At 40.6% G+C, this 128960-nt stretch overlaps 14 protein-coding genes and 2 long non-coding RNA genes across 25 annotated transcripts; 8 read left to right on the forward strand and 8 right to left on the reverse strand.

Moving 5' to 3' along the window:
• The first annotated feature begins 6770 nt into the window (after nt 1–6770).
• Nucleotides 6771–16086, forward strand: LOC145450092 (spindle and centriole-associated protein 1-like). The gene is made up of 16 exons (XM_080328575.1): nt 6771–6970; nt 8655–8702; nt 8759–8902; nt 9507–9609; nt 9671–9804; nt 10013–10136; nt 10480–10627; nt 10834–10979; nt 11043–11206; nt 11840–12092; nt 12330–12385; nt 12446–12529; nt 13245–13464; nt 13961–14472; nt 15291–15414; nt 15855–16086. Exons 1-16 carry the CDS (start codon nt 6881–6883, stop codon nt 15962–15964), a joined length of 2460 nt encoding a protein of 819 aa, XP_080184701.1. The 5' UTR covers nt 6771–6880; the 3' UTR covers nt 15965–16086.
• Nucleotides 16087–20114: 4028 nt separating this feature from the next.
• Nucleotides 20115–21817, reverse strand: LOC145450093 (caspase-3-like). The gene has a single exon (XM_080328576.1). It carries the CDS (start codon nt 21575–21577, stop codon nt 20318–20320), a length of 1260 nt encoding a protein of 419 aa, XP_080184702.1. The 5' UTR covers nt 21578–21817; the 3' UTR covers nt 20115–20317.
• A 136-nt stretch (nt 21818–21953) lies between these two features.
• LOC145450094 (uncharacterized) lies at nt 21954–23728 on the reverse strand. The gene is made up of 2 exons (XM_080328577.1): nt 22986–23728; nt 21954–22400 (listed from the first exon to the last, which is right to left on the reverse strand). The coding sequence occupies exons 1-2, from the start codon at nt 23474–23476 to the stop codon at nt 22223–22225; spliced, it is 669 nt and encodes a 222-aa protein (XP_080184703.1). The 5' UTR covers nt 23477–23728; the 3' UTR covers nt 21954–22222.
• A 43-nt stretch (nt 23729–23771) lies between these two features.
• On the reverse strand, nt 23772–25237 carry LOC145450587 (palmitoyltransferase ZDHHC17-like). Its single transcript, XM_080329103.1, has one exon. The coding sequence runs from the start codon at nt 24681–24683 to the stop codon at nt 24063–24065; it is 621 nt and encodes a 206-aa protein (XP_080185229.1). The 5' UTR covers nt 24684–25237; the 3' UTR covers nt 23772–24062.
• Nucleotides 25238–25288: 51 nt separating this feature from the next.
• Nucleotides 25289–27396, reverse strand: LOC145450586 (caspase-3-like). The gene has a single exon (XM_080329102.1). It carries the CDS (start codon nt 27323–27325, stop codon nt 26147–26149), a length of 1179 nt encoding a protein of 392 aa, XP_080185228.1. The 5' UTR covers nt 27326–27396; the 3' UTR covers nt 25289–26146.
• Nucleotides 27397–32954: 5558 nt separating this feature from the next.
• On the reverse strand, nt 32955–34994 carry LOC145450780 (uncharacterized). Of its 2 annotated transcripts, XR_013918586.1 has the most exons (4): nt 34140–34994; nt 34004–34069; nt 33856–33945; nt 32955–33617 (listed from the first exon to the last, which is right to left on the reverse strand). It is a non-coding gene; the product is annotated as an uncharacterized LOC145450780 (long non-coding RNA). The 2 variants fall into 2 exon arrangements; XR_013918585.1 differs by having other exon boundaries at nt 34004–34994.
• A 4220-nt stretch (nt 34995–39214) lies between these two features.
• LOC145449651 (mevalonate kinase-like) lies at nt 39215–41256 on the forward strand. The gene has a single exon (XM_080328048.1). The coding sequence runs from the start codon at nt 39630–39632 to the stop codon at nt 40785–40787; it is 1158 nt and encodes a 385-aa protein (XP_080184174.1). The 5' UTR covers nt 39215–39629; the 3' UTR covers nt 40788–41256.
• LOC145449650 (calpain-9-like) lies at nt 41204–58256 on the forward strand. 3 transcript variants are annotated; one of them, XM_080328045.1, is made up of 23 exons: nt 41204–41346; nt 41517–41694; nt 41773–41842; nt 41904–42034; nt 42835–42959; nt 43164–43332; nt 44964–45047; nt 45153–45229; nt 47929–48006; nt 48786–48949; nt 50438–50607; nt 51262–51276; nt 52424–52635; nt 54106–54163; nt 54733–54756; nt 55512–55571; nt 55962–56019; nt 56076–56149; nt 56257–56325; nt 56391–56469; nt 56906–57022; nt 57091–57149; nt 57483–58256. In XM_080328045.1, exons 1-23 carry the CDS (start codon nt 41282–41284, stop codon nt 57507–57509), a joined length of 2163 nt encoding a protein of 720 aa, XP_080184171.1. In that variant the 5' UTR covers nt 41204–41281; the 3' UTR covers nt 57510–58256. The 3 variants fall into 3 exon arrangements, with proteins under 3 accessions (XP_080184171.1, XP_080184173.1, XP_080184172.1); XM_080328047.1 differs by lacking the exon at nt 54733–54756; XM_080328046.1 differs by lacking the exon at nt 51262–51276.
• Nucleotides 58257–66732: 8476 nt separating this feature from the next.
• On the forward strand, nt 66733–83101 carry LOC145450078 (uncharacterized). 4 transcript variants are annotated; one of them, XM_080328559.1, is made up of 6 exons: nt 66733–67056; nt 73503–74276; nt 74650–75564; nt 77905–78237; nt 80231–80386; nt 80903–83101. In XM_080328559.1, the coding sequence occupies exons 1-6, from the start codon at nt 66959–66961 to the stop codon at nt 81249–81251; spliced, it is 2625 nt and encodes an 874-aa protein (XP_080184685.1). In that variant the 5' UTR covers nt 66733–66958; the 3' UTR covers nt 81252–83101. The 4 variants fall into 4 exon arrangements, 3 of the variants coding, with proteins under 3 accessions (XP_080184685.1, XP_080184686.1, XP_080184683.1); XM_080328560.1 differs by lacking the exon at nt 66733–67056 and adding an exon at nt 67150–67580 and having other exon boundaries at nt 80933–83101; XM_080328557.1 differs by lacking the exon at nt 66733–67056 and adding an exon at nt 67156–67580.
• LOC145450079 (uncharacterized) lies at nt 75571–77589 on the forward strand. 2 transcript variants are annotated; one of them, XM_080328562.1, is made up of 3 exons: nt 75571–76572; nt 76637–76980; nt 77046–77589. In XM_080328562.1, exons 1-3 carry the CDS (start codon nt 76239–76241, stop codon nt 77148–77150), a joined length of 783 nt encoding a protein of 260 aa, XP_080184688.1. In that variant the 5' UTR covers nt 75571–76238; the 3' UTR covers nt 77151–77589. The 2 variants fall into 2 exon arrangements, with proteins under 2 accessions (XP_080184688.1, XP_080184687.1); XM_080328561.1 differs by having other exon boundaries at nt 76637–77589.
• Nucleotides 83102–90728: 7627 nt separating the features above from the next.
• LOC145450719 (uncharacterized) lies at nt 90729–91739 on the forward strand. Its single transcript, XM_080329223.1, has 4 exons — nt 90729–90884; nt 90964–91122; nt 91307–91370; nt 91429–91739. The coding sequence occupies exons 1-4, from the start codon at nt 90857–90859 to the stop codon at nt 91547–91549; spliced, it is 372 nt and encodes a 123-aa protein (XP_080185349.1). The 5' UTR covers nt 90729–90856; the 3' UTR covers nt 91550–91739.
• On the reverse strand, nt 90989–95083 carry LOC145450718 (G patch domain-containing protein 11-like). Of its 3 annotated transcripts, XM_080329222.1 has the most exons (6): nt 94860–94988; nt 93802–93946; nt 93313–93688; nt 91841–92038; nt 91692–91773; nt 90989–91628 (listed from the first exon to the last, which is right to left on the reverse strand). In XM_080329222.1, the coding sequence occupies exons 2-6, from the start codon at nt 93855–93857 to the stop codon at nt 91570–91572; spliced, it is 771 nt and encodes a 256-aa protein (XP_080185348.1). In that variant the 5' UTR covers nt 93858–93946; nt 94860–94988; the 3' UTR covers nt 90989–91569. The 3 variants fall into 3 exon arrangements, with proteins under 3 accessions (XP_080185348.1, XP_080185347.1, XP_080185346.1); XM_080329221.1 differs by having other exon boundaries at nt 90989–91773; nt 94955–95083; XM_080329220.1 differs by having other exon boundaries at nt 90989–91773.
• A 4107-nt stretch (nt 95084–99190) lies between these two features.
• On the forward strand, nt 99191–110501 carry LOC145450150 (protein phosphatase 1 regulatory subunit 21-like). Its single transcript, XM_080328645.1, has 20 exons — nt 99191–99373; nt 99465–99533; nt 100233–100379; nt 100663–100758; nt 101447–101572; nt 102366–102463; nt 102660–102807; nt 103431–103580; nt 103689–103885; nt 104282–104418; nt 104481–104573; nt 104996–105151; nt 105272–105519; nt 106583–106684; nt 106774–106905; nt 106967–107008; nt 108090–108203; nt 108263–108361; nt 108534–108656; nt 109528–110501. Exons 1-20 carry the CDS (start codon nt 99323–99325, stop codon nt 109567–109569), a joined length of 2370 nt encoding a protein of 789 aa, XP_080184771.1. The 5' UTR covers nt 99191–99322; the 3' UTR covers nt 109570–110501.
• Nucleotides 110446–111914, reverse strand: LOC145450151 (mannose-6-phosphate isomerase-like). The gene has a single exon (XM_080328646.1). It carries the CDS (start codon nt 111839–111841, stop codon nt 110594–110596), a length of 1248 nt encoding a protein of 415 aa, XP_080184772.1. The 5' UTR covers nt 111842–111914; the 3' UTR covers nt 110446–110593.
• A 1714-nt stretch (nt 111915–113628) lies between these two features.
• On the reverse strand, nt 113629–118589 carry LOC145450664 (uncharacterized). Its single transcript, XR_013918560.1, has 3 exons — nt 116381–118589; nt 114895–115080; nt 113629–114001 (listed from the first exon to the last, which is right to left on the reverse strand). It is a non-coding gene; the product is annotated as an uncharacterized LOC145450664 (long non-coding RNA).
• A 4452-nt stretch (nt 118590–123041) lies between these two features.
• Nucleotides 123042–128571, forward strand: LOC145449483 (cln5-like protein 1). Its single transcript, XM_080327847.1, has 7 exons — nt 123042–123086; nt 124735–124831; nt 125019–125134; nt 125200–125283; nt 125349–125437; nt 128197–128323; nt 128404–128571. Exons 4-7 carry the CDS (start codon nt 125257–125259, stop codon nt 128467–128469), a joined length of 309 nt encoding a protein of 102 aa, XP_080183973.1. The 5' UTR covers nt 123042–123086; nt 124735–124831; nt 125019–125134; nt 125200–125256; the 3' UTR covers nt 128470–128571.
• Nucleotides 128572–128960: the final 389 nt, after the last annotated feature.

A 128960-nucleotide genomic window follows, 5' to 3' on the forward strand; every position in this document is an offset into this window, starting at 1 on the left:
GAAGTATTCAAAATATACTTATCAGAAAAACACAATGTGATAGAAAAATAACGCCAGATTCGTATTTGGCTCCCTCAAATTAGGTAAGAATGACCCGCAAAAAATTGTGCTGACCCATAATATTTTCCCAAGAGGCCAAATGCAAAGTAGAAAATGTAGTATTCCACGACATATTAAACTATTTCGAAATTGAAAGCTGTGGAAGCAGAACTCAAGTAGAAGTAGAAGAAGCAATTCCCCAAGCAGGGTTGCAACCAAGTCACAAGTCAATCTCACCTTTATAGTTTTGACTTGAGTCAAGTCGAGACATTTTCAATTCACCACCGAGTCAAGTCCTAGTCCAAGTCAGCGTGCAGAGGATCGAGTCCGAGTCATGGTATTATGACTCGAGTCCGAGTCCAAGTTATTGTGTTGACTGTTCAGTTTCCAGTTAAAGTCTTGTTATACACACTTTTTATAACTCTGTTTGGTGATATCGAATATAATATATAATATTATAATTCTTCCCTCTTTTAGCAGTTTCTTATCGCATTTTCAAGTACCAGTACCAATAGACAAAATCCCAATAGTCTGGTTACTTTACTATTCTTTGAAATTACAATGAAATGTCGGTCTTGGCCGTCTGAGTCTCGAGTCGTATGACTTGGTTTGAGTCATGCGCAATGACTTGAGTCCAAGTCGAGTCGGGTATTTTGAGAAAATGACTCGAGTCAAGTCAAGTCATCAGAAATTTCGAAGACTACTTCAAGTCGTTTTTACACTTGCTATCTTTCATGGTATCGCAGTATTGTGGTGCATTGAAATGATAAATTGTTAGCAATAATTGGATTGAATTGAAATAAAACATTTTTAAGTCTTTCAATCACATATGAACCTCAAACTCATTTTCCATACACCCATGTGTCTTTTGTTTGTGAAATATCATGAGCAAAATATGTCACATATGATTTTCGAACCACAGGAATTTACAGCTGTGAAAACTGCAAAGTGCAGACCGGATATGGCGTCTGATAACCTGCTAGAGTTGCAACCTGAGTCCCACGTAATGGGTGGCTGGGTAGATATACTTAGCTCAGGGTAGTAGGCGCACGTTCCTGCGTTAGTCCTGGATCTGACAACTTCAACGTGAATGCAACGACAGTATTGCCTCAGATAGATATATTGGTCGAATAGGTATGGAATATACAGTAGGATATCGCGTATGAGTCTAGTTTGTAATTGAATGCACGAGCTAATAAATGGTAAGTCGCGTGGTAGCGAGAAGAAAGATATAAGTCACGTGATATACAGATATGAGAGAGAAGGGGACAAATCCCCACATCACCCCTTCCAAGGAGGCGTGATTAGCGACAATACAAAATGACATTTACTACATGAAGTGAATAGCAGTACGATTACGAAACATAGTCATTGGAACATAAACAAATAGCGTGTGGTTGAAGGTGGTAAGGCCTAAGTATGCAGGGAATAAAGTATTGGTGGAAAGGCGATAACGTTAATTTAAAATGCGATATTGTAGCCTGATGTTGCAATATTTATACAACATGATAGGAATGAAACCATATATGAGATAGTGTATCGAAAACACGTTAAGGGTTAGATTAAATATAGTCAAAATGGCGAATTGGTCATCTGAGGCAATTTTTGTGTTTTATTAAAAGAACGAAAGAAGAAAATAAAATATGTACACAAAGGAATTGACATTAGGTCTCGCGAATGCGTCATACGCTAGAACGAGTTGGTGGTAGCTCGAAAATGAGTGTATGTTATTTGTAAAGGCAAAATCCTAGAAGCGGAATCCAGTGTATGGTTGGGAGCATATTAAAGTCAAAACTACTTTTCAAATTAATTGAAACACGTGGTATTAGAAGATAGGAAGTAACGGGAGTAGGAAACTGATGTCTGGGTTTTCTAGCGACCAGAGACTGCTTTTATGAGTCAATGGAGGTGAAAGGAGAAAATTATTGAAAAGGTGGTCTGGTAGTCGAACCGCTTAAAATGGCGAGATTTGTGGGAAATTTCCCAAACCATTAAGATTAACGACCATTGAAATAGTCACAAAGGCCGGGGCCCGAAATTATGCGAGCCGTATATATTTTCGGCAAGAACAGTCGTATTGACGCATTCGCTAATGGGTAGCCTATACGAATGAATTTTTAAATGCTAATAAGTCCGCATGGGAGAGATAGATAAAAGAACATGAATCATAGCCGCGTCTATAGGGATTACGAAATTCGCCGCGTTTGAAAAGTGAACAGTCCATCAGTCTTTCGGAAGACCGAATAATTATTTATATACAGTTAAGCCATGCACCGTGGGCCGCGAACCTGCCTGGAAGAATTAACAGTCAATGCTCATTGCTCAATAATGATTGTATTTAGATCCAGTTAGTTTGCTCCGCCAAGGTTAAAACGCGTATATCGCCTGTTCTGCGAATATTCTTCACGACTATCGAAGTCGACTTACAAATGCGTATAAATACGTGGTGTTACCAAAGTAATGTTGAACTGGTATGTCCCGAAATATTGACATATGTGGCGGAATCGGAGAGCGGAGGAATGTCGTATAGTAGAGAGCATTTCGGCAGTTCACGAGTCCCGTTGGCAGACGACAACGAATTCTAGAATGCAATGCAATATCGGCAGCAAAAAGGCTATTTAACAAAGTAGGAAAATAATAATAGCAAATAAAAGTAGCCTAATGACAAATTGAAAAAGAAGGTAAATACAATAAACACATTGTAGGTCAGCGAACCGGATATGAAGTGGTGAAAATCTGCACCGATAGGGATGAAATGAGCCGAGTAGGACTACGCTATAATGTAAGCGTAAGTGCTAAGTATTGAATCGATTCCATATGTGACGGAGTGACGCAAGGCGTTTATATAAGCCTTGTGGTGAGTAATTTGAGCTTTCAAGTAGAAATTAATAAAAAATTACGTAATCTCGAAGTGAATGGAAATTATGCCGGGTTAGCCTGGTGTATTAATTGGCTCAAAAGTATATAGAAATGGAATATTCGCATCAAAGCATGTCAAGATGAATGTAATCGTAGCGTAACGCGGGGAATTCGTCATTTAATTATATGACAAAGTAAGTCGTGAAAGTATAGTGTAAAAATTATAAAGAGAATGTAATTACAATAGCCGAAGTCATGACAAATGTGTGTATTGTTAGGTATAGCCTAATGGCATGTACGAATTTAGTGCTGCGAAAACGCAGTCATGTCAAGAAAAGTCCCTAGCGATATGTACGCCGAACGGTATACCACAAATCCAGACATATCGCTGGATCTGCGCGCCATATGCTATCCAGATATAAAAAGGTTTCCGGAAATAAATTGACGTGTGCCGTTAAAACACGTCGCGACAGTTAATGCACAATTGCGTAAGTAAGAATCGTGCCTCACATTAAAAGTATATATATAATATACAGTGACTGTAACGCTTTTGTAAGTACGGACTTCCTAGGTAGATCGAAGAAATGACTCAGATTGCGGTGCGAACGTCAGCATCAGATTTCGTAATATCGCGAGACTGAGCGCTGTAGACACACGAGTTTAATTACAACACTGACCCCGTCCAACCGCTTGATCAGGGCGGAAGTTCCGGGCCAGGGTATGCAATCCCGTGGCCGACGCTTTGAGAAGACTCGGATACTCCCGGGTCGAAATCGTGCCTTGGATCGCAACACCACCGAAACCACTCTTGATTTCCTAGGTCGGAGTAGCATATATGAATGGGAAATGTCCGTGGCCAAAATATATCACGGGATGTTTAGATAATATTGCGTCCAAATGGCATTGCGGGTAAAATAAATGTATCGTTAATCGCATGTAACTAGGTTGTAAAATCTGAGTATGTTCAGATGACATTATCGCGGGTAAGTATGTAAAGACGCAATTTACGAAGAAAAATGACAATTTGTCACCGTGTTAAAGAGGCCTTATTTAAGTATGGGTAATTAGAAGTAAGTGATTATGTAAAAGGCCTAGTATAAAGAAAGTAAATAAGTCAATGTTTTTAAAAAAAATGGGAAATTTATTCCGTATCCACAAATTCCAGCGTAAGGCTGAGTTTTAAGTAATGCAAATATGTGATTAAAATGAAATAACCATTATGAGAAATTGTAGCAAAGCGAGGCTATGCGAAGACGCGTAATTAGATAAGATGAATTGAAGTTAGAAAAATAAAGTTAATTATAAAATCCCAATTCCCAGTGCTACTGGTATATCTTAATAGTTCATAGCCGAGATCGAAATTGCCGGTTAAAAAGAGCTGATATTGCCGCAGAATTATCATATTAAATACGGTGGGATGTTATGTTAAAGTCGGCTGAAAAGCCGCGTCAATATTGTTATCGAATTCACATTGACGGTATGTAATTACGGTAGTTAAAAAAAGGGTAGCGCTTAAATACGCGCGGAACTCAATGTCGCATGAATGACAGATGAAATCACAAAAAGTAATGTATGAATTAGGTTTAAAGAAATATTATAAAATTACAATAATGGGATTGGTAGTTATGTTCCAAGGAAATGCCGTGAATTTAATGAAACGAACAAAAAAACAGATTGGTAAATAACGACGGTGGTGGGTAGTGACGTACGCGGTAATATGAATGTAGGAAAACCGCAAAATTTGTAATAAAATCGAAATGGAGTTGCAATTAAACAATTGTAAGCAAATGGTATGTTAAACGAGTTACACGGTAGGCTAGTCGTGACAAAGTGAAGTTAACGCGAAACAATAAATTCATATTGTTAATTTATTCGCTAAAACCTTTTCGACTAACTCTCATCAGTAGCGAACGTTAGTGATGATGGGGTGAATCAAATTTGAAATGTAAGAAATAGTTTGTCTGTATGACGTAATGATAACAAAAACAAACAACTGGTAGACGGGCTAGATACGGTAGTAATGGTACAAAATGAACGTTAACGAGTAATTAGTAGTTAGTGAGTAATGGATCGGTAGTAATTATTCGATTTCACGGGAGAGAGAAGCAATTATATCGGGCGGTCGAGAGTGTAATTCCCGACGAGGAATGGATGTGATAATTTCGTTAGAAAGCAAAACGCTAAGATTCAAATAATAGTTTTTAAGGCCGTAATATAAAAACGAAACCAATGAACAATGTTCTGTCAGTGTCAGAGTATCACTCAAATCTGGTTCTCTGAATGTCATGGCGACGAATATTGGAACACAAACCACGAAAATAATTATATAGAAAGCACGAATCGAGCAATAACGAGGAAATTTGCTGCTAGCCGATAAAGCCAAGTGAGATAAATCATTCTCACTGCAAAATGCATTCCCGAAATTCGAAGTCAAGTAAACGGGTTTACCGTGTAAGTCTGGAAAAGTCCTGGATGGCTCCATAGCAGTTGTAAGTCCAATTTTGTAGGAGGCGATTCGTCCTTCGTTGAAGCTGAAATCATCTCACGAGTTGGCACCATGCAGACCGGATATGGCGTCTGATAACCTGCTAGAGTTGCAACCTGAGTCCCACGTAATGGGTGGCTGGGTAGATATACTTAGCTCAGGGTAGTAGGCGCACGTTCCTGCGTTAGTCCTGGATCTGACAACTTCAACGTGAATGCAACGACAGTATTGCCTCAGATAGATATATTGGTCGAATAGGTATGGAATATACAGTAGGATATCGCGTATGAGTCTAGTTTGTAATTGAATGCACGAGCTAATAAATGGTAAGTCGCGTGGTAGCGAGAAGAAAGATATAAGTCACGTGATATACAGATATGAGAGAGAAGGGGACAAATCCCCACAAAAGGTACAACTGCCACACTTTGCATTCAAAATACAAGAGTGAACATATTTTTTGAATTATTTTGACTTGTTTGCAAAGTGAAATCCAAAGGTGATGCTATAAAGTAATCAGCGTTAGGCTTACTACTCAAGTAGAAGCACAAGCTGTACATTTCTACTCAAGTAAAAGTACCGTAGTGACTTCTAAAGCACGTCAAAACTAGATCAAGTGGATTAAAAAAATGAAAGATGTCAAAAGTATTCAAGAAGCAAGATTTGGTCGATGGTTTGCAAACTTTTGGCAGTTAATCATTGACTTCTTTCACAATTGCAAGATGCCACTGACGCAAAATGACTAATAACCCTATAGGTTCAAACTATGACTGCTATTTTATGCATTTCTTACAATTTCACTCATAAAGTGATCCAAACTTGGTGCATAACTACTTTCAACTTTTAAAAATAAGAAGTGTATCATATATCAGCATATCATGAAGGACAAAAATTTAGATTATAAACAAATCTTAGTTTTACAGGACATCGTTCTTCAAGGACAAATCTTAGAAATACGGACGGTATGGTAACCCAGCCTATAGGTCAAGCTCTGCCAAAACGCTCATGTTGGTGCTGAGGTGTGATAATTAATTAGTTTCATTGTGATTAGTTACAATTGTCCAATGTAGACGGTTAATGAGCGAATCACAATATTAGCAATTAGCACATAAAGAGGACCTATATCCAATGCAAAGTTGCAAAGGCCGTTTTGGTTTTAGCCAATCTATGTAAATATAAGCCGCTGTTTCGTTAGATTAAAAACGCAAGAAAGGATACATACCTGCGATTGCCGAATAAATATAATAGAATTTTTCAAGTACATGTACAAAGAACCAATTTAGCTGAGAATTTGCGTTAACTCCAGGGGGGATGAATGTCACGCGTCTGTTTATCATGAAAAGTTGGCCTCCATAACAGCTTGATTTATGTGTGATGTGAGCGATAAGTCAAAGGTCATATGTCGCAGCGGTTGTTTTGATTCCATCCTAAATGATTCCATTCTGTACTTCGCATTTGTTCTGGTGGCGTATTGTAAGCCTTGTATAACCCCTTTAGGACATGTTTCGCAGAAACCGTGGAAAGAGGGCAGTAGTTAACATTCCGAAACGGAAATGGAAGACCGGAAATCCGCATCAAAAGGATTGGGACGTATGATCGATGCTTATTGTTGATTTAATTTAATTTCTTAATGCCTATATGAGATGACCACCGTCAAAAGTCTTAAAGTCGGAATGCCGATATAAGCGATTTCTAATGGATGAATACTACCGTGCTTATTTGAATGCTGCCACCGTTAGCCAACATAATATAGCTGAAATTCGTGGCCTATACATGATAGCCTACATTTGATTTTTGAAAATATTTCACCGGATCAAATCAACTTATTATTCTTTAAATTAGAAAAAATAGGAGATCTGTGTTTAAGGTAACAGCTTGTTCGGTAATACAATTCACTTGAAGCCAGAATTGAATAATGTTCCACATAACCAATATTCATAAAATATCATATTTGACACCAACTTGAAACTTTTACATTGTGACTGCTTACAGTTACAAACATTGTTGTCCGTCGTCCGGTAATATCAGCTTGTACAAGAGATCTTCACTTTTCCCTTTGGCATATACACAGCTGATTTTAAAACAACTATGCCTGAATCCTCTATTCAATTGCTGTTACAGTGGGGGATTTTTGGCACTTCTTCGGTATTCTCCACTCAGCGACCAGTGTTCCCCCATGACACCAACAAATGTTTCCCATGAACACGAACAAAAATTTATAAACGTCAAAATAAATTGTTGTTTTTTGTGTCTTTGTAGAGACGGATATTTGGGTGGGGGTTGGGAAAGGGGGATTGGATGTGGGTTAGGGCCAAGGTTGGGGGATATTAGGGTTAGGGGGGATATTAGGGTTGGGGGAGGTGGGATATTAGGGTTAGGGGAGGTGGGATATTAGGGTTAGGGTTATGATTAGGGTTAGGTTAGGGGAGGTGGGATATTAGGGTTAGGGGTTAGGGCTTAGGGTTATGATTAGGGTTAGGTTAGGGGAGGTGGGATATTAGGGTTAGGTTAGGATTAGGGGAGGTGGGATATTAGGGTTATGATTAGGGTTAGGTTAGGATTAGGGGAGGTGGGATATTGGGGTTGAGGGTGATGTTAGGGGAGGCGGGATATAGGGTTGGAGAGAGGGGTGATATTAGGGTTGGAGAAGAGGGTTAGGGACATGATATTCAACCCTAACATCCCCCTTTTCCCCAACCCTAATATCACCCCCTCTCCCTAATATTACGCCTCCCCTAACATCTCCCTCAACCCTAATATCCCACCTCCCCTAACCCTAATCATAACCTAACCCTAACATCCCCCTCTCCCCCCAACCCTAATATCTCCCCTCTCCTCAACCCTAACCCTAATATCCCACCTCCCCTAACACCCCCCTCTCCCTCAACCCTAATATCTCCCCTCCCACAACCCTAATATCCCCGTTCCCCTAACCCCAACTTTGACCCTAACCCACCTCCAATCCCCCCTTCCCCAACCCTAATATACCCTCATTACACCCCTAATCTTGGGATACCCTAACCCACCTCCAATCTCCCTTTCCCGCAACCCAGTAGTACAAAGACACAAAACAACAATTTATTTTGACGTTTATAAATTTTTGTTCGTGTTCATGGGAAACATTTGTTGGTGTCATTGGGGAACACTGGTCGCTGAGTGGAGAATACCGAAGAAGTACCGGATTTTTGACTACTGTGACCTTAAAATTATCCTCTGAATTACCATATGAATAATCAAATTCGTCCATTTATAACAACAAATTCATTTCCCACAGAGCACCGTCAATGATCTGTCTGTTCATAGAGCCTCAGAAGAAGAAGTGGTAAGGAATTAAATTGTAGTGCGTCGCTGTTTCCATCAACAGTATATGTATTGCAGCAACGTCGTAGGCTCATTCACAAATCAAAAAATGCCAGTGCAGCCAGAAGAGCACTTGGTGAACGGGCGAGAAGAGTTTTCATGGACCCAGCCAGCCCTGCTCAGGTTGAAATGGAAATGAAAAAATTAGCAATTTTAAAAGAGGTGGGGTCTCATGCAATGAATTTATCTGAATTCGGACTCATGCAGAAGAGGGTTGTTCAAAGAGAACTTTTTCCCCCAAATTTACCTGCAATTCAATGAAATATTAGGTTTGGGTTGACTAAACGACGGCTCAATTCCTGCGTGTAGAAGCAAATTCATTAGAGAAATTAGAAAAAAAATTAATTTACTTAGAAGCGTAAGTTATTTGAATACAATATCTTGGATTTGAAGCTATAGTAGCCAATATATTGTGGGGAAGTCATTAATTATTAATTATAGATTCACCCACTGTCAATACTATTATTTCCAATCCAACATTTTGAACGTCGCAAACTTTGCTTCTATCCCAATTTTGCTATGCATTGTTTTTGTAGACAACAACAATTTCACAAGAATTTTTTTTTCATTTCAAATTTTCGAACTCCAATAGCTTTTCTTCTACAGGTTGGAATTGAACCAAATTTGGTATGCAGCGTTTTGATAGCCAACCTAACAATTTTATTGAATAGGCTGTCAAATTTAGAAGAGAGACATTATTTTTCAACAATCATAATGTAGAACCTGGTGTGATGACGGACCCTGTGATTTTTGATGCATTATCCAGGTTTTGTATGATCACGACGATTTGAACGAAGTGCTAAAACGAGTGGACAACACCATGTATTCCGTTAAGACAATGTTTCACGGTGCGCCGTATCGCACTGCAGGTGACTTAGCCAGCTATGCTCCTGGATATGGGATTGGCACTAATAATTACTTGCCTTGAAGGAAACGTCAATGTGACATCTGCGCCTGGTTCAAAGTGTTCAATCAAAGGACCGGTGCCTGTGCGGGATGAGCCCACGACTCAGATGAGTTTATTATCAGATTCCATTATGGACAAGCATGCTTTGAATGAAGAGGTAATAATAAATTTAAATTTTTTTCATATTTATATTTTGCGGGGCAAAATATTCGAATATTCTGTCTTTCATTTAGTTTGGTGTCAAAGTTACATCTGGATGCAATTATGATAAATTATTTTACTGTGCAGTTACACTGTTTCAGGGCTTAATTTATCATATCTATTCCCATACCTCATGATGATATTCAGTGGCTATTTTTCTTCAGTCATCCAGCTCAGAGGCTGAAGAAGGGGATGAGAAATTTGAATCCAAAATCGATTATGAAAGATTTTTGGATATTTTGAAAGAATCTCTGAAAGCAACGCCTGCTCCCCCTGCAGCAACTTCAGGTAAAATGCCAACTGCATTTGTAATTCATACTGCTGTTAGAAGCATTATTTCATCTTTTTTCACAATTGAATAACATAGAATTCTATATTTCAGGGTAAATAATTAACTTGAGTTGTATGCGATGCCAATGGCCTACATCATTTCTATCAATCTGTGGTGTTGCAAGTTTGAGTAGAATATTTATATAATTTTGTTTGTGATGTCATTATGTGGCTTCCTAAACTTGATTAACGAGATTTAAGAAGCAGTTAATCCTCCTCCACAGTAGCCGAGGGAGGATTAGCCTGTGTTGAGGGCACTGTTCACAACTGTTTCGAATAACTTCTTCTGATCTTTTATCAGGTGGAACCTGTGTAGCGCCATGTAGTAATGAGGATAAATCGGCAGCAGACCGTAACCAAGCCTTGAACAGAACAGAAGAAGTTAAAAGGACAATGTCTCGGATTGAATCGCAGAGTCAGGATACCGTGGAGGATTCCAAGAATATACAGTGAGTTGTGTTAGAAAATTTGCTATTGTTTTTTTTTCAAAATTTGGGATTCTTTGAATTAAAAGCGTTAGTTTGAGAAATCAATTTTAGATGCGAACAACTATCACATAAATTTTCCTGTAGCGACAAAGTGCCAATAATTTCATCAATTCAAAATAGATAACATTATATTGGCTCAAACGAGCAAACGTCTTTCCCTTCAACAGTAGGAAAATCGATGGTACGATCAGTGATCTTGTTTCGGGAAACATGAAAAAGAAGTCACATTCCACTGAGCCTGAAAATCAGTCAGCCGCACCGCCTCCTCGCGCCAATATATCTGCTGCAAATTTAACTTACGAAAACCTCCAGTGTAAGTACCGACGTTGACACCGTGCCATTGAGAATCAACAGTTTGAGATACGCTCAATCGCAGGTGCGATGGAGTCTGTGGCGAATAACTTGTCGGAATTAGAGAACAGACGCGGCAACGAAGGCATATCTCAATCGCTCAGTACCTCCGTAAAAGCGGACGGCCTCGCTGGATTCACAGCGACGCTGATTGACGCCGTGACGAGGCTTACGCTCTACGTCAATGAGGTACCGCAAATATAGCTTTGATTCAAAAGTTTGAGTACTTCGTGTTTCTGCAAATATGCGAAATATGCTAGAAATAGTGATTTACGGTAATTGGTAATGCTATTGGTCCGATGATCTAATATAATTTCGTGACGGTTCTGTATGCTTGCTGCGTTGGTTCGTTTGTTTTTAAATTCGTCAAGCCTTCCAAAACTTCACTTTCTAATCCTTCTCGTTGTAATTCACAGCTAATTTTTGTATTTCCATGAAGACTAAAAAGTTATTATTTGAACATTTTGTGATGTAACACGAATATTAGGTACTGTAACTGTATCGGGAGGAAAAATTACGTTATGCCATGTTACGCATGGTTTTCTGGAGTGTTCAAGGTGTACTCTAGTTAATATAGCGCTGCAACTTTCTCTGGATTGTCTTCCGTCATATTAGGTGCTGATGCAATACTTCATGATTATAATCAATGCTGATGCAATCTTTTTGTTCTTGGACTAATACCATTTTGACCTGCATTCTCATACATTACAATGATTGAAATAGAAGCTCAACTATATCCCGCATGGTACTTGCCATGTTGGATCAGCGATGTGCGTCACAGTATGGCCAAAGCGGTGCCCCTACCCGTGTATCTATATTCAGGCCGAAGGCAAAATGCTGGTTATGGAATCGAAGATGTCCGAACTAAAAGACCAGAGCGACCACCAGAGGGCTCTGCTGGACGCGCTCACCGCCGAATTGATGCGCACTCAGGAGCAGTTGGCGTCCGCCAAGGAAGCGCGAGACGAAATGCGAAAGAATCATGATGAGCTCAAAGAATCTGTTACGGCGGAACTTGGTGATTTGAAAAGACTGGTGCACCGGTTACAGGACAATAAAAATGACGAAGCCAAAGGTACTTTGTATTTTTTGGCATCACATAGTGGTACCACACAGAGGTAGTCAGTAACAAAGTGCTTGATTTTAGACTACTTCTCAGATTTCAGTTTTTTAGCAAAAGCTAAACCTAGAATACATACGTATATTTACTTGGTTGGAAATTGCTACTTGTATTTGAGTGGAAAATTGCGTCATGATTTCTACCTCTACTCGATTACCGGCGGTGCAGCGCCTAACTTCGATTGGTGTTTAGGCTCGGTGAATTCGGCGCCTGTTCTGGACATTGCTGATGCCGCGGTTACTGGGGATGTAAGTGGGCACAATCTAACTACAGTGTCTGTAGCTTTGTTATTTCTCTGTCTCTTTCAGCAGGGATCCTGCGAGAAAGAGGAAGAAGCTTTGAAATTTGATATGCTATCACTGCTCGGAGCTTTGAAGTCGCAAAAGCCTAAGGTATAGTGAATTGATACGGTTTCCGTGGGTGTATGTGATCTTAGTTGCAGATAATTTGATTGACACATTAGAAAGTGCTGTTTCAATCATTTATGTGACAGAACATTGTTTTTTTCAAGTGACATACATAAAAAAGTGCCATTCTAATTGTGAAAGTGTGAGAACAGTGTGTTTTGGGTGAATATATGAAAAAAATTGTTGTTTTAATCATTCGAGTGACAGGGTAGTGTGTGCGAAGTGACGCGCGTAAATTGTTGTTTTAGTGATTTGAGTGACAGAAACAAAACTGTTTCGTGTTACACATTGACATGTTCCATTTGAACTACCATGTCTAAACCCTAACCAACATGGATTATTTGTCAAATGGCTATTATCGACATTGTCACTCGAATAAAATTGACTAAATCTGAAGTTGAATCATGTGTCACTGAAATGAATGCATTTGTCATTTAGCTCACCATCTACCGGTTTCTGTTCATTTCTGTAGGTATACGGTTTGTTTATCATGTTTTGGGAGTGACGTTGTGATGACCAATTGCCGTTTCAAGACTCCTACGATGGGAGGAAACTATTAAAGCTTTATTTCTCATTTCTAAAACAACTCTTAGTGCAAAGGGCATTCGAATTGATCCACTTTACTATTCGAGTTACTGAATCGTTGTGACGAGCCCCCATCACTGTTAAAAAGATTGAATCGAATTATATTTCTTTTCAGAACGAAGACAACGAAAAGCCTTCCTCGTCAGGAGTCGTTGTTTCCTTGAACAACGATACCACCAGGAACGCAGCGCAAACCGTCGCCTCGGTGGAAAGCCAGTTGCGGCATTTGAAACTGCAGCACGTAGAAGCTCAAAACCGCTTGCAAGAGTTTACTGTTGTTGCCGGGGAACTGGCTGGGAACGCACGACCGGCCCAGTTTCAACAGGATGTGCCAGGTACTCGTTGTGCGGACTTTGTGTGAATCAAACAATTTTAAGGGTTTGTAAAATTTCTGACCATGCTTTTTTGGCAATGTGAGTTATGCGTTCGATATGATAATGGAATACTTTCTGTTCTAATCTTTTTTAACACGATTGGTCACCAGGATTGTAATGACTTGAGTCATGATTCTTCGTTGACTCGACTCGACTTGAGTCAATTTGTGTATTAACTCGACTTGTTTTTGAGTCATTGTTCATGACTCGACCAAGTCATATGACTCGAAACATTCTACATTACTCAATTCAAGTCCCATGTATGAGAACGAACACTCGAAAAATAGGCGCAGAAACCCTATTTTATCTGTTTGAATAAACATGTTAAGAGTACATTATGAATGCAAGACATTCGATGTCACAGAAATGAGTTGAAGTTACAGAAGTCGTTATATCATATCGTGGTTCGGTAATCTCCAGCGCTGATTAGTATACACCTATTTTCGCACATCCCCAGGAGCATCGGCATCGCCAAATGCAAGCTCGGCCACGCCTTCCATCGTCAGCGGTACTCTCACGCCTCGACCAGGTGAAGAGTTTTTCGAAATGATCCCGTCCAATCACAACGTCTCCGAGTCGGTTTCGTCCATTACAATCACCAGCTCGCTGTTGCCAAACGTCGACACGTCGCGACCCAGCCTACAAAGCGACAAACCCCCCAAACAGGACCCGCGGTCACCGTCGAGCGACAGAAGACTACTGCAAGACGCGTACAGTGTGAAATCTTCGGACCGCGTCTGCTTGTCGGATGATTCCTTCCACGAGCTTCGACCGAGCAGTATCCCACTGCTGTTGCAACAGTCGAACACCGATTGGGCTTCTTCGCAATCCGAAGATGGGTTGAAGCTGCTGGAGAAAAGTCTACATCAGGCGTTCTCGGCGCTGCCTCCTTTCAAGCCGATCAGTGTAAGCCAGCCCGAAGCAGCTACTAGGCCAGATCCTCTCACTGCTTCGATAAAAGAGACTCAGGTAAGCGAAGTTAGTCTTCAAAGTGATCTTAGATCATAGGTGGTCAGTATTGAATTGCTTAACGTTTCCGAATATTCGAGTAGGTTTTGCCTACTTGCACTATTTACTCAAGTCATTATGTTTTTAGACTAATTGACAGTTATTTAAGCAAGGATACTATCTTCTTACTTTCAATAAAGTAGATGTTCTTCATTACTGACCGGCAGGGACATAGACAGGTGGGTGGAATCGCAGACAACTGTACCCCCTTTACAAGTTCGACTCTACCCCTTTTAAAATGCCTATTGTACCCTCGGAGAAAGTAATCTGCTTATTCTGAATGCATTTTCATATTGTACATATTGTTTCTTAAAGCCATTGGTGATGGTGCTCTAAGTCTGAACGCAGACAGAGCTAGACCTATATATATTGTTATATACTGTCTGACCGATCTAAATCTTTTTAATTAACCATTATTCATACTAAATTATGCTCTCACATTCAGTCGTCATGCGCACCTATATTTGTACGTGATTCTCTTCCCCTGATTTGTAAGTACGTCATTATTGGCATATTGGTACTATTTAAATGTATATTTTAGTATACTGTAACTGGCATGTTTATGCGTATAGAAATGTTAACACGAACAAGATTATCTGATCCTTGTTGCATTGGCATTTGTAGATAGATTTAACCTGACTAATCGATTCGAATTTAGAATATTATATGTTTTTAAAATATCCCTCCTCTCCCCCCTTTTGTTTCACCTCTCTCCTTTTCTCTCGACTGGCTACGCTCCTGCTGACCGGTGACCAGTTCCAGTTAATTTCCCTTTCTAGTTCAATCTCGAGGATCGTATCGCAGACCTTAATCGCCAGCACGCAGAAGCTCAAGCAAGACTACAAGGTCTTTTGAAAAGGAAGACTGGAGGGACAAGCCCGACCACCACATCATCGTCTTCAGGTAGAGTAATCACGCCGGCAATTGTGTTATATAGTGAGCTACACAAAACCGAGAAGCAGAATGATTCAATGAATGAGATTACACACTGCAAAGATTTGTGTCCCTATTGTAGGAATTGCAAAGCTGTGGACCAGTCGTTAGCATGTAGGCCTAATGATGAAGTATGTTTTGATACCTCAGAATTTAGCGTGCTCAAGCACTGTTAGCCTCACGAAATTCCTGTTTAGAATCGTGACATCCCTAATACGCAGTTAGTGGAGTTATATTTAGAAAATCAATAAGCCTGATAGCTATATAAATAACTTGGCAATATCCCAGCTGTTTACTGGTGAACATTACTCACTTTTGCATTTTGCTAGTTCTCTTGTTTCAATTGTCATCCGTAGAGACGTATTGGATCTTTGTCGTTCGATGGTAGTTTTATGTGCTTCTCATAACAGGTAGCTCCAAAGTAATCCAAGTTACCCTACCTACTGAGGACATGTTGAAAACTCCGCAAGTACACAAACCACCTCAGCCTTTCCAGCCAACACAGTTCGAAGGATTTTAATGTGTGGGAAGAGGTGGTAGTGGTTCTCGTGGATTATCATGGAATTACGGAACAAAAGAAAGATTTTATTTGTTAAATTGTCTTTCTGAGCTCAATAAATACATATTAGAGAATATTATAACCACTTTGATACTGCATTTTCTTCATCTTCTGCTGTAGTGATCTTGAACGAAGTGAAAACATCCTTGGTTAGTTTAGGTACAGCCTTGTCAGGAAAGGATAATTAGTGGTTAGTTAGTAACAAATAGCTTGTTGATAGCTGACAACACTAGGACTCATCACACAGATCAAGAAAGTCGGCTATCCATACTCACATTTTATGGTTAATGTGTATCAATTTCAAGACCCCATCACCAGAGTCAACATTGATCATCTGTGTGAGATGCACAATACACAATGCAGTGTATTGAATAAATAGTATGTCCAAACAATCAAGTACGGCATATCAATCCAACAACTTTGACCTACTGGAATTAATAGTATGAAGGTTTGATGAAATATATAATACTGTGTTATCATGATCTTCCTGCCGCCGTTCTATCGACACTATCATAGCCCGCTTTCCTTGTATTCGTCCTTCATCGGGTCTTTCCCTGGGCATATTAGTAATGACGCCACAAGAACAGCAACATGCTATCCACCAATTCCGCGCCAGAGGTTATCCAACAAAAAAGAGCACACTCACAAAGAATGAAAAGAGCCGCGGAATACAGACTAAGATCGAAAAAGTAACTGTGACATCGGGCACTAGGCCAAGGTGGATGCCAGTTTAAGAGACCGCAACTGGTAGTTCGGCATCCTCCAATCTGTACATTACATCGCATTGTACATTGTCTGTGTTTTGTTCAGATAGAAATATAATCTGACGATAATTAATTATTAATATCATATATTTATTCAAATACAATTACTAATGTGATAAGTTGACATTGAACTAACATGTGAAAAGGCTACCAACGTCTTTATATCATTTTTGAAAAGGCTACTCAAGTCTTCATATTATTATTATCTATCGTCTGCTAAGATCTACAAAAAGTAACATTTCTTCATATAAAACAGTGGTTCTCAAACTTTTTTAGACATTCCCCCTTCATGATAGTTAAAAATTTCACTCCCCCCTTATCGCTATATCACAAAATATCAAAGTGAGCTATCAGAATGCTAGCAATCTCAACGGATAGTTGATGGCATTGAAGGTTATGGCTGTTAATAAGAGAATTCTCAACATAAAATTCGGACAATAACCATGAGGCGGAGGTAATTCGGGCGGAGCGCCAATAAGATATTCATTTAACTGCAGCTTCGCGACCCCCTCAGATGCTTCCACGGCCCCAAGGGAGAGCTTGCCCCCAGTTTGAGAACCACTGATACAAAACATCAAGATACTATTCAATATGATGCGGCAAATCTTCACAGCAAATATTGATATGCATCAGATTAATAAAATATTGTTTATAAAATTCTAGTTATTATTTTCCCCGTTTGTACACTAACCAACTAAAAACATTTTTCAGTGGCATTAACATGAATTCATGAAGGCACAGGCATTTTTCTAAGTTAAAGAGGCGAGTTGTTGCTACAATGCATAAACCTAATAACTGTAGCTATGTGATTTTAGAATATCACCAAAGGAGCCATCCCAAACCTGGGCAACCGAAGTTTCAAATCTGACATTTTGTACAGGCGTAGATGAGCTAATTTCGAACACAATAAACTTCATTCGAGTAAAATTGAACTATGGGGTAAAAATTTACGTCATTTTGAGTATTGACAATTTCCTATTCATTTCGGGTCTTATCATTCAGGTTTTATCAATGTAATATTCAAAAAGGTGTAAACATATGTTGGATTACAGTTCAGATTTACACTTGGTTTTCAGAGTAGCTAGGTAGATGGACTATATTCCCAATTAGTATTGAATGACATGCCGTGTGGGGTTCAAGGTTATATTGAGGCGAAATTTGACGAAAGTTCTGAAATCAGTCGAGTGTTATACAATTTAGACTGCGGATTGTTCAAAGCCCTATAATAATATTCAGGCAAGTACGGTATCATATGAAAGCTGGCTTCAAGGAGAATTTGTTTATAGCATTTTCATTTTGGATTTGAGACTTTACAGTGGTGCAATTGCAGTCTTAAGAGTACACTGCATCCGTATGTGGAAATGGCATATTCTGGACCGATGGTTGCCATACTTTCTTGACTCCTCACCCCCTTATCAAGCTCAACATCTTTATCACCTCCGCTGAAGACTATAGGCCAGGGTCATTCAACCTTTTTGAAACCAAGAGCTACTTCTAGGGTGATGATTGATGCGAAGGTCTACCAGTTACTCCCAACGTTTACCCGTGTGTGGTTAAAATTCTCCACTTAGACATTCAGAGTTATCTTGGTAAGGAGCGAAAGCCCATTGTCAAACTAAAGGAACTTCAATTTATGCATATAAGCAGGTAGTTGAGTGATAAAATCTCAATTAAGATGAAGCAAAAAAAGCACAGTGCAATAATTATAGGTAGGCCTATTTTATAACTACGATTATGAAATCAGGTAGTACGGAAAAACAAGTATCAATGACGAAACGAGACAGCAATGGCTGAGTGCCTGTGTTAACATGCTGTGACACAAGTATTGGTACAAATCACAGTTGATTACGGACACTTCATTCCACCCAAGATAGCTAAAATCTTGAATTAATGAAAAATGCAGTCACATTACATTACACTCCATTGATGTAGAGCAGAGGTCTCAAACTCAAATGTGCTCGCGGGCCAATTTCCTACTTTTTGATGGCGCCGCGGGCCGCAGCACCAATGATAGAGGAATTCAATCTATTTCAAAGTATAGTCCTTATTTCCGGGTTTCGAGCATAGGCCTACTACTGATAACTTGGGTATATTGACCATGTCATTACCGAAGTCAAGAAGAATCAGAATCAGAAGAATGTTGGAACAGATCAATAAGAACTTGAACATAATGGATCTGGGCAATAACAATAGAAATGTGCAATCGCCGAAGAATCCGTTGGTGTTACAGCTGTGAAGCGTAGGCTACGACTAGTTAATACTCGCCACATTAAATTGGCGAGAATAACATATAGAAAGATACCCAAGATGACACAGGATGTAACCAACTATATACATCAAAGGGGCAACATAATGCCAATGTCGTTTGCCATACCTACATGCTTGGATATCTAAATAAGCTACGCAACGCAAGCTACGACCTTTTGATATTTTACTATTTCTCCTACCAGTTTAATAGTTTATTCATAGTGTGCTATATGGTGTGGACACAAGCAAATCTCACAGTTCAGTGAAATTGGTTTTTGTCACACTTTCCATTTGGTCAAAGGCAATTTGACGGTAATTTTTGACCGGCTTGTCCTGCATTAGCCTAAGTTTGATAAAACGGGTATCAATGGAAAGCTACCACGGTACTGATTGCGAAAATATAAATTTTATTCTGTTCGTGGCCCTGGAACTCGCCAAAATAAGCCTCAAATGTTGCATTGTAAGTGAGTTTGGTATTGTGACGCAACGATGCCGTCTGAGCAGCTCAGGAGCAAATGCGCACGAGAGTGAGAGGGCTCAATCGCTTGCGTGACAATGGCCAATACGCTTGCAGCTTGTGGTGCTCCTCGCCTGCTCCCAGACGTCATTGCTGCATCACAATACCAAACTCACATACAATGCAACGGGGCTTATTTTGGGGAGATACAGGACCACGAACAGAATAAATTTATATTCTCGCAATCAGTACCGCGGTAGCTTTCGATTGAGACCCGTTTTATCAAATTTAGGCTAATGCAGGACAAGCCGGTCAAAAATTACCGTCAAATTGCCTTTGACCAAATGGAAAGTGTGACGTACACCAATTTCACTGAGCCGTGAGATTGTTTTGTGTCCACACCATATAGGGCACCATGGTTTGTTGCGTGCGTGGTTCTACCAAGTCACGGCATTCCGAGTCACAGAATTCCTTCTCTGATTGTAACGTTTTAAGTGACGAGTAGGCTACGAGAAGTTCTTCAGACGGTCGCGCCCAAGTCCAAATCACAATTTCCAGTCACGAATCGCAGGTCATGTTTTACCATATTAAACAAGTAATGTCACGTATTATAGTTGATCTTCCACTGAGTGGTAGATATTAGTGAAGTTTGATGAGTAGTTCCAGGCTTCTGGAGTAGTTTTAGAGCGAATTTTAAGTTCTCAAAAATTCGTAGTAAAATATTGTCGAATACTTTGAAATCCAAAATGCCGTCGCGGGCCGCACAAAATGGTCTAGCGGGCCGCATGCGGCCCGCGGGCCGCGTGTTTGAGACCTCTGATGTAGAGCATACCGGTATGAATTATTTTACAATGCGGTCTCCCTTAGTTTGCTCACAGGAAAAAGTGACTCCCTGTTTTCTGGGGGAAGACATGCTTTCAATCCAAGACTTTTTTGTGATTGAACTTGAATAGGGGAAGTTTTCTTCCTAAAATACACTTCGCTCGTTAAGCTTGTAACGATGGACGGAATTTGCTTCTTCTTATCATACTTCTTCGCGTCACTGGAAGACTCATAGTCGTACGCCACCATTCGGTTGACCCGAGTCATGATATGCATGAGTTCGAGCTTGTCACCAAATTCATTGAGGCATTTGCATAACGCTTGTATAAACCATGATCCTTTGACTGTGTTTCTCCATGCGAAATAGCCCGGCGCCGTGCAGAATGCGATAAGAAAGTCCGAGCCATTCCGAATTAGTATTGTATCCTTCTTGCTTTTCATAGCAATCTGCTGGACTTTTACTTTGGCATCAATATCAAATTCCTCACCATGGCATGCTTGTATTGTATCTTTCTTGCTTTCCACGGCAATCTGCTCAATTTTTACTTCGGCACCAGCGTCTAATTCCTTACCCCGACAGGCTTGTACAAAAAACAACTTTGGTTTCCCAGCAAGAGATGGACAGTTTTGTGTCGTAAATGACTTCATCAAATCATCCACATGATAGCTAGCATCATGAGCGTATAGTAAATCATCCTTATCGCCGTGAGTTAATATTGCCATTACAAAGCAATCGCATCTCGTGTGATCAGCCATGACTATTTTACTGACAGCCTTTTGTATTTGAGCATAATTCAAATCATCGTAGTCAACGATATACTTAAATCCAAGATTACATGCTGTTTGTTTTAGGTTCTCCTTATCTTTGTGTGTTCCTGCCCTGCAAGGCAAGTTCAAATGATCCTCAAACTTCATATGATTGAATATTAGGAAAAATCCCCGACTCTCGTGCTCCATATTGTACGAAAAAGTTGGTGGCACTATGCTGCTGGAGTCTACGAGATCGTCAAAGAATGCCTTCACACTTGCAGAGTGTGATGACTCGAATTCCTGCATATCCAGCTGCGATATTCCTTGACCACTGCGGCCATAGTTCAAATTCATCAAGACAGAGCCGGCAGGCTGACCAGTATTTTTATTTCCAGCACCACGCTTTGCAGGTAAAGGAGGCTTCTCCAATTTAGCATCGACAGTGTCCGGATCTACAGCTGGGTAAGACTCCAGTACTTCTGACAAGCCGATCTCTTCATCGATCCTTTCTTCATAGCATATGTCATCGTACATTGTCAGTGGCAAATATCCTATATTGTTACACAACAGTTAGATCACATAATTTGCTTACAACATCTGTTGATATTCAAACACGTTATTAGTTAGGCGGTAGCGAGTTATATCAAAGACATTAACGGTGGCATCATCACCGAAAAGCTGTCTAATTACAGGTATAAGAAGCATTGTAATCGGTCTACGATTGAACGCTTAGATTTTACATCAGCACCTCCCTCTTCTGTAACTCAAGTCAATTACGAAAGCAGAAACAGTAGATTCATCGCAAGCAAATACAGCGTCTTTGATGTATTTTGAATACGCATCCCTACCAAATTACTAAGACGTCCACACGACATACTAAATGAACAAGTTTTGTTAAAGCAACACAAAATTCAACCAACTTTTTATTCGGCACCAGCTCCCATTTCTCAGTTATTTGAAATCAGAAAAACATACCGCTCGTAAAAACGCAAGTGAGTTCACAAGTCCAAATCTTCTCCAAATATTGTTCGTTTCAAGAACCACAGTTTCACGAAATCGGAGGGTCATCCAGCCATCAGGCTTCGACTTCGATACGACCGAATATTCACCCAATTGAGATTGCTAGCGGTGTATCCGGTGTTCAAAATAGTCGGAAAAATAACCTCCAGCTCCACCACATCATGTGTCGCCGTTCATATTCGCCTTCGCCTTTATCTGTTTCCTGCTCCTTCGCTTTTTCATGAACTTTTTCTGAGCCTTTGAAATTTTGCCGGGAGCTTTCTGACTCGGACGTCGCCTGTTTGACTTCAAGCTTTGCGCTCTTCTGGCCAAATCGGCCGCTTTAATCTTCGATTTCCTACATATGAACAACGGTCATTACTCAAACGGGGGAACAGCAAAAGAACAGGGATTTAATGCACTCCAAGGCCCCTTACAAAATATCTCCCACGACACCACAAGTGGCCAAAGTTGTCTGTTTCTGAGTAAGTAAAAAAAACGTATTCTAGGTAAGTGTAAGCAGAAGTGGTCTAAAATCATGACTCCATGAGGAACTATTGAAAGCAGGCAAACCCTACTACTAGGGAGGGTACTTCGAAAACGTAGAGTACTTCATTCCTGATCACCTTCGCGTATCATGTACTGGGTATCTTGTTTGTGGCACTCGTGGCGTTTTACAACTATAATGATCACTTACACGAGGTCGATTCTTTAATTTGAAACCATATCTGCCGACTTGTAGCACGGCCCGCTTTTAGGCAATTTTAAGACACCGCTTACGCGGATCAAATAGCGAGGAGCCTAGATAAACCTCCAATACTTCGGATATGATTCTGGAGTTGACCTCGGTCGGACTAGAACCCGCAAAATATTGGTGTTGCAGCTGTGGATGTCACCACTACGCTATCTCGCTACCAGGTATCTAAAAACAAAAACCACTCACTTGATTAACCGAGCAGCTTTTTTGTCAGATGGTTTTTTGACTGCTTTATCGTTTTCTTCTGTTTCCTCATCTTCATCGTCTTCATTATCGTCATCCGCTGCATCGATAACTTCCACAGGCCCGGTATTGTTGCTCCCGAGGAAAGAATTCGGTTTGTTATCGGTTAGATCTATTTCTTCCGTCGAAGTGATAGTGATGACATGCTGGGGTAGATCGAGGACTTTCTCTTTATCTAATTCGTTCTTCGCCAACTCGGCCAGGTCGACGGTTCGGTTCACGGACGCGACTTCTTCGAGTCTGTGTTTTATTCTATCCCGCTTCTCCTTCTTGATTCTCGTCAGCTCTTCTCGGTATCTCTGCTCGATCTGGTCGCGGGCGGCCTTCTTTCTAGCTTGTTTTCGTTTGCTGAACCCGGTGAGGAATTCTTGTCTCTCCCCGGAATCGAATACCAGTTCCAATTTCGTACGCGCGTTTTTACCCTTTCTAGTCATGACAGTTTAACATATACTCAACTCCTGCAAACACTCGATAGGTTTAAAATATATATAAATATTTGACATAAATAAGTCAGCAGTTTGAACATGTTGAATTAAGAACTGGTTAAGACAATATACTTTTACCTTGCTTCAGGGTTGCAACTAAGTCACAAGTCAATCTTACTTTTTTAGTTTTGACTCGAGTCATATTCAATTCGTCACCGAGCCAACTCCAAGTCGCGGCGAATAGGGTCGAGTCCGAGTCGATGTGTTCACTGTTCGGTTTCAAGTCGTGTTCTGCCGCTCTTTTACAACCCTGCTTGGGTGATATCGAATAAGTCACATCTACAGTGTACTAATTTTCCTCACTCTTAACAGTTTCTGGCCCTACCAGTAATGGCAGACGAAATGCCAATAATGTGGTAACTTTAAAACTTTCCAAATCACAATGAAATGGCCGTCCTAGTCTCGAGTCATATGTGTGCAAGTTGAGTCAATGCACAAGCTGACCCAAGTAGAGTCACCAAAAAATCGCGACTCCTTTCATTACAAGACAACCCTGCCTTGTCTTTCATGGTCTCAAAATTTGTCTCAACACAAATCAGGACCACCACAAAATTTTATATGTCTCCTTTTGCTCCTCAGTACATGTGACATAGTCTTTCGGGTACTTGACTCTCTTGTCAATAACTTTTCTCATTTCAGGGGCTTTGTCCACAAGCATACGACATATTTCCGGATGATTGCCCGAGGCGGCTTTGTGCAAAGCAGTCTTGCCGTCATCGTCCAGTAAACATGGATCAGCGTTGTGATCTAACAGAAGTTTTACGATGCGAACGTGTCCTTGACCTGCAGCTCTATGCAGAGCGGTTGCTTTTCCGGACTTCGTCGGTTGATTTACAATTGCACCTTTGTCGATAAGCTCTTTACAGATTAGGTAATTCCCAGCTCTCGCGGCGTAATGTAAAGGTGAATAACCGGATTGGTCTCTCACGTTTGGCTCGCCGCCTTTGGACAAATACTTTTGAATACCGGGATAATCACCGTATATCGCTAGGTTCCACGGTCCTCTCGCAAAGTCAATCTCGTCTAGTGTTTGAAACACACCACCAACACCAGAACAGTGATGATGGTCATCACACATGGTAAATTTAAATTCCTGTTCTTGATATAACAAGGATACATGAATGAAATGGCTAGAATGGCTGAAGTAACTACACATTTATGATTTACAATTCATCGTGATTTTGCTATACTGGTATAACGAGGAATAATAACAGTACACTTTGGGCCGTAACAGACAAATGAGCCACAATGTCATGAAGTATGAAAGGGACCTACCACTAGTGACCAAGCAAAGTTTCAGGCCAATATTTCCTGTACAAGATTCGGAGAGGAATAAGTGAGCTAAATCAGTGGTTCTCAACCGACAGTCTGCGGAAGGTTGCCAGTCTATAACTCTGTATCAAGTGATTTAGAACATAATACCTAACATAGTGGCGTAATGGAGAAGACTTCACACACTGTAAACGACTTATTGCGTGTCACAATGCTTCCTGTGTTGTACCAAACTAATTACAGATGGGCTAAAATTTGTTAAGAGCAGTAACATATAATGAAGCTCACAGCAGAGCCACTTTTTTATCAAAAGACACAAAACAAGACAGAAGATACTTAGTAAGTCAAAATAAATTTAGCGGTTTTAACGTGACTTCTTGCAATAACTTCAATAAAACTTCTTATAACATGAAAAGACAGTTTGTCAAGTTTTCATTTTTGCCTTCGACTACTTAAGTAGCATATTAGTCGCAGTTACCATCTGGTCTTACTGGTCTGCAAATTTGGTTTTGAAATTGAAACCGCTCCACAAGCTAAAAAGGTCGAGAAATACTGACCTAAATAACATGGGTTAGAAGATATATACGATTCCGACATAAACAGAATTCGCTCATAATCAATTTTGTTCCAAGATTTTGTCTCACTGCAATACAAACTCGTTTTGTATTACCAGCTGTTAGTTATCAAGCACCAACATTACTAATTTCTCAATAATTTATGGACATGAATGGATATAGGTTGATCAATGCTCACAAACACTGTTCCTGTCCACTTCGATATTCAAAAATCTTTTGCAATATAATGAGCACAAAAAATGAAGTGTAAACGACAATCTCTGCTGTGTGAAATCAACAAATTCGAGTTGGCACCATGATGCAATTGAGTTAAAAAGTCCAATAACAAAGTGGTGAACAAAGCATTGTAAGATCATGTTTATGCGCTTCAACATATCCACTGTTTCGAACTCATAAAGGTCAAATAATATTTAACAAGACCGTCCCAAGGGATTTGTACAAATCGAACTCTTCAAATAATAACAAGACAAATCAACACACCCAATCACCGGACAAGCATACCAGAACAACAGTCGGCAGTTGATGAAAAATTAAATATGCTCAGTCGAGAAAAACAGAAAGCAATAATTCAAAACACAATGCTGATTAGATATAGGAAATTACATAATAGGTACGCTATGTAGCCAATAGATGTGCTAGACTGAGCAATGAGCAAATACTTTGAGAATGTACATAATATGTTTGCGTGTTTTGTGTCACTTTTTCTACAAAACGCCATCACATGATAGGATACAATCATTACAGTGGTGCAAAATCACTTGGGTGCACAATTTTACAAGTTTGTCTCCTTCAAATCGTCAGCCAGATGGCCGTCGAGATCAGACGTCTTCCCTTTACCAGACCCAGAATCAACACTGGACTGGAGTCTTCTGCCGGAAGGCGAGGTGGGAGCTTTTCCTTGGAAATACACTTCACTTGTCAACCTCGTCACTATGGACGGGATTTGTTTTTTTCCGTCGAAATACAAATTTTGTTTGGAGTACGACATAAAATCGTACGCCACCATCCTGTTTACTCTTGTCATAATCTGCATGAGTTCGAGCTTGTCACCGAATTCATTCAGGCATTTGCATAATGCCTGAACGAACCACGACCCTTCGCTTTGATTTCTCCATGCATAATATCCTGGAACAGTTGAAAATGCAAGCAGAAAATCTGCCGCATTTGGGATTATCACCGTATCTGGCTTAATTTTGTAAGCAGCTTTCGTAATTTTAACTTTAGTACCTTCGTCCAACTTGGTGCCACGGCAAGCTTGTATAAAGAATAGCTTGGGCTTTCCTGCAAGAGTCGGGCAGTGATCCGCCATGAATGGTTTCGTTAAGTCGTCAATATGATACGTTTGATCATGAGCATACAGCATATCACCCTCTTCGCCGTGAGATAACACAGCCATTGCGAAACAATCATATTTGGAATGATCGGATTTGGCTACCTCGCGAACGACACTTTTGATTTCGGAATATTTCAAATCATCAAAGCTACGAACAAACTCAAATCCGAGATTACGTGCCGTCACTTCCAAGTTTCTCTTGTCTCTGTGTGTCCCGTTTCGCCGATTCATTTGCAAATGCTTTTTGAACTGCATGTGATTGAATATGAGGAAGCAACCACGGAATTTGTGCGTCATATTGTAAGAAAAGCTCGGCACTTCCTCCTTAGCGTCAACTGTGTCTTCAAAGAACGCTTTGACACTCGCAGAAATCAGCGAAGATTCGTTTTCTTGCGGGTCAGTTGAGGACGTTTCTTGATCGCCCGCACCGCGTCGAATGTTTTCCAACACACTGCCACCAGATTGAGCACAAGCCGGCGACTCCCTGCCGGCATCAACATTGTCGGAATCTTCGCCGTTGGCAGATTGCGTCAATGCGTCGTCTTTCAAAACATCCTCCAAAGTAACCTCCTCATCGCGTACGTCCCCGCTAATGTCTTTATATGGATCATTACTCATCACAAGAATAGTATATTTCAAGATCGCTTAAACTTATAGTGTAACTCTGTAAATGATGGACGACAATTCAATTTAATGAAGGATTGCAGATGAAGATAATCAAATTAATCAGGTTAAAATACAAAATTTCATAAGGGACTTTTGGAGGTACAAAACTTCATAATCGGGCTCGGCTACATTTTAATAATCTAATGACACACATCAGCGTTATCATCATTAACCACAAAGTAGAGAATTTTTCAATTTATGTACCGTATCTCTGAGTAGACGTTATCAAAATCGGCCAACTTTGTTTGCGTCAACAAAATGACTTCGTGTGTAAAAATAGTCAAAATATTCTCAAAATTGTACATTGAGCTTAAGCTATCTGCTCGTCTCAAATTTTCATGCCGGTGACATATTTGTTGATACGATTTTGACACGACTATGCTTGGACATCGGACTGACCTTTTATATTCATCTTCATCACTCGCACATTTTGTGAAATATTTCTGTGTATTTCTCAATCAGTGTGTTGAATTCTTTTGAACATCTTCTTCCCTTTTTAATACTTGTTCACCGGCATCGCTCTAGCTAGGCTGTGACGGCTCGTCGGCTATCAGTCTCAGAGTGAGGGGGATAAAAAAAATTTATCTCTTTTCCTCTATTTCATAAATACCACCAAATTCTTTCAACAGATACGTTATTTTTCAATTTATCGCGATATTGGTGGTGGTATTCGAAATCGGACATTCCTGATAAAAAGGATCCTGATTACGGTATGATTCTGCCTGATTGGAATCGCTGGCCTTTTTGCCTGATATATCAGGTGAGCAGCGATGATTTTCGAAGTTCAAGTAATTTAATAAAAATAATTAAAAAATGAAACATAGTGTGAGCACAGGACACCGATTCCATTTGTGTGATTCTGAACTGAAATACTGTCTGTGTAGGTAAAGACTGAAGAAGTGCCGAGTATCGCACCCTTATATATAACTATTCCACGTTCCAAACAACACAAGCAGTAACAAGTCAACAAGTTATGAGTCACTGGCAATAACAACTGTAGTCGAAGATTACAAGTTACAGCTTGCCGGCCTTGCCTTGCGCTGTCACACGGAAATTTTTTCCATCACAAAGTTTCGAGGGCGACGACTAAAGGTCACAACCAGGTCGGAGGTATCACGATATTGCAAAAACTATTCTTTGTCGTACTTCAGGCACACACGCGCGATTAAACTATAAATTTCTAACCTCCTTATGTTACAATCTATAATGCAACTCAACTACTCAAACTAAATTCCTACCACATTTCTTCGAAATATTGTGACGTAATGCTTCGAAACTCGAAACCCACACTTACGAACAACATGCACTCATGTGGTGGTAACTTCTCTCAAAGATGGGGTCCCGCATTCGCTTCTCGTTGGCTGCCTCCTGCCTCACATGGACCTAGTGGCGTGTGCGCCAAACCGGCACTGGTCATAAAGCTGGTTGATATGTCACGATGGTGGCAAGATGGGCATCCGGCGTCTAACTTCATTCAAAGTCATTGTGCGTACCGGACTTATGAAGTTAAAGCTATATAAATAAAAGGGGCATTACGATATATTGCTATGCGTTCAGAAAAATAACTGGGTTGTAGACTCGAATCAGACCAATGCTCCCTCTAAGCTGCTTATCGCACAGAAAATGTGTAACGCGTACAAAAAAATCCACCTGTGGTTCGAAAAAATGGTATCACTATATCTTTCGCAGAAGGCACTGCTGATGATCATCAGACCAAATTGACGACATTGCAGATGATGTACAAATGTACATCACTACTTTGTAATCCGTAATTCGCAATCAGGCGAAGTGACACACCATCTCTTTTTGTGGAAAATGTATTAAAATGCGATAAAAAAAAACTCTAGCTAGTCCGTCGCAGCTAACGTCAGAGTTTCGCTAAATTTGGGGAATTCGGGAGTCGAGTCAAAGTGCGATGACTAGGGTTGCATTTAAAACAAACGGTTGTTTAAAACACTTAGTTTAAAACATGTTTTAAACATTGTTTTAAACAAATGCCATTTAGAAAAAAACAAAATTGTGTTTTTTTTCCAAAAGTTTTATAATTATATCGTAACCTGTCTTGATCTTTTCGAAAATCATATAGCATGAACCCTCGGACGATTTGCACACGAAATCGTCGACGCATACAATATATGGTAGGAATGGAACCCTCGACATCGTCACCGCGTCAGCAGTTAGGCCTATAACATACAGGCTATGTATCACTTGAACCGATTGGATCTTTTGATGATGATGGCTCTAGTCCAAAAAAATTCTGCATGATGAGGTAGACCGATAGATAGGCCGAATAAATACTTCGGTCGGTGTAAACATGATCGTCGCCGACTTCCATTGTTTCATAATAGTAAAATTAAAAGCGATATTGTCACGCTCTTGAGTCTTGACAATGGTCCGACGGCCAACATTTAACGAACACAAATGAACAGGTCTGGCTGTGTTTCTCTGTTGTGTGAATATACTGGATATTGTTTCGCTGCAACCAGTACATGTTATGCGGACCGGACGGAGAAAGCATGCTCTCTGGAGTTTATATCAAGAAGTTTGTACAAGCTCTTCGAGTGTACAGGTACGAAAGAAGGCTAAGTGCAATTATTGTACCAAGGAAGTTGAAGGACAAATATCGCGGATGTTGAAGCATACTCAGGAGTGTAACAGGACCCCTGTTAGCAGCAAGTGCAAATTCGCTCGTCCAGTGCAATTGGAAAAGGACGCTGAAAGTGAACGCAGCTCGAGTGTCGGGAGCAGCAGCAGTAGTCAAACAGTATTGCATCAGTTTTACAGGGGTGCTTTTAATCAGGCAGCTTCTAATTCTGCTTACGAGCACTTAGTTCTTGCAGTGATAAGCGGTAATGTTCCGTGGAATTTTTTGGAAAATGAACATTTCCAAAAATTCCGTCTCTCGATACAGCCAGAATTTAAAATACTCAGAAGAAGAGAAACCATCCCGATGTGGCTGCCTACCGAGTCAAGGTGGTACTCCTTTGCGACCTCGCTGGAACATGTTCTCAACATACAAACCGCAATTCAAGTTTTGTTTGTTGAGGACCGAGGAAAGCCGTACTTACAAAGTAAAAGCGCCACCTGTGTGAAATCAATAATTAATGATGTATCGTTCTGGCGAAACACACAAGAAATATACAAACTGCTCAAACCATACTGCGTAATCACGGGCCTGTCGGAAATGGATTATGCATCCGCACTTCGCAGGGCTCATTTTGACAAGTTGGACTTGGTTGAAGAGTTGTATATCATCCAGTGCGTTTTTACAGTCCAATGAGAAGGATTCATTGCTTGACAAAATGAAACGAAGGACAGCCAATTACATTGAGCCGCACCAATTCGTGTCGTGGATTTTGGATCCAAGAGCGCGGGGATGCGGCTTAAATCAGTCAGTGAGGCGAAAGATAAGAGACCTTGCGCTTCAGCTATTCAAGGATTTGTATCCTTTGCGATCGACTTCTCACGAATTTGCCAAGCAATGGATGGCCTATGATATGAAAACAGGTGTCTTTCATGGAGACAGCTCAGTTTGGGCACCCTGCATTATAGCAAATCCCATGATATTTTGGAGTGACGTACATGAGGATGCACCGGACATTTCTATGTTAGCCAAGACCTTACTATCATGCTCACCTCATGTGGCCTCGTGTGAACGACTATGGTCAGCAGCAGCTGCCACCGTTACCAAGTCAAGAAATAGGCTAAGTTGCGGAAGTCTAGAAATGATTCTGAAGATTAAAAGTCACCATTCGCTTGGAAAGTCTGACTGTCAGAAATCGAAAGACTTATTAAGGAAGTTTAATAGAAAACTTGCGGAGGAAGAAGAATCTGAGAAGGTTATCGATGAAATCAGCGAAGCCGAGGAAGTACCCAGCGAAACTGACGATGATGATACATACCCTACGGCTCTTTTGAGTCGTGTAAATGGTATATTCAGTCGACTTGAAGGGCGGGACGATTTTATAACTCCGTCTATGATGCAGGATGACTTATTTATGGACAATATTGACGATGATGTCGTAAAAGTAAAGCAGTTGTTGCTCTATGCTGCTCAGTGTGCCGTGGAAGCCACTCAGTGATTTTTTTCAATAAAATATTCGTTGAATACAAGAATTTTCTTCGAGCATTCCATGCTGTGCACTTGTGCAGTCGCAGTAATCACTGTATCGTCATTTTAGAAGGTATTCGTCATCATTAGGATATCATGGGTAAAAAAAAACAATAAAAAACATGTTTTAAACAAGGGCCATGTTTTAAACATGTGTGTTTTAAATTGATTTTTGTTTTAAACACAACCCTAGCGATGACCTTTTTTTAGTCAACACCAGCATACCCATCACCGGGAAAATGCGGGTAAACCGGGAGTCCAGTCGTGGCAACCCTTTGTTACGCACTCTCGTCCAAGGGACCGCTGTAGCAGACCGCTGGTCCTCAACGTAATGTCCCTAGGTAACGCCAGGTATCTGTTACGAGGGAACTATACTGTGTTTGTAGTACTGGTATTACCACGTGACCCACATACAATTGCACAATATCATGGCTTCGTAATCTATTGTCGCGTATTGCTTAATTACCATTTATAATCCTTTTGCGTATTACGCAATATTAATTACCCCTTGCACATTGCGAAAGCTTCGCTATCCTGTCGCGCATTGCGCAAGTCTACCCTTTTTCACGCAAACCACAACACCCTTTTTTCGTATCGATCGGGTATAAACACCCGAATCTCTTTCGAATATCTTTAGACTCATTTTACTACGCTACGTGACGTACCTATCTCTGCTGCAATACATCCGTACCGAGTGAAACTGTGGGTTAAGAAATCGCCAACCTAAAGACAGCCAGTCGCCAGTTCAGCTATACCTATATTGCTCCAGGCACGACACAGCCGTCAGTTACACCGCGGAGTGAGTTGTTGAGTTTGCGCAAAACATTGGTCTTGACTCAAATCGAGACGCGATTTTTTGATGACACAACGTCAGAGCTTCCCAACCGGTGCGTCGCGATGCTATTTCCGGTGGGTCCCGAGGCATTTCTAAATGTTACAGTTTTTTATTTAATTTGCCACAAATGCCAAACTCTTAGGGTGGGTTTCAAAAAGTTGTCTTAATTTAGACCTGGCTTAAGGCCAGTGATTGACTTGCTCAAGACGCCAGACGTCGGCGGTCTTAATTCGGTTTCAAATGTCAATTTGACGCCGCGCTCGGCCAAGTCCGTTAGTTGCGAGTAATTACTGTCTACTTCGTCGCTGTAGCGAGTTCAACACGGAACCGAGGCCAGTTGTTATTGTTTTGAGTTGCTTGCTGATGTCGTATAGTATGGTAGCGATGCAGTGAAGGAATACGGAATTGCTTGAGTTGTTGAAATTTACGGATGGATGATCAGAACGGAACCCGAGGAAGTATCTGGCAAATGATCAGCACGTTATCGCAAAGTATTCGAAGAAATAGTGCGGCTGTGATACCGATTTTTGAAGACACAACTGCCCAGCATTTTGGCATATTAATTGATGAGGATTATGCTCTTGGAGATGCTGAATATCCACTGAGGACTTATTACTCACGCCACTATTATGCCCAAGAACTTTGACCGAAAAAAGTCACTATTGTTTTCATGCATATTGTTACCCTCTGGCAGAGCGCAGTGCTTTGTGTTGAAGAAAATATCTCGCGCATTGGCTATATTCATGGAAGAACCTCAGAATATCGATATGACAATAGCCTGCTTCTGCCTTTACAATCATAGCAATGCTGACAAGGCAGACGGAGCTGAATTTGATGACATACTGCAACTGGAAGCGTTGACCGCACTCCCACAGTATCGACTCCTACAGAGAAATCTGCACGACAACGCATGATCTAGAGATTTTTACAATACATTTGATTACATTCCAAAACATACTCGTGCTTTATTTCTTGTGACACGTTAAAATGAGGTAAAATGTGCATTATGGCTTTAAGTAAGTTAAAGTTCATAAATTTGGACACAAGATAGCGAAGTTATTGCAAGGGGCTTGGAAAACTGGAGCAGGCGAACATGAACGGCTGAACAAAATTGAATCAAATGTACAAAAGACATGTTTTGACTTTAGATTCGACTAGCGTCAAATTAATGTTGTTCAGCATCTTCTAAATTATTAACGTTGAGACCATGCTCAACTTGTTTCATTCTCTTCTGCTTTATCACTGATTTTCAAATCTTCGCTGCTTCATAGTTGACTTCGGGCCTGGACTTCGGTGAGCTGTTGGTAGAGATATAACTAATAAATTTCGAACGAATTTTTCAAATTTTATACTGTTGCTATCCATACAAAACTCAATAGTCTATTGTAATACATAGCATCAGCAAACTATACGAATGTTAATAGCAATAATAATGAGATAATAATTAATAGCAATAATAATGAGATAATAATTAATAGCAATAATAATGAGATAACAAACAGACAATTGATGGCCTAGTAATGAATGCAAACTTACCTTGATCTGGTTGGAAATGTTGCCCAAACAACTAGCAGATGCAGCTCCCAACTGCTACTCCATAAGTTGGCACATCAGATGGGTCAGCATCTATCACAAAACAACTTATCAAGCATGGAATAAATATGAATGGAAATGACATACTTACAGCCCAGTGTTGGTATCATGGTGCGAGGAACTGGATAAAGCTCGAGCAAAGTGCTTTCAGAAAAACCTTAATATAAAAGGAACTGGATATTGGTATGCGCATTCACACTCACATATACGGATAGATAGATAAATACCTATTTGATGGCTTGGCACATCACTGCTCGTTTGATTTTCTCTGTGTTCCAAAAGAATGGTGCTATCATTTGTTTCACAGCCTGCAGCTCACTCTGGTGGCACATTGCACAGCTATATAATAATTTTTACATGGACTGATCATGCTGCTATGTCGATACTATGACTGGGTAGCAAATCTGTGAAAATCAATGTTGAATTGACATATATCTCAAAACATTTGGATTACTGAAGCGTTAGCATTTACTGCACTTTGAATATTATTGGCATATATCACTTCACATCAATGGCCCCTTTAAGCTGCATACATGCGCAAATGCGCAGTGCTGACACGGTTTATGCACACAGAAAATCTGAAGTCATGACCCTTTTTTAGTCGTTACGCACTGTTTTCCGAGGGTCTGCGTAGTGAGTTCTTGAGTGTACGCACAGACTTGTCAAAAATTAGAGGGAACATTGCTTCACATCTATAGCAATTCACTAACAACTTCATGCAAAGTCATGTCATTTTTCTTTCCGAAACTTCTGGATCTTTATCCAGTATGCTGAAATTCGGTGCGCGTGCAGTGAACGGAATATCAATACAATGCTGGTTGAATAGACACATATTGATCAAAGTTCCAGGTAGTCGGCACTATTTCTAGAAAGTAGCAGTTAAACATATTTATGACAATGCTCATAGGGGTGGAGCGAAAATGGATATTGAGGGGAACCCTGCAATCAATCACAGTTGCGTGCAAGTGGTGCAACATTGATTAGGCTCAACAAAATGAGCATGATACATATTTTCCATTTTCTGGTGATGCGTCATGTGTTCACTTTTTGGCTATAACCACAGCAAAGCCAAACTGTCAAAACGTCAACGATACTATATGGTGCGGTTATGGAAGAAGTGCTGATGTGTCCTGTGTGCCTCAGGGCTCTGGCTATCCATTTGAATTGAAATCCGTTCAGTATACGAAGACCCCTGCAGCATTCCACTGTAAATCCCACTATAACGGTATATGATACCAACTTGTCACGTTTGTGATATAAACATTGTTCCAAACTGCCTGACATCAATATAAAATGATCTAATCTGATTTGCCAAGCTATACATCAGAAGAACGGCCAGTATCCTTCAACAAACAGCACAGCAGTTATCAGCACTGTTGACTTCAGCCTACCCCCTAGCTGGCTTGGATATCTGTCTTAACAAAGCGCACGCTGGAGGGGAAATCCCCTCAAGTCACAGTTTTGAAACCGACTTCAGCCTAAGGGGTATAGCTTAAGCCCGACGACGGGCCTAAGTCGACTATTTGAAACCCACCCTTAATCGTCTTACGATTAGGCGGGCTCATTTAAGTCAATCGTATTCTTGCAGTCAGCACCCCAGCAAAAATTCCGTATTGTAACTTTGATAGGAATAGAGTGTTTAAGAGTATCAACAGAACCCTAACCGCCAGAGAGTAACTATAAGGCGGTGGAACATGAAGAGACCATGTACCTTCGATAGTTCTGGTTTGAGTGATTGTGTGACTCTTTTTCATCATCATCATTGCTTTATTACCAATTTTATCAGTTCAATACACCACAAAAAAGACATATGTCCGAATCCAGTAAAACACCAACGTGTTTGGCATTTTTAGCGCTGGAAATTGGCGGCCAACGATGATATCAACGGTTAGGCCCATAGATATCTAGTTTTAGATATCCCTGTGTTAGGCCGAGGTGGGTGCCAGTCCCGAGACCGCAAATGGTCGTTCTGCATCCACCTATCTGTTCATTACATCGCATTGTGTGTCTTGTATATCGCATTGTTCACACTTTCATTTGTGTGCCGTGAAGTCAACTTTTATCAAAATACACCAGCCAAGTCTGTGTCAACAGAAAGAGTTCGTGTACCATCTGAAAATAGAGTAGGCTACATAGAACGCTCTCGTATTCGACATTCCATGCTGGCGACCAGTGGTGGCTTTTGGGGTGGGCGAGGTAGGTGGTCGTCCGGGGCCCCCCTGGTCGAAGCCCCCCCCCCCCTATTTTTTATGCGCATTTATCAAGGATAATAGCGAATAAACATGGAAATCCGTGTACCAAGCAAGAATATGCTTCCGTACAGATCATCATCAAATCTCTGCATTGTTAGAAAAATCCCGTATCCCGATAATCATCACGTCTCTGCATGGGGTAGAATTACTTAGTTTTGATGTAGTCTATCCTTGCACACATGCAATAACAGATATGGCCGAATCCAGCACCCGACCAAACCATGACGCGGTGAACCAGATGCGAAAGGGGGTCTGGGGGGCTTGGCCCCCCAGAAGTTACGGTTAGATACTTATAGGGGGACCGGTAAGTCTCGCCCAGCCCCCCCCCCCCCGTTCGTAGGGCCACCACTGCTGGCGACGTCATATTTTTGATACGATCGTTGAATGTTGAGTCGATAGGCCACACACCAGGGGCGGGCAACATCTCCAGTCGGCGGGCTGGATATGGGGAAATGAAGTAGGCCTACTTGGCGGGCCGGATTCCAGAATCGATACATTAAACGCGTGTTTATCCACCTATACAAGGAATAATCGTTCGAAGCGTACACAAAACCAAAACAGTATTCAATGTATTTCAAAGGCGGTTGAAGTCAGTGACACATATGTGGTCTATCAAGTTGTGATCATGCAGGTTCTTTGAACTCTGGCTGCATGTCGCACACAAAGAAAACAAAAAACTAAAGAATAATTCAAAATCACTAATATTTGTGTCTGAAAAAAGAATGAACAACCTACAGTCACTACAATTTGGCGTAGTGAGCAAGTATAGTGGAGAATTGCGGCTAGAGTTTCATTTAAAACAAACATCAATCTAAAACAGACATGTTTAAAACAAGTCCATAATTAAAAACATGTTTTTTATTGTTGTTTTTTCCAAGTCATGACGTCACGAATATTCAATTATGACGTCATAGTTGATTGACATTTGAAAATATAAGGTAAATATACCTCCCCTTTGACGAAATATCTTTACTATTAATGTTCAACAGACTATTTTGAGGGTTGCAACCTTCCCATATCGATATAAGCTACGTCGGCTTTATCTGGTGGTTGTCCGTGGGCTGATACAACATGTTTTTTGGAAAGTATTTATACAATTATAGCATAAATTTACAAGGCCTTTTTTTGAAACACTGTTTAAAACATGTTTTAAACAAATCAGTGTTTTAAAGCACCGTTTGTTTTAAATGCAAACCTAATTGCGGCAGGCTGTAACGGTGATGCGAACCGTATTTATGCGCCCCTGGTATAATGTATTGTATACCAGTATCAATTCGTTATGGTTGAGTACAATGTGCATTAGGGCTCTTCAAAAATGACTTTTTTCTCAAATCGTACTGGCTACTTGATAAAATTTTTAGGTTACCTAACTTAAGCCTACACACAAAATTTGGTTCAATTCCGGCCAGTAACCGCTTTTGCTACAGGAGAAGAAAGTTTATATTTATTATATAAAAATAAACAATAAAAAATTTGAAAATTTTCTGTTCACCCCATGAAACTGTTAGGCTGTCTATAGAAACGATCCTCACCAAATTTGGTTCAATTCCAACCAGTGAAAGCGAAGTTATTGCCGTCGAAAAATTTTGATTTGAATAAAATAGTATTTACGGTGAGCACAACTATAATAAATAAACAAAGAATCGGTACACTTGACTCTGAACAGTCTGGCTGTGAAAAATGTTACGGTAGTTGAAAAAATAAAATAGAAAAAAATTAAACGATGGTAGCAAATGATCAATGAAGCAATGTTCGAGCGAGGTAGGGCAACAGTGTTAGTGTAACGACAAGAGGTGATCAAGTAGGGCTTTTTTGAATCTATTATAAAGCAATTCACGGATATGTGGTGGTAATGCATTCCAGATGATAGGTCCCGAGTAGTCGATAGATCTCTTAGTTAGGTTGCTATTGGGTGGGGGTAAGTAGATATTTCCTTTAGACGAGGATCTCGTGTAGTGGGAGTGGACATTTTTAGCAGGCATGAAAAAGTCATCAAACAGGAGACAACCGCGTGCAACGATACATCGCAGACAGAATGCTATAGATTCAGATCAATAATCAATAACCTCGAAATTTATAATAACTAATTTTGGGACCAACCACCGTTATGTGATTTTTTTATGTGTGGTGTCATGGATAAACCGCTTTGTTGATACAGGATATTATTGTTATTACTGCTGCGGTCGATGAATAAATCTGGTTTGGGGCAACAACAAATGCCGTTAGATGACGCATTTGCACCAAAGTCGAGCAGTCGCTATTTTGTAAACATATTACGTCCGCTACAGCAGACCTAGCGTTAGCGTAATCGGAACAGAAGATAATGGTACGCTACTCTTCTATGAATTCAGGTTCAGGGCACGACTTGCTGATTTAGGATCCGCAGGGTTATGTAGGTCTGCGCAGCGGCCATTGGCATCGCTTATTTTGTGTGGTATTTTGCATTGATATGAAATTCACGTACGATACGACAATAGTCCACGCTGTAGTTTTAGTTTACTATGCCGGATAATACGGCTACTACGACTTGGACTATGACTCCTATGAGCAGGACATTGTGGGATGGGAAGCTTTGACTTCCATAAATTCATTGACTATTCCTGATATAGTTAAAGTTCGACAATAGCTACATTATCAAACTGTTGATTTAATACATTTTGGATATGACGTCAAATTTTAAATGAGTTGCCCGTGTTTCCATTTGAAATATATTCATTTCTTCATTTTTAACAGTGTCCCAATCCAATTTTTGTACTTGTCCTTATCCCAAGCAGAAATACTAGAACAGGCAACCACATTGTATATACGGTAATAGAAATTGGTATATGTATGAAAGCCTGAAAGGTACCTGATTCTAGGGATTCACAATAAACTGAATAAAGTTATTCATTCTACTGTTCTACTTGGGTCCAAATTAAGGAACGAAAGCAATTTCCTGGCCATTTTAAACGTCTTTGAAAATGTCCATCATCGAGACAAGAGTCGCAGGCTCTAGCCTATATGGAATCTCGGTTCATTTTTTGAAATAAATCCTGCGTAATGATAGCTTTTCTATAAAGAATAATTAAGCAAATAAACAGAAAATCCTGCGTGACGTTGCCACCAATTCCATTCCGGGGCTCTAGTAAACAGATAATGGGCTGACTATAGCATTTCGGGTCTAATTGAGTTTTGTCATATCAATTTGACTTATGCCTTCTACGAACACATGCCACTTCCTTTTGATTGACTATTCAATCCTTATGCATGCGTCATTTTGATGTTTTTCTTACTATGTTTAATCCAAAAATTTTATTTACTTTGAACCAAGTTGTTTTGACTACTCCATATATATATATATATATCTTTTTATTCTGAACTGATTATAATATTGATTAAAACGAACTTAACTTAACCTATTACATCCAACTTCTATGTTAGTAACTTTTTGTCATTAGTACCCTTGGGAATAATCATATTCATCAGATGGCTGCAAAGTTTAGTGTTTCCGCTCCTGGTAAGATCATACTACATGGGGAACACTCAGTTGTTTATGGAAAAAAGGCAATTGCGTGTGCTATCGGATCAAGAGTTGTTGTGGATGCGGCCGTATCTCCCCAACTACAATCATCGTTGGTAATATCAATGCCATCTGTTCATCTGAATGAAGTTGAAATAATAGCGAATTTGACGGACTTGGAAGAAAAGCAAGATGTAATGGAAATTGTTAAAGTGAAATGCAATGAGACACTACAAGAATTAGAGCACACAGATTTTGCGCGAATTGCATTATCATGCATTCTGTATGCATATTATCATACACACCGCCAACGACAGAATTGTGGAGATAAAGGATCGACTGTCACAATAAAAATATCTTCTGAGATTCCAATTGGTGCTGGGCTTGGCTCGTCTGCCGCATTCAATACAAGCATTGCATGTCTGTTTTTAATCATATCGGGCAGCGTAACGAAACCTGGTGTGTCTGAGAAATTTTCAAAAATCACTAATGAAAATGATTTGAATGCTATCAATTCATTGGCTTTTGAATTGGAAAAAATAGTCCATAAGACCCCGTCTGGAATCGACAACTCAATTGCAACATTCGGAGGGGCCGTGTCTTTCCAAAATGGTGATATCATCCCCTTATCTAAGATGCCAACTCTGCAATTACTAATAGTAGACACTAAGATTACTCGAAGTACGAAGACGCTGGTATCTAAGGTGAAGGAGTATGCTGACAGTCACCCTGATGTTGTGTTACCCATTATGGAGTCACTAAATGGTATCGCTACGTCTGCCGAGTCCTTACTGGGAAAGTTATCTGATGATAGCAATAACGCACAATTGCTTTCGGAATGGTGCAGACTGATCACAACTAATCAGAGTCTTTTGAAGGCAATCGGGGTCAGTCATTGTGCGTTAGATAAAATATGTTTTATCGCTAATAAGTATGGATGTCCCGCAAAGTTAACTGGCGCTGGCGGAGGGGGTTGTGCAATTGTAGTTTTGGATTATTTGCAAAATAACTCTGACAGTATTTCACAACTTAGAAATGAGCTGGAAATGGAAGGCTTTGGGTGCATAAGAGCTTCTCTTGGCGGTGATGGGGTATTGGTTAAATCTACACAAATAACATCGTAGTTAGAGCCAAAGGTTTTATCACATTGCAAACATATGCACAATTGCACCTAATCACATGCAAATAGTAAATGGTCTATCAAGCTTACTGCATTAATATTGTTCATTCTAAGCATGGCAATTACAACCTTCAATTGCCAGCTACTCCTTAGCCTACGTGCTACCTTGTCAAAAATACCTGTCAGAAGCTCTGCAGTCTGCATTATGTGTAATTTAACATATCCTCTCCAGTCAATCACCTGGTCTATGTCGTTGTGAAGTGAATTTCCATAAATATTTGCCTACTGTTCCAATAAGGTTACACTCTCCGATTGATTCTCAGTCAAGTTGAATTACACAACAAGGCAGAATTTCCTCATTCGTATATTGTGGATGCTCCAGTTAGTATCACCGCAGTATAATTGTGTTATTTCGTCAATTGTTTTTTTTCTAATGAACGATTTATAAAGGCCAAACTTTGATGTTTTTGCAGTTTTGTAGGATATTTATAACCAAAGATGCCATATTATAGAAAGCAATATCGAACTACGGTTCCTGTGGACAGTGGATCTAGTATCAGAAGGTAAATTCAATAGCCTATACAATAATTTAGTCAATTCAACATATTTTCTTCCCTACATACTATTTCACTTGTTATTTTATGATTATATTTTAATTCTTGGTTGCCTTAATTTGAATTCACGCTTTTGTTCATATCTGATATTAGCCAGATTTTGTTAAATCTCGTTACAGATACCAACCCAGAAGAGCAGGTCCTAGTATATCGACGGATGGCAAAACCTTCCACGAAATACGGCAGGAGTGTTTGGATAGAGGTGTACTGTTTGAGGATCCAGAATTTCCTGCAAACGACGGTGCCTTGTTCTTCAGTCAAAGACCCCGAGTCAGTTTTGAATGGAAGAGGCCAAAGGTACGAGTGTTTGAGCATTGAGATTGTGCACATCTCACAAATTTGCGAACATTTCTAAATTTCAACATAAAATTGCAGGATATTTGTGATGACCCGCAATTATTTGTCGGCGGTGCCAGTCGATTTGACATCGAACAAGGAGAATTAGGTATACTTGTGCTTTGGATCTTTTAGTAACAGAATTGAATGTTGAATGCATATTATTCCAGGCGACTGCTGGCTGTTGGCTGCCATTGCTTCCCTCTCATTGAATGACGCTCTCCTATACAGAATTATACCTCAAGATCAATCATTCAAGCAAGGGGAATATGCCGGCATTTTCCATTTTCAATTTTGGCAGGTATAGCACACTAAATTCAGTACCCATATGCTATTTAAAAGAAATAGACATCGAATTATAGTTTTGTGTACTCAGCCGGTGATTTCTTGCGACCATATTCTTTCATAGATACCAACTATTTACATTCAAACCAAGCCTATAGACTCGCCTAGTCTTCAATAGCAGCATAATTGCTTGGTATGTCAAATAATACTCACACTCAATGATTGTAAGTTGATTAAGATGTGATATGATCGACATTTGCGAAAAAATTTGATACAGTTGAAGGCTGTCTGTTACAGGTTATTTTTTACTTCACTGCACATATACCAAATTCTTACCATCGTTTTATGAAAGCAGAACACACCATCAATATCACTAATGACGCATTTGGGTTTTTGTGGTGACAAAATAGTGAGTTTCTTCTAAATTTTGAAGCATGCCAAGAAGGTTAACGATGACGTGTGCGGTAACTATGTGAGAAAGGCACCCTCACCCTTAAAGTCTTTGTCTTCGAAATTGGTCCAACAACATTTGTAATTGCAGCAAATGCAACAAGTGATCCATGGGTTTGCCACATTTTGGGAATGATTTGCCTTCTTAAAAGTTCACCCTGGTTAATCTGTCAACTTTGGATTACGCACGACTTTAGCTTCACCATATTATATTGGTCAGCAAGCCAGCCTCCATATTCATATTTTTTGCGGTCTGCAATATGAAAAGGTTGCCGAACCCTACTACAGGGTTGATGTTGTATAAAAATACATATTCTCTCAAATATTATTATTATCTTTTATTAAAGAAGTCATATCTGTTCACAGTATGGTGTATGGACTGATGTCGTTGTCGACGATCTTCTGCCAACATACAACGGGAGATTAGTTTATCTTCATTCTGCCGAGAAGAACGAATTCTGGAGTGCACTTCTGGAAAAAGCATACGCCAAGTAACGTTTGCTGCATTCTTCCAAGCGCAGCCTAATCTACACTGGCGTTCAATAACATTTTCAACATATCTACATGCCTACTTGATGTATAATTAGAAAGTCGATATGATTAATTCCGTGTCATGTTAAGTTGAAATTTTGGTATTATAAGGCCAAGCCCATTCATATTTTCCTGCACCTGTTCTAATCACCCTATCAATTCAGGCTAAACGGCTCTTACGAAGCTCTGAAGGGCGGTAGCACTACCGAAGCTATGGAGGATTTTACCGGTGGCGTTACCGAAACCTACGAATTGAGGAAGGCCCCGAAAAACTTGTTCAAAGTGATGCACAAGTCTCTACTGAAAGGTGCCCTCATGGGGTGTGCCGTTGAGGTGGGTTGAGTATTTTTACTTTGCAAGTTGCCATTGACACCATCCTAGAAATTTCGTTTAAGATGCAATGTTACATTCTTGTAGAAACTTCATGTCTTGAGATTTTATCAGAGACGGATGTCGATTGTTATTTGCGTCATATTTAGTCACCGCTATGGGATATTAAGTCACATTGTTTGAAAAATTTGATTACTGTAATGGTTAATGTGAAATTTTCTTTTTACCTTGAAAACATGCTCTTGTTCGCCTCTGTCGCTTCATTCACAAGTCACCTCATAATGAATGATTTGATATCAATGCGATTGTTTCCTCCACAAACTGAAGGTAATGATTGAAAAGCTCTAGAGTTTGATCGACAAGTTTTATGTATGCCTATAGTCCTGTACGCTACGCCATGATATCCACTCACGTTTTCTTTTATAACGTGGTGCTGACTTTTAACGGAGCATTCAACGCACTAATGATGTCCGTATATCATCACAGATTGTAAGCGATTGTGTAGTAAGCTATTCTTTTATCTTGTTGCATCTATATGTCTCCTAGCTACCATGTTACCACTAAAAACGTGTTGTTGTCACTTACTTTGCCCTAGTTATTTGGAGTTTGAGTCCCTTACATTACAGGCATGTTCTTGGTGGTCATGGAAGGTTTATCATTTACCATTTGGAAACCTATTTTGGCACATGGCTAATGTGAATATTCATTGAGTGGCCCGGCTGATGGATCATGAAGACAATCCTATTTCATCTCTGTCCATTTATGTGTGCTGTCCTGTATTTGGAGTAACTTATCATATAACAGGATATGCATCTTCAAAGAAAAGATATAAATAGAGATTAGGAGTCATCAGAATTGATGTTTAGATTATGTTTACTTATAACATCGAAAATAGCAATATGTGGTGACCCCCGGCCTGCAGTAAACTGAGAGATGAACTTATCTTTATAAATTCAATTTCTAGTCATATTTTGTTATATATATCTTAACGCACACTTGAAAGAGTCATATTTTTCACAATTCGTTGTTTATAAGTAAGCACACCTTTAATTTGACACATCTTCAACCATGCATAGCTGCTATTCCGCTCGACTGTTCTACATATAGAATCACCCCGTTTCACTTTCTAACATTATAGCTTCTCATTTACAATTTTACGATCGAATCACACCTATTTGTATGTTTACTGATGGTCGATGCCTTGAATATATCTTGTTTCAAAATTTATTGAATCACGATTGGGTTGTGGTAAACCGATGGGTGTGGTTTTGCCATATTTTAAGGCGTAACAAGGCGTCTGTTCGGGTACAAAGAAACACAATGAAAATTTATATAAATTAGATTCGCAGTTATATGGCTTCAATCAATAGTAGGAATGCATTGGATATATCGTATTATGAAAATTGGGATGTGCCTAGGAAAAGTTTATCGGTGATGTTTTTCGTTGATGTTGTAGTACCTATAGTACATGTGGTGTCTCAATGTTCTCTTGAAACCCGTTATTGATAAGTCTTGGCGTGAGCAACATATATTAGCTCATCAGATAGACTTTATACACATTGGCTGGGAGCTGGACTTGCATATGTCTTGAGCAGCATACGATTGGCTACCATTGAAAGATTTATTTCATCTAGACTCAAAGTTCTAACCAAAGAGAATCCAAATTAGCAAACGGATTGATAATGGGACATGCGTACAGTATTACCGGTTGCGAACAGGTATGTAGTCAACTGTATAACATGCTGTATTAACCCGTGTGATATTGAAATATATCAAGAACTTGTATGATCTATGCAACGGTCAATGGATTCGATCTGTTTCAGTTGAGTAATAAAGTGCAGCTGGTGCGGGTGCGTAATCCTTGGGGGAAAGTCGAATGGAATGGCGCTTGGAGTGATGAGTATGTTTCTTATTCGTGAAAGCGTAGGCTAACGGTTGGAAATGAAGACTGTTGTACATGTTAATATTCCCATATTGTAGTACGTACTTAGGGATAACTTCCAAACGGTTGCAGGGATATATTAAAGAACACATTCCACAGTCTATCAAATCAATCGTACATTTCCAAGTAGAAGCAAAATAATCTGTTTGTTATCGAACAAAACCAAGCCACTGGTCAAAAGTCTCCAATCTGTATACACTTGCTGGAAAATCCAACGTGTGCTGTTAATTGTAATGAGGACATGTTCTCGATATTATGAAAGGGTCGTAATTTATTCCATTTGTCTGTTCTGGAGACCAACATCATCACTATGCACCAACCTAGTGTATGCCAACAGAAAGAATTCACAAATATGAATACATCATTCAAATGTATCATGAGGTTCGGTACTCCGAAACGTCCCTAAATGTATGGTCGTGGTTATTCTTTTCCTGAAACTAACTCACCAAGTATATCTCAGACACTGGGAATTGGTTGGTATTCTAAATTCTATGACAGCTAAACTACCGTATTGAGTGAACTAAATTCACGGTGTTCAGATTAAAATGAATCCAGGACGTTAAGTTCAGTGCCTGAACGTAATGGCCAATAGCGTGATTACAACAGTAGTGATTCCCGTAGTATTCCAAAAGCTTTGGTCATGCTGGATACCGCCTAAAAATAATAGATTCATCCCTGTATTAAATTTTGAATTGGTCTCAAGCCTGATCAATTTTCAGGAAAATCACATATTTTGAGTTAAAAATGCCTGTATGATTAATTGTCAAACTGGAAAGTCCGATATATTGCATGATTTATTCAATGGTAAACAGCTATAATGTGTGTGGTATCCAAGGTAGACTATCTGAACAGTGCAATGTGCACAAAAAGCGATATCACTCTGTTTACTTGGCAATTCCAAATTCTGTTTACGGTGATAATACACAATGATATATTTTTGACGTAATCTCCATCCAAATCATACAGATTATGTGCCTCTGGCATTGTAACTTTACAGTGACTCTTGATAATTCTTCTGTTCTCCGACATGAGAATACTTAATCATGTATTTTACTGATATGCTAATACAGCATGCAAACTAGTATGCTAAATATGGTATATGCCAAGATTTTGATATCACCAGTTGAATAGTATGAGCTATTTTTCAATAGCTATCACCAGAGGAGCAAGAAGAAAAATTTAAACTACGGTAGTATCCGAAAAATCAAAATGTCCGTGATGAAGTCAACTTCAACGGCTAACGGCCGACCCACAAACGTTTTAATAAGAACAGCGGCAGTAACAGTTGGGGCTGTAAATACAGTGCAGACAGTGGTACAGACACATCGCTGCATTGCTATCCCAGCTAGTTGGTAAGCGATGTAGTAGGTATCTGGACCAGTGGTGTGCATACAGCTCCCTGCAGAGAAAAATTGTGTGGATATTTCTAATTTAGCTGTTGGTTTGGCACGTTTGCCTCAAGCGGACTTAAAGAAATGACAAAAACACTAAATCATAAAAACATGCAAATAACATATTTTTCTTGTGCTCGGTATAATCTTCCTCCAGGCGTTAATGATTGTTTTGTGTACTTCAGCATCTAATTTTATTGATAAATCTCACCGTCAGCGTTACTAGTTCTTGATGGGATGATAAGCCTTGCAGTGCAGCTACTAGAAAATCTATGTGCGGGCCCATGGTTCGCCTGCATTATTTAAATCTGGCCCACTTAGAACAAGATTGCACTTCCCTAATATCCGTCTAGCTGTTGTACCATAGTTTGACTATACGATGGACTTCTTATTGAGGCGATGTAATAGTGTAATACGCAACAAGCCACGATGTTCAATCAGAAGTATGGTAAATTGACGAGGTTATAAAAGCAAGTATGGTAGAGAAATTAAGGATCAGCCCATCGCCAGTTATTAACTATCCATGCACTACCAATTCTTGGATGATTGTGTGTACGGAACAGTATAAATGTATGAGAAATGAAGAGTCGTACAATCAATTCAGGAAATGGTCCATTGGTCAAATGTGTACGTAGCCAACGAAAAGGATGTTTGTGTGGGGGAAATCTTTAGTAGGGTTAAAGATATACTTGAATATTGACAGCCACTGCATACGTCTGTGCCGTTCCAGTTAGAAAAATTAACTGTGACCAGTAACCAACACACTGTTTCTGGTCATCGTTGTCAAATGACTTCATCCGGACAACAGAAATACAGCGTCATTTTTCGCTATTAATAGGTCTATATTTAGAGAAGATAGCAGGTGATTTGACATCATAATTAAAGGCAGCTTGAACCCATGCAACGTTTGCCTATTCATCTATATTTGAGGCATCCAATTTCAAAGACTTCGCATGCCTCGAATGTACACTGTACAGCCCTGGTTTCACTGCTGGCTATCACCTTGTTGATCTCTATGACGATTTCCAAAATGAGGCAATCACACAAGTACATAGGAACAGTTCCTGTCTTTGGTACCGTATGCTCAAGTGCTGCGTGAGCTTGAATTAAGTTACCGGTACATTCAACATACCTGAATTGCTACGATCCTTTTCGTGACTTGTCCAATGTCCACTTGCCTGAATTTATTGCTTGAGGCAGTGTAATTTGAGTTGTTCGAAGGCGCCATTCTCCCTTGATGTAATGTATCTAAATTTATCTTTTCAGCTCGAGTAAATGGAAAACCATCAGCGAGTCAGAGAAGAGAAAGTTACAGGTCGATTTCGGTGATGACGGTGAATTTTGGTGAGTTTTGCATGGCCGGAAATTATAAGGTGATCATTAGCAATGGCCACAAGGGTTTGCGTGTTCAAATCCGAATCGAGTATTAATTGTAGTGCAATTTGAGTTGAGAAACAATCATTTCAAATACTGAAATTATACTCCCCTTTCCACCAAAAGTTTTATTATCAACGAGAATTATAGTTTCGATTCTTTCTTCCCCAACATGGGAGCTCTGAAACCTCACTTGATCGAAATTTACGTTTCTGTGAAGTCACGTTCGTCCCTCAGCATTGTTACCGAGTGCAATAACATAGTTATGGTCGAAAAAATATCAAATTATCTTAATTTGACGAAGAAATGGCGTTATTATCTTTGTGGTAGCAGAAAATGTACATAATTAGAAGGGAAAGTTTTGAATTCGCGTACGCCGGTGTCAATGTAAGGGAGACTTGAAAATTTCAGTTGAAAAATATTTCAGGAATCCCATGACTACCTCGAAATTGTAGCGATTCCAATAAATTAGATTATGACGTGGATATTTGTGGGGCAGTCTTCGCATGACGAAGCCGAAATTATGAATGGGAATATCTTCAGCAGGTGTCATGAGCCCAGAAATGCACTCTGGAAACAGGTATTGTGAAATTGAAAACGTATTGGCGAGATACTAATATGTTTTGAATGCAGACCGGGTTAGTTATTATATTACTCACTTGGTGCAGACAGTGTCTGATGTATATGCTTCTTTGTCTTTGGTACTGTGAAATACTTGAAACACACCTGTGTTTCGAATAATTTTGCAGGATGTCGTATCAGGATTTCTGTGCCAGCTTCACCAAGCTCGAGATCTGTAACCTGGGTCCCGACGCGATCGAAGACAGCGACCCGTCCGCTTCCTGGATCACCTCCCTTCACGAAGGAAGGTGGATTCGGGGCTGCAGCGCCGGGGGGTGTAGAAATTTCCCAGGTGAACATGATTTTGCTGTCTTTATTCCTTTGCAGTTGTTAATTTTTTTAGATTTGGCGCGTCAATATGTATCAAGATGAATTTGAGACATGATCCAGGGCAAATATTGAGCCGTCCTATCCAAAATTAAACTTGAATCGCTGACAGGTCTGCATTGCGACACAAGTAGAATTAAAAGTAATGGAAAATCACTTGAAAGTAGCAGTAGCAATTCCGATCACATTTAGTTAATCAGTTTTTATCAGTTATTTTATCAGTAGTGGCTACTTTTGAAATTTAAAAATGAATCTTCGGGACTAATGAAAAAAGACAAGTGATACTACAAACAGTCACGATCTTCGAAAATATTTTCATTTGCTGTAATGCAGGGATGATATTTGGTACAGCTCTCATGACAATTTTCAAAGTGATGCAAACTCCATTACAGAACTGATTTATACTTTTCAAAGCTCACAGTGTTCCAACTGGAGTAGTCTAAACCCAGCCACTTGAGTAAGAATAATAGAAGTACATTGTTAGTGACCCACCTCTGCAGTTCTTAACCGCTACATGTAAAAGGGGTGTTTGGGCTTGATGTGGATTTCAGTTCTTCTTATGGAATTTGCCTTTGTTTGTGTCTTGTTTACTTTAAGCGGCAGCCTTGCGATTTGCTATTGTTATCGTTGCCTCTGGTCATCATTAGTTGCTATCACTTATCTGTTAAATTGCAACTTGCTTTTTCATCCATACAACAATAGCTGTCAGTCGAGCTCTTACTTCATAGCCTACATAACTTTAAACAAAGACAGGTGTTCCAGGACTTGTGCATTGTGTTCTTGGTAAAACCTTTGTGTAGATGTCGGACGATGGCTACGAACTCATCAAAAGGAGGCATTTATCCGTATAACACGGTAGAATGTCATACCGGCACATTATCAGTTTCGAGGTTTCCGTCGATAATAATAGGATGATATTTCGTTTCAATCAACGACACAAATATGGGTATCTTTCCGTCAGACTTCACTAAGGGTTCAATATTGATGAGAGCCCCACCGATATCGTATTTTTGATCCGATTCCAATAAAACCGATGACGAGCACCTTCCCCAATAACGCCGATATATTCAGCCGGTATTCAAAAGATATGGCATCTAGTTAACTCTCATTTCCAAAGCTTTCAGGCATTGATATGAACAGCTTTACAGCCACTGCTGTGCTCAGACATGAAAGAAATTAGAAAGGCCCGTATCTGGATGCCTGTAAACTATAGGAAAGAAATCAATATTTCCAGTCTGACGTTGACAGTATATAGTTCTTTGACTAGCGTGTTGGGATGTTACGAAGATTGCCTATTGTGGTTTTTCTTTCAAAGTGTGATACAGACTTAATATAATCGGCTGCGGTCTAATCCTGATTATTATGATGTTCCCTCAATATTTTTCGTCATACAGATAATATTTCTTGTGCTCTTCAATGCTATTGCTACTTACTGAAATTGTGCCTATCACAGACACGTTCTGGATCAATCCCCAGTTTCGTCTGACCCTGGAGGAGGAAGACGATGACCCGGATGACGATGTCGAGGGATGCAGCTTCCTCGTCTCTCTGATGCAGAAAAATCGTAGGAAGCAAAAGGCAAAGGGCCTGGGAATTTTGACGATAGGTTTCGCCTTGTATAAAGTGAGTGTCAAATCGCTAGTTCTTTTTTGCAAAGTTTTTTTCACGAGGCAATCGATACCTACATTTTGATACAGTTTTTCTGTGCATTAGACCAGTGCTTTTCACTTCTGTGTCTTCTCACTTGCATGGGGCATACCAGGACTCATCGCAACTTGCAATTGATAATGGGACCTTGTATATTTTTTAGTCAGATGCCAATGATGTTGAGACTCAATAGGCAAAGCCTGCTTTTTTCTCTGGTCATCAGCTTGGCTAATTCGCATCAATATTAGGTTGTGGTATATAAATTTTGTGTAAACGTTGAAAGGGTGTAAAAACGCTTGAAAAGGTCGGCAAGCGCTGACCACCTGACAAGAGCAAGTTTTCGAAATGTCTCCGCGTAAACCTTTTTTATTACTCATTTTTCTATCAACATTCACATCTCTATCACTGTACAGTATCTGACTTTGTCTTATTGAGCAAAACAGGACTGTGATGAACAATTGATGGGAATTACTTATAGGCTTATACCAATACCAGTCAGTATGGTATTTCAGCCACAGGATTGTTTTTTGTTGTGTGTGTTATATTTTAATTCTCATATCATTTTGTCGAACTATTTTGCCTGTTTACACAACGGAAGTAACGATGTGGCTTTGTTTTATCATTGTTCAGCTCACCGAAGAACAGGTAAACAAATTAGATGATGGTTAGCTTTGAGCCGCACCTGCTTTTTGGTTTGTGCAACTTAATCTTGCGCTAATTCTGCGGTGTCTTTGGTGCTGGTTTTGAGTAGAATGACCTAATTCCACTGATTTTAAACTCACGCATGCTGTTATTAATAATTAATGTAGATTCACAATTGTGGTATATCATGCAGTAGCGTAGGCCTACAGTGTAGACTATTCATATTTTATCAAAGTGTAACCCTGTAACATTGAATCGATCTGCTTAACACCCTCGGGAATGGAACAGATACACTCCAGTTGTTATGAACCCATTGGTCGCCAGCCAGGGGAATTCTACATCAAAAGTAACCTGGTCTTGCCTTGACTTTGACCTTATTTGGCCGCACAAATTTAATTCAAGATCAATAAATGGGTGTGCCTGCAGTACGCTAATTGCTAATCTAGTGCTGCTTCTTCTAATGAGTTTGCATGAATTAGAACTAGTTGTTCAACTTGATTTGCGCTTTGCTGACGCTAGAGTTTTGAATATCGTACTGTAATGCTTTACAAGTTTCTTCGTACTGTAATGAAATGTGATGAGAATTAATTTGTTAATCTATTTCATTTTCATCCACTTGACGTGGTATTGCCATCCCCAAAGGCATAGTCGCAAATGTAAAAGTAATACTGTGACCTTGAATATCTCATTCGATATGTGGTTAAGGGGACAGGAAATATAAGTTATGTTTACTCGCCAGGGAAAAGCTAATATCTCACAAACACCTTATGTTTGCATTTCGGAATGGCCGGTAACTGACTGCCTGCCCCAACCCCTAAAATCAATACCTTGGTCAATGGCTGACTGTATTGGAATGAAATTACTGCATTGAGGAATTTTGTTCCGTTTTTCTCTTCGGCAATTGTTGAGTTGCTTCTACAATAGATTCAACTTCTACTTCGATAGCACATCGAATTGTGTTATATTTTCTTCAATCTTTGTCCTTAACGGGTGAATTGTGTTTTGGTGATGGTACTTCTGGTGTATTTTGAGTTGAAGTTACTTATTACGGACTAAATTTGGGTCGGTAAGTGAGCTTGATAATAGCCCGATGCAAATCTGCCTTGCTGCGTCTGCGAAATCTGAAGGAAACATTCTTTTCATCCTGTAGCTGAACGAAGCCGGGGATAAGCCGCTTAAAAAAGAATTCTTCCTGTACAACGCGTCTACCGCGAGGGCGAAAAATTTTATCAACCTCCGAGAGAATTCGGAGCGGTTCATTCTTCCGCCGGGCACTTACGTAATCGTCCCGTCTACGTTTCAACCCAACGAAGAAGCGGACTTCATTTTGCGGATATTTACAGAGAAGAGATCGGGCACAGCGTAAGTTGCTGTTTTATCAAACAAATCTTGAAGATACAGAACTTCAGTATGCAATTGAATTATATATACATATTCAAATAAACGCGAATATTTCCCGTCTGACACGTGTCAGGGGTAATCGTCAGCAACTAGATACCGGTAATTGAATAAAACATTGTACATCAACAATCGTATCACATGCTGTTACTGGCATGAAAATTCGAGCAATCGAGGCAATAATGCCAATATCAATATTTCATACCATCTCTTCGTTCTGATAACTAGGATCTTTAAGATAGCGTAATGGTGGAGCGTCAGGCTTCTTGATCGGTTGGTCGTAGGTTCAATCCCCGGAGACTTGATTAGTAAAACTGGTATCCATGACTTCCCCGCTTGGCACCCGGCAAAACCGGGATAGTATGGAGGGTTGGTGCAAGACTTAGAGAGCCCTAAAAGGCTTTATCTGCGCATTCCTTGTCAATGCACTCATGGTATGCATATGCACAGATTGTGTGTATGTATATCGTGAGTCGGTGTATATGCCGCAAAAACATTGATGCGAAAATATACAACGTTCTATTTCTTTCATGCCGGGGAATTGATATTTGGTGATACGTTTTTCAATCCTCTACTAGTTGGTAATGATAAGCCCTGACGAGCGTCAGTCCAAAATATTGGGGTTTATTTCAAAATATTATTTCTGTGCCCCCAAACGTAAATGCGGCGCAAAATAATTTCAAATGCCGTAAAAATACAGAATCGCGAAACACTTGTGGAAGCACCGCAGTGTTTATGCCGTCGAAAAGAGGAAAGCCGGATGTATCGCCGAGACTGCGCGCGTGTAAATGCTTTGCGGCAGTTGTTTTGTCACGCAGGAAGCAATCGTTTGCTTATTACAACTTACGCGGGTTCCTTTACGTAGACGGATCGTTTTATTTCCTCGACCGTCGATAACGAACAAGTAAATTTTGAATCGTGTGATGATTAGCGCAGGATGTGAGAGTCACTCCTGTGTCAGAAACTTCTCATTTCGATTCTGTTGCCGGGGTGGAGATGGTTGAGTTTGATTTTTTGATCTGCGAGAGATTTATGTAGAAGGAGTGTGTTTGACATGTTATGCTGCTTCCTTCCCCATGATGACGAGTGAGTTTCGACAGTAAGCTAGTAGCCTACTCGAAAGGAATTAATATCTACATTGGACATCATGCTGCGTGTTTCGTGGCACACTCGTCTTTCGATAAGATGTAGACTAAATTGACTCAAACTTCAAGATTCAAACTTCTTTTTCTGCCCCAGTAGGCTCTCTAGCGTTAACGGTATGTCTAGTATACTCGGCTTGACCGGCCAGGTCTACCAGGGGACTTCTTTATCTGATTTTGGCAACACTGCAATGTCATTTCATTCTCTTCTGTTATGGGTGGGATTTCTTTAGTAGCACCGTGTTATCAGTACATTTTTATGTTTGTTTGTCACCTATGCATTACTTTTCAGTGAAATGGACACCGCCACGGAACTTGATGAGAATGTAGCCCGGCCTGTCATCACCGATGTAAGGATTTATGTTCTTTCCGATCATATTGCTTGCGGTTTCTTGACCCTCTCATGCAATATATGTTTTCGGCAGTGCTAGCCTGTTTAGGTCAAAGCAGTTTCTTACAGAGACTCGCCTGATATCAGTGTTCTCCAAGTAGGCCTACTGGTAGCTTGGGTGTGAAAAAAATCACCATTAAATCAGCCAAGTAACGATCTCTATACTTCACTCGCAGATTACGCTAGTTTTACATGGTATCTCCAGAAAAGTCTTCATTGTGCCAAGTTTTCTTTCGAACCTCGGTCCTCCAAGATTGATTATGATAAATAGTTTGTCAACAGTTTTCATTCGAATTTGACAATGGACTACACCATTCTGTGTCGCTAGCATGAGATCATTCTACTACGGGTTCCATGCTACTTCATGCTATTCGTCCATTGATTTGTTGCAACGCGCCAACTTGAATATTGGTATTGCACTTGCTGCATCAATATTCATATTCATTGCGGTTTTGGGTTCCGTGCCTCATTACTGTCAGGCATCTCCATTGTGCAACCGCCATATGAATATGTCACATTCATCTTCAGCCTCGCCATCGCCGAGATAAACAGGTATATTTCGCTAGACAGTACTTGCACTGGCTTTCCTCGAATATTAATTCCGCGGATGTTAGCTTTTGATTTTGGTCTTGTCATGTGCGGATGACTAGCGGGTGTTTGTTCTCGTCTTCTCGATATATAATTAAAGAAAATAACGGGTGCCAAATTTATCATGCATGACGTAATGCATCCCTAAATTGGTTTCTACTGGTGTCAATATAACGCAGCCTTAACGTTAATAATAATAGGCATCGATAGTTTGCATGCTTTGCTAAAACTTGGTAGGTAATGCAGCCCACTGTGTGAAGTTTGAATTGATACTTCTTGCACGTTTTTGAAATTTTGCCAGTCGCCTCTATGCGACTTAAAACAGGCATATACTTTCACTGAAAACGGCATTGACAAGTCTTTCTGATGTGGATCTGCCCTAATCAGATGAGTGTTTGGTTGATTTCCTCGCTTTTATCAAATGATATGGTAGTTTGCATTGACACTGGAAACTTTGTGGAAATTGGTGCTGGTGATAGAAGCCTACTTCATTGAGACGTGGTGTCGGGAAATGTTGTGTTCCGAAGTAGTAGAGATTGATAGTCGCTAGATATTTTTCATTTATCACCAATCAAGCTATTTCACCCCATGATACACCTTATTTCATTTTAGCGCAATGTTTTGCCGATGATCTTTCATCAAATGTTTGAAGATTTTTCCGTTCAACTGCGTAGTCTGTCTCTTTATTATAGTTGGTTTAATATTTGCTTTGTTTACAGCAAGAGTCTGCGGACCACGACAGCAGATTCAAAAGCCTCTTCGAACAGCTTACTGGAGACGTGAGATTTTTTTTCGAATTTAGTATCTGTTCAAGTAGGTTCATAGCCAACCGCACAATCGAAGCCCTGCAACACTGTCAAATTTTGAAGTTGCCATTCCCATTGATGCTTCTGAATTCTATAGGACCAAAACTGCAACTCTATGCTGCTTCAGCTCGATACAGGCCTTAGCTCTTGTATTCTTACCTATGGTAAATGAGAATTTCCATGCCTGCAGAATCATTTACATTGCAAGTTGAGACTCTCGACTCAAATTGTATATTGCTTTTGTGAGTTATTCTCTCATGTGATAATATCTGTCCAATCTCAACAATTCTCCACAAGATTAGTCTAGCTCTAGAAAACACTAGTCAGATTAAAGTTATGATGCTACTTGAATTTTATTCATAGGATGGTGAAATCGACGCGTACGAATTGCAAGGAATCGTCAATTCCGTTATCAAGAAGAGTAAGATTATAAGTTTTCCAGACGTGGGTCTCGATAATAAAATGTTGTCCGTACAGATACGGAACACAGCAACAGCAAGAGTACAGGATTCGGTATTGAAGCTTGTCGAAGCATGGTGGCGCTTATAGACGTATCCTTTCGTATGCGTTCATCGAATTGTATTTATATTTATCAAATTAGGCCGGCCTGTTGAATTACTTTGCTCCGTGTCAGTTTCTTTAACCATTACGTAATTAGGAAACTCAATCCGGCAAGTTGGATTACGAGGAGTTTAAGAACTTGTGGATCCGGGTCCGAAAATGGATTGTAAGTATTTTGGTGTTGCAACGTTTTCCTAATGCCAAGGTAACGGCAATGGCTTCTCGTTGCAGGGCATCTTTCAAAAGTTTGACAAAGACAAGAGTGGTGCCTTCGATTTGTATGAATTGAGGGATGCCCTGGCTAGCGCTGGTGAGTGACACCCTTCTAGCTCTCGTCCAGCAGACCATTATTATTGAATACATTCAGCAACTTTATCGCATGCTTTCGTATTCTTGGCTTTACAATAGTGTACGTTTTTGCGGTGAATTGAACCTTCACATTATGATGCGATCATAATTTGAGATGTTATCTGAGCTCCAATCCACACAGTAGTCAATGGGTTTGCTACTCTGTCTGCAATGCGTAGTCTGGCGACAGGCAATGCGGCTGATTCAGCCACAGAGCACATCTGCGTAACTGGTCTTGGATAGCCAGCGAATTCCTTAAATAACTTGTTCGTAAACTATCAAACTATCAACTACAACTGTTCTCCTCCATCACCCTCCACTGCTTTCAAGATTGACAAGGCTTCATTTTGGTTCCTCTCAACTTGTGCATCTATCTGTATTCGTTCGACTAAATTCAGGGTATAAGCTGAGCAGTCGCTTGTACGAAATGCTCTGCGTCCGCTATGCTACAAAAGAACTCACCATAGACCTTGACGACTTCGTTCTGCTGTCGGTTCGATTGGAATCCATGTTCAGTAAGCTCGAATGAGTAGGCACGGGCGGCATCAAAGTCAATTTACGTTGTGCCTGTACTTTAACACAGAATCCTTCCAATCGTACAAGAAACGAGGCGAGGATAAGGCCACGATATCGCTTGACAAGGTGAGTGCAATATCAGTTAGCCTAATCGATATAAATTTCCAAAAATGGCATCACCTTCCGAAGAGACTGGTGTTGTTTACAAAATTTACCGCAAAAGACTTTCATGCAAGTCTTATCCCTACTGCGTGCCCAATAGTACAACTACTGGAGCAAATCAACGTACGCAGATAAAAACTAATGTGGTCGAATTTGACACAACAATATATTTTCTTCTATGACAATGTATAATTCCGAGCAAGGTGCTGTAACGCAGTCTTAAATTGGTGCAATCGAGAAAATCCAAACTGACAATGCATCTACCTATACTTAACGACTCGGTGTTTTATTTTTCAGTGGTTGCTCACCACAATGTACTCCTGAAGACCTCACGAAACCGACCCGCGCCATGTTTCTCAAAGACTTCTCATCCAGTTTTGCATGCAGTTATGTGTCATGATGAGATAAGGGTAACTTATTGCAGTTTCATTAGCTATGATTAGATTACATGAGTGTTCGCATTGACGTTATGCATCTTGCTACGTTGAAACGGGTGAAGAAAATTTGATGTTTGGGACTGAGGTGTGGCGTAAAAAGGTTGCCATTGTGAAATCGCAAACGCAGTGACCTGCTAAGGTTGAAAACACATGGCTTGGCTGTGTAAGAGGGCCTGTAGCACCTCTGGCAACACGCACCAGTCTGAAGTTCCTGTTTAATATTTGGTGTATCGCCATAGTTTCTAGAATCAGTACTTTGGTTTGTTGTTTGTTCTCTTTATCATATGGATACGTACTCTCAACTGGTGTAATAATGAATATCGTACCGCTGCTTGTAATTCCACCATATAATTGCTGTGGTTGTGTTTGAAACCTTTTTTGCACTATGCTTCACTCCGATCGATTAACACGATGCACTTGGCTCAGTGTTTTGTTTCCTATGTTTTCTCTTGGACTGCCGAATGTGCATCGCTGGTGTTTTGTCGTTTGATGCTTGACATCCAAGCCAACTTTTTCGTTACCCGACTGTGAATGGTCTTGTAACGTTTGAGGTTCGCTTGGTTTTGCGTAGCGTAACGTTTGTAGCATGTCACGAAACTCATTTGTGTATCAATAAATTCATTAATTGGAAGTACATTTTGGTCAGTTTATGGCTGTTTCGGTATTTTGGAGAGATTATCGTCCTATCAGCCTTCTGCAGTTTGTGTGTATGACTGAGCAAAACAGCAGTGTAATAGTCTTACCTTCTGCACCTTGTAGATCAGTGGTGCTTGACTGCCGCTCCGTCGAACAGTACCAGTTTTGCTCAGGCTACAACAGGTGCATTTTCGCACCGGTGATAGCCTGATAGGGCATTGTTTTTACGCAACGCGATTGTTGAGTGTGTTATTGATGATTTCACCCTTTCAAGAACACCAGAAGATTGCGATACAATGAAACGATAGCAAGGAGTCGAAACGACTTGGACTTTGAGATCAGACACCCACCTGGGCCTAGACCAGTGGTTGCCAACCTTTTTCGACATACAAACGGGAAATGTATACAGCTAACTCAGATTGCTGGTAAATTGACTGAAAAAGGGTTGATTTCCGCGCCGATACCTGAAAATCCCGGATTTGATATTAGTTTATGGCGAGTTGACCTTTTTTTTTAGTTTCCCATTCTCACGTAGGGGAGACGTCGGGGACAATTGTAACACTTTTTGTATTTTCCAACATTACGTGTTTTTCTCGTGGAAATTTCACTTCCAAAGTTTTATATAAAGAAGCCAACAACTCGATAGTTGATATAAAAACTAAATTGGAACTCAAATCAACAATCTATCATGGAAATTTTGGTTCGCATAAATCGCTGCTCAAATGTTACAATCGCCCCGTACCCAGGGGCAATTGTACCACCCTAGCGGGGCAATTGTAACAGTGTTATTTATAACTAAAAACAAACGAAATGAACAACGAAAACGGGAGCACAAAATGTAACATTGTATGAAACTAAGGAAGAGAAGTTTGAACGCTTCCAGGCTACGGCCCATCGCACTTATGGTATCTGAATGCAATATCACCCTTCGTGTCTTGTTCAAGTTTAAAGTGTTCAAGAGACACATTCATTCCATCATCTCCCTACACAATACACATATTCGGCCTCTTCTACCAAGGTTCTGTTCTTCAGCGTGCATATTGGGTTGGTCATTCGGTCACCTGCGAAGGTGCAAAATCGACCTGGCTAACATATCTTGGTTAAATGGGCCGATGATAGTATAGCAAAACGTGGACGCAACATTGTGTGGCGTCAAATCTATAATGACATTCTTCTGTGCTGTACAAAATTTAAATAAATTGTTCACATCAAATATCAAAATGTAAGTGGGCCATGATAAAACTCAGAGGACGAGGATTCAGTCATGACTCATGACCATTGAAGTTCGACACACCAAAAGTCGATCAACATGAGAAAGGGTGGTTGAATCACGAAAATAACTGAACCGTCATATTCACATCACCACTATTGCTGTATGACCGTTTCGACAGATGATCAATTGATCATGTTAGAATTGGTATCGCAAGGTAGTATCTGTTTTGGTGAACTTCTGGCTGTTGCAAGATTATCTGCAGTAGATGAATGGTAATACCAACATATGAACAAAGACATTCAGAGTTGATAACATATTGTAACGGGGCAAAAGTAACAGAGTGTTAAGATTGCCCCAGACACGCTCGACCATGATTAGTGTCTCAGTATGGTATCTTCCCGACGATGCAAGTCCTATTCTTTCCATCATCACGGTAGACTATGGTAACATTGTTCCAGCTACATATATCACGTTGTAACTACTTGAGGTCAGGGTTGTAATGACTCGAGTCACGATTTTCTGATGACTCGAGTCATTTTCGCAAAATTCAGAAATGACTCGACTCGACTCGAGTCAATTTGTGGATTGACTCGACTTGGACTCGAGTCATTGCGCATGACTCGAACCAAGTCATATGACTCGAGACTCAGACTTCGAAGACCGACAATTCATTGTAATTTCGAAGAATAGTTAAGTTACCACACAATTGGAATCTCGACTATTGGTACTGGTACTTGAAATTGGCGACCACGAACTGCTAAAAGTGAGGAAAATTAGTATATTATAAATGCGAACCATTCGATATCATCAAACAGAGTTATAAAGGGTGGGTTTAACAAGTCATTGACAGGAATCTGAGCAGTCAACACAATGACTTGGACTCGACTCGAGTCATAATACTGTGACTCGGACTCGAGCCTATTTTCGCTGACTTGGACTCGGACTTGACTCGGTGGTGAATTGAAAATGACTCGACTTGACTCGAGTCAAAACTATAAAACTGAGATTGACTTGTGACTCGGTGCCTTGTGACTTGGTTACAAACCCTGCTTGAGGTACTATTCGTCTAAAGAAGTTATTCCGTACCAGAAAAACTTTACTCGAGGGTCAAAAATTTCGTTTTTTGCAAATTATTCCGGGGTTTCGCATCGTAGCTCAACGTAACTCCAGGTATAATAGGAGAGATAACTACTGCATGCGCACTTAAAATATCAAGCTGATTTCCCCATCCTACAAGCGGTGAGGTCGATTGTTACATTTGCCCCTAGTTACATTTGTCCCCGGTCTCCCCTACGTATTGTGCCGAGCGCCGGTATCCGGTTGCCTGGTCATTAAATATATCTGACTGAACGTTCTAACACGCTCCCTTCGTACTGTGGCGGACCGCTAGTCCCTTTAACGTAAGGTCCAGTCTTGCCGCTCTTGGTTCCTGGAAAAACACAAGATTATGTCGTGAAAAAACAGTATAGATTGGCGAAAAAATCACTAGATAGTAAATTGCAGGAAAAATTTGCAGTTGCCATGTATAATCATGACGACCAAGGTACAAATCCATAGATAAGAGTGTTCCACACATGAATTCGATACATATGTATGATCTAATGCACGATTATTCAACGAAAATAATGAAACGAATTCAACGGAGTAAGATAAAATCAAATATTGTCGCTTTCCAGTAGTGCGACATCATAAAAATTATTTTTTTATTGTACACATCAAACATAAGTATCTTTGGTGTGGAATCTTTCTCACTACCGTACATCTTCAACAAAACAATGAGGAGGTGTCCATGTGCACTGAGCAGCATACTTCATTTCGACGCATGCAGTGAAATGTGGCAATGCCAAGAGATTCGTCATGAGCTTCCCCAGTAAAGGGAATTTTGATCCATCGAATCCATTGTGCACATATTTCAATTTTTTGCCAAAATTCTGATGAAGGGCATTGATTGATAACATGCAGCTCATTTTGCGAATTTGCCAAAGCAGCCCATTCTTCCAGCAAATCATCAAGTTCATCAAATAATATCACAGAGGAGAATTGCACAGCTAGAGGAATGATTGATTTTTCTTCTCTTTGTGTTGATAAGGCAGTTAACGGATTGAATACACTCAAGTTCTGTTCTCGGCAAATGAAAATCTTGCCCGAATCTGCAGAGTGAATTCAATAAGAAACGACAGAGCATCAAAAGGACTCAGAGCGATATCGCTCTTCATTTTTTCCGAGATTTCGCTCATAAGTACGAATTAACAGCGCACCCTGTTACGTAATAATTGCTTGTTACTTCACCACCACATAGAATTGTTGAAAACAAACACAGCCAGAGACACCAAATCGCCTTATTAGAGATAAATTTAGCGTTAAATTAGTAGTTCATTAGTTCATTGTAAATTCATTGTTCGCACAATTGCAGAAAAACGCTAGATTAGCAAAATTGTGCAAAAAAAAACACTAGGACGACCGAAAAAACACTGGTAGTGGCACCGCTGGTAAGATCCCCAGATATCATATGTATCTGCATTACCTCATCGCTATCTCTTCTAGTATTGCGCAAGCTTCGTAACCATTGTTATTCCAAACGTAAGTGCTACCTAGACATCCCTGCCTTTTTCTTATCGCAAAAACTTTACAAAGCGGTTGGCTTCTTGGCTCAGACTTTGCAAGCATTGTTACTTATGTTTGGGTAAAAAAAACACGTTTTCTCTCATATCTCCCCTTGACACGTGAGATTCATCTGTGCAACTCCGACGTAGGCCTACGCATCTCGCATCGGTATCGAGTGAATCCGTTCGGCTAAGAGTTCACAAATGACAGGATAGCAAGTCGTCATCAGCTACGTTATTGCTCCAGCCTCCAGGCACGACGAGCCATCAGTCCCAGTACGTTGCGATGAAATGAACAGATAGGAGGATCCCGGAACGACCAGTTGCGGTCTCTTAAACTGGCATCGACCTCGACCTAGTGACACATGTCATAGTCTTTTCGATGCTAATCGGCGGTAGCCTACTTTTTCGACTCTAACTTTTTTTTCTTTCTTCGTGCTTCATCAAGTATTTTTCTGGGCTTTCGTCGCCGTAAGAACAGCGACACGGCGGAAGAGGAGCCCAAACATTCACATAAATTGCCCATGGTAAAATGAGGGAAATAGTGTGATCCAAACGCAGAGAGTCGTGCGATTTGCTGGTGTCTACACTTTACACCCCGGCGTCGAATGTAACCAGAGGTGGTCAGTAACGAAGTACTTCTACTTTTTTGAAGTACTCAAGTAGTTACCCTCTACTTCTGCTACTTCCTCAAGTAGATCTGATCTTCGCTACTTCTACTTCTACTTCGCAATATTTTGTGATCTACTTACTTACTTTTCGCTATTTTCTGTTTGTCAAGTAGAAGTAGTTTAATCCCCAATACGGAAGATAGCCTGAGGAATTTCGGGGCTGTTTTCACGGAGTAGCCTACACACATTTAATATACATAAAAGTCAAGTAAAGCCCAGAAATTTTGTTGCGCTTCGCGCTCAGTAGTCTTGGAGTGACAATTATATGTTTTCACGAAAGTATCAGTGAATATATAATTTAGGTACCGGATTGCTTGGTTCCGCTCACACCGCATTGGCACCCATATCAAATATTTCATCACAGTAAATATGGCCCACCAACGTTTGAAAGTACCGTTTCGCCATCTAGCAATTACCTATCATATCGTAATCTAGCAGCCCATGACGTGTCCTCCTAATCTGGAAAATCCGATTTTTTTAACGTTACACCTGTTTTAGCAGATCACCTTTGAAGCGTTATGGACAAAAGACATTAAATAAATTTTGCGACTACACAGGTCCGCCGATAATATCAAGTCGATATATCACTTCGAAAGAAATATCGGTATCGACCATTATAAACATCGGCAATTTTAGTAACGTCACAGCATGGCAGTTTGGGAATCTGCGAGTGCTAGACAGATAGGCTAATTATTCATCTATTTCTTATAGTTTACACAAACAGGAAGAAGTGGTCATGGTCAGGGTAGTGCTCAAGTAGAAATGCCGATTTCTAGGCCTAGTATTCTGATATTCTGTACGTATTTTAGGCCTAGTTTGCCTAAAAAACTGAAAACTGTTAAGTAGAATTGGTAGTAGTCAAACCATAACCTCTTGAGTAATTACTACAAGTAAGCAAAACTTACCTCTTTAGTGTATTCTTGTCCAATCATAGCAATGGCTGTAAAGATGCAGTTCAAATAAATGCTCTGAGGTTTTGGAAATACGAGTTAAGCTAGATGACATATCTTATTAAATATCGGCGGAATGTATCGGGGGTTATCGGCAAAGGTGCAAGTTATCGGATTTATCGGTATCAAAAAACACAAATCCGTCGGGTCCTAGTGGTGACAGCCTATGAGACAATCCATTGGGGGTGTATTGCATTTCTTCTATTATGGCCAGTAATGGGGGGTCAGTTTATCACCCTATTGGAGCCCAAGACTCAAGTTTTTTTGGGGGGGCTGACGAAGGGTTGTTTCGTTTCTGCCAACGGGTTATACACCCGGAGATGTTTAATTATTACTGAGGGGACATAGATTTATTTTCAAACACACCTCACTCAGCTCTACCGGTAAATCATATTACGTGGGCGGAGAGAGGATATTGATAGCAATGCATATGTAATGCCCGATCATATTTCCTGATTCAATAATGCATTATAGAGATTCCTCGCGCTTCGCGCGTTTAGGCGAGAAAAGCTGACTCACCAAACGGACAACCCATGTAGCAGTTAATAGCGGTAAACAGCGATTGGCTGAGGGCCCCCAGACGTTCGATTTATCACCATATGGGGGCCCAAGACGAACGTTTTAGGGGGCCTGACGAACTGCTGTTACGGCCCTGATTATGGCCACCAAGTGTTTTGTACTGAGTACGGCGAATGAACACTTGTTGGACACAAAACAACGCACGTCGCTTAAAATAGGGTTATCTTACGATTTCTTTTATGAGGATTTGCCCCTTTTCAGTAAATTGAAAGTGTCCTCGGATGACCCCTAAATCGTCTCATTTTTGGGAATTTGTCCTCTTTTTCCAGAAAATCATTAAAATGCGATCAAGAACTCGACCCGGCGCAGCAGCGACGTCAGTTTTATAACAAATCGGGTGAAACGGGAGTCGAATTAAAGTGTTTTTTAGTCACCACACATTCCCGTGAAAAAACGGGTAATTCGGGAGTCTACTCAAAGTGATGATATTTTCTTTTATTCGGTCAACTTTTCGAAATCGCCGGTTTCCTTTTCCGGTGATGGAGCTTTTAGAATTTTTGAAAAGTGTCCTCTTTTCGAATCTCAGAATATGGTAACCCCACTTCAAACCTATCTATGGTCGAAAATAAAGTCTCTCTGAAAACAACCTTCGTATCTTTAATATCTGTAGTTTGTAGTATCTGGCGGTCATCCACGTCATCTGTTATGTTCGTGTCAATAAACTGTCAAATTAGTACAGCGAACGCAATCGAGAAACTTCCGGCATATTGTCGTTCATCAAAGTCGTGAATGGACTCAATGCTCAGTAGACACTTGATAGGCATATTGCGAATGAAACTCGGTGGGAAACCGCGGTGACCCCACCACCACCAGACTGCGTCGTCCGGGATACGATCGCCGGTCGATATTCTCACGAATCGGGGATCGAAACGCAAACGGTAATTTGGTTGGTTGCCGGAGAACCCGGCCCTTGGAGAACCCGGCCCTACCAACTCGGCCCTCGGAGAACCCGGCCCTTGGAGAACCCGGCCCTCGGTGAATTCCTCAGGAAATTTTGAAATTAAGTGTATTTACAAGTATTAATATGAATTAATAAAGTAATAATGTTATTATCAACTGATTTGTCGGTCTTGTAAGGAGGTCAGGGCATGCGTAGGTCACGCAGTCACGGAGTGATCAGATCACGTGATCACGATTGCGTGGTCGGCTCATTGTTGAATTGACTTGGCGAGGGGCGGACGTGCGACGTTCGACATCCTCATATCTGTTCATGACATCGCATTGGGTCTTATCGCATTGTATAGCCTATTGTGTGTGACTTGTTCAGATGAAAAATATGTCCCAACGATTGTTATTGCTCACATATCAACCACGCGTGGTCTGCTCGTTATTGCAACTGTAGGTTGAGGTGGGGTGTTAGGGTTGGGTAGGGTAGGGGGGAGGGAGACATTAGGGTTCGGGGAGTGCGACATTGGGTTGCCGGGGTGGGATATTAGGGTTGCCGGGGTGGGATATTAGGGTTGCCGGAGGTGGGATATTAGGGTTGCCGGAGGTGGGATATTAGGGTTGCCGGGGTGGGATATTAGGCCACATGCTGCAAAGCTGCGGCATCAAACTCCAAGTGCCGAGTTCCCTGGCAACCAATCATTGTGAACCGGTAGCATGCGTGGTAGATTCTTCGATATCAGGCTCTCGCACTGGGAGATCTACCACGGCACGTGATTTTTCCCTACCTGAGAATCATGTCACATTTAATGCATTTTTAATTCAAAATTGTTCGAGGGCCGCATTCACCGAGGTCCAGAGCAGGCTGTTAAGGGCAATGCAACTGTAGGTTGAGGTGGGGTAGGGAAACATTAGGGTTCGGGGAGTGGAATATTGGGTTCGGGTAGGATACTAGGGTTGGGGGAGGGGGGATATTAGGGTTAGGGTTAGGATATTAGGGTTGCCGGGGGTGGGATATTAGGGTTAGGATATTAGGGTTGCTGGGGGTGGGATATTAGGGGTAGGGTTAGGGTTGCCGGGGTGGGATATTAGGGGTAGGGTTAGGATATTAGGGTTGCCGGAGGTGGGATATTAGGATTGCCGGTGAATACAAAATTTCCCGAGGGCCGGGTACACATTTAATGCATTTTTAATTCAAAATTGTTCGAGGGCCGCATTCACCGAGGTCCAGAGTAGTCGAAAAACACCGTGAATACCACAACAAGTAGCCGAGTTCGTCGAGGGCCGGGTTCTCCGAGGGACGGGTTCTCCAAGGGCCGGGTTCTCCGAGGGCCGAGTTGGTAGGGCCGGGTTCTCCAATGGCCGGGTTCTCTGGTAATCATTTGGTTGACCGGGTTACCGCCACGCAATGGTGGAACAGAAGCTTAATTCGTTTGGTTAAAACTTGCTCCGCCAACTGAATTCGCAACAACTCAAATTTACACGGCTTGATTCACATTTATTTCAATCGTTCCGTTACAGTCATTGATAGTTTCTTGTTACCGCTTTTGTCATCACTACAAGATAAGGGCACAGACCTTGTCGCAATTGTCCTTCGAGGCGACACAATACCTTCGGAGATCTTTAAACATTCCTTCGGCGCTTGCTGTTTGTTATCATGCCGCGTTGATATACAAATATAGGCTGTCGCGTGGAAGTTCGAAGCAGGCTTTCAACAAATAATAGCCTAACCGGCGTTGACGGTATATCGTACGGTTGATGCTGAAATTAGGTGCGAACCAGTAACCAACGACTTCACGATGCCTACAGTTTCCGAAGACTCGAAAGCGTTACGACAGCTTGTATCGGATATTTACCTGCAAAAGTGGTCGCTGGGTGACAAGATGGACGAGACAAGGTAATAAAACATGTGGATCACTTTTATGAGAGATGCTTTTGCCAAGCCCACTCTTTTACGATTAATACCTTGAGCCCATGACGTCAAAATCGCAATATCTATTTGTATTCGTCAATTTTATGCAGTTATTGACAATAAGTGTTGATGCAAAACAATTTAAGATAGTTACGCGGACATGCGGGTGTTACCTCTAATTTCAGTTTGGCTCGAAGAGTTCGCAGTCAATCACGAAAGTTAATATTCAACCACTAACTGCGTGTGAAGAATCGGCAAAACTAATAGACCCGACATCGTATATTTGAGGATCATAACTTTCCTTGGAACGTGATTGTTCAGTAATTCCGAACAAGGCTGACATGTTGATTGTCGTAAGCTGCGAGCAAAATAAGGTTCTGATATCAAATTTTGACAATAATGGCGTCCAGTCGATCTCGGAAAGATGAGTTACGGCTTTCATGCGTCACCATAACATTTCTGGAGCAATCGATGATGAAACCCCCGCCAATGGGTACCACTGGTTCAAGGTTAGTAAAAGTGATCGGCGAATCTGGCCTTTCGCCTAACAGCAATGGTAGAATTATTATAGGATTATCCACTTGCTAAACTCACGCATGAGCAAAGCTCAGCTCATTGAACATGGCAAATGAGCTTATTGTGCTCTTGAAACCCCAATGATCTGAAACGTTTGAGTGGAAGGGCTGTGCTCTGTGCAGTAGGGGTGTTCAAAAATGACTTTTTTCTCAAATTCTACTGGCTACTTGATAAAATTGTTAGGTTTTCTAATTGAAGCCTGCACACCAAATTTGGTTAAATTCCAACCAGTAGCCGCATTGCTACAGCGGAAGAAAGTTTATTTTATATATTACATAAATTTAAAAAAATAAAAATTTTCTGTTCACCACATGAAATTGTTCAGTTGGCTATAGAAATGATGTTCACCAAATTTAGCTCAATTCCAGTCAGCTGAAGCGGAATTATTGATGTCGAAAAATTTGGAGTTAAATAAAATAATAAAACAATTGGTCACCGTAAATACTATTTTATTCAAGTCCAAAATTTTTCGACGGCAATAACTCCGGTTCCGCTGGTTTGAATTGAGCCAAATTTTGACAGCATCGTTTCTATAGACAACCTAACAATTTCGTGGGGTGAACAGAAAATTAAAAAAATATATTTATTCTTAATAATAAATAAAAAACTTTCTTCAACTGTAGCAATGCGACTACTTGTTGGAATGGAACCAAATTTGGTGTGCAGGCTTCAATTAGGTACCTAACAATTTTATCAAGTACCCAGTATTGTATTGTATTAATGGGCACATCGCAGTAGAGCTTACCGTCTTTTAGGCCTTGTGCTCCACGACAAAAATTTCATAATGTTCAATCGTTGATGGGTCTTTGGTTTTTTGTGTTCTCGGGGACGTCTTTTAACCTCTCTCGCAGTCAATGTTCATTGTTTAGTCGCTGAAACTACCATACGTCCCGATCGTGGTCATTTCAGCCGACTTGTAGCTCGGTTCACTTTACGTTTTGGCTTTTCAATGCACTACGGTTGTAGTAAGGTGGGCGACGAGGAGCCCAGGCCCAGATAAACCCCTGATACATAGAATTTGGTCAGAACAGGCATTCGAAACCACAACGGATTCTTATCAAAGAAATTTTGAAACAACCTTTTGAGTATAGGAGTTGGAGACAATCAAAAATAAATAAAAAATACAATAAACAATAAAAAATAAATAAATACAGTCCATCCTCAAGATTACCGGACCACGACTGACCTATCGATCTCGCTTCCCATGACATGCCGCCCTATATTTCTTGTCGCTTCCCTTTTCTATACTATCTTCTTTACTTTCATTCAGTGTGCATGCCTCCTCTTTACATCGCCTAGGCCAAGGTGGGTGTCCGATTCCATAGACAACTCCTAGTCGCTTCGACATCTTCCTTTCTTTTCATTGTATCGCATTTTTTGTGGTGTATTGAACTGATAATATTGCTAATAAACCAATGATGAATGATGATGAATGAACAAGTGATGGTGAAGTCGGAGTTTGTTCAAGTGTTCCTGACAGTCCAATGACTTCATGCTTCATGCTCATGCTTCATGCTCTCAAATGTTCAAATGCTCTCAAAACATTTATATTCTACTATGATTATAATCATCCTTATATATACTTTGATTGTGCCATAGATAGAAGCATACTATAGAAATAGTCGTTGTCGAGAGATTTGGGCGGCGGTAAATCCGTACACCAGAGGTGAAGTATTACAACCTATGAGTGAGAATCCTAATGCGCAATGTAAACTATATATTCACTGCACTATATCTTTACTTATAATTTTAAACCGACGGCTTCTTTACCCCAAAGCGTAAGTTGTTGCGTATTTCAAAGTTACAGATAATCATAACACTAAGACAATGAAGGTATATCGCGTGTGGATATTATGGAATTGCGGTATCAGGATTACATTTGCTGTATGTCCGCAAATATTGAGGAAAGCCGTGTAGCAACAATAAGGTAACATGAAAGAAACGTGTTTGAATGGTGCTATTTAACCACGATCCCGTTAAATTATTCATCCCATGGTAAATATTTATCTTTCGTATTTATCAAGATATATGGAACTATGGAAAATTGGCATAGCATAGTCCAAATTACAATATCCATATTGCATATTGGCGACCGCTGCAATGATGGATCCGTTCCGACTGGTATGTATTGCTTGGATCAGGGGTGGCTTACCTTTTCGGCCAAAGGGCCACATGAGATTTACGAACCATTGCGCGGGCCACTTGAATATTGATGACCTTTTGGTTGTCGTCCAATAAGAGCAAACCAGATTAGGTAACTGTGAAAGCAAGACATAAATTACAATGCATAAAAATCGATAACAATTATGTCATTAAACCCCAGTTTATATTTATGCCATAGCCGCGCCAAGCGCAAAATTTTACAAAGTTAATGAATGAATTCGGTCAATGATAACTTGCATAAATTGCGGGCCGCCTCTGTATACCTCTGGGCTCATTTGGCAAGGGCCGGATTATTTGGGGCCGGAACATATCAATATTGAAGATTTTGGCGAACATGCGTCTCATTTTGTGTCAAGGTTTCATCGCCGACGATCTTTCCGTGAGTGTCGATGCTAATGCGCATGTTGAACGACACGTTCACTCATAAGCGCGAATTATAGCTAGACTCGATTCTGTAAATTGGGCGTATTTTCGATTTTCAGGATTGGGGTACCAGTACTAAAAGCAAGTATACTCGAGTAACAGTAAATCGCGCGAAGCGCTAAGGAAAATGTAAAGTCAAATAAATCGATCTGCTACGAAATATTATACTTTGTGGTCATATACGAAGATCTACGAAAAATATGGCTGACCCCTGGCTACTCCAATGCGTCGAAACTGATATTTTAGTCATGGACATCCCGCATTTCGCGGTCTGACTAATCAAATGTTTCGTTGGCCTTGCAAGTTTACAATAAATTACCTGGAGAATTTTTTTTTTTTTGATAATATAACCAATTTCGAGAATTACCTCGCTGGCCACTCAAAACCGTGGGCCACGGGTTGGCCGACCCATGCTTCGAAGTTCATATACTGAGATAGATTACCCATTTATTATGGAAACGACTCGCTCATATCCAATACAGTGAAACCTTAAAAATCATCGCAGCAACGACTAACGATAATAATCACTAACTTTATTTATACAATCCTTTTTGGTAGAAGTGTGAATCATGATCAAAGTTGATGAATGCCGCATGGTATATGGACGCGAAAAGGAAACTATCCATAAATAAAACGAATGTGAACTAGCTGACGTTTTTACAATACAGTTATTAGTAAATTGGTAGTAACTGATACATTGACATTTTCGTCTCGGGTCATATGAAAATCGTTGGGGGGTCGTTATAGCTTGCGCGCCCCTGACGTATAACAATGACAATACCGATAACCTATACTGGAGTGTGAAATGTTAGGAGAAGCCGGTTTTCAATGTGTCAGATATTTGAAGAGCTTCTTGGAGGTACAGAACTTCTATATACAATTGGATAGTATATATTCATATTGAAATGAAGCCGAATATTTTAGTCAATCGACCACGAAGTGAGGAAAATTTATCATTTTCCCAAGATTTTTCTCCGTAATTCTGGGTTTGAAAATTTCGAAAAAGTGTCCTTCTTTCTCGATTCCCAAATATGGTAACCCTAAGTTATGACCAATGACTAGCGAGATAGTGTAATGGTTATGCGTCCGGCTTCTCGAGCGGTAGGTCGTGGGTTCGATCCCCGGCCGGGTCATACCAAAGACTCGAAAAATGGTATCCGCAGCTATCCTGCTATCAGCAGCTATCCTGTCACGGATAGCATGGAGGAGAAAAAGAAACGGGGGCGCAGACTAGATGACCTCATGGGGCCGTATCGCAACTCCGTCGCCAAAGCATCTCGATGGTGCAGGCGAGAAAGAATATCATATCTCTCTCTCTCTCTCTCTAAGCTGCGCACGTACGCAAATACGCAGTGCTGACATGGTCTCTGCGCACAGAAAATCTAAGTTGCGCCCAAAAAATCCGAAGTGATGAATTTTTTTTAGTCGTTACGCACTGTTGTCCAATGGTCTGCGCAGTGACTCGTCAAAAATTAGAGGGAACATTGGTTATGACCATGCTATCAAGAAATTGAGCTGAACAACTTAACGATGATGAAACTTGTGAAGTCTACGCACCTACATTACTGTTTGTGACGATGGCAAGACAACGCATAATGTCGCGCTAATTTCATTTTAAAATTGACAATCCACATACATGGTTAATTCTAATTATTACGCATTAGAACAATTGATTTATTAATGTTAATGTGTGTCACATCTTGGCGGCATCTGGAATTGGAAACGCTGCCATCGACTGGCTAGATTGTGGCAAATGATTTTAACTGCCACTGTGTCCACTGTCCATTATCCAATTATTATCCATACACCGGTAGCTGAGGCATAATGCCACACCCACGAACACGAGAGCTCATTGACTCTTTCGGTGTTGTCGATCATTAATCCCTCTAAATTCAATGTTAGCACATGGGATGAATCGATCTCGTTACGCACTCAACATCAAGTTCGATTCTTGACTTTCGTTGCTCGATAACTGTTTTCCACGACATTCCCAGACAAGCATCCACTCCACAATCTGCTTTGCAGACTCGTCAGGGTAATTGCCTTGCGTGAAATACCACGCGCCATAAAAGATTGAATGACCTTCGAGTGGAGCGTGGACTTGAACAAGGGCCTATCCATAGGCTTTCATGTCAAATATGATTCACGCGCAGCTCTTGAAACGTAGGCCTTAACGTGGCCTCAGTGGATAAGGACGCGCTTGTTGAATAGCCTAACGCAGCATTGGCAAGAATTTTCGATTGCTAATAGGCTTGTGGAAGACTTTATTTTGCTATGATATTTGAAGGACATCGGATAGAATATATGATTACGTGATAAACAGGACCGACGTAGAGTGCAGACTGAGATCAAAGCGGCGGAACCGCCTTTCTGGTCAACGTTTACGCTGTTCACTACCGGGCGTGTGCGCATTGCGCAACTATTCTTGACCACACCAATTCGTTAATCAGATCATATTTGAAAATAAAGAATCGAACTGCTTTGGGTCATCCTATATCGATCACATATTTCTGACAGATGTTTTAATCCCGGTCAGCGTTCCATATGCCTGTTTCTGTTTGAATACAAAGAGTAGGTGAGCTGCTGAGCGCGCATGCGGCCTAGCGATTGGCTGCCAGTTATTTTCTGTAAATGTTTAAGATGCTGAATCGAGATACGGTTTGACAGAATGAAATTCTATGATATGTGTGTTTTTATCTTGATTGGAATGTTGCGTTCTTTGGTTTGAGTGTTGTTAATTTATACTCGAAACATAGATTGAAGACTTCATCACAATGTAAGGGTGCCGTTTAGTCGGATTCGTAGCATGGTTGGCGGTGATGCAACCACGTTTTAGTTATTGAGTTTCGGTTTAATGTGTACTAATCGAATATGCCGATGTTTCGTGTGGTTTTAGGCAAGTGGCCGCATTAATGGAGCCACTGTTTTGGACGGTTACACATGCGTCATTGTTAAACCAATCGGTCGAATATTCAATATTCGCGTTTTGGTGCATTTTGTATCAATAGACCAATAGTATACTACGGAATAATGTGATAAATCTTATCGCATTATTATCAGATAGGACATACGCGGGCAGGTGCAGGATTGTATGACATATTTATGTTACTCATTGGTACGCCGCCTAACAAGTTAATTAGGCCTCACGGCTGTGAAGCAGCTTTTATATAGTGTTACATATATTTCGTGCTATATATTTACAAATAAACTAATACGGCCGATGTTTACCAAGACTTTTAATATTTAAACGTCATGTTATTGAATTTCAGAGAGATCGCGGCTCGCAATGTAAAATATCCGGGATTTCGATACCCAGACGGAACTAGACCGAATCGACAGAAACACCAGAAAAGTAGTAAACCTTTTTCTGCAACTCTGGGTGCTTCTGAGATAGGCAGACACCGTCTACCGATGAATGCCTGTCGAACACTGCCAAGCAAGAGCCAAGAACTGAAATTGCGCGCCGCCCCGTTTCAAAGGAAAAAGAAGCACTCGAAAGTGTTGGAATACGACGGCAGCAAAGTGATATCTGAAAGTGCAGCTGCCAGAAACACGGCTTTAGCGACCGAGTATATAGACATGTTGGCGGGGAAAAACTATTTACGAAGACAGTACAGGGAGCAATACTGGGTTAAGGATGCGGTTTACGGCGCCCGACCGCGCACTGCTGCCCCGTCCACGGAACGGCCCAGATACACCACTCTGTATCCAGATCTGGGTTCAGTTCTTTCCAGTAGGTCACGTCACTCTTCCGAAAGCACACCTAAGCCTGACAGTAGTGACCATCGAACTGAAAAGTGGCGGTTGCCTTCCGCCCGTGTTAGGCATGGATCACGCGGATCCACCATAACTTTTGACCCGCCAGCCTCCGATTCGGGGGATAAGAAAGTTGTGGTGCCCGAACTTGGTCTGGCGTATCAGGCGAAACAATCGTGGTCGAACGTACCGTCCGGGAAATCGTTTAGAGTCGCGTCTTTTCCAAACGATGCATTAGCTTCGCTTTGCTTGGAGGGAAGATCTGCGCCATCGCGAGCGAATAGCAGGTACGTACTGTAATAATAACTCTACCTTGTCACCTTGATTTTTCTGGGTCGAATCTCCGCCAATATGCCGCCATCATAAGCACGCTAGATGAGTATGACATCGGCGAACGCATTTTATATGTTTTTCAGAACCCTGCAGACCCGAAATGACTATTATGCGACTATGACAAACTCAGTTTGTCTCGTTTCGCATTGTACAGTTCTGTAGTATTTCAGTAAAAACAAAAATTACATTAGAATAGAAATAAAATTAGAGCATAGAAACATTTCGCAAATTAGATTAGAATTGTATTTACCGCATTTCGACCTTATTAGAAACTAGAATTATCACGTTGTCAAAGTCTGGCCGTGACAATTGTCTCTTCATTTGCAGCCGTACGTCATCGTTATCATCCTCCACCATATCGATATCCGGAATTATGGACGAGCGGTACAATTCAGCTGGCGAATCTTCCCCCTCCGGATCGTCAGACGCCATTCATAGCTCCAGAGGAGGCAGCGGAGACGATGAACCTCAAAGAGGATTTCCATTCTCAGTCGATAAGGCTGCTTTGCGCCAAGCAGACTGCAGCGATAATAACAATAACGAGTCCGCCGGTGTTGGCATTGTGATTGATTCTGTGTTTGATGAACAGGGTGATGACGTCATAGAGGACGAAACAGTTGATGACGAGCAACTTGACGAGCCTGGGCCTACCGATGATTTGGAAAAGGGAGTCGGTAGAATATCTTTCAGCGACTTGGAAGAGTCGGATATCTCAGAAAACGAAGCCGACGATTACGAAGACGACGCGGTGGATGAGACAGAAGCTAACCGCAGACTAAAACAAGTCAGCGCGGTATTCGACACCACCAGAGACACCGACTTTCGTGAGAATGTAAATAACCATTCGGCGACTGCCGGGGAATATTCGGACGGTGACCAATATGAATCGGACGAAGGAAATTGCAACGCGAGCAAATACTACGAGGCCGCACACTACGCCGAGCTCCTACCAGAACCGTATAGTAGTTACGATTTGAAATCCTTCGCCAACCTTCCGCCTGGAGTCGATTGGCGAGATTTCGTACACCGGCGGACTCCGAACACTGCAAAATCGGCGAGGCAAAATGACAAGGCTAAAGACTATCCGGACAGAGGAATTCGGAAGAGAGCGAGCAATAGCTGTCGGGAAACGTTGAAACCACAAAATATCGACGCACTTATGGATCGTTTGATCGCGTTAAAGACGTTACAAAACATTGCTGTTCAATTCGAACGTGACAGAAAAAGGCATATTATCCACAGGTAAGAACTTCTATGGTCGTACTTAAAATAGTATGCGATTCTAATGCGTTATAACATAAATGGCATATTTTCAATGCCAAATACTGATGGATATTTTCTCGTCTACTTGTGCAGTGCAAGTCCCGCTTTCGTTGCGTTTTTGAGCCGCCTCTACCTACATAGTCGTGGCACCATTTGAGCACGTTTGATTAAGTCGACTGAAAGGGAATATGGAAATAATAACCTCAATTCCGCATACAGCACGAGAGGCTAAAACTATTACTGTGGAGTTTGATGTGTCAATCACAATTTTATTGCGTCTATTTCAAACTTTGTTGGTAGAGCAATCGAGTATCATGAGGGCCTCATCGAGAGCTACTTACAGGTAGCACTAAGTAGCTTATTTATATAGATCTATGATAGAGATATATTTACTTTATTTTTACCATGTCAGCGATTAGCCCACTATAGCTTGATCGAAACCGGTTTCCAAGGGAGTTCTGACACGAATCTACGACCTGTAACACATGGACACTGGACAGGACTTGCCATGTTCGGCGATGGAGTAAACTGCATGCAGTCCACCAATGGATTGTTTCGGAAATGACTATGACGTCATAATCGATTATAAAAATCGGAAATATATAATCTGATCATCATTTTCAAAAACTTGAGTTTTTAACCAGTCCGGGAGAATGGAGTATTTTGTGCTGGCGCTAATTCTAGCCTTTGACGCGAGATTAGTTGATAGATCAGTTGTTTCGATCATCAGCCTTTACAAGCGAGTGAAAGTCTCTATTGCTGTAAGCGAAATTGCAGCGAAATATTGCGTGTATGATTCCATGCCTGGAATTCACCGATTGACTGATAAAGTCCGTGGAATAAGTACTAAAATGGTCGCTTTTCGCGATCAAGTCTGCCGAGCCTTGAAGTATCTTATGATTACTTGCGTGCCCTATCAAAACGCCCGCGTCAAGAAACGCCGTAGGACTGAAAATTTGTCGACGGAAAGGGCAAGTCTGTTTTCAGGTATGGAGATAAAATGGCTTATCTAGAGAGATGTCATGAACACGTCATACATTTCTCTCTACAGATGTGACGACGAGGAATTTGCAAATGGAGAGAGATCTAAAAACTGGCTGTTTTCCCGATGAAATAGAAACGCCACGCAGCGTTGTGGAATCTTGTCCCGAGCCGGAAAGTTGCAGCAATTCGGATCTCGCCGAGGATCCGTACGTGTACAAGCTCACAAATCTGTTTCAAAGCCTGCAAGAAGAAGTCAGGCAAGAACATTTGGAGCGTGTGCGTCTGCAGGGTAAACTAGATGTGCAGACGTTCGCGTTGGGCGAAATAAAGGCGGAGACTTCGGAAAGAAAACGTATCAAGTTAGAATTGATGGAACAGTTGAGAGACATGGATAAGATACTCAGTTGGAAAGTGAAGCATTGCGAGGATCAAGTCGAACAACTTAACAGACTAAGATTGCGCGAATTTTCTTCCAGAACGCGGCTGGAGTGGGAACTTTGCTTCGCTACACCGCGATTGATATATACTGTCTGATCGCGAGCCGATGGTCAACTATATATGCAGGATGCGTGTTCCAATGAAGTTTCCCAATGTCAATGATCGTATGTTTCAAAACTGCACAGCGCAAGAGCACACAGCCTGTCGGTATCACTTACACTCTGAATTTACGCATTATATCGCTGTCTGCAATGGACATTGATCTTAGAAGAGCAACATACCCGAATCCCATCGAAAGATATCGAGAAATGCTCTCCGATCATTACGAGTATGTCGATGTGGAATCTGTAATTAGCACGATCGTGTAAGCTGCTGCGCAGTTGTCCAAAAACGATAACAAAGAGGGCTTTACTTCGGTGAAAAATGGCGTTACCAAGAAGACCACTCAAAACCAATCCAGTCAGAAAATATCCCCTTTTGTGTTTGCAGTAAATGTCGTTATCGCATAATCCTATGTTCTGTTGTTGATATATCATTAATTGTGAGAAAAATATATGGAAACGACAGATTTCGTTTCGTCGGGAGAGGCTGCTCATTCTTCGTATATAAGCCTTGGAGTCGACTTTTGTTAAAATTCGATAGCCTATGTGTTAACAGCAGAAGGAGTTCATGTATAATCTGTGTTCGCCGTGATTATTCGAATTTTTATGGCATTAACGTGATATTTGGTGATACTATTGTTGATACACAAAGTTCTTTTCAAATGTCTACTATGACGATGACGCGTGTCGGCCGAAAATATTCGGATTTATTTCAATACGGATACAGTATTAAATTGTATGTCGTTTATCTTTATGCTGAAATTTATGAATAAAACATTTGAATTTGTACATGCAGAGCCAAAGCGCGGCACTACGCAAAATCGGCGTCCCATTCTCAACCCAACGCATCAAATTCCGCCACTATTTCCATCCCCGTTACTAAGGACCAGGACGCTAGGCCTCATAGCGCCAGGACAACGCGCCGCCGGCCGTCGACATCGGGCCCGACCACCCTGTCCAAAACCCGCAAGCCTTCGTCTACGGTTGACTCAAGAAACGAACTCTGTAATAAATCCGCCCCGGACTTGGACTTGGTGCGTTTGTCCTGCACGCGAAATCATTTGCAATATCTCCGAAAAAATTCCGCGTCTCCGAGAAAAAGACAAGGGGTCGGTCTTTTTCTTCCCAGGTAAATAGTATATACAGTAAGAAAGCGCTACTTTTTAAACCAAGTAGATTCGCGCAGTCGCATTATTTACCTATCCTTTTAAATATCATGCAGTAGAGCAGGGGTCACCAACCTTTTTGCAACCAAGGGCTACTTTTGGGTACTGATTGAAGCGACGGGCTACCATTTACTCCCGCCGTTTATCCGTGCCAGACACAATTTCCGCTTTGATATGCATAGCACTGGGCAGGTATCGCATAGCGGTAAGACTTCTAATATATTCTTTTAAATCAAAACATCCATTCCCATCATCCAACCCCTCATCCTTTCAAGAAGACCGTGGATGGCATGCCGTCATATCGCCAGTATGAGCAGTACGCCGTTGGCCTATTATATGTCTTCGATATCTTGTTATTCTACTACAAGTTGGTATACTACAACTAATTGTAATTGGGTATATTTGATATCATCATTTTAAGTGGTTTATATATGTATAGGCTTACCATATTTTATTTGAGACTTGGAAAACCGTAGAGGAATTCTCAAAAAATGGTGAATTTCCCACTTTGTGATAGGTTGACTAAAAAAAAAAGTTATCCCTCTGCTCCGAGCTCAAAATACCGTTTTTCTCTCCGCATTGCCAGGTGGATGACTAAAAAAAAGGTCATCTTTTGGCTCCGAGTTCAAAATACCGTTTTTCTCTCCGCATTGCCAGGTGGATGACTAAACAAAAAAAGGTCATCTTTTCGCTCAGAGCTAAAGTCACCGTTTTTCGCTCCGAAATACCCGCCGGAGCGTCACTTCTGTGCTAATTTACGGCATATCACTCGCAATTTGCTCTAAATCTGACTGAAATTTTCAAAATAGAGGACAAAATCTCAAGAAAGAGGACAAAAGGTCGTCCTCGGAGGACACTTTCAAAATAGTCAAAAAAGAGGACAAATCCTCTTGAAAGAGGACGTATGGTAACCCTATATATGTATTGTCATTTCTAAGTCACATGTCACAGAGTGATTTAAACAACTATAGCTAAATCACTCAATTTATATATTTAAAAGCTCACTGGTGATAATCTGACTAATATTGGCAAATGCTGCTATTCAATCAATTTTTAGAACAGGCTCGCGGGCCCCTCATCTGGTCCTCGCGGGCTACCTGGTGCCCGCGGGCACCAGGTTGGTGACCCCTGCAGTAGAGAATAGAGAAGTTCAACAGACTTATCATTTATATATTTATTATTAGTATGAATTATTATATTATTCATATATTTGTGATTTATACATCATTTAGGCAATTAACTAGTGCGGAGCATGGACCGGTGCCGGATTGTATATATGGCCAGATTTTTTCAATTTTGGCCGGGCCGGATCAGTACTTTTTCTGATACGGCCGGAGACGAATCAGTGCTTTTTTGATAAGGCCAGAATCTTTATGGGTAAGCATTACCTTCGTAACTAAACAACTACCAACCAACAACACGCAAGTAACCGCCAAGACAGTGCGAAAAGAAACGAGCCATATTTTTAAATTCACGGAACCACCGTATCGTGTTGGGCCGGATTTCCGACAGGACTTTTTCATTTTTGACCAGAGCCGAACCAGAGAATCGGTTAACCGGATCGGAGCCTGACCAGAGAATCTGTCGATCCGCTCCGCACTACAATATACCCGCTGTTTCAATTACCGTATTCTGTTTCAAAATTATCCCAAATTGGGACATCATTATTCTTTCTGCACAATGCACATGTCTCACGGATGGAATTTTTAAAATTGAGAACGCCTCGTCTAAACTATTGCTCGGAGTAGTTTTCAATCCATTATTTTTCTGGCTTCACCTGAATAAGGATTTACATTTTGGCTTCTTCCTAGTAACTAGCCATAGTACAGCAATCCAGCTTTGTAGCAGCGATTGTTACGTCAGCCGGTCGCATATCTTTTTGCAACCAGTGCCACGGGTGGCGAAGCAACCTACAATTCACGACTTCAGATAAAGTTCTAGTGTTGATTTACGCAGGCATTACGAATATTCTTGGAGCGAGCGGTTACCTCCGAACAAACGGCCCAGTCTGAATTCTCTATCTTACTCGAAACCGCGGAATTGCCAATACTGCCGCGATAACGAACGGAAGTCGAATCTTCAAGCAATACAAGCACTGATGAACCGTCCAAGGTAATGTTGTAAAGCCTAGTGTATCTTTGCACTACATCCAGAAATCATAATGAAACCACCATATGTTCACCTCGATTTTTCGCATTTTCGTGCCGGTGACGTCATATTTGATGATCCTATTGTTGATACACAATGTTCTTTTCATTTCTCTACTAGTTGCTGTTGTCAGCCGGAAATATTCGGGTTTATTTTAATATTCTATCACCTATGATTTTACACTCTCATGCGGATCCCCATTTTTCGTTATCGAAGATACATCCAGGGGTGGTCAGTAACGAAGTACTTCTACTTTTCCGCTACTTCCACTATACTTACTGAAGTGTTTAAGACTTCAGACTACATCCCACTTAACAGTTTTCAGTTGTGTAAGCAAAACTATAGGGCTAAAATACTTCCTGGGATATCGCTAATTCTATTAGTACTTGAGTAAAATTTACAACGACACTTCTACGTGAGTATCAACAATGACTATACTTCAATCACCTCTAGAAGCTACACCTTATATGATTTTCCTAGGTCTGGTACCATCCCCGTTCCTAACAACAGACATCGCGCTCAGCGCGCCAGACCTATTTCGTCATCTGGAATCATCGAAGTCACTCAACAGCGACTACACGTTCCCGACCCAAAAGAATCATCGAGACACTGCAATAGCACTCGATCCAGCGCTTTTCAAAGTGCAGACAGAGGACGGGGATCCGTCACGCCCACCGCACAGGCCAAGATAAGCGTCGCGCGTTCGGCACTTGCATCGGTCGCGCGGGATTATGCTAGAGCAGGTGGCAAAACGAGGAAGTTTGCTCGCCGGAGCTCGGCTACGTCATTCCGGAGCTGGAGATCGTCGCCGGTGTCTGACAGAAAATAGACATGCGGATTCGGGCGGAACCTATATCGGGCAGTAACATATGTTGGAGTTGTTACTCGGAAAGTTGCATGTAGCCATTAACAAGCAATCCATTGCGGACAATGATGTCTACTCGATAAGACGACATTTGACGACCCGGACCTATGCTAAGCAGCGTGGTCAGGAATGAAGTACTTCTAATTTTTTTTCGTTTTTCCTACTCGTACTACTAAGTCGTGACAATTTTTTAGGGCAGACAGCATTCTTTTTACGATTCGTCTTTGAAAAGTGGAAAGTGGGATGAGTTAGTAGCACTTTTTTATGAGTGCAATTGTCATTAAAACTGCATGAAATAACCGCCGTATTACGGTGAAGGAATATACGTTAGACGATTGCACTAATTTGTGGTGTTATCAGTTTGTTTGCGTTAGTCCCGTCCCGATATACACCTTACAACTTTCAAAATAGCACCTCCGATTAACCGCTAAATGTATGCGAGCCTTCGACCAAGTATACTTTTCGCAATTGCTTACTTGAATATTTTCAGGCATTGGTTTTTTAAATCCACTTAAAGTAGTTCTGGTATGTCTTGTAAATTTCTACATGTATTTGAGGAGAAATTTATGCCGTTACTTTCTACTTCTACTTGATTAGCAATGTGACTATAATCTGATGCCAAGACATTCCGATAACAGCTTAAGTTCAAGTACATTAGGGCTGTTCAAAATCACTTTTTTGTTAATTTTATTGGCTACTCGCCTAAAAAAAACGCTGCACACCACATTTGGCTCAATTCCAACCTATAGAAGAATTTCTATATAAGAAAAAAATTAATTCAATTTTTTTTTCAAATTTTACTGGATACTCCATGAAATTGTTAGATTGACTGAAAATACGATGCACAACAAATTTGGCTCCAATTACAACCAGTAGAAGCGAAGTTATTGATGTTCAAAATTCTGGATTTCAAATCATAGTATTTACGGTGGATAGATCTATAATAAATAATAAAAGAATTTGCCACCGTAAATACTATTTTTTTCAAATCCAAAATTTTGTACTCCAATAATCAATAGTTAATAAATCCAAACTTATTTCTTATATAGCAGTGCTTCTATTGGTTGGAATTGAGCCAAAACTGGTGTCTACTGTCCAGCGATCTAGTATACATTCTGTGGTATACATTCATGTCATTACAACTGACATGATTATATCTATTCTACATGAAATGGTATACTGTCTGCAACACATCCTATGAAAACCATATAGATCACAGCAAAGTCAAATAGACGAGGAAGTCGCAAGCAGCAGACTGAAATGCGCAACATTCGCACCCGATATACATAGCCTACATACGCGAATGTTCCGTAATTTCATCATGCTATGTAGTGAATTCAAATAACAAAAAGTCGGGCTTGATAGGTGGCGATATCTTTTCTTCTCGGCACTAGAGCAGTGTTAATCCCGTTTCATTACGTGCGGAAAATCAGTGATGAGTAGCAGGCTTCCGCTCTCGACGTGAAGGATAACACTCTTGAGACAAAGCCACAGGCTTATTTATTTTATATTCAACTCAATCTCCGGTAGTTATTTGGCGTTGGTAAACTATACATCTCGATAGCCTGTGATTCACAAGTATACCCTGTAAATTAAATTCTTTTTTTATCACTTCATTCAATCTGCTTTTATCAACAGTGGAAACAAATTTAGTAAAGACGATAGAAATAAATTCTTCACTTTTTCATGAGGAACCGAATGATTCATCTGCGTTAATTAAAACTGTTTTGTATATCGTATATGTTTCGTATTGCGCGTTTATACAAGATATACATGAAACTATCTGGCTAAATAAATGAATACTATTTATCGCATGATCGACGTCTATACATTTCACACAGGGGGCTCAATGTATCTTCATCTAATCATCTTAAGTCGTATTACTGTCACGTCGACATTGGGTTGCTAGGGTATCTTTCATTGTGTTCAAAGCGAAGGATCACATCGATATCCTTGAGGGATTAAGGTCGCTTTCAGTCAAACCACTTCCCGAATCGAACGCACTCGTTAAACGCTCTCCACAACTTTCAATTGTTGTAAACATCGTTGTGATGGCCTCACGAATTCCGTAGCAATAGCAAGGCGAATCGAGCACGCGCAAATTTGTGAAAGATTTGTGCTGAGGCCTACAGTACACACTGTGGAAAAATCCAAATTATAATTATGTCAAAGTACAAATAATAATAATAATTAATTGATGAACATATGCGATTGTCATTTACAAAGCGTATGAAATTAGCAAGCCGCCATCGCCGACACTTCTGGCCTTAACTTAATCGGAAATATCCGTCTGGCATTCCAATATGACAGGGCAACAGGTAGGGCTCCCACAATCAGACTTTCCGTGAGTATCCTCTATACCAGTGGTTCTTAACCTTGTCCCCAACGCCCCCCAAGGGGCGATTTGGATTTTGAAGGGGGCGGAAACGCTTAGGGGGGGATATGGCGGGCGCTGGGATCAGAGGGGTGGTATGGGGGCGCTGAAGAAAAATCGAAGTATCGATGTCGTAGGGACATATGATTAACGAGTTGGGGAGACCGGGGACAAATGTAACTAGGGGCAAATGTAACAATCGACCTCACCGCTAGTAGGATGGAGAAATCAGCTTGATCTTTTAAGTGCGCATGCAGTACTTATCTCTCCTATTATAACTGGAGTTACGTTGAGCTACGATGCGAAACCCCGGAATAATTTGCAAAAAACGAAATTTTTGACCCCTGAGTAAAGTTTTTCTGGTCTGGAATAATTTGTCTAGACGAATAGTACCTCAAGTAGTTACAACGTAATATGTGTAGCTGGGACAATGTTACTATAGTCTACCGTGATGATGGAAAGAATAGGACTTGCATCGCCGGGAAGGTACCATACTGAGACGCTAATCATGGTCGAGAGTGTCAGGGGCAATCGTAACACTCTGTTACTTTTGCCCCGTTACAATATGTTATCAATTCTGAATGTCTTTGTTCATATGTTGGTATTACCATTCATCTACTGCAGAATAATCTTGCAACAGCCAGAAGTTCAACAGAACAGATACTGCCTTGCGATACCAATTCTAACATGATCATCTGGCGAAACGGCCATACGATAGTGTTGATGTGAATCTGACGGTTCGGTTATTTTCGTGATTCAACCACCCTTTATCATGTTGATCGACTTTTGGTGTGTCGAACTTCGATAGTCATGGCTTAATTCTCGTCCTCTGACTATGATCATGGCCCACTTACATTTTGATATTTGACGTGAACAATTTATGTTAATTTTCTACAGCACAGATAAATGTCATTATAGCTTTGACGCCACACAATGTTGCGTCCTCGTTTTACTATAATATCATCGGCCCATTCAGCCAAGATATGTTGGCCATGTCGGTTTCGCACCTTCGCAGGTGACCGAATGACCAACCCATTATGCCCACTGAACAACAGAACCTTGGTAGAAGAGGCCGAATATGTGTAGGGAGATGATAGAATGAATGTGTCTCTTGTACACTTTAAGCTTGAACAAGACACGAAGGGTGATATTGCATTCAGATGCCATAAATGCGATGGGGCATAGCCTGGAAGCGTTCAAACGTCTCTTCCTTTAGTTCCATGCAATATTACAATTTGTGCTTCCGTTTTCGTTGTTCATTTAGTTTCTGTTTAGTTATAAATAACACTGTTACAATTGCCCCGCAAGGGTGGTACAATTGCCCCTGGGTACGGGGCGATTGTAACATTTGAGTAGCGATTTTTGCGACCCAAAATTTCCATGATTGATTGTTGATTGAGTTCCAATTTAGTTTTTATATCAACTATCGAGTTGTTGGCTTCTTTATATAAAACTTTGGAAGTGAAATTTCCACGAGAAAAACACGTAATGTTGGAAAATACGAAAAGTGTTACAATTGTCCCCGGTCTCCCCTTCTCATTGCAAATTAACATTTGACAAAATCTGTCAACTCTCGAAATTTTTCGTCGCGCTCCGCGCGAAAGATATTCCGACGGTGCTTGAAGTGTGTTATCATAATTGATGTTGAATGAATTGCACGTATACTTTTAGATCACAAATTCCCCGTTGAAGCAGTCCCGTCACGCTAGTTAGGGCTATTTTCAACAAAATGTTTCGAACTAGGGATTGTATCCTGCAGCGCACAGCGTGTCAAAATCCAAGAGGCAGTGTACCACTTTTGAGAGTGAGAGCCCTTTGTACATTAAAGATGCTTTGAAGCTGTTTGGCGAAAATGATTAACCAATATACTTATATTTGGGAGCTATACAACAAAATTAAATAGTCAGAATATTTATTCGCCGTATCACGAAGGATCGTATTGTTTAGCGTTGTGACTATAAATTACAGTACTGAATTCAATGTGAGCAAAAGTCACACAAAACAATAAAACAAAGCATAATACAATTAACTTCCCGTATTGCAAATCGCAGAGGTGAATTCGGGATGTGTAGTGTGTACATCGGGCTCGAACCAAATGGTACTAAAATGGGGGGGGGGGGGCAGACCACGGAAATTTTTGAAAGGGGCGCTGGAGCAAAAAAGGTTAAGAATCACTGCTCTACACCAATTGGGAATCCTGCCCCTCTTTTAATTTTGTACGTTTGGGAGATTTCAATATCTTTTGACATAGCACAGACAGGAGGTCACGAAACAATATCATGTAAAGAAGTTATTACACAGCCCGAATATGTTTATCGTTCAACTATTAGTTACGGGCCCTACAGTTTCCAAGACACCTCATTCCGATCTACCGGTAAATCTGATTACGTGAACAGGGAGGATAAAATATTGATAGCAACATATATGCAATTCCCGATCATAATGACCGATTTAATCATGGATTGTTCAAAATGTTCGCGCTAGGCGCGTTTAGGCCGAGCAACGCGCGTCACTAAACAGTACAATAAATGTCGATGATAACTCGCGACAAACAAGACCAACCTGATGACTCCACCCCCCAGAAGTTGGGTTTATCACCCCATGAGGACCCCAAGACCATCGTTTTTTTGGGGGTGGGGGCTGACGAAGTGTTTGTTACGGTCCTGTATATAGCCATAGGAATATCGACCCAGCTACCTCTCGTAGGCCACGAAAATGCATTGTACTTTGTACTAGAATGTAATAATCAAGGTCAGTCCTCAGCTCATGTCCAGATTCCATAACTCCGAAGGTGGCCACGATCCGGTTCAGGAGCCGGAGTAGGATTTCATCGCAACAATCGCAACCACGCAAGGACCATTGTTGTGGTCATTGTGCTGCGTCGTTGCGATTGCTTAGAAAAATGCCGATTTTCAGACTTTGAAGGCTATTTCGGGCTGGTTTCATTGCCTTGATGTAAATTTAATGTATATTATCAGAATCCGCGCGACTGTAGCTTTCAACGTTATCAACGTTAATAAATTTGAGAGCTCGGGTCGTCATCTATGGAATTAACAATTACGTTGCCGTTTCATGCTATGAAGCGACGACAAATCTGCGACTGTAGCATCACTCGACCGTGAATCACGTGATGTGCATCTATCCGTAGGTCAGTTATCTATAATTACTAGGGTCATTTAAAGTCTTTAAAGTCATATTTTTTCTATGCATCAGTAAGTCCTGAAATCAATTTGAAAGGAAAAGCCGCATCCCTATGAGGTATATATCTATTAAGAAAGTTATGAATGAAGTCATATATAGTCATATTTTGCTGGTAAGGTCATAATTCAGCTTTTGAAGTTATATATCATATTTTTGAGTTATAAAGTCATATCGTTGTATACTTTAAATATAAGATACCTATTTAAGCGGTGCAGCAATTAAGCATTAAGAAAGTAAGTCAGTTACTCGTTGGGGTAGCTGGTTAAATGCTGCCAAGAGACTTCTACAAGAGAAAGAAATAGCCAATGCATGGTTAAGGAGTCATTGTAAAGAGTGTCAAAAATTCAGTCAAGGATTCTAAGTTGACTAGTCAGTTGATAGAAATATGTCTCCACTAAAATAATATTTCAAACTTAATACTAAAAACGGAAAGTTGTACGCACACCATGAAGAGACCCATGCTGATCTAAATGCCCTTGATTAGGGAAAAGATCCGCTTAAGCTCAAACTTTGCATTAAGAAGCGATGGACAAAAACTATGTGAAACAAATTATGGAGCTACAAAGGCAAGACTTTACCGACACTTTATGCAAAACTGCAGAAGTCTCAAGGGTCAACCCACAACAACGTCTTTGGAGCGCTCATTTTCCTTATTAAAGTCATTTTACGTCTCAATCGTAACTAAAGAAGACTCTAACATTCCACCCAACATGAAACTGTACTACAAAAGTGGTTTAAAATAAAAATGGATGTGTATTTCTGTTATGCTGCGTATGTTTTACTCTTTAGTCTTTAGTTCCGTGAGTGACGTTGCTCGCTTGTAAAAATACACGATTTTCACATAAAGTCATATTATAGATTGTTCAAGGTCATATAAAAATGGCTCTAATAATTACACATCTAACTACACAATTAAAACATTACTATGTATTACTTGTGCGTCTGGGAACGCCGGTAAAGAACCGTGTTTTAGTTAGCTGCGGATTTTAAAGGTCGTTAGCAGTTGCGAATTTTAAAATTGAGTAGTTCTAGTTTTAGTTGCGAGTTTTACAAAGTGAGTTAGTTCCAGTTGCGCATTTCGAAAATCCAGTAGTCTGATCATTGAATGATATAGAGATCATGTGGGCTACGCTACGCTCGGTTATATAGCTCATAGTAGCTACGCTATGCTCGTAATAAAATGATCCAGACTGCTCGTGGATCAGCACGCGTGGCCAATGTGACCATTGACCCGATTGTTGCGAATATCAAAGAATCTAGGTGACATAAGAATATCCAGTCCAGGGTTGTCCATAATTTGGAAAATCTCAAAAAAGATGCGTATCCATGTCTCATTCTGTAGATTATTGATAAAAAAACGTCAATGAACCTGCAATAAGCTCATAGGAAAGTCGTTAACATTTGTCTAAATGCGTTTGAAAGTAGCTGCCGTAGAGTGGGCATGTCAGCGACCATAGAACGGCGAGAAGACTAGTAATCACGAAATCACGTCTCTTGATTGGTTAATCACCTATGCTTGAATAATCACGACCACAGCGAATTGCTGATTATGTGCTTCTACTAGTTCAAGAAGTTCGCTAACGGCAATGATTCTGTAAGCGCATTGTACGTTGGTGAGTTAATAATAAAATGAGACATCTGGTCATTGAATGTTTTAGTGCTAAAACTAGGTGGCGATAGGTTTAAAGCAACAATAGCCTCTTGCAAGCATGACAGAGGTGAAACAGCGAATGATTATGAACTTATGGAACTAAGTATAGATACCAGAAATACCTATCTGATATGCTTGAGATTACGCCAAGTGGTCCTGCTCATCTGGGTGCAGGTAAGGTATATTAGACATCGCCAAACTGGCGCAGCATACCATGGGAGATGGATTCTGGACACAATCCTGTATGCTCAGAAGATATGTGGCTCGAGCTTACATTGGATTTCCGAAGAAGAGTGTAACTACCACACCGCCTCAATACATTCTTTTTATGTTCATGTCTGGTTTAATTCAAGCATTAGTCGTGATCCAGCCGGTAATGATCTAAGATTCATTAAGGACACGCTAAGCAATGCAAGTAAACTTTTTTTGCTGGTCCCACAAGCATAGCCTGTGCTCTTCTTTAGACCTCTTTGCACGGCATCATTGAGGACTTTGACAGCACTTGCGGGTATGATTCATTATGCTGCAATACTCTGACAAGTGCCAAGCATGAATGACAGATTCATCCAGCCCTTACAGCATTCAAGACTTCAACTATATACCACGACAACAGCCTAATAAGATCAGACAAAGTAGTGTCAATCTCAAGCTTTATATTTGTATTCAATGATGGTATATCCCCTCTGAAACTAGAAATTCGTTTGCCACTTGCATAAGCGCCTTTGCAATATTTTTCTGCTTGTTTTTGTGCTTTCCATCAATGAAATCAAGGCATACAGGCTACAACGGTTACCTTCACAATAAGCCATCCAGTCATGTATTTAAAGATATTGTGAAGCAGTTGTTCTTTGTTCATCATGTATTTCGTAACTAAACATGTTCTGAATTAATCCAAAATCATCATTTGTGGACCAAACCACAATGCGCTTACAGAATCACCGCCGTTAGCCGACTCCTCGACCAGCTGATCAACAAGCCGCCAACGTCGTGATCATTGAAGCATAACAGATTAGCCAATCTAACGCCGTGATTTCGTGATTACTAGTCTGCTTGCCGTTCTATGGTCGCTGACACGCCCACTCTACGCCAGCTACTTTCAAACGCATTTAGACAAATGATAACGACTGTCCCGTGAGCTTATTGCAGGTTCATTGACGTTTTTTATCAATAATCTATAAAATGAGACATGGATACGCATAAATTTTGAGATTTTCCAAATTATGGACAACCCTAAATCCACCCTCATCTCCTAACTCAGACCATAGCCTTTGTAAAGGCTATAATGAGACGGGTGACTTACTTGCCTTTTATATTCTCAGCTTTACTTTTCATTCAGTGTCATACGTCCTCTTTTTTGGCTGTTTTCAAAGTGTCTTCGGAAGATGCCCAAACGTCCTCTTTTTTGAGAATTTTTGTTGAATATAAGGTCAAATTCAACCGAGATACAGTAAATCATCACTGAAGTAACGCTCCGGCAGCTATTTCGGGAGCTGGGCCGGAAAGTTAACCATTTTTTTAAAATTTTGGTCGACCAACGGAGAACTCGAGAGAAGTGTCAATTTCAGGAGCATGACTTTTTTTCTAGTCAACCAACCACGAAGTCGGGAAAAATTTACCATTTTTTCCCGATTTTACTCCAGTATTATAAGTCTGAAAATTTTGAAAAAGTGTCCGCTTTCCGGATTTTCAAAATATGATAACCCTAACATGTGCATGACTGATTTCGAAGACTACTGCAAGTCGTTTAGACACCATCCTATCCTTTCATTGTATCGCAGTTCTGTAGTACTTTGAAACGATTATAAAACTGATACTGACTTTGAAAAAGTGGCGATGGCTCATTACAAACCATGCACCAATGATTTTGCAGACAACAGTTGCGGTCATGCTTCATCGATATATGTTTTCTGCGACCTCTCTGCAGTCTGGTTGCACGCAAAATGCATTTGTTTTATGGAATTAGTAAACGTTCTGCAGCTTTGTATCGTGTTTGAGCCGATCGTTAACTGCAAAATATAATCTGTCCATGGATTGATACATAGGAGAGTCGAAGCAATGGTTTGTCTGAGGAGGGAAGTGAATATGATGTAATTGACTTGACGCGATGTAATGCCAGTGAAGCTATTTCTTGAAAACTGTCGTCTTATCTATCATGACCATTCCCGGCTATTCTGATACTGACGGCCGTTTTCTGTAAGATATTCATATCGACGTATACGTCTTGATGTCTTAACTATCTGTGTCAAGTATCTGATCTCTTGTCACCGACTTGGCGACTTAGTATAGTCATTTGAATTCAGTAACCTCACTTGTCACACCGCAGCCGGCGCAGAGTGAGTTCCCATGACACAGATTCCATCTGGGCCCCCAGGTGATTACAGAGATTATACAGTTTATCGAGTTCTGAATCATATTATCACTTCGACACAAGACCTCTATTCTCTTCTCAGCTTCTTGTAATATCATCACAATGGGTAGCAAAGATAATAACGTCAGCATGTTCGACGTCATGTACAAGAATATTTCTACAAATAAAACAACCCAAAGCGGCATCAAAATGGGCTTCGGCATCGCATCCGCCACCGCACTGGGAGATTTACTATGGAAAGGTACATATTTAGAATAAAATTATCATGGAGTTCGCCTTCAAACACTCTTCTCTCGGTTGTTGGTATACAGATGTTCTATCCAAATTCTCTAGTAGTTTGTTACTATCACCCCTGTCGAGGGACAGCCACAAATATTCGTGTTTAATTCAATATGAGTATATTATTCCATCTCCTTTTCATGAAGGCAGACCATTGCGGTCCATCACAGTCTGGGCGATTATGTTCCTGCCTACGGCCATGAGCACAATGTGAGTATGAATGTAGAATTGCAGTGCTGTTACCATACTTCATCCACCTGCGTTTCAGGTTGTACATTGACTACAAAAGCCATAAGCAGAAGCTGAAGATGCAACAATACGAGGTTGCCATGAAGAACAAGCTTTTAACAGATGGTACTGCAGACGATCCAAAGTCAGCCACTTCATGACTGTAGCAACGGTTGACGCATCAATCGCTATGGTGCTGCGAAGTATCCCCAGGACAATTCTGATCCAGGTCCAGATTGTCTAAATATTGATGTGCAAAGTGGACTATTGTGGTGGACGGTTGATTTAATGATATCCACCTACCACTGTATCTGATTGCGCACCATAAACAGTAAAAATATTCGTCTCTGAGGTACTTGGTCAAGATCAGCAATTTATCTTCTAGCTAAAATATATAAGAGTGCTTGTTAGTTTTTTGAGGTGTTATTTTATATAAGCAGAGCAAGGATTACCGAGTAAAGATCCTCTGTAGGCTCTTCTTCATCGTCATCTGCTTTTGGGATGGATTCACGCGGCCAAAAAAATTCAAACTCTGGACTGTCGATTCCAGATTCACAGTGTAACTGATAACAGACCTTTTGACTTTTGTATAGATCGGACTCGCACTGCCGCTCATTGAACTTCCCACGCATTCGTGATCGAAAGTCGCTCTAAAATAGATTTATACTTGCAACTGGGAACAGTGATTGACGTTGCCTACTGATTTAGGGTTGCCGTACATCTGGAAATGGAGTCGCGACCAAAAATGGTTGGAAACCACCCGATGTTGGGGTTTATATAGCTCAGTGGTGGACATTAGGCTGATAAATAATCTTATTGGTGTGACATGAACATGACTAAACAATGCTACGCTCCTTGCATTTTCGAAGTCATCATCCTCCACCAGTTCTACCGCTAACTCTGATCATGTGGGTGGAGAGAGGATTAAAACTATATAGTGATATGTGGAAGAACCAATTTTACTGACATAATTCATTCAAAAAACTTAACGACCAGATGCATTTCGAAAGAAACCATATGCATATAGCAAGCCCCCCCAGAACTTGCATTGATTACCCTATGATGGGCCCAAGATCAGTGTTTATTAGGACGAGAGAGGGCTGCGAAAATGTGGTTTTGGTTCTGCTGGTCACAACCACATACTCCTGAACCGGATCATGACCACCTGTGGTCGACAGGGAATGTGCTCCTTACTCATTTTGAAATCCGCTAGTGGGTGCTAAAGAATGTCCGGAATTTTAGCCACAAAATATGGTAACCCTACACTAATTGCCATGATTTGAGTAGAGTGGTGAGATCAGGTCCTTTCGAGTACTGAAACTCTAAGCCCCTTTCAACCATATTTATACTATCATCAAGATTTATAGTTTCAATGCTCGTTGTTGAATCTGGCTGCCTTGAATCCTTGATTGGTCGTATCACAAAATTGCAGCATTCGAAACATGCCGTTCTAGCTATAAAGTCGTGATCAACCAACAGCATTGTCACGAACTGTGTAATATATGGTAGAGGGGGTACTCGACTTGAAGGCTAATACTGAATTGTGAATCGAATCACTTGTGTACTGAATTTTGTCAGCCTATTTTATACTAGAGTTACTTAGAATCGACATGGTAATACACAACTCTTGTTATTTGCATGATCATAGAAAATTGGTTTGGAATTCAAGTCGATCGGCTGTTATAATTGTTATATGGCATCAGAAAATGAATATTGCTTACATCTAGTGATTTTTTCATTTCATGACACTACATGACAGACTCATTCCATTAAAGTATGAGAGTTGCATCTGTACATTGAAAGAACACTAGGATCAATATTTGCATCAACAATATCTTTGAAGTGTGGAATCATCGAGTAGGCCTATTACCATTACTCAAGCACGACTCAACATATCGGTATCCAATATTGACTTATACAGTACCTGCAAGGATTCATTATATTTTTTCTTCTTCGAAAGCAAAAAAGATGCAAACTTCCGATGCGCAGTTCTCTTCCTATTTTCGTGTTCTTCTTTACCAAGTCCAGTCTTGCCCGCCTTCACGGATATCGGTATGGGTTCAGTCCTTCCGCTTTTGTTTTTGCCCAAGCCTTCCCCTGACTTATATCCCATTTTTTGCAGCATCGCAAAGCCTTTATTGTTTTCGCTGATCATTGTCTTCAAGCCCTCTTCTCTTTTTTCTACCTCCAAAACCTTGACAGGCTTCTTTTTGTTTAATTTGTCTAGCTCTTTCTTTTTTTTCTCCTTCAAGTGTTCCCGAGCATGCTTTCCCCATAGTAAACTGGTTTGGGACTTGGTACTAAAGTGGGAGAAAATGCACTGATTTTATTCAATTCAAGTATATCGTGTTATGAATTGAATACTTAGTTGGTGGATCACAGGGTTATAAAGATTACTACTAACAGTACTGACCCTTCTGAAAGAAACTTGTCAGACATGTAGTCATCTTCATCACTGGAATTTCCCATTGTTGGTTCTGGTGTCAAAATTCCAAATGCTTATTGCTCACAATTGATGCAGCTTCATATTGATGTAAATACAGGAGCAATTTTCATTCCTAAAATGCATGAGATAATGGAGCATTTGTCCACACACACCCAAATCATGTTGGTCGACAGAACGCATCGTGCCTACGGATGGGCATAATTGATTCGACTATTTCTATCCGAATCAAGTATATATTTCGATTATCCCAGGTAAGTCGAATGCAAAAATCATTGACCCTTTGTTACTGTAGGAGATATTTCATTGTGAGAATCAGTTTATAAAGTTTCTACTCGCGATCTGAGAAACCAGACCTCGATTGGCACAATCATATCATTCAAAACATGTAGCAAGAGTTTATGCTCGTCCATCGCAATATCATAAGTAATAATCGACCTGTTGCATTGTTACAAATCTTACAATCACTATGTCATAGTTCAATTAACATAAAGGTCATTGAACTATGGTTGGTGTTGATTAAATTGACACTCATTTTGATTGCCGTGAATCCGTGATCATATAAACTGTAGGCCAACAATGAATTCCTCAAGTCTTTAGCATTGCAATGTTTGAGTACTTGGATCTAATAATTACCTCAATTCGTAAACCTGATATGACACTACTAAGCGGAAACGCATGCCGTAGCTTCAGAACAAATACATGTAATTTTGCACATCGCGTTCTAAAGTCATCCAGTCAAGATATGTTTGTTCGTCACTCGTCAGTAATCCATTCCATAAAATCACATCAAAACAATCGTGTAGTGGCAGTGATACTAAGGAAGAAAAAATATAACGGTGCTGTAAGGGTGGCCTGATATAAAGTAACGGGGCGTTACGTCAACATAGCGAGTGCTACCGGCATTTCAGATAGCTTTCTTTACTGAAATTTCCAAGGATTGTGTTTCATTTCATTTTCGTGGCGCTCAAACAAACCTATAGGTATGTATAGCCTAAAGACCAGTCTTTGTGGCATGGCAGAATCACCTTTTGTGCTGTCTGTACTCGAACCTTATCGCTGCTATAAATTATGAGCAGTTCAGTTCTTCTATCCAACTTCACTTAGTGAAGTTCACTACCACCTGACTGACATTCAGCGTCCCCAACTCCATCCATTGCCACAAATCAATGTTTTTGTCAAATCATAGAGAATACTCGAGTACTGGTCACGCAAGAATGGTCAGATTTTCTAACTCAATATTTATTGAAAATTAGGGTTAGAGCAGGGGTCCTGAACCCGCGGCCCGCAGACGGTGATTTTGTGGCCCGCGACATCTTTCATTGGAAACGCAACTGCTACTGGCACGATGTTGGTAAATAATAATTTAGCTACTTAGCTCTCTTATCGCACAGTCTCTGTCTCGTTTGATTTCTGATTCTTTGATTCTATGCCTGAGTGTAGATTGTTATTGTTTTGAATCGGTATTCGGTTGGACTCTGGTTCAAGACAATTCCGTTGTGTAGTACACTTTTAAAGAGTGCTTCACTCATCGCGAATGGTTTGAACAGATACAAGAACAAGGAAGGGGAAATTAAATGGCGGGAACTGGGTTTGTAAGTCTGCGTGGAACAATCAATTTGCTTTCTCAGGTACAAATGGAAAACCGAAGATGGGACATATTTGTCGAAGATCAGTTGTCGTAACGAAGCATAGAAGCTAGAAATATACCACGACACTTTCTTCTGAAATTATACGTTTCGCCGGATGTTAGAAAAACATTGCTAGCTATAGGTGTCAAACCCACCAATCCATATTTCGAGGCATTGTTAAAATTGTCGACGATGTTACAGACGCATGATTCAAAATTGCTTTCAATATCGCTAAATCCATGAAATTTGCCAGAGAGGTGTCTGTTATGTTCTTGATCTTGTTTGAACAATAACTCAATACGACGAGGTTGCAATACGGAACCAGTATATTTTATAGCAGTATGACTTCAAGACATTGAAGACAAGCGACACGATCCAGAGTTCAGTTAAACGAAAGACCACGAGAAAACAGAACACATGGTATAAATACAAGCACGACACACGAGGAAATAATGATTGGCTGTAATTACTAATCCCATAGAAAGAAAGAGTTGTACGACACTAAAACGTAAATGCACGAACATAACAGTGTCATTTCAATAAAACCTAAACATATCGAGCGAATATTCGCTGCTTCCGGAACTTAACAGCAAGGACAACATCACCTGACAAATGTTGAAGCTGCAGTTGTCTGATTGAACCGTGACCGGAAGAGTAACAGCAATGTCAGTCGATTTTTCATCGCATGTTCTGAAATAGGCTACGTTGCCGCGTAGAGTACTTTAGCCTAGCATCGGACGAATCCACTGACTTCACAGACATTGCATAGCAAATTATCTGGGTTCTTTTTATCAGAGTGGAAATGCTGTCAGGGCAAACGCGGGGAGGGCCGAGCGAAAAACATCAACTTGACAAAGCTGACTCCTATCTGTATGACTATTGGTGCAGGGCTCCAGCCATGGAAGAAAGGGAGTAGGGTTGATTAGTTTGTTCAGAAATGACCCCAATGCCAGACTTCTTCTCATATCAAAGCTCAAAGTGATAATGGCCTCTGTAACGAAAAAGGTACCGTAATTTGATACTTGCTCGCTCACGTATTGAAACAGAGGTGGAAGGGTTTGAAGGTGCATATACCGACTTGGCAACTAGTGCAGTGCACGCTGAATGACGGGATATACTTGCGTCGCTGGAAAATAATATTCTCACAAAAACAACAACCGCAAACTTATGAACACTGTCCATTAATGCTTTAGAATGCAGAAAAATGTACTAAACGCCCGTATGCGACTGGTAAATAGGCTACAGTAGCCTAAATTTAATAGTAGGCCACAAATACATGGAAATGATGTTCTGCGGCCCGCAACGTATTTTGCTGTTAAAAATGCGGCCCGTTATGCTAGGGAAGTTGAGAACCCCTGGGTTAGAGTATAGATAACTAACTAACTTATATAATATATAACTATATAATTACTAGTTATAGGCGAAGTCGCTGTTTAAAAATTGATCTGGAAGTCTCAATATACAGTATACACGCTAGAGTTTATTCAGCAGCTTGTATTTCGACTTGAATGTCGGTCATATTGCCTCCGTTTTTGGTCGTCTTCGGTTACGAAAACTATAAAAAAGCTATCTCAAGTTAGTAATCGCTATGCTTTGCTTATGCTTATGCGCCAAACCCCTCGTCGCCGTCGTTACTCAAGTTTGTCATTTGATATATGACTCCACCTACCGGTGTTTGCATTTAGTGCTCTGCGAGAAATCAGTACGCAGTAGAGTAGGCCTTCGCAGCTATCGAGGAGGGTTGGTTCGATTATGTTCACAATAAGAGCAATTCTGTTCACAATAAGAGCAGTCCCATGTTCACAATAAGAGCAGTCATGTTCACAATAAGAGCAGTCTCATGTTCACAATAAGAGCAGTCGTTGTATTCACAATAACATCAGTCGCAGCATCACCATATCCCCCGGACACGATGTCCGAGTGGCAACATAGTCCGAACACAACCCAGACACGATGTCCGAGTGTCAACGCAGTTCGAACACACTCCTGACATGATGCCCGAACACCCCCAGACACGATGTCCGAGTGTCAACGCAGTCCGAACACACCCCAGACACGATGTCGAAGTGTCAACGCAGTCCAAACACACTCCTGACATGATGTCCGAACACCCCCAGACACGATGTCCGAGTGTCAATGCAGTCCGAACACACCCCAGACACGATGTCCGGACTCCCTAGAAAGTCCCCAGACACGATGTCCGAGTGTACACGCAGTCCAAACACACCCCAGACCCGATGTCCGAACGCCCCTTTCGCCAGACACACCCCAGACATGATGTCCGAATACCCCCCAGACATCCTCCAGACACGATGTCCGAATACCCCCCAGACATCCTCCAGACACGATGTCCGAACTCGCCACGCCCCAGACATGATGTCCGAGTGTCAGCGCAGTCCGAAGACACCCCAAACCTGATTTTATGAACACACCCTAGAATTAATTTTTGAACACAGGCCGGGGCATGATGTCAGAACACGATTTCCGATTGGCGACGCAGTACGGACACACCTCAGTCATGATATCCAAACACCGCCAGACATGATGTCCAGAGTGTCAATGCAGTCCGAAGATACCCCAGACATGATAATACAATAAGAACAGCCATGTTCACAATAAGAACAGTCTCATGTTCACAATAAGAGCAGTCATGTTCACAATAAGAACAGTCTCATGTTCACAATAAGAGCAGTCATGTTCACAATAAGAACAGTCTCATGTTCACAATAAGAGCAGTCATGTTCACAATAAGAGCAGTCTCATGTTCACAATAAGAGCAGTCATGTTCACAATAAGAGCAGTCGTTGTATTCACAATAACATCAGTCGCAGCACCACCATATGCCCCGGCCACGATGTCCGAGTGGCAACATAGTCCGAACACAACCCAGACATGATGTCCGAACACCCCCAGACACGATGTCCGAGTGTCAACGCAGTTCAAACACACTCCTGACATGATGCCCGAACACCCCCAGACACGATGTCCGAGTGTCAACGCAGTCCGAACACACCCCAGACACGATGTCCGAGTGTCAATGCAGTCCGAACACACCCCAGACATGATGTCCAAACACCCCCCAGACATCCTCCATACACGATGGAGGATGTCTGGGGGGTACTCGAACATCATGTCTGGGGAAGGGGCGTTCGGACATCGTGTCTGGGGTGTGTTCGGACTGCGTGAACACTCGGACATCGTGTCTGGGGCGTGTCTAGGGGGTTCGGACATCGTGTCTGGGGTGTGTTCGGACTGCGTTGACACTCGGACATCACGGCTGGGGCGTGGTGAGTTCGGACATGGTGTATGGAGGATGTCTGGGGGGGTGTTCGGACATCACGTCTTGGGTGTGTCTGGGGGGTGGCGTTCGGACATCGTGTCTGGGGTGTGTTCGGACTGCGTTGACACTCGGACATCGTGTCTGGGGGTGTTCGGGCATCATGTCAGGAGTGTGTTCGAACTGCGTTGACACTCGGACATCGTGTCTGGGGGTGTTCGGACATCATGTCTGGGGTGTGTTCGGACTATGTTGCCACTCGGACATCGTGTCCGGGGGATATGGTGGTGCTGCGACTGATGTCATAGTGAATAGAACGACTGCTCTTATTGTGAACATGAGACTGCTCTTATTGTGAACATGACTGCTCTTATTGTGAACATGAGACTGCTCTTATTGTGAACAGAATTGCTCTTATTGTGAACATAATCGAACCAACCCTGTAGGAGCTATCAGCTGATGACTAGAGAACTGGAGATGAACTAGTTCCTATGTCGACGAAGGTTTCGTTCAAAATCTCTGGTCACTGACCAGTTTCGTCGATTGGATTTGTGTCACAACACTTTCAACGGAGGCAGGTAGTATGGAGGAACTTTCAATGAAGTATCAAAGGCTAGCTCAGGAGTATGCCAAGGTAAACTTTGAAATGCTAGTGTGAGGTCTTTGCTGACCTCTTAATCAATTAAAACTTATCAGATATAACGGGTAAATTCTATTTCTTACAGCTGAAGGCGCAGAACCAAGTTCTAAAGCGAGCAGTGGTGGAAGAAAAAGATAATCAGGGATCACTCAAAGTGAGATTTGCACTTTTATCAGTCTGAATTTATGTTTTTCTGTTTACGCTAGCATAGGACTGCGCAACATTTAATCACATTTATTATATTGAAACACTAATTTGTACAAATTTAATGCACAATGCAAAGATATGAAGGGTTTGAAACCACTTGCTCAAGTCTATTAAACCGACACATACATCCAGACTGGAAACAGGGGTTGTTTTCGGCAGTTAGTTGCGTGTGACAGAAGGGTTTCTATGTAGGCTACTGTAATTGAACAGAAATTTGCACGTGATGTTGCCAGCAATTCCGCTCTGGTCACATTGGCCTAGTAATGATAAAAAATAATACGGTAATCGTGTTGCCGTTTGAGACATCATGCACATCGAGTGAGTATTACCGGAACCATCGCTTAAGTTAATGAATGGGCAAATAAGTAACTCCTATCTGCATTGATATGAGATAGGCCTATGCCAAACGTAATGAGTTCATACAATTGAGGATTTGTTATACTACCATAGTACCATTGTTATTTCCTATATGATTAAAAATATTTCAGAAACAAGTTTGCCTCCAGATATTTCAATTTTCGCTGCCACCATATTTTCCTCACTTTTCATTCTAAATTAGGCTTGGCTAACAAACTTGAGACACTTAGACACGTGAAACTCGTTGTAAACCTCGACAAGATTCATTTTGTTGCTTATCATCTTACAGGAAGTTCTGCGGAGCAAGGAGCAACTTCTTCGAAGGTCTGAGCAAGAGATGGACAGCCTTGTATTCAGGAACAATCAAATGGAGAAAAGAGTCGAACTCCTTCAAGACGAGCTCGATAGGCTGGCGAGTGCAAAGTCTAAGAAAAAGGTGAAATCGATTGATCTGTCAATTACACATCTAATCAGAGGTGGTCAGTAACGCAGTACTTATACTTTTCAAAGTAGGCTACTCCAAGTAGATTTTGCAATTGTGATTTTGAAAAGTATAAAGTAGTCTTGAGATGAATTTATATCTACTTGATGAGACAACGGTGTGCCGATGATGACTATTTTGACCAGCTCTGTCTGTCACAGACTATTTCGCAGGCCGACTTCCTATTACTTTTTCATGTTCTTATCGCCCTAGAACCTTTGTTTTTGTGGCTCCGCAGGGAAAATCTGAACCGGCCAACCACTCTCCACACTCGAATGCCGTCAATGAGGATTTGAAAAATAAAATCCAAGAGAATGAGATGCTCCATAAGCAGGTGATGGAAAAGCGATTGTGCTTAAAATAGACAAGGTGCATTCAAGAGACGTAATCAGGGGTATTCAGCTTGTGGCCTGCAAAGGCGTGCCAATTTTGAATTATGTGTGATGTTACCTTAATCTGGTAGGTTTGAGCTAAGCAACATTTGGCTAAAAAGATGGCCAAGAAAACGCTGAAATCACAAATGTTTTTACGCTTTGTGCAATTTACCTACAGTTCTTCACGATTGTTTTGTGCAAGGCTGGGCACAACGTTTGAGTAGCCTACTGTGATTCGCAACATTTATTAATTGTAACGATTCGAGTCCAGTCTAGAGGAAGTGACAGGCGAACCAAACCAATCAGATGCCGTACTCGATTTTGCTCAGCCCTAGTTCAAGTCACTGTGTTTGTGTATGCTTGATACACTCGAAGCTAAGAAGTGTTGACTTTTGTTAATGATCTGGATTATAGCAGTTTTTTGTGGCCCCGCCAGCAATTTATATATATACTGTCTACCATTTGATATAGTTGAGGCTGCAAGCTGATCCAGTAAAAATGATCAAAAAGTGAAGCTTTAAGCTTGTTTCAATGTGATTTACGAATATATGATAACCCGCCCTCAGTTAGTCTTACTTCCGAAATGAGCGCTACCAAGGAATACTCACCCAAGCGCACGCCTTTTAACGTCGCGATTTCAATTTTCAGGTATACGAGGCTGACAGCAAAACGAGACAGCTCGAACGACAGTTGACAGACGAACTGACCCTTGCGAAACAGCAAGCCAAGCAGGCGCGGAACGCGTTGGAGATTTGCGAATCGAAGCATAAATCTGTAAGACTGCGTAAATGTTTTGCGCTTATTTCGAATCAGAAGGGCAAGGGCTCCTGGTTGTGACTCTGAAACAGGTTCGGGACTGATCAAAGTAGTCAGCGTTTCTACTCAAGTAAAAGTTTAGCCGTAAATTTTTATTCAATTACAATTAGAAATAGCGATTTTCGAGATATGCTAGAACTACTTCCAAGTATAAAATATATGGTCTGAAAACTACTTGAGTAATTCGTTTTATAAAAGTTGGTTTGATCGAGGTCTTGACATTTCAGTAGCTTCAGTTGTGGGCTACTTTTGAAATTACAAGACGCAACAAAATGACGTCCGGCACTACAATTAAAACAATTTCTGGAGATAGGATTTAATCTGCTGCACCAATCTATGCACCATTTCACCCGGATGATATGATAATTTCACTGACAAAAATGATCCCAAACCAATCCTGATCTTACAGTACTTTCTACTTTACACAAGACGAATCGATCATGTGAAAAGCTGAGTAGTTGAGCTTCAAAAACTGCTGAAATACTGCAGGTAGATAATGTACTTCTTCACTTATCATCTCTGTGCGATTGCGTCGACAGGGGGTTAAAGCACCTTTGCCAACTTCAAATTTTTGGCTTTTTCGTTGTGATGTGACACCACGGTAACAAAAATTCAACGCCGCCCCCTAAAATTTTAAACCGTCCCTCTTCGATATGTAAATCTTCATATCCGTTTCACCTATGTATTTCTCGACTTTTGATCATGACTGGTGTCGTCATCCGGACCATAATTTCTGACTTGTCATTCATAGATCACCGATAAATTACAAGAAGAGCGCGGGCTACTTGAATTGCAGCTTCATCAGGCTCAAGACGGTGAAAAGTCTTCGAAATTTCTAGCAGATGAAAGGTAAGCTGTATTAAAAACGCCTGTTATTATTCCAACTCCTTAGCGCATATCTTTTGAGCACTTTTCGAACAATTGTCAATGTTGTCATATAGCATATTAGATGATTGGTCAATCATTTTGTGGATATCATCGCTTTTCCATTATTTTTTGTCTTGCCACAAAATCCAGCCGATTAATTTTCCTTTGAACGTAATAGATTGGTGAAAGTGACGAAGCTTGAATCAGAACTGGGAAATGAAGTAAAAGTTTTGTCGCAAGTCATTCAAGATACTTTGGTGTTCAACGATTGCGCGTCACCAAGCCTGAGTGTTCTAAACGTGCCGCCCCATGATAGAAGAAGTCAGGTATGTAGTCTGTGCATTGGAATATGGATTCTCGGTTATGGTCTTGGTGAGGTGTGCATTCTCAATGCTTAAAATATATCATTGGGCATTTGAGATTGTTGATGTTGATATAGAGGTCTGTTTCTTAATTAGATGTTATATGAGTAATTGAGTATATTTGATGGAATGATATGCTTTGCTTCTCAATTTCTCAGACAAGGGATTGGATATTTCATCCATGGTCGCTAGTATAAGCAAGATATAGAAATGGATTGCTGCTTCTACTCATAATTTCTTGTCTGCATTCTCCAGAGTACAATGTTCGAAAATATATTCTGTCATGATACAGGAGCAATTTTGCTCGGTTGTTCGGAGAATTTCACCCGAAAAAGTGTTGCAAACTTACCCGCGAACTAATTTCTTTTTTTAACTTTAGAAGTACTTACTCACTCGTGAGAATAGGCGCCTAAATTTTACGCATCTTACAAATTGTAACCTGTCCTGTTGACCAGTAATTTTGTAGTGGCTTTACTAATTCGTGCTGAGAAAATCTGGACAGTTTTCTTTCATGTATGTGAATTGCTGACACATTTATCCAAATTTCACAAATTCTGTTCATTAATCGTGCCGCATTCATCCACCAGGCCAAGTCTTCCGAAATGTTGAAAGCCGCAAAGACCTTAATATCCGAGTTTTGTAATAATCTGATGAATCTCCACACCTACACCGAACAAAGATTGAAGATCTATCCAACCGATAGCAAAGTCGAACCATTGTCTATCGTCAATCAAAGGGTAAATATTGTATATGAACTAGGCTTTCTTGTTATTAAAGTATGTTCACTATGTTCTGTAGTTAATCTGTGGGTAAGTCGTTTCTTGAAATTTATTCTTTTTTTTCAGCTATGTAACCTACTTCACGATAATGCCTCTGCAATTCGGCCCATTGGGGAGTATTTTAACGAGTTTTGTGACACGTCGACTGCTTGTGGGTCCTGCCCCGTAACACTACACACAGCAATTGGATTAGTGCCATTCGCCGGAGCATTCCAAAGATACGTTGTTTACCTAGAAAAATTAACGCCGCTGATGGTGCAAAGGTATTGATATTTTTATGTAAAATCGAGATTGTTATGATCAAACAAATAGGCGGATTCATATTGAAATATACCCAAATATCTTTGATGCTGAACTGATGATTACCCCTGACGAGTGTCAGCCGAAAATATTAAGTTTATTCCAATGTGAATATTATTCAACTGTATATTGAAGTTATGTACTTTCAACAGTCTATTGAAGTAAGCAAAGAAATATAGCTCGTTGGCTATAATTGAGTTCTCTGTTTTGGTGCAAAATTCCAGTTTTTGCACTAGTTGCACCATTATTTACATACACTGATCTGAAGAATAAATTTTCAAAAACCTACTGAAAATTGATAAGCATTATCATGTCATGAAATGAAAATTTTTGTCTAATACAATTTTAATCTCTTACAGTATTGACGAGGAAAGTAACGTGATGGCCTCATCTCAGACGCTTCAGAGCAAAAACGAAGAATTCCGTCAACTGTACTGCAGGATCGCTCCTGCGTTCGTGAAATTGCATTCCTATCTGAAACTGATATCGTCTTCAAGTATGCCGTGTTTGTGTAGACATCGGCGCTGCCTTTCCACGCTGAGATTTATGTCGTTGCAGGTGATTCCAGTCAGCTCTTGCCAAGTTACAACGAGAAAGTCGCCTTTAAAAAGCTGCTGGCGGTTATGAACGAAATGCATCTTCTGTTTAAAGGTATTGCTTAATTTTTAGTTTTCAGGAATGCAACATCCTGACATTCCCAAGAGAAAAACTTGTAGTCCAGTACGGCAAGACCGTTTCCTGGCTCATTCTCTTGCTCCGGCATGATAATGTAGCTTCCAGCTGCCCCACAGCAACTAGTAGCGAATTCGATAGGCAAGTGTCAGTCTTGAATATTCGCGGGTTTATTTCAATACGAGTGTGAGAATATTAACGTTCAATTGTATATTGTAGTTCTGTACTTCCATGAGTCTCCGTAAATGCTACCACTATTTCTTAAAATCGTCTAAATTGCAATCAATTCAATCTGAAACCGTGAAATTTCGAAAAGAAAAATTGTTTCGAACAACCATGTTGTACAGTTGTGCATGCACCCAATTTCAAGCCTTGGTGACCCGTCAATATTTCTTTCTCAGACATGTCCAAAACGTTGAACGGTAAAGTCGCTTTGGAACACCAATTACCGACTGCGTCAGCCTCTTTGAAATCGACCGACGAGTTTCTACTTTCTGCGTTCCTATCGCTGTCCGGTATCATGACCAAGCTCGCCTCGTTTATATCGGATAACACAGGTACGTCCCGAGGCCTTGTGGCTAGGGCTGAGGGCAATGATTCGAGTATTAATTCCTATGATTCCTGACTCGAAGCCTAATACTAAATTCAGAATTCAATCGCTACTGATGTTATCGCAGATTTTTTCACTCGGAAAAGCTCGTACCGCACCAGGGGCGTTAGTATGATCAACGCTGAGAACGGCATTAGCGGAAAAGCATCCCCGTCTGCATCCCCTGTAGTCGTCAAGCTGTGTCAGCGGTCTGTCGGTTATCTGTCGAAAGTCAATCCTGCCGCGCCACCTCCCACGGTGCCGTACGAAATAGCGATTCAGGACAGGGCCGCGGCGCTGTCCTCTGCCGAGAGCAAAGACGGATTGGTCAAACGGGTAAGATGTTTTGTGAGAGTGATTATATAAATTTTAGCTCCAGTCGGTGAGATGGGGCATGAGGGGGTTGAAGTAGTCAGCGTTGCTGCTCGAATTAGATGCAGAAGTAACGTCGAATATTACTACTCGATTACGAGTAGAAGTAGCAGCTTCCAAGATAAGTCAAAACTTTTTTTGAGTTTCAAGTCAGAGTTGTAACCAAGTCACAAGGTCCCGAGTCATAGGTCGTTTTAACTTTTATAGTTTTGACTCGAGTCAAGTCGAGTCATTTTCAAATCACCACCGAGTCAAGTCCAAGTCAGTGAGTACAGGTTCGAGTCCGAGTCATAGTATTTAACCTCGAGTCCGAGTGTGTTCACCGTTCAGTTTTGAGTTCAATCCCGTTCAACTCACTTTTTTCAACTCTGCTCGAGTGATATAGACTGGCTCGCATTCATAATATCGTCATTTTCCTCAGTCCTAACAGTTTGTAGCTCTATTTCCCAAGGATCACGACTGATAGACGAAATACCAATATGGTGGTGACTTTACTAATCTTCGAAGTTACAATGAAATGTATGTCTTATCCATCCTAGTCTTGAGTCGTATGACTTGGCTTGAGTCATGCCCAATGACTCGTGTACCTCGAGTCATTTTACGCATTTTAACAAATGATTCGAGTCAAGTCGAGTCACCAAAAATCGTGACTCGAGTCATTACAACCCTGGTGTAAGTAGAATTTGAGAGTAAGTAGTTCAAAAAAGTAGCAGGGCTGTAATGACTCGAGTCATTGTATTAAGTATGGAAAATTACTCGACTTGATGCAACTTATGTATCGACTCGACTTGTACTCGAGTCATCGCGCATGACTCTACCAAGTCATAAGACTCTTCTTGTACTTCAAGTCGTTTCGACACCTATCTTTTCATTGTATCGCAATGTTGATTTGATATATCTCTCCTCATAGTATCATGTTTGATCAAACACATTAGCCAGAACATATTATGACAAATGCCTGTCTGAGTCTTGATATTTTCTGTGTGTATCGGTAGAAATACTCATTAAATTATTTTTTTTTGCGCAGCTTCAAGAAAGTACGGAACGAATTAGCAAGTTGGAGCAAGAAAAGGAACATTGGCTGCTGGAGGCACAGCTTCTGCAAATTAAATTAGACAAAGAAAAACAGGTGACGTCACTCGTAAACTACTCGCGAGAAGTCCGCTTTTGATCCATTGTCAACTTTACCGATAAAATATTTTGTACTCGATTTTTTAGAAGATATCTTCGATGCAAAATTTTGTTCCCTCGTCAACTCTAATCGAGAATAGTTCCAATCCTGCCCTCGCGAGCTCTCCGACAACTACAAGGAAGAGAACTGAGTCATCAAGGCCAACTGATACTTCGATGGTGAATTAATTGTGACGTGTTCATTCGTTACCGAACTACTAATGCCAATGTTGCTTTACAGCTTGGGGTAATGGATTCTCTTACTGAAGCTATTACCGATGAGGTTCGTAATATTTTCCATTCGATACCTACATCATTATAAACAGAGGATTATTCAATATGGAGTGGCTTAGCCTGACTAATATGAATGAAATGACCTCGGTGTTACAGAGATGTTTCAATTGGAGAACAGCCTTGGTTATTACATCTGTATTTATTGAAACCCATCGAGTAAAGTACCATGTCATTGTGTGATTATTGAACTAATCTGTCCATTGGTTCCCCGACCTTACGATGATACGGCATTCTACTTCACTTGATGTCACAGTAAAAAGTATTTAACCCGAGTCAGAAGTCACCAAGTTTAGATATGGTTTTGCAATTAATGAATATCAAGAACAGCTTCTTGGAGGTACAGAACTTCATTATACAATTGAATAGTATATTCATATTGAAATGAACCCGAATATTTTCGGCCGACACTCGTCAGGGGTAATCGTCAGCAACTAGTAGAGAATTCAAAAGAATATCGTATATCAACAATCGTAGCACAAAATATGACGTCACCAGCATGAAATGTTGAATACGAGAGCGTTCAATATACTATTTTTAGATGATACACGAACTCTTTTTGTTGACACAGCCTTGGCTGGTGTATTTTGATAAAAGTCGACTCCAAGGCACACAAATGAAAGAGCGAACGACCCTTTCCGAGTATGCGAAATCTGTCGTCTCGATAATTTTTCGCACAGGCGGGATTATCCAACAAGTGTTTTCCAATTGCAGGATTTATGGCCACATAGCCACAATCACGGTGACACTTAAATTCGTAAACTACATTGCTTTGTTGAAGTGCTTTGACGTGCTGGTGACGTCATATTTTGTGCTACGATTGTTGATATACGATGTTCTTTTGAAGTCTCTACTAGTTGCTGACGATTACCCCTGACGAGTGTCAGCCGAAAATATTCGGGTTCATCAATATGAATATACTATTCAATTGAATATCAAGAACTGCAAATATAGGCATGATCAAACTAATTCACATGCTTGTACATAGTCCTGTTGAATTGCATAGTTGAAAATTGGACAATTGAACATACTTTGTTTTCTGCTTGATTGTCAAAATGCATTTCATTCTCCAGGACGCCAGCACGAGCCGTGAGGAAATAATAAAGCAACATCTGACTTCGAGACTCACGGACATGAGCGCGAAACTGCAGCAAGCCGAATCGAAAACGTTAAGTTTCCACGCCGAGGTACGACTAGTTTTGAGAAATTCAGAGATGACGCCACTAAAATGTTGTGGTTCTCGTAGTGTCAGTCTCTCCATAAAAGATTGGACTTGGCGGAACACAAGAGAGAGAAAATTCAGGAGGAATACAACAAAGCGAATCAGAAGATATCACAACTACAGGTAGATAATATGCAACGTTTCTTTTGTCTTCCGCGACTTTCACACTTTACATTTTAACTTGCCATTTCCAAATTTCCTGCCGTAATATGAATGACACTGTTGCAAGTAGTTATTGTTATCATTTTGTTGCTGTGATACTCGGTAATGTTCATTCAACGTTATCTGTACGCAGGACGAATTGTCTGTGACACGTAAAAGTTACGAAGACCAGTTGAGCTTGATGAGCGATCATCTTGCCGGTATGAACGATAAACTCAGTTCGCAGAAAGACGAGATTGAGAGCCTGAAGCAAAAGGTATGTATGTGTAGCCTGACTCTTACTAGCAGTGTCCGTTAATGGTGTGCTCTCTTGGAAATAGGGATTCTATCAAAGCGTAATCTGGGCTAAATTGAGGGAGTGTAAATGAGGGATTCTTAACCGGGAACCCCAGGGGTCAACACCAGAGCACTATAAAGCAGAGGTGGTCAAAGTAGTCACCGTCGCTACTCAAGTAGAAGTAGAGTTAACGCTGGAATTTCTACTCAAGTAGAAGTAGGAGTGGTGGTTCACAAGTAAGTAGGTATTCTACGCTTATTTTTGCCTACAAAACTGAAAACTGTCAAGTAGAAGTAGTCTAGAATCATAACCACTTAAAAAGTAGTTTGAGTATGCAAAATCTACTTCAAGTACTTCAAAAAGTAGAAGTACTTCGTTACTGATCACCTCTGGTATAAAGTGGGTCGTTAGGGAGTCGGCCCGGGAAAATGACCTTTTTTTAAGTCGATTCAACATATCCCGTTGAAATTTTAGAATTGGCAGTTTTCTAGTCCGGTAACCTAAATTTTATGGTTTTTAAAAAGTTTGCTCTCTTCCGGATCGCAAAATATGGCAACCCTATTTTCTACTTTTTAACAGTCCGTTGATGCGCAGTTTGTTTCGCACACCAGTAATCTATAGTAATATACTAGATATCACACAATCACACATGTGTTGCGTTAGATTTTATAACTCAACGAAAATTTCGGGTTACCGAAGGCTTACAGATCAGCGTAAGTGTTCCCCTAGTTAGTAGGTTAGAGGTCAATAACCACTGATTTAGAATTGATGCTGTCAAGAATAATTAGCGATTTCATTCCAGCATATCGTCTTTCAGTCAACTGACTTTCACATTTCCGCGCTTTTTCAGCCTCAGTCCAAGAGAAAATTGAAAGTTCCAGGTCGCGGATGAAATCTGTGTTCGAAAACTCTGTAAGATCGTGCAATTTGTTGAATTTCTATCGATTGATTTGTATTTGATTCCTTTCATATCAGTAGGCTGTCGCTCCAATGTCGATGTGGTCGAGGGTTCATTTTTACTTATCGTGTTGCAACCTGCGACTTTGACTTTATCGTATGCTATAAGCGATTGTGGAGCTGGTTCCTCGTGGTCCAGTATTAACTGGCGCCTGGTTGTTTACCTGCTTGAATCTAGTTCTTCGGGTACCTGAAGTGCCATATTACTGCTGTGGGAGCAGTAAAGCCCTCATACATTGAGTATCAGTATGCTTTAACATTCCATCCCTGAGACCCGGTATCGCTTGTCCTGTGGGTAGAGCAGGAGTGTGCACTGTGCCACCTGCGGATGCAGATAAAATTTGTGCGGCCCGTGAAAAAGTGCCGATTTTTAATTTAGTACGGTCTGCAAAATGGGCCGAAACTCAAAATTGTGCATATGCTGACTTGGAACGTGAATATTTTGATGCAATTTATTCGATAGCCTATAAGCATTCACGATTATTATGTGTAGCCGAATATCACCGGCCAGTCATGCAATCACCGTTACCAAAACCTAATGAATTGGCTGGCCTTGCAACTGCTAGAAAGCTCATGTCTGTTGCACATGTACACTGCACACTCCTGCTGTAGTATATTTATCAGTTGCCAAACACATGAAGTTGTTGTCTTTAATTTAATGATAATCTGATTACTGGTTCATTGGCCCATTTGTTTGGTCTCATTTTTTGACCAGTCCTGTGCGGATTAGGATTGAACCCGGCCAGTATGTGCTTCCATCAAGGATTTTTCCTGTCGTTTCTACTCCGCCCTACGAAGCATGATTCAAGTGTTACCGATAAAGAATGCTACATCTACATTTATTCGAATAAATGCTTTAATAATCGAGTTGAAAGAAGGTAAATTGGTGCATAATGCTTCGTAGATAGCGAGGCAGGTGCAATCTATGGATCCATTCATATGTAAGCATATAATTTCGATCAGTTTAACATGCATAGAGCGCGGAAACAGAATAGACCACCTTCCAATTGCACCGAAAGCTTAGTGTTGGCAGCAATGAAAAAGACAGCTCCTGGTCGCAAGTGCGCATTTCCAGTGCATTTTGTACTTTTCCCATTTAACACCAGCAATATGCTAGCGCTGTCGACACTTTCAAAGGTGTATTCTTTAATCTCGTTAGGCACTGAGATACACTGCACAGCGAAATCGTCAACTGCCGGGTTGTAGATTTTTACATAAGGATCTGTGTCACTTTGTAGGGCTGGATACTTCTGTTTATCAATACCGCCTGGTGAATAATCCAGCATTTCGCATAAAGTAGGGACGTCAATGTATTTTGGGGTGCATCCAGCTCTTACTACGTTGTCAGAACAAGCCATACATTCGATGCAGTTACCGTCCAGATAAGCATGAGGTACATTAGCACCTAGATACATGGCTTCACCAGGAGATAACTTGATGAGATTTAGGAAATAGATGACAAGGCATCCAACGTCGGACGGGAATTGAGAGTTTATACGCAACAGCAACTCTCCGAGAGTATTTTGAAACTCGGCAGATATCTTGTCCATCACAGACACTCTATTCACGAGAAGTTGAATTTGAGCACTTCTGACATCTGGGTCGCATTTCATGACGTTTTCGAAGCAGGATTTCAGACACGATGATATGATTGCTTCATCTTTGCCCGCGCAAGAACACAACTGTTCCGTTGCCACACTTCCAACCACTGCTTGCAATTCTGGCACTGTCTTCAAAAAGCTCTGTATATCTGTCAACGGCCGAAATCCACACAGGCCTTCAAATGGGGTGAGCGCTATCGCCATTTCAGGTTTATGATTCGGATCTTTATATATTTCGGGCCTCTCCTGATTTAGCTTTTCAGCGTGCTTCTTGTTAGGGTGAGCTTGAATTGAGAGAGATTTGTTGACGCTGAGAACTTTGAATAAAAAAGGCAGCTCTCCGTTAAAGAGATTTGCTACTTTACTGCCCAGGATATCTTCATTAGATTTGATGAAATCAGAAAGTGCAATCCCGCTGCTTAGTATTGTACTCGGCGCTTTGGGGTGGGCTCCCATCCATAGCTCAGCGTACGTCTGATTTTGTTCGACATTGAAATCGGGGTGTGCGAGTTTGGATAAGCGAGCAACTTCGCTGCTTGCACCCGGTTTGCCCCATGCGTATGTCTGTACTTCACACTTTAGTTCGTACACTCCGTTTTCCCCCATTCTACCCTGTTGAGATTTCCTGTGTCTTCGACGTGACAGACCTTTACAGGTCACTTCGTTTATACAGGTTTATGTAGCAGAGTAAAATGTCAACGTATCGGGTATTTGTCTTGTTTTGCTACGGATGACTAGCTCTGTGACGTTTCGCTATTAATATGTCACTCAAATTACTGAACCATATCCAGATTCATGCACTCGCCTCATTCCAGAGGTAAAGTTCGTTTTTCTTAATCCAAGGTTATATCATATTCAATATGACAATGTATTATAATATAGTGGAATCAAAGTGACTTATGTCCAGTTTTCAAATTTTGAAGCTCCGTTTTTAAAACTTGAAAATAATCAATTTTTTCGGCCAATTCGTCGCAGTGGAATCAAAGTGACTTATGTCCACTTTTCAAATTTTGAAGGTCCATTTTTAAAACTTGGAAAAAATCAAGTTTTTGAATTATTTTCAATTTTTTCGGCCATATCTTGGTCATGGTTATGTCTGTTTCAATAATTCAAAGTTAATCAGGACGAATATATGGCTGAAAGAAGATGAAAACATTACGTGAAGTCTACTTTCTCAAAATGTGTAAAATGGACATAAGTCACTTTGATTCCACTGCAATATTATTGGCCATGGTTGATGTCTGTTTCATTAATTCAAAGTTAATCAGAGCCAATATATGGATGAAAGAATATGAAAACTTTACGTTAAGACAATTTTCTCAAAATGTGTAAATGGACATAAGTCAGTTTGATTCGACTGCGACGAATTTGCTCTGATCAATTCACACGTGATCATCATCATCATTGGTTTATTAGCAATTTTATCAGATCAATACACCACAAAAAATGCGATACAATGAATAGACAGGAAGATGTCGAAGCGACTTGGATTTGTCAATGGAATCGGACACCCACCTTGGCCTAGGCGTAGTAAAGAGGAGGCATGCACACTGAATGAAAGTAAAGAATACAGTATAGAAAAAGAAAGCGACAAGAAATAGGGCGGCATGTCATGGGAAGCGAGATCGATAGGTCAGTCGTGGTCCGGTAATCTTGAGGATGGACTGTATTTATTTAGTAGTAATTGCTTGTATTTCGACTTGAATGTGGACATGCTCGTCGACTGTCGGATGGCCGGCGGGATACTGTTCCACACATCAGGTCCGGCATATTTGATGGAGCGATGATCTTTTAGGTCGATCATATGATATTTGGACGACGTGGACGCGCGTGTGTTGTACTTGTGCGCTTTTGATTCAGAGGTAAAGAAGTCATTGAAATATTCGGGGCAACGACCGCAGTGAAACTGATACATAAACTTGGCGATTTCTAGTTTCCGCATATCTTCTATGTTTAGGACGCCGAATCTCTTCAGCAGCGACTTATTGGATGGGCAGCCCTTTGGGGCCCTAGCTATGATTCGGAGCACTTTATGCTGTAGTTTCTGCAGTGGCTTGAGTGCAGTTTTACTGGCAGCCCCCCAACAGAGGATGCCATAATGTAACTTCGATTGGATTAAGGATTTAAAAAGTATCAGGAGAACCCATGCTGGCATGAAGCGCCCAAGGCTGTAGAACAGGCCGCACTTCGGTGATAATTTAGTTTCTAGGGACTGAATATGACTCTTCCAGGACATGTTCGAGTCCAGTAAAACTCCGAGATATTTGGCATTATCTGTGTTGGAAACGGGCTGACCTCCCAGCAAACACAGTACAGACCAAAGATGTAGAAAAGCCGAGCCGATATAGTAGATATTAGATCTCGGCAGGTCGTAGAAAGGGGGATTTTGTGTCGACTCAATTCAACGTCTTTTCCATGTCCTTCAATAATGTAAATATTATGCAGATGCTACAGCCTTTAAACATGGTGAGTAGAATGTAGATCCTACGTTAGAAGAAGAAGATCCTGATATAATAACCTGTTTTCTACCACTATGGGCTTAACCTGATCACGGCTGCGTACACACACCACATTATTTACTACATATTAATCACATTTGTGATAATTTAATTTCAAACGAATTGGCAATAATGCCGTTGTAAAAAATAAAACGAACAAACAAACGAATGTCTTTAGAAAGAAAGTGAAAACAGTCCTTATCATCAGGTTTCATCTTCTGATGAGCCAGTTAAATAACCAGCATGCGGCCTTTTTTTTATCAACACCCTGCAGAAATAAAATGAAAATGATGATTAATAGCTAAGACATTCGTACTGCGAAAATGGCAGAGGTAGCGACTAACGAATGACTCCTACATTTTTTTCGCCCATACTTACTAAAATGGATTCGATTCTGAACTATTTTCACTAAAGTTTTCAAGTTTTATTACTATATTTTTTAATATTATATGACTAGAGAACTGACTTCAATCGTCACTTCTACTTGATTATCAAGATCAACGATGACTACTTCAGCACTCTTTGAAAACAGCCACTAACACAAAAAGAATTCTTGACTAAAATTTCTTCACATTCTGTCCAAAATGATCAATTCAATAATCCAAATGAATCAGTTATTTGGCAGCTAGTTGGAGAGATATATACTCAAGTCTAGAAAGTGGAATGATGCTCTGCCTGGAAAGCTGAAGACCTAACAATATTGTGTACAGAGAACAAAACATTTGAGTGGCGGCACTGGTATAGACATTAATAAATTATTAGAATTGACAGCAAGATAACCAGCAAGACATTAAAATGAGAATTAGTGCAGTTTCTTAGGCTGTAGTGATACTCAGCCAGTAATTGACCTAGCAGAGAGCAAAACGTTGTAAATAAAGCGAGCGAAACCTCCGACAAATGATACGATAAAACATTAGAATCGACAGTCTTACTAGAAGCAGAATAACAATCATGAGGGGTTAGAGAACAGAAGCCCGGGAAGTGACCATCAGAAATTACTGCATACTGGCCGAACAAATCCATGACCACTAACAAATGGTCTTTCAATAGTCAATATTGATACCAAATGACACCACCCCTATTTCATAGCAACATTAAGCAAATACAGCGCTGGAGTCAACCTTATATAAGCCCTGACCAAACACCCATTAGTTTTCCCACCTACTACTTCGCGGATGGAAATACGCATTAAAGCGAACGGACGCGACTTGTCACACTCTTGCTATTTCTGCTCCCTTTTTCTCTTCGTTCCTCTTCTCTGTCGCTTCCGCTTGAGGAGAGAAACAGTCGGCCGCGTTTACGGATCGTGAATTACCGGTGGGTGATTCTTCCTCGAATGGTCAGCACCTTGAAAATTGAGAACAATGTGGTTGCAAAATGCATGACAATTTGAAAGTTACATCATTCTAATTATTCCAGTTATGGCCGTGAATCGTTACAAGTGCGGTAACCATAAGAACTATTACTATACTTCAACTACAAATACAATACATTGTATAAAATGATTACCAATTCTTTTACGTTGATCGAGTCCCAAATAGATGAAATATGTCAAAGAATTTGCTAAATTTTTGTATAATTTGACATATTCCGAAATCTTCTCAAAGTGCACCTTTCAAAAATTTTATATCAAGACTCCCAACATTTTACAATTCGAAGTTGGATGGCTTTACCAATACAAGCAAACAGTTTGTATCGCAATTGACAATTATGTAGAGAACGCTGCGAGACATATGAGTAGGCCTACCCTAAAACGTTTCTCTCACATGGACATTAGGGCTCTTAAAATATGACTTTTTTTCTCAAATCGTTCTGGCTGCTTGATAATATTGTTAGGTTACCTAATTTAAGCCTAAACACAAAATTTGGTTCAATTCCAGCCAGTAACCGCTTTGCTACAGGAGAAGAAAGTTTCTATTTATTATATAAAAATAAATAGGTAATAAAAATTTGAAAATTTTCTGTTCACCCCATGAAAGTGTTAGGCTGTCTATAGAAACGATGCTCACCAAATTTGGTTCAATTCCAACCAGTGGAAGCGGAGATATTGCCGTCGAAAAATTTGGATTTGAATAAAATAGTATTTACGGTGACCGATTCTTTGTTTACTTATTAAAGTTGTGCTCACCGTAAGTACTATTTTATTAAAATCCAAATTTTTCGACAGCAATAACTCCGCTTCAACTGGTTGGAATTGAACCAAATTTGGTGAGCATCGTTTCTATAGACAGCCTAACACTTTCATGGGGTTAACAGAAAATCTTCAAATTTTTTATTATTCATTTTTATATAATAAATAGGAACTTTCTTCTCTTGTAGCAAAGCGGATACTGGCTGGATTTGAACCATATTTTGTTTGTAGGCTTAAATTAGGTAACCTAACAATTTTATCAAGTAGCCAGTACGATTCGAGAAAAAAAGTCATTTTTGAAGAGCCCTACTGTTCATGACCGTCCACGTTTAGAGTTGCATCTCAAAGATGCTAAAATAAGCCTAAATATAATCCAAGCAATACGATCGTCCACTTTGACTGACTGAATTTCTAAAAACACCTTGATAGCTTCCACATCTTACGTTTATATATACTGTCTGCTATCGGCACAACAAAGTAGGCCTATTTAAAAATACCAAAACAGATTCAACATACCACATCTCTTGCAAAGGCTTTTGCTTTCATTCAATTTTCCATCAAACTTCTTTAAATCCTCCTTTGTGGTGAGTTGCTTTGGAATTCTTCTAGGATCAATTCCGATATTGTTTTATCATATACAATCTATGGCGGAATAAAAGTTTCGGATAAGTTCTAAAACGAACACAATTTTCCACACAAAAGTCAATTGCCACACGAAATGCCAAATGCTACGGTCTCATTTTACAAGGTATGGCGAGGAAACGTAGTGGTACGTTCCATTATAGCTAAACACCAATGAATTGCGGGTTCGAGCGTGACACGTCGACTCCATAATTCCTACCAAAGTGTTGGCCGTTTATCTAGGCTCCTCCTCGCCATCTGATTCGCATAGCCATGTCTTAAAAAGCCTAGGAGTGGGCCGTGCTGTAAGTGGGCAGATGGTTGCCGATGCACCCGGCACTTGGTGAATTCGGCCGCACAAACTCGGCACTTGGTGAATTCGGCCCTCGGGAAATTTTGAAATGAAGTGTATTTACAGCTATTAATATGAATTATCAAACTAATAATAGTATTATCAAGTGATTCGTCAATCTTGTAAGGAGGTCAGGGCATCCGTAGATCGCGCAGTCACGGCGTGATTAGATCACGGATTGCGTAGCCACGGGAAATAACACAGCGCTCATATACCGACCACGCGCGGTCTGCTTGGAATCGATGGCGTGAGTCACGGGCCTGTGTCGTGTAAGTTTTGAGAAGATGGATCTTGGCGTTGAATGTGAGATCAAAACTGTGGAACATCAAGCGGCGCTTCTTCGTTTATCGATCACGACAAGCCAGTGTTCCTCATCAACAAATGTTTCGCATGATCACGTCAAAATAAATTATTTTTTGCCTTTGGAGAGACGATTCCACTCTGGGATTAGGGTGTCTCGATAACACGGTTGAAGGATCCCAAGATTACGAGATCTACCACGAGCCACGACACGTTTAAATTTCCTTTTTGATACTGTTCATTCATACTAAATGCATTTCTAATGCGAAGGTGTTCTAGTGCCAATTCCTCCAAGGGCCGAGTTCACCAAGTGAAGAGCGTCGCGTTATTTCCCGCAATTACGCAATCTGTGATCTAATCACGCCGTGACTGTGTGATCTACGCATGCCCTGACCGCCGTACAACATTGACAACCACTCAAAGTGCCAAGTTCACCGGCAAACATTCCAGTAACCAATCATGGTGACCGGTACCGCTACGAGATCTACCACGGCCGAATTCACCAAGTGCCGAGTTTGTGCGGCCGAATTCACCAAGTGCCGAGTTCACTGGTAATCGGGCAGATACGGAATAATAATAATAAGAACCGGCCTGGTGTAAAATGACCAGTGTAGTCGAACCACCACCATGAACACCACAAACAAACAAATAAACATCTAACAAGGAAAAGAAATTACCTTTGCAGCCTTTGACAAACACAGTTACCATTGAAACCAGCAATTAAGGTCTTATTCGAAAGCAGAATAACAACTGTTTTAGTGGACATATCAAATCAAATGTTGGAAAGTTCATGTAAAATAGCCCAAAATATTATCTTACTGTGACCATATTCCATCAATATGGTCTGGCTAGCCAAATTCTCTGGCCAACATAATCAAGCTGCGTTTGGTTTCAACGATTAATAATCTTGTCACTGGATTCGAGGTATAATTGCACTCAAATATCAAATTTTGCTCCATTAATCAACATCAAGTTGAAAATTTCCATTCTTGCACCAACTTTTATAAAATCATGAATCAGTGTTCTACAGGAATGTATCTATATGACTTATATACCTAGAAAATTCAAGCATAAATATTATGATATACCGTAGGTATAGGTACCGGTAATTCAGATGTTTGAAGCGAATTATAGTGGTCTAATTTCACTAAATTAGAGCGAAATGCCAGCAATATAATTGTAATCTAATTTGGAAAAACGGTTTAGCTCTAATTCTAACCTGGAAAAGCTGAAACTTTTCTATAGTTGTCTACACCTGTTTTGCAGAAAGTCAAACAGCTCTAGGCGTCATATACTACAGGCAATTCGAAATACCCCATAAGCTATATGCTACTGCATATATACCTTTAACCCGCTACCTCAGTCAGTCACAATTCCTATATATTTACGGCATTTACCATACAGAAAGAGCGAACTATGCCTGGCTGCGACCTGTTGCGCTTCAAATCTTTGTATGGCATCGCGATGACGTAAAATTTGAATCGCCGAAATATTCTAGAAGTCACGCATCGATAATCATATTCCTAAACGTACAACATATCACTTATTTAGTTATTCTCTGAATAAAACTATTAACCATACTCGTTGAACATGCGAGATTACCGAAAGAGCGAATATATATATAATGAAGATCATATATATCAGAGGAAAACAAAGCTATTCGACCTTAGAGCAACAACACGAATATACAACACCGGTGACATCCTCACGCAATAAAACGAAGGGAGAACATTGTTTTCTAATGGATAGAACGAAGCTACCGCATGAGATCGAACAAAACCGGATAGAATTCATCGTGATTGAATGTACCGACAAAGTCATCCTTTCTACGTATTTTAGTCGTACCCGCGAGAGATAGAAAATTTGCATTATTAGGTTAACTACCGGATATAACGAAGCCTAATGCATGAGATGGAACAACACCGAGTATGAATTTATTCTGATTGAATATAACCACAAGACCATCCTACTACGTATTTTAGACATTCCCTCGACACTTAGAAAATCAGAACCTAATCGAGATGATCCCGGATGATCCTTTTACGGTTTTGTGTTTGCTGGGCTGCGATATTAACGGTTAGGTTATTTTTTGAATTGACTGTCAGCAATTGCGATTTCGAGGCGTTTATGCAAAGGTTGTTCTGGGCCGTCCACTCATGGACTTTGGGCATTTGGTCACCAGTCAGGGCATCCAGCTCTGCCGTCGAAAATGCGGAAGAGAGGAGGTGAGTATCATCAGCGAACAGTGTGGTGTTCAATGAGGAGGTTTCAAAAATGTCGTTGACATATAAGGTGAAAAGGACCGGTCCAAGTACTGAGCCCTGGGGCACACCACAGGTCACCGGGTGAGGAGAGGACAAGGTGTCTGAGATCGTAACCATTTGTTGGCGTCCAGTGAGGTAACTTTTCATGAGCTCAAGTTGTGGGCCCCGAAGTCCGTAACGCGCCAATTTCGAGATGAGAATTTTATGATCTACGCAGTCAAACGCTTTTTTTAGGTCGAGAAAAATGCTACATCCCACATTTCGCTTCTCAGATATCACAGTACTGTTCGGCCACTGCCACTGTGATTGCATACATTGAAACGAATTGGAATAGTCTTTGAAATCAGACACCCACCTGAGCCTATAGGTGATGTGATCACGGTCCGATTCAGGATCATCTGATTTCATCGATTTTTAACTTAGACGGACATCATCATCATTTTATCAAAATATTTATCAAGTCAATGCACCACAAGATTTCGAGAATGAAAATATAGCAGGGTGCCGAAACGACTCGGAGTAGCCTTTCGGTCAGACACCCACATTGGCTTACGGCATGTAAATAAGGCATGCACATTGCACAATGCACACTGGAAAAAAGAAAAGATAGCATAAAAGTAAGCGACAAAATGAATGGTGCATGTTTCGGTAGACGAGGTCGATATGTCAGGTCGTGGTCGGGTAATCTTGAGGGCTTACATTATTGATTCAGTAAAAATTGCTTGTATTTCGATTTGAATGTGGACAATCTGGACATGCTCGACGACTGTCGGATAGCCGGACACATTGTATATCGTCGCTGTGGAATCAAAGTAGCTTATGTCCATTTTTTCAAATTTTGAGTTCCATTTTCAAAATTGTGAGAACATCAAGTTTGTGTAAAATTGTCTTCTTTCTGCCACATGCTGATGTTGTCAAAGTTTACCGTGGCCAAGATATGGCGAAATAAATATGAAAACTTTACGAAAACTTAATTCTCTCAAAATGTGTAAAATGATATACTCCGATCCCACCGCGATGATATAGGCTACTAGGCTATATCTCATTGGTCATAGACAGATTCTGGAGCTTGAATTTTATCTAAAAGATTATTTTAGCAGGATTTTGCCACTGAAATGCGAAAAATTAGCATGACTCGGAATTTGAAATTAGCCATAGGCGGATTTATTCGGACACTGAATTTCGCCAATCGGACGTAGGCCTATATACTCATCACGTGTACTATGATAAACGGCTTAATACAGTTCTACGCTTTCTCGAAATAATATCTCGACATTTTTACAAGTCTTTTTCATTTCAGAATAGATAGAAACATAGAATGGTTGATTTTATTGCTATACCTTCGCGTGTATATCGGTCGAAAAGTTCGGCCCATTGTGAGGGTCGGTATGCAAAACGCCGCTGCCCGTCCAATAAGAGATTTGGACCCGTCCTGTGTGGGGTGTTGCATTTAAAACAAAAAATCAATCTAAAACAAACGTGTTTTTATTATTGTTATTTATAACGTATACTTCGTCTATATCGGGTGCCAATCGTCCGTCGGCTCATACCACGTGTTTTTTTGGAAATATGTGCACAATTATATATGGCATAATAACACAACTTTAAAAAAAAACAAGATTTTATTAAAAAGACATTGTTAACACTTTGTCTAAAACACAATTTATTTTAAGTGCAACCCTACATAGGGTGCATCATAAATATAATAAACACGATTTGTGTCATGCGATTGCTCATTGTTCAATAATCATATTTTCCTTCGCGTATGTTATTTTACTTGTTGACTTTGCTTGCACTACGAGGCGTTATTTACTCTGCTTCGCAATTGACTACTCAATATACACAGACCACATAACTGCAGTGATCGGGTCAAACAGTGATCAGGTTGAAGTGCCGAGGAGGGAGTTCAACCGCTAGCCCTGCTTTATTCTAATCAGTTTATTAAATTAGTAAACGTAACTGAGCTGGACTGAAGATATGGTCAGATTTGAGCTGGTCTTACATGCTGTCGTCGATGTGTTGATGATTTGCGCATCATGCAGGGGTCAAACTGTTTGTAAAGACTCAGACACTGATCCATGTCAATGCGACCTGATTAACGGAAATGGACTAGTGCAGTGGTTCTTAACCTTGCCCCCAGCGCCCCCCAGGGGGCGCTGGCGATTTTGAAGGGGGGCGGAAGCGCTCAGGGGGCGATATGGGGGGCGCTGGGCTCAGGGGGGCGGTATGGGGGGCGCTGGAGAAAAATGGCTTCGCAGTAGATGATGTGGTGATAGGACATATCCTTAATGAGTATTCAGAGCAAATTAATACCGAAAACTTCGTTACATATAGCCTTCAAAATACATATGGGTTTATTTGTCCATGGGCGCCTAAATGACTGACACCGAATGTTCCTGTCTTGGCAATCTGAACCCTAGAAGACGAATTCCATCTGGCAGGGAAAAATTATATGTCAGTGAAGAAATACCAATCTGAAATCGTGTGCGTCTTTTAGTTTAGTACGATTGGGCGATATCCCCGTTGAGCGATTCTATATTTTTTGATATTGCAGACAGGGGGTCATGAAATAACATCATGCAACGAAGTCATACCAACGGGTTCGCCCACCCGAATATGTTTAATTATTAGTAACGGGACTTACAGTTTCCAAGAAACCGCACAATGTTCGCTTTAAGTTTTGATGAGTCTGCGCACACTCAACAACTCAATGCGATGACCCTTGGACAACAGTGCGTAACGCCTAAAAAAGGTAATAACTTCGGATTTGTTGCGGGCAACGTAGATTTTCTGTGCGCAGAGACCGTGTCAGCACTGCGCACGTGCGCAGAGGGAGCACAGAGGGAACATTGCACCTCACTCAGCTCTACCAGTAAATGTGTTTACGTGAGCAGAGAGAGGATAAAAATTGATCTCAATTTACATGCAATTCCCGATGATATTGACCAATTTAATCATTAATTAGTGAAATTTTTCGCGGTTGGCGCGACTAGGCGAGAATAGCTGTCTCAGTAAATGGACACCCAATGTAGATACCTAATAGGATATCAGCAAATAGCGGACAGCCTAATGGAAATATGGGAGTGATGTCCCCCGGAAGTTTGGTTTATCACCCCATGGGAGCCCTGGACGTACGTTTTTTGTTTGGAGGGGGGCTGACGAAGTGCTGTTACGGCCCTGGTAACGAATAATTGTACCTGCGGGCACGCCCGAATATGCCTAATTATTAATTACGTGCCCTTTATTTTCCTATACAACAGCTCACTCAGTGCTACTAGTAAATCTGATTACGTGGGCTGAGAGGATAAAAAGTTTATAGCGACTTATATATGTAATTACCACCTATTCATTCATGCATTATAGAAAATTTTGGTACCTAGGGTGACCAGGCCACACAAACTTTGCTGACCATCAAAATCACGATATGGGGTTCGTGGGGGCGAAGCCCTCAGAGGTTCAGTTTATCACGCTATGGGTGCACAAGGCAATCGTTTTTAGGGGGGTTGACGAAGTGCTGTTACGGTCCTCCCTCTTACTCATTGTCTTTATTACATTCCTTACAATATGAAGTTGGGAGGGGGGCGCTGGAGCACGATAATGTTTGAAAGGGGGCGCTGGAAGAAAAAAGGTTAAGAACCACTGGACTAGTGGATTTGCGTTTCGGAAATAACCAAAATGCGCCTTTGTAAGTATAGCATGTTTGCTATTGTCCTCAAAGTGTCATCAACTGTTTTGAACGCAGAAATGTGAATTTTAGGCCATATTATAGCGAGTCCGCATTTACAAGTGTGATGCATAGACTATATAAGTGGTTTTTAACTGGTGTTACCGGGAGCACCAAGGTTTCCCTGAGTCAGTCTAATAAGGGGTACCCCTCCGCCCGTCGCCTGTCTTGGCCATCAATGGTTTCGGGCAATTAGATCCGATCAGTAGGTGAATTGTGACGATTGTGGTACTATGTCGTGTGCACTTTGCAGTGGCCTACGTAGGGGGGCTTGGGGCTCGAAATCGAAACCACCTCCTTCTGAAATGCCGATTCTATATCCAATATGGATTAGTTTGTTTGCAGTTAAACAATTGGTAGGCTATCATACTGTTGCGTTTCGATCATACAATATGTGGCTCTTTCCAATTCGAAATCTCTTATTTCTGAACTGGTATCTGAAAGAGAACATCAGAAATCACACTGATTTGCAATACATATTCATTAGGACTATAATGCTTTCGTTTTGCATGAAAATCATATTTCAATGGTTTTGTTCTTACACTCTATTGATGCACAGTTCATTCAGTAGGTTATGTGCACCAGTAATCTATAGTATAATGTATCGGACGTGTAGTTACTAGTTAGATCTTAGATGTGCAATGTGGTGGATTTTTTCTTGACTCCGCGAAAATTGGGGGTTCCCCAAGACTTGGTGATTAGCTTAAGTCAGGGGTGGCCAACCTGCGGCCGTCGAAGGCAATTTGTGCGGCCGTGGACACGTATTTCAATTAGTATGTGTTGGCGGCCGTCGACATGAAAATTGATCTTACGGATTCACTGCCGAATTTTTAGGAGGTTTGATCAACCTTGAAATTTTCTTCTCGCTACGCGCGATTCAACGCGACTTCATTTTCGATTTTAATGTAGTAGATTGCAACCTGAGCACCACAGTACGGATGTGAACAGCAACGAAAAATGATGCACCCTATATATAAATACCAACTATCGTGTCCTCATTGAGAAAGAAAGATGTATTTATGGTGCGTTTGTGTGATTTCGCTATCTTTCCAATATACCGCCAATCCTGATGGGAGGTCAAGAAATACAAAAGTGACTTATTACAATTGGTCCACCCGTAGATTCATCATCATTTATAGCTTGCCCTAAATTTTTACCGGGGAATCTGATCACATTGGCTGAGAAAGGATAAATGAATGATAGTAGTATGTGAAACTACGAATATTAATGACAAAATTCATTTGTGAATCTGAAAATTTTTCGCACTTCGCGCCACCATGTCCAAATCAAGATTCTGTTCCATGACCAATCGCGATTTCGCTGCGTAGCCTACAGTAAGCCGATATGAATAAATAGGTAAGTCTGGAGCTCACCGAAAATGGACACGGTCAGTTTAAATTGAGTATTTGGCATCTAGTTTGTTTATTACGAATTATGTCCTGGAATGCGGCCGTAGGCTACATGACTACTCAAAATGCGGCCGTGAATAGCGAAAAGGTTGGCCACCCCTGTCGTAAGTGTTCCCCAACTTATTACAGGTTAAGAGCCACTGGGCTGCATACTTTGTTTTGCGGGTTGTTGAATCACTAATTGCAAATGATATTTTTAGATTCACAAATATACAAGATCCAGACGAAGGGACGTTGTACTCATACAATCCCTGCTTTAGTTTCACATCTCCTGACGGTGCATATATTGGGTTAGCGGTATGTTATATACATAGATAGGCCTATATATGTTGAAATTAGGCTTGAATTTTACGTGAAAATGGCGAATCTCGTTTACCTTGTGACAAAAGTCTAGCATTAGATCATCATCATGTGTCTTTCTTCGCATATATCTAAAGTGTCGCAAATAGAGATTGTGATTTGTGACCCATTTTCCTCTAATAAGGTTTTAGAAACTACTTCCGGGAATTTGTATACTGACTTCGGGCAGCAAAGTCAAGCTCAATTTCAACTTACGGGTGGAAATCTGAGCATATCGTACAAGTCATCGGTAATGGGTTTGTGAGTAACAAACATGTGAATAAGCCTTATTCATTACGATTCACGTATGTACTATTTCAAATTAGGTCAAGTAAATTCGATCTTATATATGTGAAGAATCCCAGCCTAACCGCGTTTCCGCTATGGGTACGTTAGATTCGGAGTCTTATGTAAGTTTCTCGAAAATTTAATGTAGCATTGAGGTGTTCATATTAACCCTGTGTATTTTTGACAGGCATTCGCCCTTAGCGGTGCGGGAGCCTGCCCTAGAAAACGTTCATCAACAGATACCGGCCTTAGTGGAGGCTCGATCTTTCTCATTTTGTAAGTGGTATTTTTATGTCAATACGGGTGCATGGTCAAAGTAGAGAGAAGGAGAGAGAGAAAAAGAATCGATCGTTATTTGTCAACCGTGAAAATCAATAACAAATTTTAAATACAATGCTATGAAATACGATACATATATGTGAATTTGATGCATCGGGCACTGCAAGGTGTGGACGGGAGGCTCGGTATAACAGAGTCATCAAAAAGCCCCAGGCCCAGACCATCAGGAGCATCTTATCACAGAAGTCATTATACCCTCAAAAGTTTAGATTAACTAATAAAAAATAATACAAACATAGGAATAAGAATAGCAAAAACAACAACAACGGACAGCACCATGGAACGATTAGAAAGTAATGAATAAAATAAGGTCATTGTAAATGCAATATTAGCGATAGTTTGAGAGCAGTTGAGCAGCAGCCATTGTTGACCAGCGCACATAGAAATAACATATTGAATTTCGATTCATTCACAAGTATCAAGACATAGGCTACCCAAACAACGTCAAGTAGAAGTGGACAACGAAAGGTCTTAAAATTGTTCAGCAGAGCCTTTTGTAGATCACAGCGATGTGGGCAGACTATGGTTTGTGCATCGCTAGTGACAGCTAGAAAAATCTCTAAACATATATTCGCGACTTATGTAGGCTTGAGAATATCATCGTCACAAATAGGCTGAACTTCTGAAATTTATTCTGCTACCGTTATACAGAAAGTAAATATGGCGGTGGATGTGACAATTCCACTCAGAAAATATCGATGAAATCTATTCGAACTATACTTTACGGACACAATTTAACTTATGTGTAAAGAGTATAGTTGTGCTTCAAAATTGTTGTTGAAGTGGAAAGGGAAGGAGTCTGAACACATGAATAGAACACTTGCGTAAAAGTTCAAGTGTAGGCCTACATAGCTTACTTCCCATCCCGATCATGTTTGTTTTGGATATGGCTATACGTCACACTAACTACGTCAAAATAGACCCTTGATTTCATGCGCATAGTTGTTAAAGAAATTTAACACTTTAAATGATTATATCAAAAATTGTCAATTACAATTAGTGATATACCAACATTACATGTAATAGAATCTCAAGATATCGAAGGCGTAGGATACGGCGCACTGCCTATACAGGCGACATTGCGGAATGCCATCCACGGTCTTCTTGAAATGACGGGGGGGGGGGGTCCGTTATGGAAGCTCGACGTCCAGGACAATGTCAAAGTAATAAACAACATTAGGCCTACTATTCGGTTGCAGATAGCCGTGAAGTTCTAGCAGATTTTCAATATCTATGTAGTATGTATGCCCATTACGTATTGCATCTTTTGTGAAGCATCTAATTGTTTCTTTTACACTCAACGCAGTATACCATGTTTCTAACTTTCTGTAATCGTTGCTGCTGTCCGGTATAATGAAATCTGTCATTTCTGTATGCTCAACAGTTGGAGATTGAAATTGTAATACTGCAAAATGACCTCCACCTCAAAGCCCACCAGGCTGCAGCAAATTTGTGGTACCTCGTTGAAAGTACAATGGTGTATGCGCAGCAGCTATGAAGGTTGCAAGCGTGTTTGATTCAACTTATCGTTGTGAATCAGCCTTTTGGGACATGGGACTTCATCAAAAACAAACAAAGAGCATGCCTCACTAATGCACATCTGGAACAGTCACTCAGAGTTGCAATGTCAAGTTACATACCAGAGTACAGCGTACTAGTTGATACCGTGCAATGCCAGGCGGCTGACTGATATAGAAACAGATAACATGATGTCCAGTCTAAAAAAAGTGTGACATGATTTATTATAAAATTTGAGTTGACTGTTGTTGTATGATTTATACAAACATGGCGCGACGTAATTCATGAATCTTAGTCGCTAGCTATAGTTGAAATGAGATGTTTTGATTTAAAAGACTCTCTTAGAAGTCTTACCGCAATGTGATTCCTGCCCAGTGCTATGAATGTCGAAGCGGAAATTCAGACTGGTACGGGTAAGCGGCGGGAGTGAATGGTATAGCCCGCCGTTTCAATCAGTACCCAAGAAGTAGCTCTTGGTTGCAAAAAGGTTGGTGACCCCTGGCTACATTCACAGGTGGTCAAAGTAGTCAAGAAGGCTACTCAAGTAGAAGTAGAAGTAGCGACGAAAAATATCTACTCAAGTACGAGTACTAGTACTTCTTTCCTAGGCAACCTAAAACTACTTAAAGTAGAAGTAGAATTGACTGACTTTGAATCTACTCAAGTAAGTAAGTAGTTATCAAAACGATCGTTTATTTTCAGTTGACCGTTTCTTCGCGCCTCCTTCCGAGCTTTCACGCCTCCCCCCCCAAGGGGGGCGCGCCCCCCAGGTTGGGAACCACTGCCTTAGGCTATCTTTCTTATTGGGGGATTAAACTACTTCTACTTGACAAACTGAAAATAGCGAAAAGTAAGTAAGTAGATCACAAAATATTACGAAGTAGAAGTAGAAGTAGCGTAAATCAGATTTACTTGAGTAAGTACCACAAGTAGAGGAAAACTACTTAAGTACTTCGAAAAAGTAGAAGTACTTCGTCACTTACCACCTCTGGCTACATTGTATACATATTGTATACATATAGATTAGGATTATATAGGTACTAGTTGGCGGCGATATCCATAAAGTTTATGATTCTCAAATTTAGCCGTCATTGATCACAAAAATTTTCTTGGCTGTTATCATGAAAGTTGAAGTATGTATCTTTTATAGTAAAAAAGGCTGCTATTGTCAATTTCAGACTTTCTGTCACGATAGTGGTATATCTTGTGGGCGGTGTTATTTACCAGAAAAAGATTAACAACGCCACCGGAATTGATGCTATACCAAATAAAGACTTTTGGACAGGTCTTCCGGGACTAATCAAGGTTTGCGAAAACGTCGATATTGATAAGCTCTATATCCCATACGGAATATATTTAACCTACTCTTATTTCGATCTTCACAGGATGGCGCAGTATTCCTTTTTTATAAATGCCGCGGACAACCGCCTCCCACGTACGAGAGCATCTGATCGGGAATCAGTGCCAATTCTGCCTGGAAGATATTTCTTCACTACATTTTCTTTGCCTGCGACTTCTATGACTCAGATATGATCGCGATTTGTGTAATAAACTATATGACGATGTAGCCTACATTGTACACCCCCATTTCTGCAATATTTATCATTTGCACTTACTACACCGGAAGGCAGTGTAAATTAATAGCCTACTACGGTAGAAACTCTGTCGACTTACCCCTAAGCATGAGCGTGACCGAAATAAGATTTGCTGTAACTTCGACAATATAATCATAGCTCTTTTTATAAGGCCACAATATAATCGTGACCTATTTTTAAAATTGCGAAATTGACAGCATGTGTTCTCATTACTTTCAAGACTCAGGATTGCATTCCATCTTGATAGCTATGCTATATAGCCTACGATAGATTACCAACCTACGGAGAAGAGTTGGATTTCTTGGATAGCTAAAAGATTTTAAGCTTTTACGAAATAGATCAGAATT

This window comes from Botryllus schlosseri, chromosome 11 (assembly GCF_051294905.1).
Source record: "Botryllus schlosseri isolate E-star chromosome 11, Bs_hap1, whole genome shotgun sequence".
Classification (NCBI taxonomy): domain Eukaryota; kingdom Metazoa; phylum Chordata; class Ascidiacea; order Stolidobranchia; family Styelidae; genus Botryllus; species Botryllus schlosseri.

Coding starts and splice junctions, on each gene's coding strand:
- LOC145450094 (XM_080328577.1), bottom strand. CDS start 23,476: ATGACTAGAAAGGGTAAAAACGCGCGTACGAAATTGGAACTGGTATTC. Junction 22,401..22,985: donor AAAGCTGCTCGGTTAATCAA/GTGAGTGGTTTT, acceptor GTTCATATGTAG/GAAATCGAAGATTAAAGCGG.
- LOC145449650 (XM_080328045.1), top strand. CDS start 41,282: ATGCCATATTATAGAAAGCAATATCGAACTACGGTTCCTGTGGACAGT. Junction 56,020..56,075: donor CAATTCCGTTATCAAGAAGA/GTAAGATTATAA, acceptor TTGTCCGTACAG/ATACGGAACACAGCAACAGC. Junction 56,470..56,905: donor GGATGCCCTGGCTAGCGCTG/GTGAGTGACACC, acceptor GACTAAATTCAG/GGTATAAGCTGAGCAGTCGC.
- LOC145450718 (XM_080329221.1), bottom strand. CDS start 93,857: ATGGGAAATTCCAGTGATGAAGATGACTACATGTCTGACAAGTTTCTT. Junction 92,039..93,312: donor AATATAATGAATCCTTGCAG/GTACTGTATAAG, acceptor AATCTATTTTAG/AGCGACTTTCGATCACGAAT. Junction 91,774..91,840: donor CTACAGAGGATCTTTACTCG/GTAATCCTTGCT, acceptor TATATATTTTAG/CTAGAAGATAAATTGCTGAT.
- LOC145449651 (XM_080328048.1), top strand. CDS start 39,630: ATGGCTGCAAAGTTTAGTGTTTCCGCTCCTGGTAAGATCATACTACAT.
- LOC145450151 (XM_080328646.1), bottom strand. CDS start 111,841: ATGGGGGAAAACGGAGTGTACGAACTAAAGTGTGAAGTACAGACATAC.
- LOC145450078 (XM_080328557.1), top strand. CDS start 67,471: ATGGCGTCCAGTCGATCTCGGAAAGATGAGTTACGGCTTTCATGCGTC. Junction 75,565..77,904: donor AAAAGGCATATTATCCACAG/GTAAGAACTTCT, acceptor TTGTACATGCAG/AGCCAAAGCGCGGCACTACG. Junction 78,238..80,230: donor GTCGGTCTTTTTCTTCCCAG/GTAAATAGTATA, acceptor TGATTTACGCAG/GCATTACGAATATTCTTGGA.
- LOC145449483 (XM_080327847.1), top strand. CDS start 125,257: ATGGGTACGTTAGATTCGGAGTCTTAT. Junction 125,438..128,196: donor GGCTCGATCTTTCTCATTTT/GTAAGTGGTATT, acceptor TGTCAATTTCAG/ACTTTCTGTCACGATAGTGG. Junction 128,324..128,403: donor GTCTTCCGGGACTAATCAAG/GTTTGCGAAAAC, acceptor CGATCTTCACAG/GATGGCGCAGTATTCCTTTT.
- LOC145450150 (XM_080328645.1), top strand. CDS start 99,323: ATGGAGGAACTTTCAATGAAGTATCAAAGGCTAGCTCAGGAGTATGCC. Junction 100,759..101,446: donor ATGAGATGCTCCATAAGCAG/GTGATGGAAAAG, acceptor TTCAATTTTCAG/GTATACGAGGCTGACAGCAA. Junction 108,362..108,533: donor AGAAGATATCACAACTACAG/GTAGATAATATG, acceptor ATCTGTACGCAG/GACGAATTGTCTGTGACACG.
- LOC145450587 (XM_080329103.1), bottom strand. CDS start 24,683: ATGTGTAGTTACTTCAGCCATTCTAGCCATTTCATTCATGTATCCTTG.
- LOC145450079 (XM_080328561.1), top strand. CDS start 76,239: ATGGAGTATTTTGTGCTGGCGCTAATTCTAGCCTTTGACGCGAGATTA. Junction 76,573..76,636: donor AAGGGCAAGTCTGTTTTCAG/GTATGGAGATAA, acceptor TTCTCTCTACAG/ATGTGACGACGAGGAATTTG.
- LOC145450586 (XM_080329102.1), bottom strand. CDS start 27,325: ATGAGTAATGATCCATATAAAGACATTAGCGGGGACGTACGCGATGAG.
- LOC145450093 (XM_080328576.1), bottom strand. CDS start 21,577: ATGTACGATGACATATGCTATGAAGAAAGGATCGATGAAGAGATCGGC.
- LOC145450092 (XM_080328575.1), top strand. CDS start 6,881: ATGTTTCGCAGAAACCGTGGAAAGAGGGCAGTAGTTAACATTCCGAAA. Junction 6,971..8,654: donor CGCATCAAAAGGATTGGGAC/GTATGATCGATG, acceptor CATTTCCCACAG/AGCACCGTCAATGATCTGTC. Junction 12,530..13,244: donor TGAAGTCGCAAAAGCCTAAG/GTATAGTGAATT, acceptor ATTTCTTTTCAG/AACGAAGACAACGAAAAGCC.
- LOC145450719 (XM_080329223.1), top strand. CDS start 90,857: ATGACACAGATTCCATCTGGGCCCCCAG. Junction 90,885..90,963: donor GATTCCATCTGGGCCCCCAG/GTGATTACAGAG, acceptor TTCTCTTCTCAG/CTTCTTGTAATATCATCACA. Junction 91,123..91,306: donor GGGAGATTTACTATGGAAAG/GTACATATTTAG, acceptor CTTTTCATGAAG/GCAGACCATTGCGGTCCATC.